Here is a 144,179-nt window from a genome sequence, read left to right as displayed (position 1 = left end):
GCCTTAGTGACTTGGTGAAGAAGAAGCAAGGGAGTTCTTGGAAGCTAAAGCTTGAGGTGTCACTTTGGATCTGAGATCTACAGAGAAAAGGGCTACACTTGGAGGTATAAAGTTCAAAACTTTCCTCTTCTTTTGGTTGTTGTAGTATGTGCCCTTTTAGGGCTAAAAACCCCAAAGGTGGAGACTTTATGAGTGTAAAGTGCTCCATGGTCCGAGATCTGTCCCATTTCAGTGTTATTGGTGATTTAGAGCCATAAAGTTTCCATCTTGGATGTTAGTTTGAAGTTATGCATGTGTATTTAGCCTTCTAGAGTTGAAGGTGGGATCATTGTGAGAGTTGGTGACTTGTTCAACAATGCAAAGGCTTAAAGTCATCAAATTTATGGATTAAGGGGCTTAGATGGGGTCAGATCTAAAATATGGGCGTAGGTCTTAACTGTTTAAGACCTCAAGAGCTAAAGGGCTGAAGTAGAGGAGTACGCCGGGCGTAATCCCTAGTACGCGCCGCGTACTGGGTGGCATTCCCCGATTCTGAGGTGCAGCCGGGTACGCTCAACGTACACATCTGGTACGCGCAGCGTAACCCGGAGAGTTGACTTTTGGTTGACTTTTAGGGCATGGTCTATTGTGGGGCCTTTGAGTTATGAGAGGGGTAAAATAGACTTTTACCCTTCTGAGAGTGTCATAAGAGAGCATAGTCTAGCCTTTGAGAGTTATATTAAATATAGTGTTTATTTCATATGATTAGGCGGAGGCTAGGCCAGCGTTTACCGAGTCAGAGATTTACCGAGATACCCGAGGTGAGTCTTCTCACTATACTTTACCTAGTGCGGTAAAAGAGTTATGAGACAGAGTACTATAGGGTTATATGCCAGTGTGATTGCATGTTATTATATGTTGTGATTTATTGCGATATGTGATATGCATGATTCAGAGTTACAGAGTTGGGACTTTCGGGTCCCTAGAGTTAGGGCCAGAGGGCCCACAGAGAGTTGGGGCTGGAGGGCCCCACTGAGACACATTGACCAGAGGGTCAACAGAGTTACAGCCTCGAGTGGCTATTATGTGTTATTGTGGTGTTTTGGGGAACTCACTAAGCTTATGCTTAAAGTGTTCAGTGTTATGTGTTTCAGGTACCAGTAATGACCGCGGGAAGGCGTCGGCTTGATTCGTACACACACATGGGATTTGATGTATTTTGATCTTGGGAGATATTTGTGAAACAAAAACATGATACTATGACATTTTATGAATGAATGGTTTTGTTAAAAATGTGGTTACAATTGCGAAAAATTGTTTTAATTTTTACGGTGTTACAAGTTGGTATCAGAGCCTTGGTTTGAGAGATTCGGATGCATCTTCTGGCGTATCTGAACTCAAAATGAGGACTTGAGGAAAAGTTTTTGATAACAAAGTAAAATTTTTAAAGAGTAAAAAGATTTTTAGGACAAACAGTGCAGATCCGTGTGTACGATCAGCCAGCGCCCGAACGGTGATTTCCCAAAATACCCTTACAATAAGTGTTATAAGATATGTTATGCTATGTGATGAACTATGTTATACATGCTAGAGTAGACTAGGTATTCTTATTAGGACTAGAGTGGCCTGATATGTGATGCCTTAGTCTAGGGATTTTGCTGCTAGAGATGCTTGAGAGTGTTTAGATAGCAGCGAAGAGCTTATGAGAGATCTGCTAGTGAGTAGCACATGATTAGAGAGAGTAGAGTACTTGGGAATTGGGACTCTGGGAGTAGGACTTGGGGTGAATGCTGATGCGGTGTGGACGGTAGTATTGGGCCCGTACTACTAAAGTCACCGGGTCAGTGCACGGTCCAAGTAAGAATCCTTAGAGTACCAATGAAAAGTAGGGGGAGTATTCGAGTGTGAGTATGCACGAGCGAGTCCCTAATATTTTTATGTGTATTTCAGAGAGAGAGGGAGATCATGGTTGGGACGCGCCACACACCAGGGACCAGCGATACGAGGGATGAGGAGATCCGTAGGATCATCCATGAGGAGGTGGCTGCAGCCATCAGGGCAGAGATACCAGATATGTTCGGGTCTATCAAGACCACACTGATAGAGACATTTGATGAGAGATACGCTGCTCTTTCCGAGGCCGATGTTGCTGCGGCCACTGCAGCTATAGCTGCGACTAGGCCGTAGGGTGGTGATGCGTTTTTGTTCCGAGAGTTCAGCAACACAAAACCACCGAAGTTTGACGGGACCCAGGACCCGATTGCGGCGATGAGATGGATTTCAGACATAGAGGGGTGTTTCTTTACTTTCTCATCTCCTGAGCATTTGAGAGTCCGGTTCGCGCTGAACCAGCTTTGCTTGGGAGCGAAGGACTGGTGGAAGTTTGTGACGGCGCACTATACGCCTGCTGAGCTTGCAGCATTGACCTGGGAGTGGTTCGTATGAGTCAATATTTGAGCATTCTGAGGAGGGACATATGTGAGTTCGTGGCGAACTCGACGTACCGGACATTTGTCGAGCTTCAGGCAAATGCCCGGAAGAGGGAGATAGAGCTGAAGACTCAGGATAGGGAGGAGGCTGAGTCTCAGGGGAGGGATCGGCGACCGGTGCAGTCTCAGCCGGTAGCCAAGCGGGCCAAGCCCGCCGATTCGAGATCAGGGAGCCAGAGGGGCCGCACTTATGGCAAGTGCGGCAAGAGCCACGACGGGGTGTGCAGAGCAGGGTCTTGCTACAAATATGGCAAAGAGGGGCATATGGCCAAGGACTGCCCCAAGGGGTTTGCAGTATGTTTTCACTGCAACCAGACCGGACACCGGAAGGCAGAGTGTCCGCAATTGCGGGGATCAGCACAGGGAGCACCTCAGGGATCTGCCCTTGCCGCCATCAGAAGTCAGATTATGGGCCAAGGGCAGTTTGGGCTCAGGAAGGGCCATATGTGAAGTAGGCCCAATTTAGTATAATTGGGCCAGTTGTGGGCCTTTAATGGGTCATTGATGGATTTAGAAGAATTAAAGGTTTGGGGCCTTGGTTATGACCCACACCATAGTAAGGCTAAAATAGTCATTTTACCCATCAAAAGATTCCCCTTTTTGACTTAGTGTTTGACTTGTAATGATAGCCAGAGAGCAGCCGGGACAGCAGTCGGGGATCTTTCACTCGAGTTTTTAGCAGTCAGCATTTCGAGGTAAGTTTCCTTCCAGTAGAACGGGTCTAAGGCCACAATGTCAGCCCGTTTAGCTAGCAGTAGTTTCCGGACTTCGGTCCGATGCAGTAGTTAGTATGTTTGATGCCTTCGTGGCTCAAACAGAATTTATGTGTTATGTGTTCCGGGCCACGGCCCGATGCAGTATGCAGTATATGTGTGTTCATGCTAATTGATATGTTATGCTTTGTTCAGTTAGTTCCGCACTTTGGTCCAATGCAGTTAGTCCGGACTTCGGTCCGATGCAGGGGACAAGGTCCCAGTCAGTTTCCGGACTTCGGTCTGATGCAGGGGGCAAGGCCCCAGTTAGTCCGGACTTCGATCCGATGCAGGGGACAAGGCCCCAGTCAGTTTCCGGACTTCGGTCTGATGCAGGGGGCAAGGCCCCAGTTAGTCCGGACCTCGGTCCGATGCAGTGGGCAAGGCCCAGTATGTGCTTTATATGTTATTGTATGGTATGTGGTAGATTGGGGGAGCTCACTAAGCTTCGTGCTTACGATTTCAGTTTTTGGTTTCAGGTACTCAGTTTTCAAAAGAGGAGCTCGGAGAGGTTGCAGTGCACACACCATAGTCAGTTAGCCTGGGAATGTTTTACTCTGATAATGAGATTATGTTTTGAATTAGTACTCGAAAATTATGTTATGACTTATGATACGGTTTTTATAAATATGGTTTTAGTAATGTTTTAAAAGAAATTTTTAGTCGTGATTTTTGGGGTCGTTACAAGTTGGTATCAGAGCCTTGGTTTGAGGGATTCGGATACACTTCGGGTGTGTCTGAACTCAAACTAAGGAAACGGTAAAATGTTTTCAAAAGAAAAACATTTTCGAAAAGATTTTTTTTCTAGAAAAAGCGAAAATAATTTTTTTTAGAAAGAAAAGAACTTTGAAAAGAGAAAAAGGGTGTGGTGCATGCAACCAGCCGAGCTCAAGTAAGTACTCCCAAATTACCCATACAAGTTTATGTTATCAGTTTCAGTTTCAGTTTCAGATCAGTTCAGTTTCAGTTTCAGTAGAACAGCATGCTAGTATAGGACTAAAGATCTAGGAGGATGCCTTATGTGCCTACTTATTGTGTCCAGCTTGAGAATAATTGCATGCTGGTATTGAGTAGACAGTAGTAGGATAGCATGTGTAGGTTATGCCTGATAGTATGAGCTTAGCATTGTATGCTAGTCCAATTTCTTGTTATGAGAATAGTTTTGCATGGATATGTTTCCTTTATCCGAATGCTGCTTGCTTTATGCTTTGTGGGACTCTGAGTCAGGGCCGGCTTTATTAGTAATTAAACAAGGATAGGGCTTAGGGCCCCCACTTTTAAGGGGCCCCATTTAACCCAAATACCCAATACATGTCCATATCTAAATTTGAATCGCCAGGCCTCAAAAACTCTATACATCTCTTCTACAAGCGATGATTCTTCTTCTTCTTCTCCATTGTCGAAATCTGATTAACAATTCTACAAAACTCTATACATCTCTTCTCCAAGCGATGATTCTTCTTCTCCATTGTCGAAATCATATTAATGATTCTAGGCTTCTTCTTCTCGATTCTTGAACACTCTGAACCGCTGAAATGCGTTACAATATGCTCTTCTTCTTCCTTATCCATTCTAGGCTTCTCCATAACTGATTACTCCATTGTTAAAAAAAATTCGGATGATTCAAGTCTATCACAGAAACGGTATGTGCACTTTTTTCACATTTTAGTTTTTATTTCCATTATTTGTCATCTGATTATCTAATTAGGGTTAATATATAAAGTCGATTTAGGGTTAATACTTTTTAGTTATTATTTTTTCAGTTATCTGATTTTTGAGTCCATTGTTCATTGATTACAACAAATTCCTATATAATTCTATTCTTAAATCTATTTTCTACAATTTCAGTTTTTATTTTTTTTTCACAGAAGCAGTATTTTTTTCAAGCGAAAAAGAGAAAATATAAACAACAACAGGATGATTCAATTGCAAAATCAGATCATTAAAAGATATGATTATCAAGTGAAAAAAAGAGAACGAATATGAACACTTTCTCTGTTTTCAGTTTTTATTTTTTCACTAAAACAATATTTTTTTCCCGTTTTCCAGATTTGAGTTTTCCAGTTTCCATTATCTTCTATAGTTATATTCTCAAATCTCAATTTAGTAGGCTACATGCATAATAACATTAAGTATTAAGTATAGTAAATACCAAAGGGCCCCAAATTTTTCGTTCGCTTAGAGCCCCCAAACGGGTTGAGCCGCCCCTGCTCTGAGTGATGGGAGTTAGCCATTAGGTGAATACGTCACATCACATGTGATCAGGGTTGAATAATCTCAGAGTGCTGGATTTGGCCCTACTACGCAGCTCTCGTATGAGTCTAACCGTTGTAGGGACGAGTCTTTTACTCGAAGGATTATTTGAGCCTCATTGCATGTGATGGTATTCAGGTGGTGGCTAATTGGCATTACAAGGAGGTGTTCAGCAGCTGAGGACTGGTTTGGGTGGAGTCAGAGGTTCCCTAGGGCAAGCCTAGGAAGGTAGTAGCAGAGATCAGTAGCAGGAGAGTGACTTGGTGGAGTTAAGGTAACTCTTGAGGAAAGTACGGATAGATGTGGAAGGTAGTATGGGCCCGTACTATTGAAAGCAGAGGGTCCGTACTCGAGTCAAGAGGTGCCGAGACAAGACCAGGGAACTTGTAGAGTGTGTGAGAGATCCCTCAGCAGTGGTGTGTATATTGATCGGGAAGTGCTATATTTTCAGCATGGTGACATTACGCGAGTTACCAGTTAGTAGTTCAGGTACTGGGGGGGGGGGGGGGTCTGGCTCGGACTCCGGAGCCAGGCAGCTTGATGATCAGATGAGGGATTTCATTTCTGCAGAGATCATGCGCAACATCATTAATCAGACTCCAATGATTTTCGGCTTTGTTAGAGAGGCCATTGTGGAGCTTATGGACAATCATCTTGAGGCCTTTAGGGCCGAGATAGTTTCAGGACAGATTGGGGTTCGTCTAGAGCCCGATGCTTATGGAGATCAGGGATCCATCAGGGAGGGAGATCCCATTTCTAGTTTTTGCCATCAGGGGACAGGAGTGAGTGGGGCACCATGTCTCCAAGAGAGGCCTCTGCATGATTGGATAGTTGAGGAGGTCTCGCGAGCCCTTCGTGAGGATCTGCCTGGCATGGTCGTGAGGATCACTGCTAGGTTGATCGCGAAGCTCCAGGAGCAGACAACTGTTGTTCAGATGACGGATAGGTTCGATAAGGTAACGCAGGAGCGAGAGACGGGCAGGGAGTCAGAAAGGAAGAGGAAAACGAATGAGACTCCGGTAGCCACAGGTTCAGGCAAGAGGCCCAAGGGGTCGGATTCGAGATCGAGGGACTATCAGAGTCGCAGTCGATACGGGAAGTGTGGTAGCACGCACAAGGGTGCGTGCAGGTGTAGAAGTGGTGGCGATGCTGGATGTTTCAAGTGCGGCCGGATTGGCCATTTTAGCAGAGATTATACTGTTACCATCGCCCAGGAACTTGACCCGATATGTTTCCATTGCAGTCGGAGGGGCCACAAGAAGGCCCACTATCCGATTTTGTATACAGCAGAGCAGGTGATAGCTCCTGCCCCTGTGACTTCGAGTACCATCAGCGGTTGTCGGGGCCGGGCAAGGGCACCCACGGCTCGGAGCAGAGTATTCCGGATGATTTCAACAAGGATTCGGGCAGCACTGGATGTTAGGGGTGTTGGGGTATTATATTACCTGCTTGTGACAGAGTTTTATGCCATCTGCATACCTTGGGATTAGAATGGTGAATTGGAGGTCGTCCCCTTTAGATCAGGTTACTTCAAATGCGGTGACTGTAGCATGTATGTGTAAGATTCAGTAGTGCCTTACTACTTGCGGAAGGTGTTAGTCGGGTAATGATCAGTTATATTCTCAATAGTGACAATCCAGAGCTTCTAGTGGAGTATCTAGCGGTCAGTAAGGAAGTGGGTTAGAGATGTTCACCCTAAATGCAAGTTCTCGGGATGCAGTCACTAAGTAGATACAGTGAAGGATTGAAGAGTGCTCGGTTAGTTAAGCAGGAATGGTTCGGATCTGGTAAGGTTAGTTGGAGCGCCAACAGAGGTAAACGTGGGCGGGCAGCGGATTGCCCCTTTTCATGGAAGGAAGGTTGGGGAATCCTTTCGACCAGTGAGCAGTGAGGAGTTAGCCGGATCCAAGTGTGGGAGAACCCTCCGAGTATACAAGGATAAGGGCACGTAGAACCAGAATGAGTACGCGGCCTCTGAGAAGAAAAGATAGTAGCACAACGATGGATGGATTGAGGAGTTCAGGATTGGGAGTTTGAGGAACTTCCCAACAGTTTGTTCATGTAATCGAGATGGTTAGTAGCTGGTTGGGAATCCAGGATTAGAGGACCGCCTGTAGGGCTCTAGTGAGTCGGAATGAGGATCTTGAGAAAGTTTAACAAGAGATGATTTCGTGTTAGTAGTCAGTGGCAGAGACGGCATCCAGGGTTGTGTGGATTCAGGAGTTGGGGGTTGGAAACTTCCCAACGATAGTTGCATGTATCCGGATTAGTAGATGGTTGGCTTGGGAACCAAGCCGAAGAATTCCTCGACGGAACGCTAAGTGTATCAAGGATATAAGATGTCGAGGTTGATGCAGCATTCGATGACTGAGGGCTAGTTTTGAGAAATCAGAATGAGGAATCGCTAGCAGGACTAGGGATAGTCAGGATGTCCTCGGAATAGTAGTTAGTAAAGCAGTCAGATAGTAGTAGAGTGTTGTAAGTCTACGGGGGTAGCCGTAGCATTCACTAGCAGTCAGGTAGTAGTAGAGTGTTGTAAGTCTACGGGGGTAGCCGTAGCATTCACTAGAAGTCAGATAGTAGTAGAGTGTTGTAAGTCTACGTGGGTAGCCGTAGCATTCACTAGCAGTCAGATTGTAGTAGAGTGTTGTAAGTCTACAGGGGTAGCCGTAGCATTCACTAGCAGTCAGATAGTAGTAGAGTGTTGTAAGTCTACGGGGGTAACCATAGCATTCACTAGCAGTCAGATAATAGTAGAGTGTTGTAAGTCTGCGGGGGTAGCCGTAGCATTCACTAGCAGTCAGATAGTAGTAGAGTGTTGTAAGTCTGCAGGGGTAGCCGTAGCATTCACTAGCAGCCAGATAGTATTAGAGAGTTGTAAGCCTGGGGATGTAGCCATAACATTCGTCAGGTTATTAGTCAGCATGAGCGCATTGTTTGGACGCAGGGGAAGCAGTAGTACCCACCAGTTCGGGTGCAGCAGTGAGGATATGGGAATCCACGAGTTAGATTTCGGATTTCCCAAATGCTTCAGTTATGGTTAAGTCGATGATTTGTCAGCAGATCGTCACCTCAGTTATGAGATCAGGGAAGCAGTGGACCGTTTAGGTTCATGTATGATAAGGGCTACCGTTAGTCTGGGAGCTGTCATTTTTAGTCTTGGATATGATGATGTCAAGATGTGACGTTTGGACCCGGTCGGTGGGATCGGGAGGTTGTTAGGGTCACAGTGACAGGATGACTAGTGGAAACTAGTTCCAGAGAAAGATTTCGTTTAGAAGTCGTGGGAACAACTAGGTAAGGAGTCCTTGGGCTCCACAGTTGAGTTGGAACTCGGTGTTGCAGATTACCGACGAATGATTGGAGACGAGGAAGGTCTCGAGATATTTTGGGAAGCATCCATATAGCAGTTCAGTATTTCAGGCAGTTCAGTGTTTCAGGCAGTTCAGTGTTTTAGGCAGTTCAGAGTTTCAGATAGTTTCAATGTTATGGACAGTATTAGTACTTGTGTCAGAATGCAAGTGATGACGGTATAGTTGGCTGAATTGGAAATGGCAAGTTCCTCTCAGCAAGATCAGTTGAGTCATCTGCCAAGTATAAGTGATATGTAAGGATAATTAGGCAGGTAGCCTTTCTTTCAGGATGGAAGACTCGAGTTATTGGAAGTCGAGTAGTCAGATGAGATAAGCAGGCTGGTTCCAGCAGCATCGATTCAGTATGGGTGGCAGAGTGGATAGAACAATTATAGATAGTCGAAGTATCTTCAAAAGTCATTGGAAGCGACTAGGAGATTGCAATGGGGTGTAGTGATCGGTGGGAGACCGGTAACCCAGATATCGGCAGATTAGTTGGACCTGGGTGGTCTCAGTACATCCGGTAGGCGGATGGAGGGCGACAGAGTTTTCAGTCAGGGGTAGTAACGATAAGGGAAGTATGGTAAGAGGCAGCAAGTTGACGGAGGGTGCTACACCTGTCGCAGCAAGGTTGGATAATCTCAGAGGGGAAGGTTTGACCTTGTTGCGCAACTCTTGTATGAGTCTTAACCGTTGCAGGGATGAATCTTTCACTCGAAGGATTGTCTGATCCATTCGCTGGGATGGGTGCTCAACACTAAGTTATGGAAATAAGAAGCATTTAGTATGTGCCAGCAGTAGTGACCAGAACTGAGAGTGGCTGGAGTGATGAACAAAAGGGTTAGAGTCACCAGGCAGGGTGTGGGAGGCGGATTGAAGGTCAGTTGGCCATAGCAGACTTCGAGGACGAAGTCTAGTTTAAGTGGGGGAGAGTTGTAACGCCTTGCTCTAAAATATTCATTTATGGAATTTCCGAGGCCAAGACTAGGGGCGTTTTAGTCCTTTATTAAATTTAGAGGTATTATTCGAGAAGTTTTCGGGCCGAAGTGTGTTGTTAGAAACGTAGGGTTTCTCGTCACCTTTCCGTGAATATAAAGTTCATCAGAAACGGATCTAGAATGAAGGAGTTATGACACTTTGAAGATTTGGCATGAATGGCCCTTATAGCGAAAAGTTTGCATGGAAGGCCATGCATGAGTGTTTAGTGCACGCGTGTTTATCTGAGTACGCCCAGCGTAAGGCTGGTGTACACCCAACTTAAAGGGGCAAAAGACCGCGGGTCCTATAGGCGTACCCGGCATACGGGAGTTACGCCCAGTGTACGCTAACAGCTTAAAAACCCTAATTCTTGGGCAAGCACTATATAAAGGACATTATAGCTCCAACCCTAGCCCCCATATCAGTCTCCCCAACCTCAGAAGGAACCCTAGAACGTGCCTTCCTTCATTTTATGAGATCTTGACCTTGGAGAACCTATTTTGGTGGATTAAAGCTTGGAAGCAAAGAGAAGAAGGTTGGCAAGGAGGAACCTTTGAAGCTAGAGCTTGTAGATCTGGGATAAGTGCTTCATTTCGGACCTCTGCAAGGTAAAAAGTATTGAGCTTGATGATCAACCTCTTAGATCTCCTTAGTACAAGTTTATGGACCTTTTTGGTCCTAAGATTGGGACTTTATGACTTAAGCTCGTTTCTAAGACCAGGGTTGCCTCCCTTAGAGTCATATGAGTCCCATAAGCAGTAAAGTTCTGATCTTTATGGTCCCAATGAGCTCATGCATGAGATCTATCCTTGGTTTTAGAGGTGTATGGTCACCTTTTTGAGTTTGAGTGTATTTGGTGGATTGCAAGGCACCAAGTTAGTAACTTTATGGACTAAGACATCAGTAAGGACCTAGATCTAAGTTAGTAGTGTATGGAGTGGAGCATTAAGCACTTAATGGTAAAGTGCCTTAACAGGATGATTACGCCGACCGTAAGTGAAGGTACATCCCGCGTACTTGCTAGCAGGCTAGTACGCTTAGCGTACAATGGAGTACGACCAGCGTACTCAGCATAGTTGGGTTTTGAGCATTTGGGCTTCGGTGTGGGCTGTGATTTGGTCTATAGGTCATTGGGCCTTAGTGGGCCAGCAGAAGTTAGATTATGGGCCAAGGGCAGTTTGGGCTCAAGAAGGGTCATATGTGAAGTAGGCCCAATTTAGTATAATTGTGCCAGTAGTGGGCCTTTAATGGGCCATTGATGGACTTAGAAGAATTAAAGGTTTGGGGCCTTGGTTATGACCCACACCATAGTAGGGGTAAAATAGTCATTTTACCCATCAAAAGATTCCCATTTTTGACTTAATGTTTGACTTGTCATGATAGCCGGAGAGCAGCCGGGACAGCAGTCGGGGATCTTTCACTCGAGTTTTCAGCAGTTAGCATTTCGAGGTGAGTTTCCTTCCAGTAGGAACGGGTCTAAGACCACAATGCCGGCCCGTTTAGCTAGCAGTAGTTTCCGGACTTCGGTCCGATGCAGTAGTTAGTATGTTTGATGCCTTCGTGGCTGAAACATGATTTATGTGTTATGTGTTCCGGGCTACGGCCCGATGCAGTATGCAGTATATGTGTGTTCATGCTAATTGATATGTTATGCTTTGTTCAGTTAGTTCTGGACTTCGGTCCGATGCAGTTAGTCCGGACTTCGGTCCGATGCAGGGGACAAGGTCCCAGTCAGTTTCCGGACTTCGGTCCGATGCAGGGGGTAATGCCCCAGTTAGTCCGGACCTCGGTCCGATGCAGTGGGCAAGGCCCAGTATGTGCTTTATATGTTATTATATGGTATGTGGTAGATTGGGGGAGCTCACTAAGCTTCGTGCTTACGGTTTCAGTTTTTGGTTTCAGGTACTCAGTTTTCAAAAGAGGAGCTCGGAGAGGTTGCAGTGCACACACCATAGTCAGTTAGCCTGGGAATGTTTTACTCTGATAATGAGATTATGTTTTGAATTAATACTCGAAAATTATGTTATGACTTATGATACGGTTTTTATAAATATGGTTTTAGTAATGTTTTAAAAAAAATTAGTCGTGATTTTTGGGTCATTACACATAAAAACTATAGAAACCGGTTGACCGGCGGTTGAACCGGGAACCGGTCACTATACCGGTTCAATTAAAAAACCGGTTTTTAAAACATTGATTAAACCTACTATTTTATGTGTTTTTGAATTGTTTTTGGAAGGTTTGATTCGAATAAATTGGATTGATACCCCTTACTCTAAATGAATCAATAGCAGGTAACCTACTAAAAAAACTCGTTGCGTAACTTATTTTGGCGTGTCTTAAGATTGAAATCTTTAAAGAAATTAGAGGATCGAGACTTTTAGAAGACATGACTTGTGGGGAGTTTGGAATATGTTTTGATACTTATTGTTACCTCGAATTTCTAAAATAACAAATATTTTGATAACTGTTAAGACCATTTGCTATTCTGCAAGATTTATTAAAAGCTTTAAACTCTGTCTTTTATTTTTAAAACTAAAATTGATTTTAAACGTATGATTTTTATAATACCCATATGAGGATGTTAGACTCTTGAACATGCATAGTGTATAATTTGTAAGCCATGTTGGTGTAGTCCTTTCTATATTGCTTGCAACCGTTAATAATATTAAATATATTTTTTATTTTAATATTGTATTTAATTAATTAACTTTATTTATATGTTAATTAATTATTATGTTTTATTTTGGAACAACAGGCATTCATTAAAATAAGAAACTAGCCAGGGGCTAGAAGATTGAGTACAAAAGAGGAAAAAAAAAACAACAATACAAGGTATCAAAAAAGATTATAGCCTACTATAACATTCGAGGATTGGGTCACTGCACCAATTTGCCCACCTTAAATTTTGCCCTCACCTTAAATTTTGGTACTTGTTCGGCTGACTGACGGGTAGCGAATACTCCAGAGTATTCTATGAGTACTCGGATTTCGTAATTCATGTAGAAATATTTTTAAAGAAATTATATATGCCAAAATCACAAGTTAAAATCATAATTTGATTGAAATATATAACAAAATTAGAAACATGTGAATACACAAAAACTGAAAAACATACAATGGTCTCACTTCGTAAATAATTACTGAAAAAATAATATATATATATATATATATATATATATATATATATATATATATATATATATATATAATCACATGTGTATGGTTAAATAATAAATCATTAAATATATTATACATATTAATCACTGAGTTGACCAAGTTTTACAACACGACTCGTTTCAGTAAGGGTTGATCGAGGAGTACTCGGATTCTATAACTCGCATCGGTAAGGGGCCGAGCAGAAAGTACTCGGTCGATTAATCGGCCAACTCCACGAGTTTTACAACACTGAAAACTAATAAAATAGTAAATATGATATATTCGACCTACTTTATAATATCTAAACTATTTAAAGTAAATGTTTAATATTTATTTTTATTCAAAATATAAGTAGTTACATAAATTAAGGAGAATTTCGTATATGCTTTTATTAAACAACAAAATATCATATTTATCTAACCAAAAATATAAATATCATATTTATCCTTCATATCTTCAAAATATCATATTTGTCCAAAAAAAAATTAACATTGTATAATAAATTTAAATATTTTGTTGAAGTAATAGACTATTATACTATTCATAAATTCCCCAACAATCATTGACTGATTGAATTTCAAAATCTCTTCTAAAAGAATCGATTGAGATATATTTGGAGCGAAACCAAAAATGCTCAATCTATCTATAAAACATCTCAAAAAAAAAATAGTATGAGTAATGAAAGTTATGTATGTAACTCACTTGGTTTGAATTTTAGCATCATTAAATCCTACTTACAAGTAATGAACAAATTGTCGAGTGAATCCAATCTTTATCAAATCAATTCTGAAAATCCATTACTTGTTAAAGTATTATTTGATTCAATAACAAATTCAATTCTAAACCCATATTACAATTGTCTCCCTGACATTCAAAACCCTAAAAAACCCGTTGATATTATATACAAAGATTTGAAAAAAAGAATAACCACCATTGTTGTTCCAAAAATCACTTCAATTAACTTTATTTCGAATGAACGTCTGAAGTTGATTTGAAAATTTATGAAGAGGGTATAATAGTAAATCAATATATATATATATATATATATATATATATATATATATATATATATATATATATAATAATTAAAAAAATATATTTAAAATAAAATTAGATAAATATGATATTTTGAAATTTATGAAAGATAAATATGATATTTTAAAGTTTATAAAGGGTAAATATGATATGATAAATATGATATTTTTATTTTTTGTTGGGTAATATGATATTTTGATTCTTTATAAATTATTAATCTGTTGTCTAAAAAAAAGTTATATAAATTATTAAAAAATTATTAATTATAAATAATATAATATTTCTTAGAAGAAATAATAATTATTGATTTCTCCTAAGGAGAGCCACATTAAAAAGAATATTATTATGTTAAAATATCTGCATTTTAGAGACAGTTTGCACATATTTTGGCATATAACAATTTGTACATTACATAAATAAGTTTTCTTTCCTATCAAATTAACTTTTTATTGTTTGTACGGTTTAATAACACCCACAAATGCATGGGACCCTGCCTGAAACGCATATATTGTGAATAAATTGCACGCATAAATTCTTGGACCCAGTCGGATTTTAAAGAAATATATTTTTGAATAATTGCAATAAATTTTCTCGTTGGCACAAAAATAGAGTACCGTCCTAGTGTACTCCTGGTATTTAATTCACGAGAACTCAAATATTTTCGAGAGAAGTCAAATATCTTTCTATCTTTTATTTTTATTAATCTTTTTATCCATTAGATTAAGATAAATATCAAAATTAAGAAATGAGATAAAAAAAAAAATTAATGAATTTCAAATGTTATTTTTTTATAGAAATAGGAAGATAAATAAGAACAGGATAAAATATTTTTAACTGATACCCACCACGAGTAAAAGAAGTTCAAGTGCTACTAACTCAGGTGTGAATGATTTACTTAACAGGGCTCAACTCAAATGTCTAGATCTCACTCGAGATCAAATTATGTATATAATGATTGGGATGCGTCACAAAGTTGCTGGTACCTTTCCACGCGACTACAAGTTCCCTTCGGATGTTGATTTTGATGCATTTCTTTCTGATGCTAACAACGAGTTTAACAAGTCTACTTTCAGATGACCTGATGATGTTCCCACTCACACTGATGATCCATCGGCCAAGGTTGTAGAAAAGATTTTGAGTGCAGATGTGCCTGATTCCAAGAAAAATCCGGATGAGCCTCATCGGAATGTTAATGCTGGTAAAGAACTGAGTGTAGGTGTGTCCGGTTCAAAGTTATATTCGGATGAGCCTCCTTAGATCAAGAATGAAGGTACATGATATGTTCCCGAATCCACTTCGGTTTTAGAGGATCCTCCTTCTAGTGATGCCGACTTATTTGTAAAGATGATGTTTGAAGGTGGTGATATCAATATCACCAATGTGCTTCCTTCATGTTCAAACTTTCAATTCCTCCAAGCTTCCACCTCCAAACACTAAATAAAATTTGACTTCCAATCGCCTTCGAACAATATGGACCTAGGTAACGGTGGCAAAGAGCATCAAGTGAAAGCACTTCCGGTTAGTGGTGCAAGTGGTGGCATTCCTGATGATGGTGGTGGTGATAGTAATGATGAGCGAAGCAAATCTAGCGAAGGATGCAGTTCGGATATTGGATCATTGGACGAGCACATTGTAGATCCCTTCGCTTTGTTGGAAATGTGAGAAAATATTGATCATGTTGATAACAAGGTCGATACTGTGAATGCTCGGGTTGGTGCCCTCAATTCGAAATTGGATTTAGTCCTTAAACCCATTTTCGAAGTCCAAGATGTCACCCCTTCGCTTCAAGAACGAGAACAATAGTTGGATCAACTTGTAACATCATAAAAATGCAAGGTAAAAATTTCATTTTTTAATTGACCAAAACCAACATCCATTCAAAGTCACTATCAGTTGAACTCCACGTCGTGGCCATCCTTTGGCCACGTTGTGGCCTACAGGTCTAAACCCGATCAGAATCCAACTCAAACAAGTTGAAAAAAGGCCTTAGACGATCTCCATGTTGTGGCCTCCCATTGGCCAAGTCGTGGCATAATAAGGACAAAATAGTCGATCCACCCCCAATCACCACACCATGTCGGTTGAATGCCAAGTTGTGGGAACTGGGTTTTAAACAACTTATTGAATTAAGTTGTTTCCTTCGACCCCAAGACCTTCAAAGCTCATAACTGGTCCATAATATCGTCTAGATGGATAAAGTTTCTAACTTTATCCATTAAGACCACTCAAGAGGTCAAGATCTCAAACCTTAGGTTCCAAAAAGGCAAAACATGACATGGACTCAACCATTAAGCACTTATTCTTTAAAGTCGTTAGTCCTTCTTCTCTAGAAGGGTTTTAAACACCAAAACTAACATAAAAGTTGGTGTTTTATATACGTGCATGTCTTGACTTCATATTAGGTCAAATAAAGGGTTTATGACCAAAACTTCATGCATGGCTTCAAAATTCACTCTTACTTCAGATCCAAAGCATCAAACACCCGAAAGTCCCAGAGATTCAAAAAGTCGCAATCTTTATGAGATCTCACCACCCCAACCTTTCTAGACATGATGATCATGGGACAAAACCAAAGATCTAGCAACCTAATAACATAACAATTAAGCCTTTAATAATTACAAAGGTCCAAAATATGTGCTAGAAAATAAAGATGATGCTTGCAAGGTGAACCAATACTCCAAAAGGGCTTCCTTCTCCTTAAAGAGGCCAAAAATACCACAAGTTTCTTCAAAAATGAGATCAGGGAGGTTAGAACTGATTAGGATTTCAAAAGAGAGTGTTGGATGCTAAGGGTGAGAAAACCCTAACTCACATATTCCTTAACTATGGCTTAAGACTCGTAAATTAGGAATTTTGTCTTCAGATGGCTATTACATCATGGCAAAAATACTGCCATGTCATGGTGACTTACTTCAATGAAGTCCGTGAACAGTCTTGGTATGCCACGTTGTCGTAGTGCCTTCACCATGTCGTGGCAACCCAAAAATTAATTTAAATTAAACTGAATTAAATACCTCAAGAGTCCGGATGTTACAACTCTCCCCCTTGGGTTCCATGTCTATTTGGAACCCTTCCTGCAAATAACTCAGGGTAATGATCTCTCATCTCCTCCTTAGGTTCCATGTCCATTCGGAACCCTTACTGTGCCTCCATTGCAATTTCACCAACTATACTACCTTGTTGTGCAAGGCCTTGGTCTTATTGTCAAGAGTCGCAACTGGTTTCTCCACATAATTCAAGCAATCGTCCACCTGAATATTATCCAAAAGAACTATTGTGGAATCATCAGACAAACACTTACGCAGCTGAGAGACATGGAACGTGATGTGGATCTGGATGAGCTCATCTAGAAGATCCAATCGATATGCAACCTTGCCAATGCGGGGGATAATCCTAAAGGGGCCGATGTATCGGGGACCCAATTTGCCTTACTTCCGGAATCGAATGACACCCTTCCAAGGTGACACCTTCAGAAGCACATAATATCCCACCTGAAACTCGAGGTTTGATCTCCGGTTCGCATAACTCTTCTGGAAACTTTATGCAGTCTGAAGCCTACCGTGCACTTGTTGTATCAACTTAGTAGTCCTGAGTATAACCCCGATACTCCCCATAACTCGTTTTCCGACCTCGCTCCAACAAATCGTCGTCCGATACTTTCTCCCATAAAGTATATCCATGGGAGACCGGTTGATACTGGCGTGATAATTGTTTTTGTAGGAGAACTCGGCCAAGGGTTGATATGTATCACGACTCCCAACAAAATCCAACATACATGCCCGAAGCATATCCTCAAGTTTCTGAATCGCTCGCTCGCTCTGTTCGTCAGTATGGGGATGATAAGTTGGACTAATGTATAACTAAGTACCCAACTCCTCATGATATTTCCTCCAAAACCCGGAGTTGAAACAAACATCCCGCTCTGAGATCACAGAAACCGGTGCCCCGTGTCGTTTTACTACCTCGCGAATGTATATATCGACTAACTTCTCCATAGAGATACTCTCCTGAATAGGAATAAAGTGTGAACTCTTGGTCAATTGATCTAGAATTACCCAAATTGAATCCTCCCCACGAGTCGTCTGTGGAAACTTTGTGATGAAGTCCATAATAATCTACTCCCATTTCCACATTGGAATATCCAACGACTACATCTTGTCGTGAGGTCTCTGGTGTTTGGTCTTGACTTTCCGACAAGTCTAGCACCTCTCTATATTCCAAGCCACATTCCCCTTTATGCTGGGCCACCAATAGTTAAGTCTAAGATCCCTCTACATCTTTTTTCACTAGGATGAACCGAAAACTTTGATTTATGAGCCTCTTCCACCAAAAATGTGTCGTGCACCTCCCAAATAAGGAACCCAAATCCTCTTATGCAAAGTCATCAAACCACGGTTGTCATAATCAAAAGACGACCTGACCCACGATTCACTCACTCTTCCAGTATTCCTCCTTTATAGCCTTGACCCAGGCCTCACGAATCTGTTCCAATAGTGGGGTAACAATTGTCATCCTCAGACATAGAGCTCGAATAGGTGCACTCATCTCCTTGCAAATCAATGCATCAACCACCACATTGGCCTTCCTGTGGTGATACAAAATCTCACTATCGTAATCATTCACTACATCAAGCTACGTACACCGCCTCATATTCATATTTAGCTGATCCATCAAATACCTCAAACTCTTGTGATCCGTGTAGATAGAATAACAAACCCCATAAGGGTAATGTCACCAAATATTGAGGGTGAAAACCATAGCCCCCAGCTCCAAATCATTATAGCATATGTCGCCTCATACGACTTTAACTGCCTCGAAGAATAAGCAATCATGCAACTCCTGTAGTTTCTCATGTGTAGCCGATTTTGTGGAGAATGGGACTCTTATATAGTGTTGACATATCTAGGGTTACACCATGTAAACCCTAATGTGTCATGACTCTTCATTTCCATGACCCATGGGTTTGTAACTCCCATGGAGCATCCTATGGGTGGAACCCAACTTGATAATCCATGGAGCCTCTTAGCCCACTATACAAGATATGAATGATTTACATATTCAACCCATATATTTAATTAGTTATCCTTTGATCACTTAATTAATTCCAAATTAATTCTTTGACCAAACTAATCAAATAATATTATTAATATATTAGAACTTATAATATATTAATAATCTCCAAGTGCTATTTCTCTCATTTAGTCTATCCAATTGCATGGTGCCATGCAACCCAAATGGACCATGTCGGGTCGGGTCAAGTACTGACCCGAAATAGTTATGGACTTAGACACCTTATCCAACAATAACTTCTTCCTCAAGGTCTCAAATGTCTCCGGTTGCTCAGGCCCCTAACAAAAAGTGACAGTCTTCTTCGTCAATCTAGTCAATAGGACCACGATCTTGGAGAAATTCTCAATGAACCTATGGTAATACCCTACTAAACCAAGGAAACCATCAGATTGACCAATATACCTTCTGGTTGACAAGGTGCCCTAAAAACTACACCTCACGCAACTAGAACTCGTACTTGTAGAATTTGGCATAAAGCATCTCCCTTCTCAGAGTCTCAAGAACCTCCCGCAAATGATCCTCATTCCGCTCCTTAGTCTTAGAATAGAGCAATATATTGTTGATAAATATATTCACAAACTAATCCAACGTCAACCAACAAACACGATTCATCATATCCATGAATGTTATCGAAGTATTGGTGAGCCCGAAAGGCAACACCACAAACTCGTAATGACCATAACGAGTCCTAAATGTTGTCTTTTGAACATCCTCATCCTAAGCCCTCAGCTGATAATAACCCGAACATAGATCGATCTTGGAGAACCAAGACACACCCTGTAGTTGATCGAACAAATCATCGATCCTTGTGAGTGGGCATCAATTCTTCACTGTCAACTTGTTCAACTCTCGGTAGTTAATGCACATCCTATATGTGTTGGATTAATGTCTAAGTCCATAACTATAATTGGTAAGACTTGACCCGACCCGGCATGGTCCATTTGGGTTGCATGGCATCATGCACTTGGATAGACTATAATGAGAGAAATAAGACACTTATGGTTATTAATATATTATAAGTTCTAGTATATTAATAATAAGAATAATAAGATTATTTAATTAGTATTGATCAAGAATTAATCTAGGATTAATTAAGTGATCAAAAGAAGACTAATTAAATATATGGGTTGATTGTGTAAATCATCCATACTTGTATAGTGGGCTAATGCTCCATGGATAATCAAGTTGGGCTAAAACCCATAGGATGGTCCATGGATGCTCCATGGTGTATTTGAACCCATGGATCCAAGGAAATGGAAAGTCATGACAATTAGGGTTTACCTTAATTGTAACACTATATAAAGATCTTATTCTTGATAAAATCGGCGACTAGTATGATTCTAGAGAAGGGCTAGCCGATTTCATGAAGTGTATATTTCTCTCAAGTTATTCCAAGTGTATTTGGTGTTGTGTGAACCATTTGAGGTATCACACTTGGGGCACTAGGCACTCAAGCTTCATGAAGACTTTCTACATGAAAGAGGTATGTATTCTATCTTGTTATATTCTGTGACAACCGTCAATTTTCGGTCAAGCCAAAGTCAACAAAAGTCAACAAGTCAAACCGGTCAACCCAATTTGCCGTGAGTACTAGAGTTTACGTTAAGTAACTTCTAAACAACTCTCTATTCTAATGAGAGATCATAAATTGAAAAGTGCGTTCACCTAAATCTCCTTAACCTGAAACGGTGGTACGTAGAAAGCCAAACCGATACGACAATGTTACATACTCATCGGGAGTATGCAAGATCCCTAATCAAGGCTTAACTGGGTTTACGGACCTTGCAGTGCGTAGCCGGACACTCAGAAAGGTCACCAGTGAAACCTCTCCCACATATCTCTAAGTATGTGAAACCTCTCCCACGTATCTCTAAGTATGTGAAACCTCTCCCACATATCTCTAAGTATGTGAAACCTCTCCCACGTATCTCTAAGTATGTGAAACCTCTCCCATATATCTCTAAGTATGTGAAACCTCTCCCATATATCTCTAAGTATGTGAAACCTCTCCCACATATCTCTAAGTATGTGAAACCTCTCCCATATATCTCTAAGTATGTGAAACCTCTCCCACATATCTCTAAGTATGTGAAACCTCTCCCACATATCTCTAGGTATGTGAAACCTCTCCCACATATCTCTAAGTATGTGAAACCTCTCCCACATATCTCTAAGTATGTGAAGTCTCTCTCACATATCTCTTTGTAGGTGAAATCTCTCCCACATATCTCTTTGTATGCGAAATCTCTCCAAGTATGTCAAATCTCTCCCAAATCTCTCCAAGTATGTCAAATCTCTCCCAAATCTCTCTAAGTATGTGAAATCTCTCTCACATATCTCTTTGTATGCGAAATCTCTCCAAGTATGTCAAATCTCTCCCAAATCTCTCCAAGTATGTCAAATCTCTCCCAAATCTCTCTAAGTATGTGAAATCTCTCTCACGTATCTCTTCGTATGCGAAATCTCTCCAAGTACGTCAAATCTCTCCCAAATCTCTCTGAGAACGAGGAATCTCTCCCAAATCTCCCTCGAAATCTCTCCCAACTTTCCATAATCACTCGGGGCATCCCGACCCTCAAATTTGGCGAAAACAGCCCAAAAACGGAAGTCTACGCGAAAAACGGACCTTAGGAACCGAAACCCCTCTTAGGAACCGAAACCCCTCTTAGGAACCGAACCCTCCTGATGAAGAAGGTTGCTGATCCGAACCGAAGGTACTGTTCACTAACCGAACCGAAGGTACTGTTCACTACTGTTCACTACAGTCCGTTCGGTTCTGCCATTCTTGCCTCCTAAGCTCCGAACCGAAGCTTCCTTGCTGAGCCTTCGGACCGAGCCTTCGGACCAGACCCTCGCCCCTCGCCTTCGCTCCTTCTTCTGGCTCGCGCCTTCGTTTCCGACTCAGCATCAGCATGGACCGAACCTCGGCCTAGGGACCGAACCTCGGCCTAGGACCGAGAGGTCTCGCTGGAAGCTCAATTTCTCCCGGTTTTCGCATAGTTTTACGTTTAAGGCCCGTTTTTAATTATTTTAACGCGGGGTTTTCACCCAAAATTATATTTTAACATAATAAACCCTAAATATTCACAATTTAATCATATTTTCATAAAAATCTTTATTTAAACATTAAAAGCAAGTGGGTAAAGTACAAAGAGATGGAGTGTTGACTTTGCTTTACCTTATGACGCAAGCAACCCCCATACCCACTCCATGACAACCCATACTCCTCCCCACCATACCTTGTACCTTTTACCCCTTTTTGCAAGCCATCCCCACGTTTTTGAGAGCTGGATATTCATCCTCTCTCCTCATTTTCCCTCATTTGCTCTCATTTCACAAGAAAATCAAACTCTTTTCTCTCTCACTTTCTCTCTCTAGAAATTCGAGATTCAAGGGCTGATCTTGAGTTTTTCCTCCACATTTGGTAAGCATAATCCATTTCCTTTATGTTTATCTCAATTATTTCCACTCAAATCATGGATATCTTACACAAACTCCATTATATTTGTGTTAGAGCTTCGAATCTTCAAGGGATTCTCCAAGTGTTCTTGGGTTGAACACTTCTCTTCTTCAACTCTTATCTACTGAAAACACACAAAGTGAGTTCATACCCCTACATTTTCACGTTTTCTCAAGTTTTTAGGGGGGGAATACAAGTTAAAATGCTTAGAACATAACTACATTCTTCTAACAGCTTTCGTCAGAAAAGTTTCACTCCATTCACGGACTGTTTTGGACATCTTAAATATTTTTGTTTTCAAAACTGTTTTAGGTGCATGTAGTTCCACTTCTTAGCTTTAAAATGACTACTTGCACATCTCCATACGATTTTTCTACAATTTATGGTGATTTTTACAAAACCGCCTATCATTTCAAACATCAATCCGGACCAGTCTGTGATTATGGACTTTTTCACCCAAGTTAGAGATCATTAAAAATTATAATAAAAATTATGAACAAATTAGACTCATTTTCCAAACTCCCAGAAGTTACAGAACCTGATTTGGACATTTTATGATTTTTCTACAATTTTTCCAATGTCAGTTACAGAAAAGGTTATTAACAGAAAAACACAATAAATTTCATTTCACCTTGTAACATGTCGAGCAAGGTATACATCGTTAGTTGATTATGTGTAGTTGCAATATATGACAAATTTTGTATTCCTACATAGACATACATCAGAAAACACATGGATTTACATCTTCACAAGTATGACAAATATATATATATATATATATATATATATATATATATATATATATATATATATATATATATACGATACTACGAGGCTATATCCATTAAAATATAAATATTGATAAATTATGACAAGTAAGGCCTATGCTCATTTCCCACGAAATCAATCGATAAACTATAATAGGTATAGTTTAGGGTCATTCATATAACAAACACAATATTAAAGGTCTTACACTTACATAAGAGTTATTGCCGCTATGGACGATTAAGATAATCTATAATAAGTATAGTTAAACCATTATACCCCCACAAACGAACTCGTTAGTTATAATTGGTATAGTTATGGTAAATACATATTACAAACAATGTAATAAACTATAATAGGTATAGTTTATGTTTCATCTACTCTAGGAACTTAATTACAAGAAAGGAATTCACCATCACGTTCGATAAGCTATTCATATGCATAGTTCAGGTTCACTAATCTCTATTATTCCCCGGTGAACTATGATATGTATAGGTTATATTCACATTAACACATCATATAGGTTATATTCACATCACTTTCGATAAGCTATTCATATGCATAGTTCAGGTTCACTAATCTCTATTATTCCCCGGTGAACTATGATATGTATAGGTTATATTCACATTAACACATCATATAGGTTATATTCACATCACTTTCGATAAGCTATCCATATGCATAGTTCAGGTTCACTAATCTCTATTATTCCCCGGTGAACTATGATATGTATAGGTTATATTCACCATCACATCACTTTCGATAAGCTATTCATATGCATAGTTCAGGTTCACTAATCTCTATTACTTCCCGGTGAACTATGATATGTATAGGTTATATTCACATTAAAGGTTCACATCGTTAGACTTCAAGTATAATCATTGAGCGTATATGCTTGAGTCATACAAGAATTTAGTCTGGATTGGCTTAGAATTGGTGGTGCCCGCCTCATCTCCTGTTCCTCGTTGGGTTGTGGACCTAGGGCAGACCCACTACATTCGACGTTTTATCTGACTTAAATCTTCTATAACCTATATACGCTGGATGATTATAGAGGAAATCTACGGGTCAATCTAGGGTTCATCAACACATCATATAGGAATATTTTGTTTACACCTAACTAAGAAAATATTGGATTTTCTGGAAATCAAACTTCATCGATTTTAAAAAGAAAAACGGTTTCTACTCCAAACAAAACTCTTATGAACTCACCAACTTAATTGTTGACACTTTTCAAAACTACTTGTATTCTCAGGAAATCAGTGAAACATGAAAACTTCAGCGCTTTGAGGATGAGACGTTAAACCGTCAACGACTTATTTTTGTCATCATAATGTAATTGATTTTTGAAACATGTAAACATATACTTTGGTGTAACTTTTTCAATTATATTTATGATGGTTGTATTTACTTTGAGCACTATTATACATATTGTTGTGATACTGTACATGAAGTCCTCCACCCCTAGACGTTTCCGCCATCCTTGGTTTGGGGGTGTGACAGATTGGTATCAGAGCATTGTTTATAGTGAACTCAGTATATCGAACCACATAAGATATACAAACTATAAATACATTGGGACCGAAAGTCTCTGATTTAAAAGTTTTCAAAACAACTATACTTTTAGAAACAAATAATTCTTCGGTAAAAGTAAGAGCATGTGCACACACACACTAGGGTCAGTATCACGGTGGGATGGGACAAAAGTAGCGATTGTTGAACAATACGAGTAGGCTTGGGGATGTATAGTCAGGTATGGGAATGACATAGCCTGATCAACTATGTCTCACCCAGAAGTGATTAGCATATGCCCAGGAATGGTCGTAGGTGTTGCAACAAGCCTAAAAACTTACCAACACTACCACAATAAAATACCATAGGGGTATTTGGTGTTATTATAATTACTTATTTGAGAACTAAATAGATTTTTACCAATAGGTCAATAATTGCCTAGTGGATACATTAAAATTATATGTATCCAGGACGTCATAGACTTAGAATCTGTGGGTCTTTGCTTTACTTCCTGTTCTCGTTGGATTGGGGATTTAGAGTTAGGATCGCTTATTCGAAGGTCTATCCTGTCCCAGATACATATGACTAGTATGCACTAAACAATATATTGAAGTACCTGGTAAAGATCATCTTATAATTATCTAATTAGTACGTCTACTTATTATTTCTTATATCCCCATTTCTCGCGAAGATATTATGGCTAAATTCCTTCCCCACGACGACCCGTACTACCCTAACCACGGCAATACTGAATGGCTCGGAGAGGAGCCATAGAGTGATTACCGAATCCCTTTGAATGGTCACCAAGCTAAAGTCTTTGCTGATGGTCCTGACCCCGACCCTGAAGTGGAGAACCTACACCGATGGCCCTTGTTCCAAATCCTAACCCTCGTCCGGTTATTCAAGGCCCAACGCCTCCTTGGGTAGAATGCTTGGAAACCTGGAACGAAGAACACGACCAACCTAGGTTGTTAAGTGGAGACATTCGAATCCTTCAGAATCCGGAGACTACACTATTCCAAGGAACCGTAGCATTGCCCAAAATCTTCCTTACGTTAATGAGATGTAGACCTATTATCCTCGAACCCTATACTACAAACAATTTACATATGGTAACTCCAAGAAATTCTTAAATTATATACCAAGTGATTTTAGAAGGAGAGACCACCCCGGAACTACCCGCAAATATTAGTACGTGTTTCTAACATCGACGACTAAATTCCAAATTTCTTTATTTAATTAAGTCTAGCATCAATTAAAGCATGCATAGTAGTAATGCCAAGGATTAAACTGAGAGCATAAACAATAAGGAATTCCAAGGCCGTCATGAGACCATTCTATGAATTTACCTTGACTCCGTATTGGGACTGCATCATAGGGATGTAGGTCAAACTTTCGAGAACATGCTTCTACTCTATAGGTGAACGGTTGAAATACATCTAGGTTCAATGATAGCCCTGACTAGGAACTCTAATTCATTAAGAAGGATTACTAAGAATGTTATTTGTTATGATTTCCTCACTTATACATTCCCCCAGTTATATATAACGAATACCTGGTAGATAATAGAATGTGAGAATTCTGACTTAGTTTCTTTTCCTCGTTGGGATGTGAAACTGAAGTGGAATCACACATTTTACTATCCGCCCAGTATTGGTTATATCATAATGTGTATAAGCTAAGTTTTCATGTATAATAACTCATCTCTTAGTCGGGATCAAAATAATACAGAGCCAACCTTAGTCACTCACAAACTCCTTGTCTTTCGTGTTGCAGAATCATGTCATCATCCGGAAATAGTCAACTGAACAACGAATTCCCTATCCTTCATATCGACGCCGCTACGTTTCAAGCCACGGTAACAGTTGCTGCGGCAGCTGCCCTTATAAACCTCAACACTGGCAACGCAATCGTGACTGACAAAGGAATCGAAAATTTCGATTGTTGTATCAATCCAGGAAGCCAACAAAGGGCAGCAGTCATGGACGTACAAAGTCGTAAGACCGAAAAGAGGAAACGAAATCGTCGAGCTCGAAAGGAGCGTCAACGATCCCAAAGACTTGCCATGCGACAACAAAAAATGGCAACTCCTGCCCCTTCAGCACCGGCACAACCAATTTCTCAAGTACCCGGCATCGGGACAATCTCTGCACCCAAAGGTGGTGGTAAAACCGGCCCCCATAAAAGGAAAGTTTCGAAGTGGATGAACGAGGAGGGCACCCGTGTCCACATAACTCTGACTAAACACCTCACTTCCACCACCAATGCTAGTGCAAGCCAGATGTGTCACCAATGCGGCGAGGTTGGACACCTCAGGAAGGACTGTCCAATTATAAAGAACTCCGGCGCAGATGGGAGGATACTAAGGATCACTGCCACCGGAGAAACTACTCCGGACCTCGTTAAGAATATCTAAAGCATTCGTTGTATCGGACTCATAAACTGCTTAAAACTAGTGCAACTAGAGTCTGACCTTTTGCGAGACCCCGTCAGTGAGGGGACCCTCGTGCTGCGCATACTTGTCTTTTATAGTATACCTAGTTCGCAACAATAGTCTTGTAGTAAATCCATAGTACTATAACTCTGTTTAAAAGTTGCACAGTGGAGTCTTGTCTGTAACGCCTTTAAGATCAAATCTAGTGTCTTTATTACCAAGCGACTTCATCATACGACTAGAATGCCAACCAAGGACCTGGATTTACTTGAGAGCGTGAGAATCAATCAATTAGGAAGAATCCCCACTTTTTGGCTCGATTATTCATGCCTACTCCTTGTCTAAATCCAAATTTCGGGACGAAATTCCCTCTAACGGGGGATGATGTGACAACCGTCAATTTTCGGTCAAGCCAAAGTCAACAAAAGTCAACAAGTCAAACCGGTCAACCCAATTTGCCGTGAGTACTAGAGTTTACGTTAAGTAACTTCTAAACAACTCTCTATTCTAATGAGAGATCATAAATTGAAAAGTGCGTTCACCTAAATCTCCTTAACCTGAAACGGTGGTACGTAGAAAGCCAAACCGATACGACAATGTTACATACTCATCGGGAGTATGCAAGATCCCTAATCAAGGCTTAACTGGGTTTACGGACCTTGCAGTGCGTAGCCGGACACTCAGAAAGGTCACCAGTGAAACCTCTCCCACATATCTCTAAGTATGTGAAACCTCTCCCACGTATCTCTAAGTATGTGAAACCTCTCCCACATATCTCTAAGTATGTGAAACCTCTCCCACGTATCTCTAAGTATGTGAAACCTCTCCCATATATCTCTAAGTATGTGAAACCTCTCCCATATATCTCTAAGTATGTGAAACCTCTCCCACATATCTCTAAGTATGTGAAACCTCTCCCATATATCTCTAAGTATGTGAAACCTCTCCCACATATCTCTAAGTATGTGAAACCTCTCCCACATATCTCTAGGTATGTGAAACCTCTCCCACATATCTCTAAGTATGTGAAACCTCTCCCACATATCTCTAAGTATGTGAAGTCTCTCTCACATATCTCTTTGTAGGTGAAATCTCTCCCACATATCTCTTTGTATGCGAAATCTCTCCAAGTATGTCAAATCTCTCCCAAATCTCTCCAAGTATGTCAAATCTCTCCCAAATCTCTCTAAGTATGTGAAATCTCTCTCACATATCTCTTTGTATGCGAAATCTCTCCAAGTATGTCAAATCTCTCCCAAATCTCTCCAAGTATGTCAAATCTCTCCCAAATCTCTCTAAGTATGTGAAATCTCTCTCACGTATCTCTTCGTATGCGAAATCTCTCCAAGTACGTCAAATCTCTCCCAAATCTCTCTGAGAACGAGGAATCTCTCCCAAATCTCCCTCGAAATCTCTCCCAACTTTCCATAATCACTCGGGGCATCCCGACCCTCAAATTTGGCGAAAACAGCCCAAAAACGGAAGTCTACGCGAAAAACGGACCTTAGGAACCGAAACCCCTCTTAGGAACCGAAACCCCTCTTAGGAACCGAACCCTCCTGATGAAGAAGGTTGCTGATCCGAACCGAAGGTACTGTTCACTAACCGAACCGAAGGTACTGTTCACTACTGTTCACTACAGTCCGTTCGGTTCTGCCATTCTTGCCTCCTAAGCTCCGAACCGAAGCTTCCTTGCTGAGCCTTCGGACCGAGCCTTCGGACCAGACCCTCGCCCCTCGCCTTCGCTCCTTCTTCTGGCTCGCGCCTTCGTTTCCGACTCAGCATCAGCATGGACCGAACCTCGGCCTAGGGACCGAACCTCGGCCTAGGACCGAGAGGTCTCGCTGGAAGCTCAATTTCTCCCGGTTTTCGCATAGTTTTACGTTTAAGGCCCGTTTTTAATTATTTTAACGCGGGGTTTTCACCCAAAATTATATTTTAACATAATAAACCCTAAATATTCACAATTTAATCATATTTTCATAAAAATCTTTATTTAAACATTAAAAGCAAGTGGGTAAAGTACAAAGAGATGGAGTGTTGACTTTGCTTTACCTTATGACGCAAGCAACCCCCATACCCACTCCATGACAACCCATACTCCTCCCCACCATACCTTGTACCTTTTACCCCTTTTTGCAAGCCATCCCCACGTTTTTGAGAGCTGGATATTCATCCTCTCTCCTCATTTTCCCTCATTTGCTCTCATTTCACAAGAAAATCAAACTCTTTTCTCTCTCACTTTCTCTCTCTAGAAATTCGAGATTCAAGGGCTGATCTTGAGTTTTTCCTCCACATTTGGTAAGCATAATCCATTTCCTTTATGTTTATCTCAATTATTTCCACTCAAATCATGGATATCTTACACAAACTCCATTATATTTGTGTTAGAGCTTCGAATCTTCAAGGGATTCTCCAAGTGTTCTTGGGTTGAACACTTCTCTTCTTCAACTCTTATCTACTGAAAACACACAAAGTGAGTTCATACCCCTACATTTTCACGTTTTCTCAAGTTTTTAGGGGGGGAATACAAGTTAAAATGCTTAGAACATAACTACATTCTTCTAACAGCTTTCATCAGAAAAGTTTCACTCCATTCACGGACTGTTTTGGACATCTTAAATATTTTTGTTTTCAAAACTGTTTTAGGTGCATGTAGTTCCACTTCTTAGCTTTAAAATGACTACTTGCACATCTCCATACGATTTTTCTACAATTTATGGTGATTTTTACAAAACCGCCTATCATTTCAAACATCAATCCGGACCAGTCTGTGATTATGGACTTTTTCACCCAAGTTAGAGATCATTAAAAATTATAATAAAAATTATGAACAAATTAGACTCATTTTCCAAACTCCCAGAAGTTACAGAACCTGATTTGGACATTTTATGATTTTTCTACAATTTTTCCAATGTCAGTTACAGAAAAGGTTATTAACAGAAAAACACAATAAATTTCATTTCACCTTGTAACATGTCGAGCAAGGTATACATCGTTAGTTGATTATGTGTAGTTGCAATATATGACAAATTTTGTATTCCTACATAGACATACATCAGAAAACACATGGATTTACATCTTCACAAGTATGACAAATATATATATATATATATATATATATATATATATATATATATATATATATATATATATATATATATATATATATATATATACGATACTACGAGGCTATATCCATTAAAATATAAATATTGATAAATTATGACAAGTAAGGCCTATGCTCATTTCCCACGAAATCAATCGATAAACTATAATAGGTATAGTTTAGGGTCATTCATATAACAAACACAATATTAAAGGTCTTACACTTACATAAGAGTTATTGCCGCTATGGACGATTAAGATAATCTATAATAAGTATAGTTAAGCCATTATACCCCCACAAACGAACTCGTTAGTTATAATTGGTATAGTTATGGTAAATACATATTACAAACAATGTAATAAACTATAATAGGTATAGTTTATGTTTCATCTACTCTAGGAACTTAATTACAAGAAAGGAATTCACCATCACGTTCGATAAGCTATTCATATGCATAGTTCAGGTTCACTAATCTCTATTATTCCCCGGTGAACTATGATATGTATAGGTTATATTCACATTAACACATCATATAGGTTATATTCACATCACTTTCGATAAGCTATTCATATGCATAGTTCAGGTTCACTAATCTCTATTATTCCCCGGTGAACTATGATATGTATAGGTTATATTCACATTAACACATCATATAGGTTATATTCACATCACTTTCGATAAGCTATCCATATGCATAGTTCAGGTTCACTAATCTCTATTATTCCCCGGTGAACTATGATATGTATAGGTTATATTCACCATCACATCACTTTCGATAAGCTATTCATATGCATAGTTCAGGTTCACTAATCTCTATTACTTCCCGGTGAACTATGATATGTATAGGTTATATTCACATTAAAGGTTCACATCGTTAGACTTCAACTATAATCATTGAGCGTATATGCTTGAGTCATACAAGAATTTAGTCTGGATTGGCTTAGAATTGGTGGTGCCCGCCTCATCTCCTGTTCCTCGTTGGGTTGTGGACCTAGGGCAGACCCACTACATTCGACGTTTTATCTGACTTAAATCTTCTATAACCTATATACGCTGGATGATTATAGAGGAAATCTACGGGTCAATCTAGGGTTCATCAACACATCATATAGGAATATTTTGTTTACACCTAACTAAGAAAATATTGGATTTTCTGGAAATCAAACTTCATCGATTTTAAAAAGAAAAACGGTTTCTACTCCAAACAAAACTCTTATGAACTCACCAACTTAATTGTTGACACTTTTCAAAACTACTTGTATTCTCAGGAAATCAGTGAAACAGGAAAACTTCAGCGCTTTGAGGATGAGACGTTAAACCGTCAACGACTTATTTTTGTCATCATAATGTAATTGATTTTTGAAACATGTAAACATATACTTTGGTGTAACTTTTTCAATTATATTTATGATGGTTGTATTTACTTTGAGCACTATTATACATATTGTTGTGATACTGTACATGAAGTCCTCCACCCCTAGACGTTTCCGCCATCCTTGGTTTGGGGGTGTGACATATTCATTATTTTATATGCTAGATTAGGATAATACCTTGGATGTTCATATTTGTATGTATAATAGAGAAAACATAGATCCAAGGTATTTAGGGTTGCATGTACACTTAGGAGTGTTATAATGCTCAAAACCCAACAGTGGTATCAGAGCCAAGGCTTGTTTTCTCTTATACTTGATGCAAATTGCTGAAAAATGCTGAAAAACTCGATTTTCTGGCTTTCTGGGCACTGGACTCGCCGAGTCCACTGATGAACTCGCCGATTCCATGAGTAAAATCATCCTACTCGCCGAGTAGGTTCATGCACTCGACGAGTAGGAGCCCCAGACAGCATATATTTGACTTTTTTGGCTAGAAATGGACTAGGAACATTACCCTAAGATGTTTTTGAACTTATAAACCTGTTTTTGATGTGGTAATGTTCATGCTAATCCAATTTCAAAGATAATTTTCAATAGATTCATGTTTTGTATTAGTTTAAGGTTTAGACTAATTACATGAAAAAGTTTGATTTGAATTATCTTGTTCTTATGAGTTGCTTAGATTAATAGAAAGTTGAGTGAAATAGTTGTTTTCAATGCAAATTAATCTAAGAGTTGATTCTAAAATGTGTTTTTGTAACTTGTCCTCAAGTTATATGAAAAGTCACATTTAAGTTTCATAAAACTCATAAAAGTTGGCAAAGGTTACAAAAATGAAGAGTCTAGTTCTAATTAAATGGTTTTATGACTCCATAACTTGTCCTCAAGTTATGGAGGACCAAGAGTCTCTTCATTAAATAATAAATAAAAAAAGTGTAACCTTAATTAATTCCATAAGTTATAAAATAAAGAAAATTTAATTCTTTTATTAGTTTAAAGTCTTCCATAACTTGTCCTCAAGTTATGGAACTTGAAGAGTTTTTGGATTAAAACTACTTTAAACACATAAGTTATGGAATTAATTAGTTTTGAATAGTTTCAAAACTTGCCCTCAAGTTTTGGAATTTGAAAAGTTTTCACTTATGAATACTTTAATTCCAAGTTAGCCCTTAGAATTTTAAAGAGTTAAAATTCAACCCTTATACTTTATAATATTATAAGTTAATAAAATTCACTTATATATATATATATATATATATATATATATATATATATATATATATATATATATATATATATATATATATATATATATATATATGTATAAGAGTAAAGTCAGTCTTACCGCTAGTACGCCTCATTCACGAAGCCGGTCTATAAGGTGGGTATAAGGTTGTTGCCTATAAAATGGCAACTTAATGGGTGTCCACTCTCACCCACCGCTTGCTTGACTGGTGGAGGGTCATTAGCCGAACGGGTTTGACAGGACTATAATTCTCCCTTCATTAAAAGTATTAATGATAAATACTAAGTAACTAAACTCTTAATAATACCCAATCTTAGTTACTTAGGAAAAATGTGAATAAGGTGCTAATCCATGAAATTACACTTTGCACTTTGTTTAAGTCGGTTAGTGGAGCGTGTGTGGTTAACCGGCACACTACCCCGTATTTAACAAGGTAGGCAAAGGGTAACTTAATGTTTATCATAGTATCGGTGGAGTGTGTGTGGTTAACCGGCACATCGATTGAGGGGTGAACACTTAAGGGTACCAAGTAATTTGCATGGTTACTTCACACCTTGTTTTGTGATCCTCGACATCCCAGTCACAAAACCTGAAGGGCACACTCGAGATTGAAACATGCCATTGAACAGTTCAATGAATCTCAAAAGATCTAGGAGTTTCAAAACCAATTAAAACCTAATAATACATTTCGTTTATCTTGGTGGAAATTGGTGAATCGTCATTCACCTACCTTCAAATATTTTATAGCTTGGATTACGGCATACCTCTTCTAAGTTATAAAATAGTTTTTTGGGTCCTAGCCTTAATATTTCATATTGGGTGTCATATTAAGGACTTAAGATCAACTATCTTGAATATCTCCCAAAAGATGTCTGGTTTAGACAGTTATGATCTTCCTAAATCTCTTGAAACAAGCTTTCCTAAATGAAGATGATGTCCCAAGGAAATCATACTTCTTTCACCTCCTCCAATTATTCTCCATAACCCACAAGTTTAAGGTCACTCAAGCCCTATTGGCAAGGCAAGGTCTAGGTGTGGTCACATCTTGGAGATATAGTCACATATTGACAAGCCGGGAGAGTTGGGTGTCAAAGTCTTGAGAAAGTTGGTGGCTCAATCACTTTCTAAGTCACATAGTGAGTTCTTTTGGAACACCTATGAAACAGACTATGACAAGACCCTTAATGATCTTATCTATTTGCTAAGATCAACTTCCTTAAAACTTGATGGACATTGACAATAGTGACACAGGAAATCCAGGAAAGAATTCTCTTCCCAATGGAAAGGGATCGGCCATAGTCAACTCGGTTGACCAAATGATAAAGAGAAAAGCTAAGTCAGTGATAGTCCCGTGTACCATTATCAAAGGGTCCATATGTTTATATTGCCAAAGAAAGGGGCATTGGTTGCGAATCTGCCAAATTTACCTAAGGATGTTGAAGTCAATAAGTTTGACTCTACTTCAGGTAAAGTCCATTATCTAACTCTACTAAGTTTCTATTCTGAGATTCGTGATACATGATGTGACTGGGTCACATGGTGATGTTTTAAGAATCAAAGAAAAGTAAAGGAACTTAAAGAAAGAATATGTTGAATCTGATCGCGTAGATGGATTTCTATCGCGTAGTTTGAAGATCGGATTCTAGAGCTACTTCTTAGGAGTTATGAGATATTGCTTAGGAATAGATAACAACAAGTTTTCATATGGATTGTAAGGATAAGTTTTTTTCCGCAAAGTTTTAAAATAAAAGAAATTTTTTTATTTTATTTATTTTAAAATATCCTTACAATGGCATTTGAGGAAAAATTGTTGCTTATATGATTCCATTAATAGCAAGAGTGGAAATATGAAATTGATTCTTTCATTTGTGGTAATGTCTAAATTTACCAAATAAGGAAAGATTCTCATCACCCAAGTTTCAATTGGACCGGAACTTGGAATCATGCAAGTTGTATAGCATGATGAATGAGAACTTTCAAGTATTGGAAAATTAAGACTAATTACTTGTTCACATGGATGTGTGAGTCAAGTGAAGGACTAAGGGATCGAGTACACATTCTTATGCACTGGTCAAGTCCACCACAAAAGATTGATAGAACTATTCGTCATAGTTTACAAAAGCTTAGTAAATATGATTATACTTACAAGCTTAAGTGTAACTCTGAGACATTGGAAAAGGTTCCAATGTATGGTAGAGCGAATAAGAAGAATCAAATTAGGCAGAAGGATAAAAGTTTCTCAAATCTGAAAAGATGGGAGAGTACTTTAGTATCAGTTTTTGTGATCATCTTAATGATTAAGAAACCATAACACAATTAGTTCTCTAAGGAAATCTTAGTGCATTCTTATGACTAAGAATAGGAACTTGAATTGTTGAAGTGGTTAAATCAAGAAGATGAGTCATACTTCGTTCCAATACAAGTCTTAGAGTCATACTCCAAGATTGTATCTTGAGTGACATGTCTTAAAGAAGGTTTAAAACACTTGTCAAATGTGAGAGTAAAAGATTTCTACTCTTGTACATTTGAAATTGGTAAGTTGTGATGTTTTGGATAAAACAAAGACCAACTTAGGCCAATTTTGTGAAGTGTTTGTCTTGATTAGAATCCACACTATCTCTTGGATGTTTGACAAGGGAGTCTTATATGTCAAGAGGACAGTGGGAGTCTTAAAGGTCTTAAAAGTCTCAAGAACTAATCAAAAATAAAACCTGAAGTTCTTCACTAGCACACGACTTGAGGTTTATAACCTATCGTGTTGACATATTATGTGCCCATTCCAGTTAAAGTTGGCTTTGCATATGAGTTCTTAGAGTTCTCAATTTGTTGCACAACAACTTGGAAGCAATGGCAGGCCCTTGAGCTGCCAGATGGCAAGAAGTTAAGATTGCACAAGTTCAATCCATATGAGTTTGGATTTGTCATTATCCTTGTCTTGTGACTATGGTTTTGACATTTCACATGGATAAGAACACTACACCATTAAATCTAAGTATCATAAGGTTTCTCTTCGATTCATGAAAATGATGGTAAGGAAACTCTTTCACTAAGTAGATTTTGAGTAGATAGCAATTGTGGGAATGACAAAAGGTCTAAACATTATGATTACGGCATCCCTCTTCATAATTGTTTAGACACACATGTGAGCTATCTAAGAGAGGTGTATGATATTGATAAAGTCTTATCAAGGCAATCTAGTATCAGAAATCTGAACTTTGGTAAGAAAGTCAATAAAGTATTGATTTCTAGAAGTTCAGTTGATTTCTGGGTACATGTCAAAGCTAGTGGGAGCATAAGTGTTATGCTAATAATCATCATGTTAGTGGGAGCATGATAATTATGATAAGTATTAAAAGTTATCAATGTTAATTATAGAAAACAAAAGTTTCAATTTGTGAGGTTGCGAGGGTTGAAAAAATAGTTTTGCTATAATTAAGGAAGAGGAAATTATATTTCATCTCAAATTTAAAATCTTAGATTGAGGTCTTAATCGTATTTAGTCAAGAATATATATGAATTTCATGTTGGGATGGGTCAACATAAGGAAATTCTATATATGGGTTCATTATTTGCGTTCTAAAATTCGATTATGATTACGGCATCCCTTTTCATAATCTGAATTATGAGAACTTGGCAAATAGAAATGGAAATATTATAGCAAAAGACTGGTTTAGTCTTTATGTGAGACATCATGAATCGTGTCCCATATGCTTCGGATATAGGATCGATTACATGTACTATATTCACTCTTTCTAAGTTTTTCCAAATGCTTGGGGCATGAAGAAGGGAAAAAGGTCTATAAATTGATATGACTAAAATGATTAAGCAATTGTTGAGGACAATCTAAGGTTTACCAAAGATTGGTTGCTCAAGGATAGTTGGAAGTATAGTATTAATTCTGGAAGGACCATATTGACATAATCTGTAAGGAGGCAACTCTTGTTCAGAAGTGATAGTCAAAATGGAATATGGAAATGCTTCAAAGTTAAAAAGTATTCAATCTGTATGATTAGGAAACTTAATGCAAGAAGGATGTTTCCAAGGAGTTGATCTCCTTTGGAATACTCTGTAATGATTGTTGCCAAGTCTTTGTGAATTTGTGCATAATCATTACAAGAGGATCAATGCATATAAGTTTAGAATCTAACAGATTTCAGTAAATGACATGAATTTGGAATTCTTGCATTTGCAGTAAGGATTTGGGACTGTGAAAAGAGAATCATTGAAGTTATGTTCAATGGATCTAGTTCACAAAGTAAAGATCATAAACAAACATAGTATGCATACTTGGTGTATGGCATGCCTAGTGTTTAGAAAACATAGTGTACATGCTTGGAGCATGGGACAACTATTGTTTTAAATTCAAGAATAAAGTTGATAGCTGAAACAGTATACAATGAATAATGTGTAATCATATGGTGATAAATAAAAGGTGTTTTATTTATGTTCATAGGTTTTGATACCATATTGGATTCAATTATTATTGTGTTTCACTTTGCATGTTTTGACTTCCCGAATAAACTGGGTTATTCTTCCGGAATGACTAAATTATTCAAACCATCCACAGTCGGTCATATGTTGGAAGTAGATATGAATTAAGACTGTCATGGGTTGGCTTGTAGAGGTCTAAGGTGTTGGACAAAGGGCTACAACACTCATGAGTGCTCATAAGTTCTGAGTATTGGATTCAACCCGCGCTCATTGGAATCAATTCATGGATTTTATCACGAGTGATCATGAGACGATAATATCTTATATTCTTCAAACCTAGAGATATGAGTTGTTACTATGAGTTGGTTGTACATTGATTGCACGAAAATGCATTTGGTAACTCGGTGCTATAAAACGTGTCTTTGTGTATGATTCAACAAGTAGTAGAACAAGCCATATGAGTCGAAGTTTATCCATTCCTTTTAACTTCGGGATAAAAGCAATATCTGTGGGCTCCTCGATGATTTGATGATGACAAATGGAAGTGCTCGGCCGGGCCAGGACTGATTTGATTTGTTCAATTAGTCGGTCGTCATCAATCGGAAATCGAGAAACAACAAATGGACAGAGAGAATGATTATAATCCATGTCTCAGTCCATATGATATCTAGAATGGAGGAATATATGATCCCTTATCTAATGGACAAGTCATTGACAAAGGTCAGAGTTCATCGACAAGGTCAGAGTTCGACAGAAGCTTTTAAGAGCTACAATTGCCAGTTGGTTCCTGAAGTCATACGCAATAATAGTTTTAGACTTATCCAAGTGGGAGACTGTTGGATTAATGTCTAAGTCCATAACTATAATTGGTAAGACTTGACCCGACCCGGCATGGTCCATTTGGGTTGCATGGCATCATGCACTTGGATAGACTATAATGAGAGAAATAAGACACTTATGGTTATTAATATATTATAAGTTCTAGTATATTAATAATAAGAATAATAAGATTATTTAATTAGTATTGATCAAGAATTAATCTAGGATTAATTAAGTGATCAAAAGAAGACTAATTAAATATATGGGTTGATTGTGTAAATCATCCATACTTGTATAGTGGGCTAATGCTCCATGGATAATCAAGTTGGGCTAAAACCCATAGGATGGTCCATGGATGCTCCATGGTGTATTTGAACCCATGGGTCCAAGGAAATGGAAAGTCATGACAATTAGGGTTTACCCTAATTGTAACACTATATAAAGATCTTATTCTTGACAAAATCGGCGACTAGTATGATTCTAGAGAAGAGCTAGCCGATTTCATGAAGTGTAGATTTCTCTCAAGTTATTCCAAGTGTATTTGGTGTTGTGTGAACCATTTGAGGTGTCACACTTGGGGCACTAGGCACTCAAGCTTCATGAAGACTTTCTACATGAAAGAGGTATGTATTCTATCTTGTTATATTCATTATTTTATATGCTAGATTAGGATAATACCTTGGATGTTCATATTTGTATGTATAATAGAGAAAACAGAGATCCAAGGTATTTAGGGTTGCATGTACACTTAGGAGTGTTAGAATGCTCAAAACCCAACAATATGAACCGTCCTTCTTCTTCACAAATAGGATCGGTGCTCCCCATGGCGAATTACTTGGCCTGATAAATCCCTTGTCTAATAGCTCTTGAAGCCGTGTAAACAACTCCTACATCTTTGGAGGTGCTAAACGATAGGTGCCTTGGCTATCAGATCCACACCGGGAACTAATACATAACTCAACCTGACTCTCAGGAGGCACTCTCGTCAAATCCTCAGGAAACACATCAGGATAATCCCTAACAATAGGCACATCATCAACGGTCATCTTCCCCTCAACCCGAGTATCCAACACATACGCCAAAAACCCAAAACATCCATGCTAAAGGTATCTCCTAGCTCTAGCAGCTAAATAGAGAGTCGGTCCACGCTGTGCACCCTCGCCACGAACAACTAGATCTCCCCTATTTGGGGTTCTCACTATCACTAACATATGTCGGTAGTCAATCGTAGCCCCATAAAGGCTCAACCAGTCCATACCCACAATCACCTTCGTCTCGCAAAACGGAATGGGAACCAAGTAGATTGGATATTTCTCACTAAAAACCTCCAAAATACAACCTCGATGAACCCCCTAAACTCTCATTGGACAATCATCAGCAATCTCAATCTCCAATGGGCAATCTAGTTCACCAAGACAATTGTCAAACCTCTTGTTGAGCGTAAGAAAGAGAAAAGATCGGGTAGCACCCAAATCAAAAAGAACCAAAGCAAGCAACCCATTCACCATGAACGTCCCTAAACACCACAACATGAAACATAAGCATATACAATAACAAAAGAGAATAATAAATGGAAAACATACATGTGACTACATCACGATTCGTACGCACCTCCTCTGTTGTCAGCTGAAAAGCCCTGCTCTTCCCCACAGGGGGCGTTGTCTTACCCTCATGGGCATCTGTGATCCTCAGTGTAGTTGGAACTGGTACCGCCACTGCTCCTCCCATCAACCTCGGAAAATCGACCTTCCTGTGGCCCGTCTAATTGCAATGAAAGCAAATCATATCTGATCCTTGGGAACAATTGAAGGTTTGTATCGATCAGATACACTCAAGTATAAATAAAAATGATTAAACAAGCTAAGAACAATATTAAACAGAAAAAAAAAGAGCAAAAGTAATCACAAAGATGCTTTCACTAAGAAATATTGTTATCACCAAGAGAACAAGGTCACAAAGACGGTCACCAAGACTTGCATTAGGGATTCACCCTAAAGTTGATTATATATGATTACAATAACTAAAATCCTACTAATGAATGGATGTATACCTATCTAAGTAAAGGTCTGATCCTACTCACTAACATTACGAATCAGACATCTATATATATATATATATATATATATATATATATATACATATAACTGTCTAATATACATAAGTTACTTAGATTATGAAGTTCACACAAATGTTAATAAGATCTAGTGTTGGCGTAGTGCTGACGTTGGCACTGGCATTGGCGGTCAGCATGTGATGTTTGACTCATCAGATCATAAGGTGTGACCTTAGAATCCCCCATATTTGGTGATGTCAAAAGTAATCTTTAACAACTTCTTCACCTCCCCCCCCCCTCCCTGAGAAAATGAATGTGTTTGAGAAACACTTTGAAAACTTCTTCTATATCTTCTCTTGAGAAGATGTATGAACCTCCTCCTCAGATAAACAATAGATGAGTTTTGCTCCCCTTAGATGTATAATCCTCTTGTTTCAAGAGTGTTTGCTATTAGAATGATCACATCAGAACGTGATATTTCTCCCCCTTTTAGCATCAACAGAACGTCCGAGTCATAATGATAGTAGTAGGACCAGCGAGACATAGAAGTAGCGGAAACAATCAACATATCATGAGTTGCAGCTGGTAATCAAGTGAGATTGTGATGTCTCCTAATAGTATGTGTTTGAATTTTCATTCATTAACATAGTGTTGCACGATCTCGTTAGAGTATGATTTTATACGCTAAATCATTAATTTCTTTTATTAGAAGAATAAGGGGTGAGATAGGAATGATGCGTGTAATACATTCCGGTATATAATATACCCATCGTAAAAGAGTGTCAAAATTTTATCAGTGTATGGAAAATAAAATGAATCACTAACTTCTTTAAAAGAAGATTTGTTGGGAAAGAATGGGTAGGTGCGTGTAATATATCATGGACAATAATATACCCATCGACACAGATTTTTCGAATTTTCATCAGCATCTGGCTTAATACGCTGAATCACAAAATTCTAAAGAAGAATATAAGTTGAGAATGGATTAGTGCGTGTAATAAGCTATGGTACATAGCCTAATCTTCAACACAAACGTTTCAAGTTCTCATCAGCATATGGTATGTTATATTGAATCATAAAGCTTTTAAGAAAAAAATTATGGGCAAGAAGAGGTTGATGTGTGTGATAGCCTATGATACATAGACTAACCATCGGCATAGAGTTTCAAACTTTTATTAATGTGTCGTGTATCACAGTGAATCGTTAAGTTTTCTTAAGAAGATATTGGGGAGAAAATGGAGTGTTTCAATCACGTTGAGGTGAAATCGATGTGAATTATAAACATTGTAAACTTATCAACGACAAGTGGTTTATCTTATTTATCATAAAGTTAAGTTTCAGTATAGAAATTATATTTCACTATCAATTAATTTAATATGATACAAGACAAAAATGGTAAAGATATAATAGTGAAGGGATGGTCAACAAATTAATAGTTAAAAATTAATATACAACTTTTTCATAGGACCTTTACGTAGCCTTTTTCAGGAGAATCATAACGTTGATGCTAGAAAATCTTTTGATTTAAAAGCTCATGAATTAGTTTCCTTTGTTTGAGATATCTCCCCCTTCAATACATTCTATAAAAGAGTGCACAAACAAGAACAAGGGCATCAATACCTAATACGATTCACAACAAACCTAGAGTGAAGATGACTTTAATCATTGAAGTATTGCAGATAGATTCCAAGCTTCATGTTCACCAAAAACAAGAGAAGAACATGAACCAACCAACAAGTTAATTTGTTCTAATATGTATAACCAACGAGTTGACAAGATCAACATGAGGGCACTCGAGTTTTTATCAGATTATGAGTCAGTAGATGAAAGTAAGACTCATTGTAATTATGATGGCTTCTTGCATCTATAACAGTGAGTGGAGGAGAAAGATGGCATTGTAAAAAAGAAGAAGACTCGCTGCCAATATTCTTCTCAATGAATAGAGCATTCAGAACATTCTGAATGACCCCAACTCTTTCTAACTCAGGAAGGAAGAGGTGCAGTATTGACAGATCTAAAAATAGAGAATAGAGAAACGAAAATACTTGTAAACATTAGATGAAAAACTTAAGCAAATTATGTAAATTTCTTTAACTAAAGCATAATAAAAGAAGCACTTATTTTTGTGTTTTTGAGTTTTAAGAAAAAAAATAAAAGCAAAGTTATTTTAATCGAGTTAGAAGATGATCAAGTCATTGAAAACATGCCAATATATGCAATAAATTTATTTAGGGTCTTCTCATCCAATGCCTTAGTGAAAATGTCAGCCAATTTTACTTTTTAAACTATGTACCTGATGAAGTGATGACGAATGTCAATGTGCTTGGTCTTGGAATGTTGCACCGAGTTTTGTATCATCTGAATGGCGCTGGTGTTGTCACAACAAATGGTAGTTTTTGAAAAGTTGAGACCATAGTCTAAGATTTGATTCTGAATCCAAAGAATCTGATCACAAAACCTTCCAGCGGCTACATATCCAACTTCAACAGTAGAGCAAGTCCTTGATGTTTGCTTATTGTTGGATCAACTTACAAGTCTATATCCCAGCATTTGAGCCCCCTGAATTACTTTTTCGATCAATACCACATCCACCATGATATGAATCAGTGTTTCCCACTAACTTGAACTGCAAATCATGAGGATACAATAACCTAAGATTAGGTGTATTCCTCAAGTAACGAAAGATCCTTTTTACATCGAGAAGATGGTATTCCTTTAGATAAGCTTAATATCAAGCACACAAGTGTTGCACCTTTAATGGAGTCACAAAAACCCAATGAAACGGATGAGAGGAGGAAAGAGGTGGAAAAGTTGGCTAGGGTTTCTCTTAGAATGCATTGGCCGAAAATTCCATATGGCGGGGTTCCTTTATAGCTATGGGCTACTAGGGTTTCTGGAGGAAACCCTAATTCCTGCTTAAGTCTTAAGCAGCCCATGGAATCCTCCTTATGAGGCCTTGGACAAAATCTATATGGCTTCCCTATAGGATTTCGTCCACTCCTAATTAAGTAGTCCAATAGCCCAGTTCTGCAACTATCAATGATTTGCAAAACAATCTCTCCATTATTAATCAGTTCCTTTAATCCCAAAATTAATATCAAATTAATTTTTGATTAAATACTAATTAATAATATGATTTCCAAATAATATATTAATCTTATAATATATTAATAAAATCATTTTATCTTTGTCGGGGCTTTGGCCTCTTCCCCCCCCCCCCCCCCCTGATAAAATCATTTTGAGTACCAATTTATTATTTTAAATAATAAATCCTACTCTCTCTCCACTAGTCATCCTGTCAAGTTGCATGAGTGAAGGCAACCCAAAAGGACCATGCTCCAATCAAATCAAGTACATACTAATTATAGTTATGTGCTTAGACACCTAATCCAACAGCGTATATGCCACAAGCGTCGGGATACAACCATAGGTACCGTTACGAATATGGTCAATGGTATGCAAGCCCCTATCACATGCAACACACAATGGACAGTGGAGCACCTGCATATCCACACATGAACGAGTCAGTATCAAGCATTAGCTTGGCATTTTGCTTCGGATGCTTTCAAAAATTTCATCAATTGGGGTTGAATGTTGATTTGTCATGAGAGAAAAAACCGTGTGAGAGTTTGAAGTTGACACTTGAGAGCCATGACTTTTAATAAGTGTGGGGTGTGCGTTGATATTTGGAGAGATTTTTATTTCGAAGAGTGGCGTTTCCAACTATACATTGATTCTATGGCATGGAAGAATTGTTCCCACACCATAGAGTTTTATTTCGATGCGAGATAGAAGTATCATCCCGGCTGCCACGACATGGTTGACACTTTCCTATGTCGTGGGGGAGTTTTTCATCGCAAGAAGGAAGTTGTCATTCTAGATACTACGACATGGCCAACACTTACCACGTCATGGCCGTGCTATTATTTGTGATATGAGTTTTTCCTCACTCGACGACACGACGTGGTCGACACTTTCCCACGTCATGGATATTACACATTGCATTTATTTGCAATCTTTTGCACCATATTTTAGAAGTTGGCGTTCTTGGTTTTATTTACCGGCATACTCAGAAGCAGCAGTTCCAGTTTTCAGCACATTTATGGAGCAACTTTTAGCAGCCCCATTCGATCTCGCCACAACTACCCCAGGGGAGTCTGTTCCTTTTTCTCCCTTTTTACTGTTTTTATTAGTTTTAGCATACAATGAGGGCATTGTATAAAATAAGTGTGGGTAGAGGATCGAAAAAGCAATTTAAATTGAAAAATTAAAAAATAGTTAAAAATTTATAAACTTTAAATAATAGTTTAATTTAGAAAATCTAGTGATAATTTAAAATTTTGCTAATATTGTATGGGATGATCCAATGAGAACCCAAATGTTTACTTGAGCTTACACATGTTATAGTGTATTTGTGGCTTCCCATTTCCTAGTGAAAAGCCATGAGATATGAAAGGTAATCTGGTAGTTTATATGGCATAATATTTTTTGCAGCCTAAACCTGAAATCTATCCAGGAAAGCTTATTTAGTCATTGCACTTAGACTAATACTCTAACCAATAAGGGTTGAAGTTAAGCGCCCCTGCTTAAGCATGTAGGTTTTGAGTGAAAAAAAAAGTGAGTTACAAGTGGAAAAAAAGAGAGAGAAATTACCAAAAAGTTGAAGAATTTTGGAGCAATTAAAGTGAGAATTTGAAGATCAAAATTCCAAAAGTTCAAAAGTTGAAGATACCAAAAATCCAAAAGGTGGTGAATTCAAAGAAATCAATATCAAATATTCAAAGGAATAGAAGAATTCCAAGAGCTTCATTGTGGTATCTTAAAGTTGTAATTTCTAGATTATGTATGCTTGGGTAGCTTTACAAAAATACCTTGAGGTTAAGAAAGATTTCTGAGGATTGATTTGGAGGGTTGCAGAAATGAGTACCGTATAAACTAAGGGGTGAAGGTTCATAAGGATTGTGAGTATTTAGGAGTGGGAAGTTCTTAGGATTTATAGACACAAATACATGCATTGCGGCTTTGGAATAATGGTTGGGTTTAAAATGGATTGTTCTATGTGATATTGGTGAAATAATAAAAGTCAGTTTGTTTGGGGGCAAGCAAAGGCTAAGTGTGGGGTATTTTGATATGTGTATTTTTATATATATTTATGTATAACATATCTTAATATTTTATCCTTTATTATTATTATTTAGAACTAAAATATACTTAATATGCTTTGAAATATTTAATTACAGTTAAAATGGGAGATGGAATGCAATAGAAAGAGAATGGAGCTGAAAAGATGCAAAAAGGATATTGTTGGCAGATTGACCCCTCTTCAGTGTTTTGGGTATATATGATGACTCATAAGTCCAATTGACAAGATTCAAAATGTTCTGAAAACTAGACGAAATTTCCTACGACTTATGTGAAAGGGCCTTTTTGCTAATTCGGAACTTATCTTATCCAAAATCGGCCTTGAAGATGAAGCATAAAAGCTGGACGGAAATTCCCTCCAAGTTACTTGTTCCCTAAGCACCACTTACCTTATTTTTATTTGCTTAATCCCTAAGCCACATTAGTTTCCTTATTCCAATCCAAATCTAATATTCCATATTAATTCCATATCCATTCAACTATAAATACCCCATATCATTCCACCATTTTGAATAATCTATGATATTCCACTTCGACTTGTGCGACTAGAAAACTTCATAGCTGCCGTTTTGAGGGTCTAGAAGGCGGCCGGAAGGCCGCTAAGCTGACGGGAGCGAAGATATGAAGGATTAGAGAGCGGATTTGTGTCGGTAATCATGTAGTTTGTTATCGTGACCATGTTTAGCATTCCACTGTGATACTACTATGTTTTTACTTTCTGATTTTGGTATCAAAACCATTTGCTTTGTGTTTATGATTAGATTAAACCTTGATTTATGGATTAATTGCTATTTGGATTGTTTTATTCGTGTTTAATTTATCTTGTTGAGCTTGTTAAAAGATCCTCATGTGTTAATGATAATTATTTTATGTTAATAATCAAGTTTATTGAGTTGTATGAACATCTTCTTAATTGCTTGAATCATATAGTTTCGTGAAAACAAGATTGTATGCCTAGTATTAGTGAACATGAACCTAGGGTTAACTCGGAAATAGGTAAGTTAATGTGTGAGCCTTGTTTGATGACCATCAACAAGAGGTTAAATTGAATTAGTAATTTGATTAACTATTATTACAAGTCTTGCTTGATACGAACTGAACACTAGGAAACATGTTAGTTTAATCAACTGATCACTGTTTGAATTAACTTGTTTGCTAAAGGATTAGTAATAGTGAATGCGAATCTAATCATTTTAGGAATCGGTGAACGTGAATAAATGAGTTTGTGTATGCAATTGTCTATGCTTTTAAGGTGTAATTTATCTAAACCAAAGTACCTGAAGAGATTTGTTTTCCTGTTAGTTTATCAAGATTTGTTAATTAATTGTTCGTCTGAGAATTAATAAACCATTTCTTTACTGCTTTCGTGTGTTTTGTAACCTATAATCAAATATTTTAAATTAATTCACTACCGTTCCCCTTGTGTTCGACACCGCTGCTTATCAAAGCTATACTATACTCGATCGGGTTCACTGCCTGTAAGATGTGGTTTAGATGCGATAAAATAGGAATTATAAATAAATAAAAAACTAGTGCATTAAATATTCACATCAAGAGTGCAACGATGGAACCACAAAAAACAGAGCAGACATTCAAGACATTCCTCCCGCAGATTCTGCCCGTTCATCAAAGACGATCCGAGGAGCCACAGGTCGGAAGTACACGCCGTAGAAAAAAACCCGCAGCGGACGGAGAAGGAAAAAAGAAAATATTACTAATACCACAAGAGAAAAATGTACGACACCAGAGAATGCATGATACTCAAATGAGAAGTAGTGGACAAGCAATTGAACGAAGACCTAACAGAAATAGCAAAGGTATTACGGTCAAAGTTTTAAGCTAACCAAAAAGATGAAAGAACCCGCAAGGAAGCAAGCAAACAACCAATAAAAAAAGAGGAGATTCTCACAATAACAGGACCCAAGGGTCAAGACGAGTACTAATAGCAGGCGAAAGGCTATGTGATCCCACCCAGAGGCACTCTAAACATCAGTTTCTCACCATCGGACCTGCGAGAGTATATCAAGGGGGAGGAGAAGTGATTACCATCTTTCTCGATGTAGAACTGGGGCATCATCCCTTGGGCCCTCCAGGCAACACTCATCCCAACCGCAGCAAGCATGTGGTCATCCCAATCCTTGCTGTTAACACAAATGGTCTTTAGTGCTTGCACCACAGTGACACTGGCCCCAAACAGTTCCGACCCTCGATCCAAAAAATGTTTAAGCGAGGATAATCAAAACCCACAAGATTGTGATTCACCCAGAGCCACCAATCCTACCTATTCTTCTTCGGAGCTTTTTGGTTGATGATGAAGGCACGAACACCCTGCCTTTGGGAAAAGGTCCGAACACCGGATTGTGTAGAAGAATTGAAGGAAGCTTTGAAGACCCAAAATTGTGGCAGAACTCCAAAAACCGACATACGATTTCAAAGCCAACGATCTTGTTAACGAAGTTTGGAGTCATATCTTTCACACGAAATCCATATTAGCGCATTATCTCGTCAAAGAAATCTGTTGTTGGCAGCCTCAAACCGACCTCAAAGATCAGATTAGGGACCCCGACCTTCCCGTCTGGTGAACGATAAATTATCGCCCCTTTCCGAGGATACTCCACACCGTGCTCAGGAAGAAAACCAAACCGCTCTTGAAGAGCGGCGAACTCGCTTAAAGAAGGAACGATCCCGATATTCAAGTCAGCTATGGTTTGTCGAAGAAATAGAAATAGAAGAGAAAAGGAAAAGAGGTAGCAGAAGTGAAAAGAACCAGGAAAAGTAAGTTCGAATCAAATGGGGGAAGTTTTAAATGCGGATGGGAAGCCCAACCGGTTACAATGAGGAAAACTGTATGCGAAAACGCCTCTGTCACGTCAGCAATCATCAGAAACAATCCCCGCCGAACGCGTGTCCAGATCCAAGCTAGAACAACTCAACTACCCTAAGCCAACGTTGGCGTCTACTAGCCTAAGGGACTTGTTGACGTATCCCACCAGGAATCCGTCAAAGATAACAGAACCACTAGTTTAACAGATGGATAGGCCAAGGAGCAACGCGTGACTAGCATCGAGCCTTTTCCTTCGCCTTCGAGACCCCGTATCTGTTCCTTGGTGCCCAAGCACCAAGGATAACGTTGAAGACAAAACAGTACCAAGAGTTCCCCGGAGCGACAGGTGTAGTGCTCTAGACGCCGCTTCTGGTAGAATCTGCACCAATAGCAAACAACCGCCTATGGAACACGACCCTCTAATCAGAAGCCATCAGCCCTTACCATGCCTGTAACGGTAGAAGATACTGTCGGGGATCTGTTCTCCCTAACCACAGGTATAAAAGGCACCCCTTTCCCTCCAAGAGAAAGGGACAATATCGAAAACCCTTTAACACTCTCTTTACACTTTTAACCCTCTCACTCTCAGACCCTCATTGACTTGATCGTTGGAGCCTTGTTCCCAGACGGTGACCGACGGTCTTATCTTCTTTGTTGTGATCTACAGGCTCTTCATTCCCACCCTCAAAAAGACATAGTTAAGCCGGTGAAATATCACAAACACTAACATAGCATAAACATGGGTCGGTATTGGTGTCTTCGTCCCGCTAAACCTAGTGAGGGAAACTCACCTCGAAAAGCTTAATGAAACGAATCATCCCTGATTGTTGGCCCTACAACTCCCCGATTTACAATTGCCAAATAAAAACTAAATAACATTTGGGATCTACATCTTAACCAAAAATCTCTACTTGGGGGCAAAAAGATCATTTTACCCCTAACCTAGCTTGGTCCAAGAATGAAGTCCATAACCACAATCAAATGGGCCCAAAATATGGCCCAATTTCCAATTGGGCCCAATTCCTTCACATGGGCCTTAGCCTAAAACCCAATAACATACTTGGCCCCAAAACAACCAAAATCAGATGGCCCAACTAAACCCTAACCTTCCAATCCCAAACAAAGGCCCAAACCAAAAGTCCATTATCGAAATCCTATAAGAGTGAGTACGTTGGGCGTACTTAGCTGGTACGCTAAGCGTACTGCATCGAGGGCTTGTACGTTGCGCGTACAGGCTTGTACACCCGACATGCTCAACCAATTCAGGTAACTTCGAGATTAAGCTCTTAAATCGTTAAGACTTTGCTCCAGGATGTAGATATGGCCCCTTTAAGTTGAAATACCACGTAAATTTGCTAACTTTACATCCAGGCATGACCATAAGAAGCTCTAAAGCTCAAAAAGGACTTAGTGAAGGACTTAATGGATGCATGAAGCCCCTAAACTCCATAAAGTTGGCACCTTTATGCCAAAAGAGTACATGAAGACCTTGGATCTGAAAGATTAAGCTTTGGGATGTACTAATCCTAATATCTATACAAACCATGGCTAAACACATTACTATATAACTAAGAAGGAGATCTAAGCATCTAGCAACCAAGATAAGAACTTGATACCTCAAACTTCTTACAAAATGGGTAGAGGTTCTGGATCCAAGACCTCCTCTTCAGGCTAAGCAACTTCTAGCTTCTTCAACTCCTTTAAAATGCACAAAAATGAACACTTAAAGCTCTCCAAAATCTCACACACTCAACAATGGAAGATAAGACTTGATTTTAGGGTTTCTGGACAAAGGAGGCTGATAGGGAGGCCAACACATGGGACTTAATGACATTACATCACTCAACAATGGAAGATAAGACTTGATTTTAGGGTTTCTGGATAGAGGAGGCTGATAGGGAGGGAAACACATGGGACTTAATGACATTACATAGGGCTTACACCCTAAAATTAGGGTTTTAGGGTCTGACCACGTACGTTATGCGTACGTGCATGGCTCCGCGATCCTTTTGATCCTTCTACGCCCTGCGTACACCAACGTATGGCCTCAGCGAAGCCCACTCATGAAGGCCCAATCCTCTAAGCCCAACAATAACTTACATGATTAAAATAATTAAATAAATGATTAAAATGAATAATACCTTGGAACCATCAGGCGTTACAAATCAAGAATCATTCAGCCATATCATATAATTCTCTTTGTTCTTAAATTCCTTCACTGTTCATATTCTATTTTATTATTTAGTTACTTGAATATTTTTTTGTTATATCTTCAAGGCTTGAAAGGTTATATATATATATATATATATATATATATATATATATATATATATATATATATATATATATATATATATATATATATATATATATATATATATATATATATATCCAAACTTGACTAGAAAGATTATTTACCTCCATTGTTGTGCTGATCTGAAGGTTTGAGTTCTCAAACCTTGTCCTTAAGATATATTTGTATATCTCTCTATCCTTACAGTCGGGAATAGAGAAAGGTTTAAATGACTCTGTATTTAAGTATATGTATATATGTGTAGGTTAAGTTACATGTGAAGTGGGAAAAAGAAGATCGAGGGTGGAGGTAGGGGAGGTAAGGTGAGGGTGGGGTTTTCTTTTCAAATGAGAGAGAGAGAGAGGGAGGTGGGCCCAATGGATTTTAATTTCTTTTTTCCTTTTCTTATTTAAAATAGATTTTAAAAAAATCAAAAATATATTAAAAAGGGTAAATTAGTATTTTTTGAGTGAGGGGCTATTTGTTAAAAGTTTGAAACCATATGGATTATTTTTTAAAAGTTTTGAAACCACAATAACTATTTATAAGATTTTTTGAATTTAGAAACTATATCCCAAATTTCTAGAAAATACAAGACCATTTATAAGGTTTTGTATAATAATAATAATAATAATAATAATAATAATAATAATAAATCAGTTATTGTTTTTATTAACAAAAGACAAAATTTAGAAAAAAAAAACAAAAAACAACAAAAGAAAAACTATCAAATCAGAAGGGGTGCCATTTTAATTCGTACCCAAATGTACCTAATTTAAATTAATTTGAAATATACCTACTTAAATCGATCAAACATAAGACTTATTTGTTTTTTTTTATAGTCTTATGCTTAGAGAATTCCATGGATTTATAAGCTGACCATCAGTGTGGAATGTTCGACATTATCTTTACATAATTATGAATCGAACATAACATGGCTACAAAAAGACTTGGCTATCAAACGTGGCCATATCTATAAGTAATCCGTCATCTAAATAGCTAGGTAACTACTAGGTTGGCGACATATATAATTTGGTCTACACACTGAGCGACAACCTTTCTGTTTTAGCAAAAGACATTATCCATTGCTAATGTCACAGACTTCACTAAACCATGCTGTACCACATAAACACCTACATGGATTCCAAGTGGAAAAACTATCCAACAAAAGCATGCACCTACATAAGGTCATCACTATAATGTCATAACGATATAATATTAACAAAAAAGTTAAATGATCATATATAAGTGTAAAAAATTAGAGCGACTAAATATATACTTGTTTGAAATAGTTGGATGGTGGATTGCAACATAAACCTTAAAAAATTATCTCAAATATTCAACAAATAGTAACTTATTTTATTAAAACTGAAATAGATCAAAATTAAATGAAAACAAAAACATACAATACCATTATGCACCACTATATATGTATATGACATAACTATACACTAAGACGTAAGTTCATCTCTATATTTTTGTGCGTCTCTTCCACATGGCTTTCCTTCCATCTTTGTTCATTCTCTTTTTGGTTATCATTCTCCTTTCTGTTCTTGTTTTTCGTTACAAACCTCAAAACTTAAAAACACTTGTCCATAGAAATTTGGTGCTTCTTGGTATGATACCAGCAGTCCTCACAAACTTGCACCAACTGCATGATTTGGCCACTATTTATCTGAAACGAAGTGGTGGCACTTTCATGTTTAAAGGTCCATGGTTCACCAACATGGATATGCTCGTTACAACGGATCCATTAGATATCCATCACATTTTAAGCAAGAACTTCCCTAATTATCCTAAAGGCCAAAATTTCCGTAAAATGTTTGATATCCTTGGAGATGGAATCTTTAATGCCGATGGACATATGTGGGAGATCCAGCGCAAAACCACCATGTCCCTCTTAAGGCAACCCAACTTTCAAAGTGTTTTTGAAGCGATTGTCTGGAATAAGGTGGAAAGCGGGCTTTTACCAGTGCTAGAATCAATTTGCGAAGTAGGCAAAGAGGCGGATTTGCAGGATATATTTCAAAGGTTCACTTTTGACACTATATGCAGGTTGCTCTTAGACTATGACCCGAAAAGCCTTTCTGTTGATTTCCCTTCCCTTCCGTGTGAGAAGTCCATGACAGATATTCAAGAAGGTATATTTTACAGACATTTTATGCCACCGTTTCTTTGGAAATTGCAACAACTACTAAGAATCGGGAATGAGAAGAAGTTGAGTGAAGCATGCAATGTTCTTGATCACTTTTTATACAAGTGCATTGCTAGATTACAAAATGAGTCGAGCAACATTGAGAATGAACATGGGGAAGAAAACGTTGGACTAGGAACATCGCTGATTAGAGAATTCAAAGACCAAACCGGTAGTTGTGGAGATCACAACAAGTTTTTAAGGGATACCCTAGGTACCCTAGTGGGTGCAGGGAAAGATACAACTAGTACCACTCTCTCATGGTTTTTCTATCTCGTTGCAAAAAATCCAATTGTAGAGGACAAGATTCGAGAGGAGATTCACAGGTTTATGGAGGTGAAAGTAGATGATCGAAAATGGAATTCGAAAGAGTTAAGCAAACTGGTTTATCTTCATGGGGCTCTATGCGAAGCCTTGAGGCTTTATCCACCTATTCCTTTTAACCACAAAATTCCATTACAACCGGATATCCTTCCAAGTGGCCATAAGGTTAGTAAAAAAACCAAGATTATTCTATATCATTATGGCATGGGCAGGATGAAAAAAATATGGGGTCAGGATTGCATGGAATTTAAGCCTGAAAGATGGATATTAGAGGGAGGAGGGATGAAATATGAGCCATATTACAAATTCCCGGCATTTAATGGAGGTCCGAGGACTTGTTTAGGTAAGGATATGAGTTTCACTCAGCTGAAGATAGTGGCATCTACGATCATTTATAGTTATCATATTGAGTTGGTGGAAGGTCACCCGGTGTTTCCAAGCGCTTCCATAGTACTTCAGATGAAGCATGGGTTGAAGGTAAAGTTAACAAAAATAAGTGAAGTGGATATTAGTTCCAAACATTCTTGAAAGACCAAAAACCTCTGATGTGAAATTATGATGTTTTGTTTGGTTTATGAATTTATCATGGCTTAAGTAAATCCTAGTGGATATGTAGTCATCTAGTTAGGAAGCGTCTTGATAGAAGTTAAAAGTTGCTTTGTACGTACCTTGGACTTGGATTTCAGTTTGTCAATCAATGTTAGGAAGTGTCTTGATTTTTTGCTTTTTTTTTTTTAATTGCAAGAGTTTCAATTGCTTTGTAGATTTTTTTTTTCTTTTTTCTGTGGCAAAAGTTCTATCATTGGTTTTGTTTAACTGTCGATTTTTCTATCGTACTTATGTTGATGTGTTCGGTTTTTAGCATATTACTATTCGGCTATGTTCTATCCATAGAAATTATCCAATTAATTTATAAGTTTTATATTTGGATCGAATCCAAATTCAAAACCGAAATAAAGATGAAAATATATATGTTGTTGTTTGTATGTAATGCAAATAAAAACGAAAATATATTGTTGTGACTTGCACTCAAATGAAAATATGTTGATATTAGTTGCACTAAATTGGCGACCGGAGTGGAATAAGGATGAAGGTACATTGCTATTACATGTGTGACCCAAATTCAGTCTCAAATAAATAAGTCAACAAAATATATTTTGCAATCATCGCGTAATTTTAATCTCGATTAAAGAATCCAACAAAAAAACTAAATAACAACAATCTTGAACCCCTAGACAAAATTACATAAATGATCCGTTTAGTTTACAAATATTGGCAACTTTAGTTCAAATTTGCATTTCGTTATGTGAATCATTTTTGTGGTTTCATTTTATTGTATGGTTGGTCATTTAGTCGTTTAAATCTAACTTTTGACATGTTATTTTTTTTAAATGCCCTTGAACCAAATTTGAAAAATACAATGAATCATTAGGACCATTTATGTTACTTATTCAATATATCTTTATTTTTCATTGTATTTTTCTAAGATCTTTCAAGCAAAATCAATGACAAAAGAACTAAAAAAACCCTAATTATCATCAATTTGGGTTTGGTTGGTTTTCTTCGAGTGGAGCCTGTATGATGTGAATTATCAATTGATATTGTATTCTTTTATAAATGGGATATATACAGTAAAGTCCCAATATTTTAATCGATTTGACAAGAAAGTCCTAAACTTTATTTTTTTTACAGTAAAGTCCAAATTACCGGCAGTTTTTGACACTTTTACCCTTTTTTCCCGGTTAGCCGGTAATTAGAACTTTTTTGTCAACAAAATAAAGTTTATGACTTTCTTGTCAAATCGTCAATTATGACTTTACTGTAAAAAAAAATAGGATTTTTTTTGTCAAATCGTTGAAAATATTGGGACTTTAGTGTGTGTATATATATATATATATATATATATATATATATATATATATATATTTCTTAGAAATTTAATGGTATGATACTCTTTAAGCATAAGAGTTATTGAAACCTTCTCTAATCAGCTAGATCCTATTGAAATCCTTTACGTTTGCTTCTTGTTAAATCGTTTTTTTAATCTCAACAAACCGACATTGAAAAAAATTGAGATAATCAAGAAATAAAGAAAGAACCAGTGTTGTGTTGGCTTTTTGCAGTCTCAAAAATTGAGAAATTAGAAACCTAAAAAACAAAATTGCCCTGACTTTATACAAACACAAACAACACATGTCTGGTCAAAAGGGTGTGAATGTGGAGAAGGAAAGAAGGACAATTTCATTTTTTTCAGTTTCTTATTTCTCCATTTTTGGGGCTGCAAAAAGCCAACACAACTCTCGTTCTTTTTTTCTTTCTTGATTATCTCAATTTTTTTCAATGTCGGTTTGTTGAGATTGAAAAAACGATTTAACAAGAAGTAAACGTTAAGGATTTCAATAGGATCTAGCAGATTAGTGAAGGTTTCAATAACTCTTATGCTTAAAGAGTATCATACCTGATGTGACCTTGATCCTATTTTGTTCGCCAAATCCTCTTGAATGTTCAGCTATCACTGCAAGATCACAAAGAACAAGGGCCGTCAGCCGCTTTCCGGGAGGAGTTCCCAGAAGAACGCTCCGACGGTCAAGTTAGAGGGTGTTTTAGGGTTTGTGTGTATTCTCTCCAAAGAGTCGAGAGAACTTACCTCGTAGGTCTGAGAGCGTACCCTTTTATACCTAGCTCCCTTGCCTGATCCGTACCGACAAGATCGCTTTTTTGGGGAGACAGGATCAGGGGCGCTGATTGGAGAGTCATGCGCCTTTATCCGTCAGGGCGCTCTTATTGGCTCTGACGGTAATGGGGCGATCCTCCTGCCTGTCTCCTGACCGTTTCTTTTTTCTTGGAGCTGGGAGCGTCTTTAGGCGGGGGCGAGCCTTTCGCCTGTGTGTTCCGCTCCAGAGGGCACCAGCGGACGCTAAGCCTACTGGGTCGGGTTGGCGTGCGCGAGCCTTTCGCTTGTGCCTTCCACTCCCGGGTGTGCCAGCGGACGCTAAGCCTGCTAGGCTGAGCCCGGTTGGCATGTTCGGCTCGTGTTCCTGCCGTGTTGCCCTAGGCACGTCATCAATACCATTAAATTTTAACCAAAAGAAATTATATATACACTAAAGTCCCAATATTTTCAACGATTTGACAAAAAAATCCTAAACTTCATTTTTTTGACAGTAAAGTCCTAATCGACGATTTGACAAGAAAGTCATAAACTTTATTTTTTTGACAAAAAAGTCCTAATTACCGGCTAACCTGGAAAAAAGGGTAAAACTGTCAAAAACTGTCGGTAATTTGGACTTTACTGTCAAAAAAATAAAGTTTAGGACTTTCTTGTCAAATCGATGAAAATATTGGGACTTTACTGTATATATTCCTTTATAAATCTAAGTTTAAAATACCATTTATATCTTCCGTAAACTTTCAAAATATTATATATACCCATATTATTATTTTAGTCGATTTGAATAAATATAAAATATCATCTATGCATAAAGGACATCTTGTTTATATGGATCTTGATGCTCTTAATTTTTAGGTTAATGTTTGTGCGATCGCCTAAAGTAGAATTCATCAAGTACGGAAGTAGTATGTTATTGTTGTTTAAGTGAGATTTGTTTTATATATATATATATATATATATATATATATATATATATATATATATATATATATATATATATATATATATATATATATATATATATATATATTAATGCATTCAAATGTTGTTGAGGTGAATTCGTAAATGGTATTAGGTCGGACGGAGTGGGGTGAAGGAAAGGTGAAGGAAGCTTCTCTCCCCTCTTGAACACCACTCTGTGGGTGAGGGAATGGAATGCGGGAAAAAAGGTGGGGGGAGAGGGTGCCGCACTCTCTCTCCTCTTCTCATTGGTCAATTATTTTTTTTATTTTTTTTCTTTTTATCTTTTTTAATATTTATAAAATTATATAATTATTATAAAAATATAAAAAAAATATATCAAAATTCATAGTTTTTAATTCCCTACAAAATGAGTATAATATATGTATGAAATATATTAAAAAAAAGTGAGGGAATGGCTTCCCACCAATTCCTTGGCTTTTTGGTGAGGGAGAGGAAAGTGAGGGAAAGAGGGGTATGACCCACCAAAAATGAGGGAAGAGTCCCTCCCACACCCTCCGGTCTTAGAGGGATTCATTTTCCCTCTTAAAGATTAACGAAAACCATTGCATAGTTATCGAGGTGATAGTGACAGTCAATATGTATTTTAGGCGTGTCAATGAAATATAGTGATTTTTTTTATTCTACTCTGCAATTTATATTTAATCAAGAATTTTAACATGATTTCGCAGATAAGAAATTTACAAAAGTCTATCAATAAAATATATTTTATACAAAATTACATAAATGGTTTTTGTGGTTTATCAAATGTCACAATTTCAGTATCTGTTAATTTTTTTTACGGACATAGTCCTCATGGTCTCTAAAACTTATATGGTTTGTCCATGAGCTCCGTGAAATGACTTATATTTAATCAAGAATTTTAACATGATTTCATAGTCAAGATATTTACAAAAGTATCAATAAAATATATCTTATACAAAATTACATAAATGGTCTCTATGGTTTACCAAATGACACAATTTCAAGTATCTGTTAATTTTGTTTTTTTACGGATATGGTCCTTATGGTCTCTAAAACTTATATGGTTGGTCCATGAGCCACGTGAAATGACTTATATGCCCCTCTAAATCGTTTTTATCTTTTTTCCCTTATTTCATTTACATTAAAAAGGAAAAATAAAATAAAATAGATATCACCCCACCCCCACCCCTTTTCACACATCCCCTCAGACACATGTAACTTACAAATACAACTAAAAACCACATAAAATTCATGGTATACTGAAACCTTCGACCACCGCCATTACTCACTTCAGCATCGTCATTGTGAAAATCAACACCACCTTTATGAAATTAACATCGCCACATGTGAAATCAAGATCTTGATCATTTATATTTTTCTCCTTTCATCAACCTTCTCTACTGCACCACTTTTCCTTCCCCTCACTACTTCACTACATTTATAAGGAGCAAGTGACACCGAAGATGTATCTCCATTTTTCTTCCCAATTCCATCTAGTGAAATGGAGATCCTCCAACAACTATAACCCTTCCAACCATTCCCCCATCATACCATTTTAAATAAGATTATCGTTTATTGTCAGATCATAAAGACCCAGAATTCCATTCATGATATGTTTGTTGGGTGAAACTGCTTCCATGGGAGATCCATAAGAAACCTTGGTTTGCTATGGGAAAAGTTGTTGCGAGTTTGATCTAACTCTATTGACATTCAAAGGTAATTTAATAGGTTGCAATGCAATCTAGTTACTATTCCAACATAAAGACTAATGCCCTTATTTTTGATCTTTATATAGACCTACAATTAATTCCATGCTAAAGAAAAGAACACACAAATGTTATTGAGCTATGTTCTTTATATACATATCTGCAATCGGTTCCTTACAACCTTTGATACAGAAGTGGATATGTAACACCCAGTTTCCAGAACGGATCGGTTTATGGCATCAAGGGGTCAAGGGCATGACTTTTGGGGAAAGTGGGTGTCACGACGTGACCATGAGGAGCTCACGATGTGACACGCGGAAATGAGAGTCACGGCATGACAATATAATGCTCACGTCGTGAGGCCAGTTGCAGCCCATGCCCACAAATTTTAGGGTTTTTTTTCCATATTCAAGGATCTTATCTCATAACCTAGGGTATCTTTTTCAGCCTCCCTTCGTTTCAAGCGAAACCCTAGCCCCATCCTTTAGTTCTTAAGCATTTGGTGGTGTTTTGGTGACTCGAAGAAGAAAGGATCGCCTTTAGTGCATAGATCCATCTTGCAAGCTTTATTGGCATCTTCTAGCAACCTCTCTGGACCCTTGTGAGTATTCAAGCTTCATCCTTTATGGTTCCTTGCTGCTAGATCTATAGTTTTATGCATTATGGTTCATGATTAGATGTGTTAGAGTGTTGGGACTCCATAAAGTAGGAAACTTTATGGGTACTGTGAGTCCCTTGGTGATTATATGTAGTAGATCTGAAGTTTGGCTGATGTTTGAGCTCATGTTGAGGTTTTGACCTCCTTTTCTTCATAAAATGATCTAACTTGAGCTCAAGTCTTGCATTGTACATGCAAGAGCTTAAAGCATTTATTTTTATGGCTTTTGGGGTGTAAGGAAGTCTTCTGGAGGTGGTGGATTAGTGGCTTAATGGATTAAGGGGTTCAATTCATCAAAATACCATGCAGTCAGTTCTTACGATGTGAGGCTATGCATGTCATGTCGTGAGGATCAAAGGACCGCGACTATTTTTTTTATTTAAGTGGCTCATGACGTGACCAATAGATTGTCACGTCGTGAGGGGAAGTTGACCTGTTGACCATTGACTTTTGTTGAATTTTGCCTAGTTTGACTTTGAGTCAAACTTGAAGGATTTGGGCTATTGATTAAGATTCTTCCATGACTTGGTGCTAAAGGGATTGTGGGGGCAAGTAGCACCAAAAGGGGAGTATGTCGTAGTGTCTTGGGTTCTTCGTTTCAGGTGAGTTTCCCGCAATGTACCCGTGGGTCGAAGGCACCAATGTCGCCCCACTAGTTTTGGTTATGTATCCGGGTGGATAGGATATTGTGGCGTTGCAGTGAGTTGTTAGATATATTTATATCCTTATGTGTTAGGATGTAGTTGTAGTGGTATGTTAGTTATAGTACCAGTAGGTTGATTATCGTCAAGTGGAATGCCCTAAGGATCATATGTAGCCATGTAGGATAGCCTGAGAACTCTTGATCTAGGCTTTCTTGCATGTTCCTTGTTTAGTTTTGACTCTAGAGTAGGATTATCTATTTGGGTGGCTATCTCGCCTCTGATTATGTATGGCTAAGCATCCCATGGAGATCTACTGGTAGCGGAGCAGTGTGTTGTGAGGGGTCTAATATGTGGTAGTGAGTCTTCTCATTACTTTAACTATGTGGTATTTAAGTATTTGACCAGATATATCTTTATTGTTGTTTGATTCTTTGTCTAAATTTTATTGCTGATAATCCCCAGGATTGTTAATAATACCCAGTGTTGCTGATAACTCCTGAACATGTTGTTAATTTACAGGGTGTGCTGTTAGCCCACTAGGATTGTTGATAATCCCCAGGGTTGTTGATAACCCATAAATGTTTATTATGTTGTGATGTATGTATATTTTAGGGGAACTCATTAATCTTTGTGCTTACCCAATGGTTATTGTTTTCAGGTATCATCTGTAATCATGGAAAGGCAAAGGCATACATTCATCAGCAGCAATGAATATTTCCTGTTTACTATAATACTTTGATTTTAAACAATGTACTTTGGAACAGTTGGTTTTCTTAACTTGTATTTTGAAAATGAGCAGTTTTTTCTTAATTAAAAATTAAAATTTTGGTTGTGAAAATGGTACGTCACAAGTTGGTATCAGAGCCTCGGTTTAAAGGATTTGGATGAACACTCGTGGCATTCCAAACTTAAACTATGGAGCTAAGAGTTTTTATAAACCTTTTAAAAAGAGATTCATTTGAAGAGCATAAAAGAGAATATGTAATGTGCACAGTCAGCCGAAGCTCGAAAAAAGTGATTTCCCAAAGTATCCATGCTTGCTTTATATATGTTGTGTTTGAGTTGTTGTTATATGTGTTCTAGTATGATGTGCATGCTATAAGTTAGACTAAGGATCTACTCAGGATTGCATGTTAGAGTACCTATTTAGGAGAGATACCTTTTTTCTAATGTATGAGTTGTTAAATATGTTGGATAGTGAGTTGACATTGGTAAATGTTTATGTGGCAGCTGATAGCAAGGTGGGAGTGAGTATTGCTAGTGATCTTATGATAGTGCTAGAGTATGCTAGTATGAGTACTTATGTATGAGGAAGTCTAAGTTGGGAATCTAGGCAGTTTGTGGTGGCTTTTCGAAGCATATGTGTATGCTAATACACCTTACAATGGTGGAGTTCCTAGAAAAGCATTCTAGTGTGTGCTCGTACGTGAGAAGAATCCTAGAATTAGAGAGTCTATGATAGGTGGTAGTGTATGCATGTGGTAGCATAGGTATCTAAGATTGATAGTGGTATCATATAATGGCTTAGAGACTTTGAGGCAATTCTCGGGACACGTACGGATAGGTGTGGAAGGTAGTAGGGGCCCATACTACTGAAAGCATAGGATTCGTATGGAGATCGTGAAGGGTTAAAAAGGTTTCTACAAAAATAAGAAAGGGCAAATAGTATGGTATAGCACTAGTGTAATTGCATTCGTTCTTGTCGTTGTCGGCCTGTCGGCTATGATTGTTTAGAATGAGATCGGTAAATTGTTTTGTCCATGGAAGTTTGGATCAAGTTGTTGCAGACCAATGTAAGTTAGTTGATTCAAAGGTCTCACTGGCCTTGCATGAAGTAGTGTCAGATTGAGTCGTAAGAGTCAAGGAGGAAGCTGCTATGACGATCGACTCGAGGATTGCAGCATAAGGTTGAGGGTCAGCCGATGACAAAGGATGTTACTTTCTGTAACGAGCTTGTGTCTTTCATGCCTCCTGTGCTCGAGAGAATATGGAGATCGAATGTGGGTCATTTAATGGTTGAGATATGAGATGGTGATCTCCTCATCGGTTCTATTGTAATAAGGTGAAGTTTAGTTCGTAGTAAATCGTCTCTATGTCACAGCGAAGGGTTGCTTTAGACTCGATGCAACATCTTGTTTTGAGGTACTTTCACTTTTGACCCTTATATTGATATGTATTACATTTTGGTCCTTAAAATGTAAGATTTATGGCTAGGAGGGGCTAATATTGCAATTTTTGGAACTGTGGGGTGGGGCCATGTATGCTAAGCGTATGTTTGCGTATACATGGCATACGGGGTGAAGTCCCAAACCCTAATATTTAGGGTTTGGACCCTATTTATTCTTCATTACTCTCAAACATGGTTCCTTTCATCAGCCTCCATCCTCACAAAACATTTTTGCAAATCCTAATCTACCTTGTGAGCATTTTTAAGCTTGTATGTGTGTTTTGTGACTTTGAAGAAGAAAGAGGGAAGTAGAGACCATCGTAGAGGAGTGAAGCACCTTAGATCCAGAATCACATCATCCTGTGACATCACTTGGAGGTATAAAATTATGAACTCGGTGAAGCTATACTCAGATCTTGTTTTGGGCTTGATTTTATGTTCTTTTGGTCTCGTAAGCTTGATATTATGAGTACGGGTTACTCTAATCCATTTGAGTTGTCCTTTCAGAGTTTTTGGAGCCTCTTGAGTCATAAAAATGTAATCTTGGATGTTCTTTTTCCTCCATGCAAGTGTTGAAGTGTCTTAATGGAATAAGAAGTTAGGTTTTTAGCTCTTGGGACTTGCCTAGCCATGGAAAGTCATAAAGGTGGAAACTTTATGACTGGATCCTTGTTTTGAGCCTAGATATGTATTTGAAAGGAAAAAGTCTTAATGAATTAAGCATGACTTAAAGGGAAAGTTGGTTGTGGAGTATGTTGGGCATACTTCAGAGTATGCTAAGCGTACTCTTTTAATCCCCCGATGATAGAACGTGAGTATGTTGGGTGTACGGCTCGGTACATTGGGTGTACTCAGCTGGGTCGAATCGGTTGACTTTTTGGAATTTTGGCTTTTACCTAATTTTAACCAAGTTTGACCTAGGGGTATTTTGGGTATCTTGGATTGTGTTTGAGAATTGGTCATTTAGATGGATAGGTGACAGTTAGAGTTGTGATTCGGAGTCGGGACCTCATCAGCTATTGTTCAGATTGAGAGGTGAGTTTGCCTCACTTTACTTATGGGTCGAAGACACCAAGATCGGCCCATTGGATTGAATATCCTATTATATTATAGTATGTTATTATGTTGTAGAGATCTGTTAGATCAGTATCCTGGTATATAGGATGTTAGCATGAGGCAGTGATCTGTATATCTGCTTGTTTATTGGTTGACTGGTTATATGTTTATTTGTTATGTATATGTCGACATGTTAGGTTTGGTTGGGTTGAGGCGGTCCTACTTTGTGCTGAATGTCAAGATACTCGGGTCGAACCGGATAGATTGTAGGCCCTGCGAGGTGGTCCAGTCATGCTGAAGCCCCAGAGAGCGGTCCATATAGGTTGTGGGCTATGCAAGGGGTCTAGTCATGTTGAAGGCTCGGAGAGCGGTCCATATAGGTTGTAGGCCCTGTGAGACAGTCCAGTCAGACCGAAGGCCCAGAGAGCAGTCCGGATAGGCTATAGGTCTTGTGAGACGGTCCAGTCATGCTGAAGACTCGGAGAGCGGTCTAGATAGGTTGTAGGCCTGCGAGGCGGTCCAGTCATGCCGAAGACTTGGAGAGCGATCTAGATAGGTTGCAGGCCCCATGAGCGGTTCAGTCAGGCTAAAGGCTCATTTATGCATGTTGTTGTTTGTTATGTGGTGGTACTTTGGGGGAACTCACTAAGCGTTGGCTTACAGTTTTTTGTTATGGTTTCAGGTACTTCCGAGGATCGTGGGAAGGCGAAGGCGTGACCATACAGATGCTGATTTTTATGTTGTTGATCTTGAGAAACTCTGAATTTAAATAATATTTTGGAAACCATGGTTTTGTAAACACGTTTACTAGTAAATGGGTTGTTTTGAAAAGTTTAAATTGGTTTTGATTTTTTAGACGTTACAAGTTGGTATTAGAGCCTTGGTTTGATCGAATTGAATGAACACTCATATGAATCCAGTCTCAAACTAAGGAAATGCAAAGGTTTTAAAAATGTTTTTCAAATTTTTTTTCAACAATAATCAAGAAAGGATGTGATGTGTACTATCAACCGGAACCAGTAAGTAGACCCCAAATTACTACATTGTTATATGTTATTATGTTTATGGTAGAACAGCATGCTAGTTGTAGGATAGGGATTTTCAGGAATTGCATGATATAATTGCCCGATGTATGATGCCCTATTTTCCTGTAGAGTTTTCTTGCTCATTGTTATATGACTCTTTCGGGTGTGAATTAACTATTAATTTAATACGCTAAGCCACATGCTGCATGGGTTAAATAATTTTAGAATGAAGGGTTTGGCCCTATTGCGGAACTCTTGTATGAGTCCAACCGTTGTAGGTTTGAATCTTTTAAGCTAGGATTATTTAAGTTACGTCGCATGTGATTGTATTCAAGCAGTAGTTAACTGGCACATAAGCTTTTGATGTCCAAAAAAGTCAATATTAAAACATCACACCATAAATGAGTAACCTACAATAGTAAAAACCCAAAAAGTAGTCAAACTCTGAGTTCTGATAATAGTTATGAAGCTTCAAAATGCATATATTCGTATAAATTTTGTGACAAATTAGAAAAGAGCTTATGTAGTTTGTTATAGACAATCTGATCAAAGTTTTATGATGTATATCAATTTTAAACTTGATAATCAACCAATTTACATCATAAAGCAATTCTATGACTAACTCTTTAACAGAATCAATATATCGATCAGTCCGTACAACACAATATATATTTACCTTAGTGATAAAAGTTTCATGTTCTTCAGCCTGTTGAGCGATCTTAACAACTTGTTTTGACAAGATGTCCTTCGTTCTCTTTTCTTTGAGCAACTTTCTAAACAAACAAACAAATTCCCAATTCAAAACTTAGAAATATTGTGTAAACGATCTACAAAAACAAACAAAATCGAACTCAAAATCATACCATGGATCGATCTTTTAACCTCTGCTTCACTCCTTGAAACCGATGCCCATTCAATTGATAATCATCCACCTCTTTAGTGCTCGACATGTTTTATTTCTCTTGAGATGTTGAAAGAGGTTACTCGATTGAAGTAATTAAGAAAATTTGCTCACACTTGTCGCTGCCTTCGATGTTAAACGGAGAAGAAGATCTCGAAGTGAAAGAGATAGATCTAAGGATCAAATCAAACTACAATTGAGAGCTTGAAATCCAGAAAAGCAGAGAGAGAGAGAGAGAGAGAGAGAGAGAGGAGTTTATCAAGATACCTGCAAACAATATCGAAGATCATGATAGAAAATGAAGAATACTTGCTTAATTTCAACATCTGTTATGAGCAATCAGAACTCGGAACATACCAATTCAGAGAGCTAGCAGGGGTAGTGTCAAGGCGGAGCTATAGGAGTACCTATAAGAACCAAGCGGAGCTGCAAAGGCCCCGACGTGTTTGCCTTCTTCTCCTCTTAGCTGCCTCACTGCCAATGAATGGATGAACAACGAATTCGAAGTATACAATCGTGAATTAGGGTTAGGTTATGTTCTTCATTCAATATGTTGTCGTTGCAGGCTTGCAAGGTGAAAGTTGTGACCGACTAACTTATAGGAATTTAGTGGGATTCACAATCAGTTTCATAGTTCTCACTTCACAAATAATGAATTGGGCTGGCCTGATAATTAATAGAGTTTGTGTCATGTGCGTTTTACACATCTATGATTTTTATATAAAAATTAATATATATTAAATTAAAAGTAAATATAATTGCATATAAAAAATTAATTTGTATATATATAAATCCTACGGTCCGTTTCGGTTGTTATACGGTTTGAAAATTTTGAAACTGTAAGCCAAACCATTCATTACGGTTTGAAAAGTTTGAAGCGGTAAGCAAAACTATAAAGAAAAATACAAACCGCCAACCCAAACCGATGATCGGTTTCACAGTTTCAAACCAGATCGTGAACACCCCTAGTATGTAGTGCTCATGTGGTGTTTTTGCAAGTGTTGGGGGAGTATCATTATGAGTGATTATAGATGTAGCATGTCAGTTTGGAAGGATTAGTCACTCTCGAGAGAGTGATGATAAGTTGTATGTATATCCTAGTTGTTGTATTGGTTTTGGGTGGTTGTGATGATCCTTTAGACAAATACAGATAGTTATGGAAGGTAGTATTTGAACACGTAACATTCCAAAAATGAAACAAATGTCTTTGCCATCTTAACCCGAACAAATTTTATTATTATATGGACATGTAGATATATACATCAATGAAAAATTGTCATCTTAACTACAACAAATTTTATTATTATATGGACACGGTAGATATAGGCATCAATAAAAATAAATTCATGAATATTGGGGTCCCAAATGGTTGTTGGGCCCAAATATGTTGTTCAACTTGTCCTATCTTCTGGGTCCGGCCTACCGGTGGGAAACATCGTCCTATGTCCTAGCTTGTTATTGTCGGCAAGGTGCCAACGAAATGTTTTTGCCGTTGAAATTTGAGACTTTTTTTTTTTTTTTGCATTTATATACACATCAACTTTTCATCATTTGTACTACTAGTCTTTAAATGCATTCTCCTCTAAACAATTTTTACATTCAAAATGTCTTCCTACAACTAAAGAAATAACCAAAATGTTCCCGACTCTTCCACCTTAAATGTTTCCAATTCAAATTTTAGTTACAATCAGTCATGTTATTTTTTATTTTTAGTTTTTATTTACGTAATTTTCTTTCTTTTGGTTAATAGAAACTTAAGTTTTATTTTAATTATTATTCATGTTTTTATTAATAAGTAAAATAAATGTTACATTTAAAGAAAAAGTTGGATGATAAGGATGACAAACCACATTCTACATTCTACTCATAGGCAAAAAAATACTAATAATGACAAATTTTATGTGAAAACTGACAACCTATTTTTATGATTTTTGGCTATTGTTGAAAAATCTTTGAAAAAATGGTCATTACAAGTCATTTTCTCTTAAAAAAAATCAAAAATTTCTAACTATCTTACTTTAGAGAATAATTTTTTATTTATCTTAAGAATATAATCATCTATCAAAATTTGTGCTAAAAAACAGATTTTTTATTTTTTGAAAATTTATTAATCCAATTTTCATACAAATAGCGTGTTAAGATTTTGGCCCATATTTGGTTGTGAATGGGATAGAAACCGTCGTGTCCTTCCGTATTGGAATCCATTTCTCACTCCATTTTATCACATTGCCAAACAATTCGTTTCTATTAATTTTGCCCCAAATCTCATGTATTTTTATCTATTTGTTACAAACAGGTTATTACAAAAATCTATGTATGCCAATTAAAATGAATGATTAAAATTGATAATTACCATATATGCTGATAATCAACCACCATTTAAACTGATAATGAGACACCATATTAACATCTTTATTTGTATGTTCATTCAAAATTTCAAATAGATTTTTAGCATTATAATTTAACATCTACAAAAACAACCCTTGATTCATATTTGAATAAATTGCATAAATTGATAATCAAAATTTGCTTATTTTGTCGTTTAAAATCATCATTTTTTTTTCTGCCAAAATAAAGTCTGGAATTTCAATTATTTAAGATAATGAATTTAAACCAGATTTTATTACAAATAATTTATTTTTATACTATTTAGTCATTCTTGGTTTTGATATTTTTTAATGAGAAATCTTCAAAAGATTTCTAAAATTTTATCTTAGTTTACGAAAAAGTCCCAAACTAAAATTAGTTTACGAAAAAACATGAATTGTAGGTAAAAGTGACGATTTGACCATTTTCCCGTTTACCGGTTTCATTAATTATCCGGTTTCATTAAAGCCTCATTATTTTATCATAATTTACAAATAAGTTTCAAACTAAAATTTAATGATGATTTGACCATTTTCTTCGTGTAACATATATTTTACATATTTCATTGGTGACCTGGACGCCTAGTCATTAAATGAACTGATAAAATGGATATGTTATGTTATATAATGCTATCTTGACCATAAAACTTGATATACTAATACATTGTATCTTTTTAGGAACATAAATGCATTCTGCAATAATTATCACTTGCTAACCAAATTACTTGTAACCCAAAATTTTAGAAAATAAAATAAAATAAAAAATGAGAATTTGTACTTGAAGTGTTTATTTATATAATTGGTTAACTTAAATAAATAAAAATTGCTTATTTTTATTACGATTTCAAAACAATTAAAAAACAATAAAACCAAACTTATGAAGAAACTCTCTCAACTCCTTCAGGACCTGGTCATACAAAACCTTACTCAGTCGTCATCATCACTATGCGCCTTCAACCCCACTCTCCCGCAAAACCAAAAACTCACACATCCTCTTTCTCTCTCTAGTAACTAGAATCTAATATATTCTCTACTCTACTCTCTCTCTCTCTCTCTCTCTCTAGAGACCTGATTGATTGCGAAATAGTTACTTTATTCCATGTCTTAGTCTTTAAGTTTATCGTCAACGAAGAGTCAAACCATGGGGCACATTAGCGAGAACATTAATGTCATGGGAGCATTCGAAGCGATGTCGATCGGCAGCACAATTTTTAATGGGGGAAACGAAGAAGACGAGGGATCGACTATGTCGGAAACCCAATTGCAGCAAACCGGAAAGGATCCGAGAAGAATTGCGAGAGGGTATGCCAGTTTGTGTTTTAGTTTTTGCTTTGTTATTTGATTTTTCTTTACTAATTCTTCGTAGTATCTTCATTTGTTTACTTTTGATTAGTGATAGAATGTAGTTTATATCTTTCACAACTACCACATTATAGTTTTTTTTTTTTTTTTTGTTATTTATTTCTTTATTTATGTTTTTTTTTTCTTGAAATTATGTTCTTGTTAAATATATACTTTTGAATGTAAAATTCATTACTTCATCAGTTTATTCCGTGATTTTTTTTTCTTTTTTTTTAAAAAAAAAAATTACATGTTCTTTGGGTAAAAAGTCATAAGAAATTCTTGAATTTAGATATCTTTTTACTTAAAGTTCTTATTTGTATGTATAGAGTCAAATTCCCTGGGTAAGAAAAGGCTTATGGCGTTTTATTTGTAAATATTTATGTTTAGTGTGTTTCTTGCTATGAAAGAGAAGAACAATCATGTTCTTAATTTTATATTAATTATTACTTCATTCATAAGAATCGTATAATTGGGTTCTTATCTATTCTCTTAAATATAAATGGATGCTATCTTCTTTAATTTATTGCATAAAGTTCTTTAATTAGTTACATAATTATAATTCTTGGCTTATAATATCATGTTACTTATTATATATTGTGTGTTAAAAGTTGATTATCGGATCATTTAATTAGTTCACATATCTTTCAGACATCATTTATCCAGTGGATATGTTGAGAACAGAGGAAAATTGTGTTACAGAATGATATGAATTTTTGAATCAAAAGATTTCATGGTCACTCTTTTATATTGTCCCCCTTTGTTTTTTTATTGCAGTTACCAGATTGAATTATGTCAAAAGGCTTTAATGGAGAACATTATAGTGTATTTAGAAACAGGTTGTGGCAAAACCCACATTGCTGTTTTACTTATTTATGAGATCAAACGCCAGATGAATAAGTCCCAAAAGGAGATATGCATTTTTCTTGCTCCCACTGTGGCTCTTGTTGAACAAGTTAGTAACTTTCCTTAGTTTCCTTCTTTACCCTTTGTTCCTTTCTTTTTTCTTTAAAAAGTGTTGTTTGATATATTTGAGAAGCTTTTCACTTTTACTACTAGTGTGGCCTTGATGATGAAAACAGAAGACTGGAACCAATAATTATTCACTTTGACCAGTCAAACTTAGATTTTATTGTGAAATATTCTTCTTGTTCCTTATCATACTTTGTTTATGCAGCAAGCCAAGGTTATAAAAGATTCTTTAGATGTAGAAGTTGGAATCTATTGTGGGAGTTCTAATCGTTTGAAGGGTCATCATGATTGGGAGAAGGAATTGGAACAACACGAGGTTTGTTGCTTTAATTTGACAAAGGGTATATTTGTAATTTCAACATCGAAATTCTTGACTCTTGATCTTGATAATGTACAGGTCTTTGTTATGACCCCACAAATCTTGTTGCATAATTTATCACACTGCTTCATTAGGATTGAGCACATTGCCCTTCTTATATTTGATGAGTGCCATTATGCACAAGTTGAAAGCAATCATCCTTATGCTGAAATCATGAAGGTAATAATTAATTACAGGTTTCTTGATGTTCCTCTTTCGTGCTTTGAATATATTTTGGTCAATGCATTTGACTCTTTTTTTTTTTTTTTGAAATGATGCAGGTATTTTACAAACCAGGTGTTGCTAAACTTCCGCGTATATTTGGCATGACTGCATCACCAATATTTGGAAAAGGTAATATGATCATGTTTGGCATATTTTTGCATTGTATATTAGATAGGTAAAAATATTTACTTCATCTAAATGTTTTGTATGTCATTATTGTCTTATTAGGTGCTTCAATTGGTAGTCTTGAGACCTTACTTCATGCCAAGGTGTGTCATCTATGTCACAAGATTCATTTTCTCCCGATAATTATTCATTTTTCAATAATTTAAGATTTAAATTCAACATTTTCATTATCGAACATTTTTATAGGTTTATACTGTTGAAGCTAGGGAAGAGCTAGATCGATTTGTGTCATCCCCTAAAGTTAATGTCTACTATTATGGCACTACCATAAGCAATTCATTAAGCCCTCATGTTACTTATTCTGCAAGACTTGAAACAATAAAGGCCGAGGTAAAATCTATTTTATGTCTTTTTTCGGTTAAATTTTTGCTCAATTATACAATCAACCCATTGCTAATTATGTGTTTGATGTGCATATTATACTTGGTTCAAATAGTGTATGTTAGCTTTGATCACGAAGATCGAGGATCCTTCTATTCTTAAGAACACCAAAAAGGCACTTCAACGTCTTCATGGAAATCTGTTGTTTTGTCTTGAAAATCTTGGCCTTTGGGGAGCATTACAAGTAAGTTCTCATTGCACTATTGATCATACTTGTGATTTTGTTTATAAACCCTAAACCCTAAATATGATTTTGTTTCAAATTGTGAAGGCATGTCGGATTTTATTGAAAGGAGATCTGGTTGAGAGAAATGAAGTTATCGAGGTAAATGAGGAATGTAGTGATGATATTCTATGTGGAAGTTTTCTATCACAAGTTGCTTCATACTTCACTTCCGAATGCAAAAAAGGTACATTTTCTTTTTTCCAAAAAGCATTTCTCCTTTAAGTTGTTCTTTCTGCATTAAGTCAAAAAGAAGCACTCATATATAAGCTTCTTCTAGATTACCCTATTGAAGCAAACTGCATGGAAGCTGATTTATCATCCGTGGAGGCTTTGAAAGTTCCGGATTTCTCTTGGAAGCTCTTACGACTTATCCAAATTCTTTCCAATTTTAGGTTTGTAACACATGGGAAGAAAAAGCAATCAACTTTTGAAACTTTTTTTTCACCACTAAACAATCTTTTTTACATATATATGTTGTTATTCCCAGGGCAATACCAGACATGAAATGTATAATATTTGTGAATAGAATCATAACCGCTAGATCGTTAGCATATGTCCTTCAACAACTTAGGTTTTTGTCCGCATGGAGGTGTAGTTACCTTGTTGGGGTCCACTCAGGGCTCAGAAATATTTCACGAAAAAGCACAAACGCCATTTTAGAGAAGTTTCGTTCTGGTGAGGTATGCATTATGCTACTTTACACCTATTTTGTTTCTTTACATAAAGAGGTCATGTCACAGTGTGTCAGTGTCAGGGTTAGTGTCTGTTATGTTATGTCATGTCATGCATAACAAGTGGAGCCTCATTTTACAAATATGTTTTTGCATAAAGAGGTAATTTAGGGTTTTGTTATGGCAGTTGAATTTGTTAGTAGCAACAAAAGTGGGAGAGGAAGGGCTTGATATCCAAACATGTTGTCTTGTTATAAGATTTGATCTTCCGGAAACCGTTGCTAGTTTTATACAATCAAGAGGTCGTGCACGCATGCCACAATCTGAATACGCCTTTTTGGTAGATAGGTAACACCCTTTTCTTTTTTTGGTTTTAATATAAACCCTACCCCTATATTCTATATCTTAAACTATAACATATTTGCAGGGGGAACCAAAAAGAGATGAATTTGATACAGAACTTCACCAAGGATGAAGCCAATATGAACAATCAAATATCTTCACGATCATCAACTGTGAAATATGTTGATTTTGAGGAGAAAACATATACAGTTGATTCAACTGGTGCCACCATTAGTTCAGGATCTAGTGTCTCGTTACTTCACCGATATTGCTCCAAACTCCCACATGATGAGTAAGATTTTCTTTTCTACATCTTTGGAACCATAAGTTTCTTGCATTTATTTGCATGTTAATATATTCTAGAGTAAATTACATTTTTGTCCCCCAGGTATAGCTGATATTTGCAAATTTTGTCCCCAAAAAGTTTTCTTTTGCGACTTTTGTCCTTATTTGAGGTTCTTGTAACGCTTTTGGTCCTTGTAGTTGTTACAAGTAAATTAGCTAGTTTATGCTTGTGTTACTAATCAACATTGTAAACTTAGTAATTTTATTTTTATGTATAGATTCTTCAACCCTAAGCCACGGCTATATTTCTTTGATGACGCGGAGGGAACGGTTTGTTACATAATTCTTCCTGCAAATGCCCCTATCCACCAAATCATAAGTTTGCCTCAACCATCTCGTGAAGCTGCAAAAAAAGACGCCTGTTTAAAAGCATGCCAACAGTTGCATCAATTGGGTGCCTTAACCAACTACCTCTTACCCGATGATGAAGTTGATGAAGACACCCAAGATTCTTCTGATTCTGATTCCGATTCCGATGAGGGTTAGTTTCATAAATGAAACAAGTTATAATCTTTATTTAATAGTAAATCTTTATTTAATTTAATGAAATCTGTGAACAGAGGATAACTCACGAAGAGAGCTCCATGAGATGCTTGTTCCCTCTGCTCTTCGAGAACCCTGGATTAAATCCAAACGTACAATGATTCGTCTCAACTCCTACTTTATAAAATTTAGCCCTTCTCCTGCTGATAGACTTTATAAAGATTTTGGTCTTTTTTTAAAAGCACCAATCCCTCAAGAGGCTGAAAGAATGAAACTTGATCTTCATTTGGCTAAGGGTCGATCTGTCTTGACGGAAATCGTGCCATGTGGCGCTTCCACATTCAACAACAACGAGGTAATCATATTACAGTGTCAGTATCAGTGTCAGTGTCAGTGTCAGTGTTAATAATTTATCTATGATAATTTATTTATACAGATTGTGTTAGCGGAGAGGTTCCAAGAGATGTGGCTAAAGGCGATAGTGGACAAGTCGGATTTTGCTTCCAATTTTGTCCCTTTAGGAAAAGATGATGTCAGCAATTCCGTCTCGACATTCTACTTAATGCTACCTGTGACTGTTGACCGAGGAGGATCGATGAGTGTTGACTGGAAGCTGATTACAAGATGTTTATCATCACCGATTTTTAAATCTCCACGAGATATTGCGTTTGATCAACATCAACCTTTTTGTTTGGATGATTGTTTGTATCTTGCAAATGGGCCCACACGGATTGATGACATAGTGAATAGTTTGGCTTATGTTCCATGCAAAGATACGTTTTTCTTTGTCTCGGATGTTCTTCATGACAAGGACGCGTTCAATCTTTTTAAAGAAGACACAAATTATGTTGACCACTATGCGGAAGTGTACGTCTTTGCCTTTTCCAATTGTAAATTTACGTAATTGCCCCTTGTGAGAATCGAGTTATTTACTACTTTCCTAATTTATGAACAGATTCGGTATCAAAATGTCGCACCCCAACCAACCTCTTTTAAAAGCCAAACAACTCTTTCGATTGGACAACTTGTTGAGGAAGAGAGGGAATGCTGGTAAAGCTGTAAACCAGTTTTTAATTATGTCTTCTTCTAAACCCTAAACCCTAAACCCTGATCCTGATATTTGAAACAGAGCCACGAGAAAAGGAGGAGCATTTCGTAGAGATACCTCCTGAAATATGTGTTGTGAAAATTCTTGGTTTTTCAAAGGACATTGGAAGTTCATTGTCATTATTGCCTTCAATTGTACACCGATTGGAAAGCTTTCTTGTTGCAATTGAACTGAGGCATAGGCTGTCTTCTTCATTCCCAGAAGGCTCACAAGTTTCTGCAGATCGTGTATGGATACTTGATAATACTTTTGTTTGTTCTTATTACACCATTGTTTCCTCTTTTTTATGAGATTATTGTGATTTTTATTTATCAGATTTTTGAAGCAATTACTACAGAGAGATGCAATGAACGGTTTTCTCTTGAAAGACTTGAAGTGTTAGGTGATGCGTTTCTCAAATTTGCAGTTGGTAGACACCTCTTTTTGTTGAATCATGCCCTTGATGAAGGACAACTTACAAGAAAACGTTCCAATATGGTTAACAATTCTCATTTATTCAAGCTTGCATTATCCAACAATCTGCATGTAAGACTCTGTTTCTTTTCTTTTCCTAATAAATGTTATTTTTTGAAAACATTTGATGAAATTTTTGTCCAGGTTTACGTACGTGATCAACCATTCGAGCCTTTCCATTTCTACCCTTTGGGTCGAAGATGTTCGAAAATATGCACAGAAGCCACAAGAGTCAGCATCCATTCTTCACATGAGAGCAATTTAACCACAGGTGTAACCACTGAAGTTAGATGCAATAAAGGTCATCATTGGTTACAAAAGAAAACCGTTGCAGATGTTGTGGAAGCTCTTGTTGGAGCTTTTATAGTTGATAGTGGTTTTAAAGCTGCAATTGCTTTTCTTAAGTGGATTGGTATCCCAGTGGACTTCAAAGACTCTCATGTTGCTGATATTTGTGCTTCCAGTGCTATCTTTACTGCACTCAGTGACCAAATTGACATTCCTACCCTTGAAAGTCTTTTAGGGTATCGCTTTCATCATAAAGGTCTTCTCTTACAGGCCTTCTTACATCCATCTTACCATAACAATTACGGTGGTTGCTATCAGGTAAACACCACAAGGCACAATCTCAACCTATTTCTTGCATGTAACTCTATATGTTACCTTAAACTTGATCAAATGGGGTACTTATGATAACATTTTAACAGAGATTGGAGTTTCTTGGAGATGCTGTATTGGATTACTTGATCACCTCTTATCTTTATTCGGTATACCCAAACTTGAAACCCGGTCAACTCACCGATTTAAGATCCCTTTCAGTCAACAATAATTCATTTGCGGGTATTGCTGTAAATCGATCTTTCTACACATATATGCTATGTGATTCCAATAGTCTTGTCATGTCTGTGGATAAATATGCCAAATTTTTCAAGACTTCTGCATCAAAAAACGGTGTAGTAGAAACCGTTTCATGTCCTAAGGTAACCTACTATACTTAAATATTTTATTATATCTTGTATGATGATTAATAATTTTTTATTTTTCAGGCTCTTGGTGATTTGGTGGAGTCTTGTGTTGGAGCCATTCTACTTGATTCAGGGTTTGATTTGGATGTGGTTTGGAACATAATGATCTCGTTTCTTGATCCTGTGATGAAATTTTCCGCCTTGCAGCTTAATCCCGTTAGAGAACTTCAAGAACTTTGTCAATATTATAATTGGGAATTGACGTTTCCGTCCCTAAAGAAAGACGGGGCGTTTACGGTTGAAGCAATCGTTGATGGAATTGGAGTTAGTGACACTGCTTCTGCTACAAATTTTAATAAAAAAACCGCCAAGAGAATCGCGTGTCAGAAACTGTATTTGTCGTTGAAGGTAAAAAGACCAGTATACCCTTGGGTTCTTTTACACGGTTTTCTTACGTGGGTTTATGGTGTTACAGGACAAAGGTTATAAGACGAAAGTGAAGTCGTTAGAGGAAATCTTGAAATCGAGTAAAAAAATGGAGGCGAAACTGATTGGATACGATGAAATCCCGACAGATATTGATGTTTCACGTGCCAATCAAGCTGTGGACTTGAACTCGGATAAAGTTAGGAATATTCCCATAGAAGGGCATTCTCGTCATTTAAATTCTTCAGTTAAAAGCAGTAGCAGTATTAGACGGTTGTCACAGCCCACGCCTCAAAGAAGCCCTTCATCCTCAGACGTCAGTGATAGCAATTCACAAGCTCCTTCAGGTTAAAAAAAAATAATAATTTTGTCTCACTGACAGACATCTGTCTGAGTCCCAGTCCAATCTGTTCTGTCATGTCATGTCATGTAATATCCGGTTTCTTTTCAGGTGACGGGGTGAAGAAATCATCGGCAAAATCACATTTATACGAAATTTGTGCTATCAACTGTTGGAAACCACCTTTGTTTGAATGTTTCCAAGAAATGGGACCCGCCCACCTCAAACAGTAAGTTGAAGCGCATCATGGGTCAATCTGCAACAAGTGTTGTATACTTATATACATGTTTTTTTTTTGTTTTGTTTTTTCATTTAGGTTTGCATTCAAAGTGACAGTGATAATTGAAGAAGCCTCTAATACAGTCTTGGAGTGTGTAGGAGATCATCGCACTAAAAAGAAAGATGCGGCTGAGTTTGCAGCTCAAGGGGTAATTTGGTACTTAAAGCAAGTCGGGTATTTACAAAATTAGGATCCGGTATTTTTCTATTTTGATCAATGTATGCATATATATAAAACTGGATGTAGTGTAGTGGTAGTTATGACTTGTGTGAGGCAAAGGGTATACATATAGTATAGAGCCCTGTATACACACGCACAAAGTCGAGTGTTCCATTTATGAAGCTGTATGCCTAATCTTCATACAATTATGAATGATGTGATGTGTTGTCTTCCTTCTTGTGTATTGAAAGAAGTAGTTAAAAAGAGTTTTTGGTGAAATTTGTAGTTTATTCAACAGTTTCAGTTTTAAAGAAATGTCTGCTTGAGGTTGTAGTGTAGATGTTATCTGTTTATTTGTAAGGTGATTTTGGTTAGCAGTGAAAAATCATTATTGGTATGTATCTGTATGTGTTTGATTGCCCAAAAAATATTGAGTTGGTTTATACTTTATACATAAGATTTCAGGATTATTTTTAAGACCAGGGCCTTGGCTTCAACCATTTAAATGGTTTTTAATTGCAACTTCAACCATTTTAATGGGATCAATTAAAGAGTGAAAGAGTTCCACCATAGTGGTGAAATGGTAGGCATTTGATACTCTTTATAAACCAACATTTTAGTTACGGCACAATTTGATCTAAAGTAGTTTTGATCTAAAGTAGTTCACTAGATGATTTATGTTATTGAAATAGTCTTCATAAATCAATGAATATATGTGCTAATAATTTGTTCCACTCCAATCATCCTCACTATAACCAATAGAAATAACTATTGTCTAGAATCTATAATTTCCATCTCAAAGCACTTATTTGTGCTCGTATGGATGAAATTCTTGTGAAAATTCATTTATAAGTGAATTTGAAGGGTGTTGTAATTGGCACCCGAATCACACATGTCAAAGCCATCCGTCATGTTGTTAAATTTATCAAAGCAATTAATCCGTCATCATGTTTTGTTAATTTTGGTATATTTTTAATTATGTAAAGTGTTAGTAGAAGGATTGTTATTTTTATTTATGTAATTAAATAGAAGTGTCGGTAGAATAATTATTAAGTATCAGTTGTGATGTAACATAAAGTGTGTAACCCTCAATAGTCTAGGGGGCTATAATGTAAATATGTATGTCGTATTGCAATCAAACGATTGCAGCAATAATTGTAACCGCCTCTCTTGAGCCTATAAATAGGGCCTTTGCTCAAATGAAATAAACAAGCTAAGTTTGAGTGTTTAAGACTTGAGTTGATCTTAATTGTCTTCTCTGTTGAAATAGTTTTCCTATTTCTGAATAGCAGAGTTCTATCCAAATTATTCACATAATCATCCAATCATTTATAATAATTATTCTACCGACACTTCTATTTAATTACATAACAATCCTTCTACCGACACTTTATATAATGAAAAATATAATAATCTCTTCCACATTGAAAGGACAAATGTCTTCAATAATGATTTTTTTCGTCATTGCTTACGTCATTCCTCCCGCCTCCAAAAAGACATTATTGAAGCCATTATTGAAGACATCTGTCCTTTCAATGTGGAAGAGATTATTATATTTTTCATTATATAAAGTGTCGGTAGAAGGATTGTTATGTAATTAAATAGAAGTGTTGGTAGAATAATTATTAAGTGTCGGTTGATGTAACATAAAGTGTGTAACCCTCAATAGTCTAGGGGGCTATAATATAAATATGTATGTCGTATTGCAATCAAACGATTGCAACAATAATCGTAACCGGCTCTCTTGAGCCTATAAATAGGGTCTTTGCCCAAATGAAATAAACAAGCTACTGGTTATCTCCCTTTTTTCTTCACACGCTTTTTTTTTTTGGAAATTGTAATGTTCTTATTTTCTTCGATTAATTAATAATTATTAATATACATATATTAAATTATCAAGAAAAAAAAAGCAATAACTAAATAAAAAAGAGACACAAGTAATATAAAGAAAAAAAGTATAACGATAGCTATAAATCTATATTTAATACCTATTAGTTATTTTTAAATAACTATTATACTTAATAAAACATAAATTATTTATTTCTAAACAACTATTATACTTAATTACATAAATTATAACAAAGCATAATGTCTGAAGATTGACGATGGAACGACGCTAAGGTTTTCATATTATTTTTAGAAACTATGTTTTTATAGTGTTTTGGAAACTATATTTTTATAGCCTTTAACACATGAGTTTTTATATTACTTTTGGAACAAAGTTTGATATTATATTCTAATCCCAAAATGAAAATTTTAGTTTGAAATTTGTGACGTTACATAGATATTGTTGCACCGGTTGGTAATTAAATTTACAAGGTCAATATCATTGACTATTTCCAATATATAATTACCAATGAGCATGAAAACCTAAAAAAATGAGCCTTAAGTTACTTATACAATTTTTCTATCAAAACACTTAAAAGTGTTTATTAGACATGATTATTAGGTGTGGCTGAAACGACAACCTACCGTCTAAGGACTAATTGGAGATTAATATTAGAGTAAACAAACATGGCAAAAAGTATGCTAATCTAAGATAGTCAATTTAACTCGGTTAGGAACCAACAACTCAATTGATTTGATTGACTTTAGGAGGTGCAACTAGCAATAATGGTATTTATAGTAGTATCCAAACAAAACACATTATAAATTAAGTAAACTATAAAAGTGATAATTAGATTTACGAAAATTTACATCATGTCGTATGAAATTGCTATTGGAGTCGGAAATAACAAAGCTACATCAATTGCATCTAGCAAATCATTTAATTTGTTGTCGGATTTGCATATACATATTCCAAATTGTAGCAATACGGGTTATTTTGCTAACTTCCTCAAATGGTAGTGACAAATCAGAACCAGGGTCGGCCCAAATACACGGGCGACATGGGCTTGGGCTCAGGGCAACAAATTTAAAAGGGCATCAAAATAGTCCAGTTGTCTAGTATATATATAATAATGGCCCAAACATTTAGCCCATGTTGTTTATCTGTGGAATATATCAGTTTACTGAAGAGAAAAAAAGGGACACACTGATTGCCAAATAATCATCTAGCATGCACATAGAGAAACCAAACGTCGCCTGGTGCCTAGAAACGCAGTGTCGTTGGCCTCGTTCGATTGGAGAAATCAATGCCCTACCTTGAATACGTCTCCCATAATGTAAGAACATTTTTCTCTATTTTCACCTCTAGTCGATAAATCGATTATAGATACCTTTCAAATCTTAATTTCTTATTATTAATTAATATTTAGGCCCGATTTTACAACAATTTCTCTAATATGGTCCGATTTAAGGTTTGATTTTGTCTAATCTGATACAAGAAACTCAGTTCTGAAGTTTTGGTTTAGTGAGTGTTTCACTGTTTTGGGTGTGAATTGTGATTTGATTCTTGTTGGTTGTTTTAGAGAATCAAAAATCAAATTAAGGTTAGATGAGTTCATTTTTCATTCGAAATCTATGTTACTTTCTTATTTATATGATTACTTTCTATTTTATCTTAATTCATCTCTATTTGATTACATGGAAAAAGTCCAAACTTGGTGAGTTTATTCGAATTTTGTGTTTATTTAGGTTTGTTTCAAAAATCTGATTAATTTCTTATGTATCTAATTTCTTATATATCGAAATTTTGGTTTGTATTTTCGTATTTGATTTCTTTATTGCTTCTGAAATCAGATTGGGTAATTTCTCTACTGGCTTCTACAAGTTTGAGCTCCAAATTAGATTTGTATATGTTGTTTTGAGAAATCAGATTTTAAGATTTTGGTGAGTTTAAATTCATTTTTGTTTGTGTTCAATGTTTTCTATATAAACAACTTTTCTTAACTTTTGTGTTATTGTTTATGTGATATGAAGTAGGGGCTATATTTCAGATATGAAGTAGGAGCTATATTTCCGATTTTGTTGTCTAATGTGGTGGTTGCGTATACTTCATTGTTGACAGTTTCAATTGTGTGCTTCCGTTGAACAAAAAATTCGAAATTGAAGCTTTTCAAAACGTATCTCTGAAGTACCATAACTTAAGAAAGATTTAAAAGATTAACAATTTTAAGTATCGAAAGTGATTTATTTACAAAATACTGATTATTGTAAAATAGACGTTTTCACTTCAAAAAAAATGCATGAACCTCGTTTTAGGTGATTTCTATAAGGTTCTGTTTGTATTATTTGTTTAATTATAAAAATAACTGCACGTTTTATTTTATAAATCCTTTATATATTCTTTTTTGGTATCGTACCTTATATATAAAAGGGCATAAGTTTTTTTCTCGTCCCGGGTAATAAAAAACAATGGACCGGTCCTGATCAGAACTACAAACTTTTGAAGCGACACAAGAACTAGATTCACATCCCCGTATTTTTCTATTATTTGGAATCATAAGATCATAGATTTAAAAGTATGATGGAATTCTAGAGTGATTTTAACTTTTAAGAGACAATAGTGATCGGGTCCGCCTAATAGCCATCGGGAGACTGATATGGACCTGGTCCGCCTAATAGCCATCGGGAGACCAATGTTTTAAAACCCGGGCTGACCCGGTCGGTTCAACCGGTTGAACCGTGACCCAGGGTAGAAGGCGGGTCAAATAAGAACGGTTTTTTTGTAAAAATACGGACCGGATCAAACCGGCCGGGTTTCTCCTAAACCGCGGTTCGACCGCTTATGTTGAACCGCTTAAAACCGGGTTGATCCGTTTTAATAAAGTTTGGATAGTTTGATACAAGTAGCGAACACCAAATTATTGGTTTTATATGTTTTTCAATATTTAAACTGTGTAGATATCCAATTATTGGTTTTATATGTTTTTGCATTATACAAGAAAGTAAAAATATATAAAAATAGAAAAAGATCATAAACCGAGTTGACCCAGCGGTTCAACCGGTTGAACCGTGAACCGGTCATTACACCGGGTCAACTAAAAACCCGGGTTTTAAAACATTGCGGGTGACCGATATGGACCGATACCGGTTCGACTTGAGACCGATAGAGACCGGCGGTTCATTGTGTTTGGAGATCGGACCCGGACTGGAAGTCCGGCCGCTTAGAGTAGTAACTGGTAGTTAGGGTCATCCTATCTTCAAACCAGACCCCTCGTCGGAGGGATTACGCCGGCGGAGGCGACGACCACTATCAAAAGTCGTAGAAGATGCTGTCTTTGCATTCAAATTTTTCGGTAATAGGCAAAACCTCACAACTTATGCGTATTGGAAAACACCAATCTCCGGTGGTGGCTTTTTCTTCTTCCTCTCGTCTTCATCAACAGTCTCTCAGGTAAATATGGTCTGATTGTAATATCTTTAAGTGTCTGTTGCAGATTACTTGTTAACGTTAAGACCTACTAAAATCGCCGTGGTTGAAGCCAAAAAACTGATAATCATTGAAGTAAAAGCTTCTTTAAGCTACAAAACCTAAATTGCGCGTCCTAATTTTGAGCTTCATAGTCGCAATTGGACTAGTTATAACAAACTGAACTCTTATTAAGAAACGATTTTTTGTAAATTAGAATTTAAGTTTGGAGCGTAATGAAGCAGTGTTTATGTTCATGTGTAGATATGCTGTACTTGGTGCGGGGTTTGCTGGATTATCAGTAGCATGGCACTTGCTGGAAGTACACACTTTTTCTCTCCTCTGTATATGTGTCTGATAATTGAAAGTTTTGAATTAAGAAGCTTGAGTTGTTTATAGAAATTGAAGAATATAACATGCATTTTCATGAAAATTGAAGAATAAAGTTCCAATTTCTCAATGTTTTTTCAGCATAGTCCTATCGAGTTGCACATTTCCATAGATGTTCTTGATGAGGTTGGAATTGGGGGTGGTGCTTCTGGAGTGTCTGGAGGACTCCTTCATCCTTATTCTCCTAAAGGTCTCCATCATTTCACCACTACATATTCCATTCATTTTTTAGCTATATGTCTCTTTTCTATTTTGATATTTGGATAAGTCTGTTTCTGTAGTTAAGCCTTTATGGAGGGCAGCTGAGTGCTGGGAAGAGAGTTTAAAGCTTTTAAGAATTGCTGAAACAGCAATACAGACCAAGGAATCAAGCTTCAACAATGGAGAAATTGCTCATAGTTCTTATGAATTTATTGCACGAAGAAGGTTTTGCCCTCAATTCTCTCAGAATTTCTGTATAACAGTTGTTAGAATCATCATTCACACAGATAATAATAGTTGTAGGAACTAGGAAATGAAAGATAAAGATCATACAAACACTATTTATATCATTTGATACAAAAACATGGATAAGATAGAAAAACTTACATCTCTAACTACCATTGTGATTTTTCATAAGAATTTTGGTCCAAAAGTTGTGCTTTGGTGTACATATCTAACAAGTATAAGCTACAATTGAATTTATTCACTCCAGGGGTATCCTTAGACCAGCAGTCAGCTTGAAGAACATGAGCATAATGAATGAAGTAAGTTCTCCAAATTGTAAATACAACACACAATGCAATACTCTTAAGGGCTAAATGAAACAATTAGCAACGTACAGTACTTCTATTGATTTGTTAATTAGCATCCTACTTTCATTTCATCCTATTACAACCTTATACTTTGAAAAATCTACCAAATTATAGCAATGTCATCCAAATACAAAGCAATTTCAACTATTATAATTCGCTAGAATTTCCAAAGAATGAAAAAAAAAAGATTGGAAGTACAATGCTATAGTTGAGTAGATGTTTCAAAACACAATGCCTTAATAAGAATGTAATAGAAAGAAACTAAAGTAAGCTTTTTAAAATACATATATACATTTGAAAGTATGTTGCTTTTTCTCTTAATAGGCACATAATAATTCATTTTTTCCTACTAGTAGAATGCTCAGAACTCCCTTGCCAGTTGCAGAATACAGTCTATCAATGAAGATGCAGCCCAGATATTAATGCCTAACATATGTGTACCTTCCAATTTGGCCTTTCATATGCAAGGTGCTATAAATATACATCCCCAACCCTATCTTGAGGTATGGAAACTTTAATATAATATAATAATATATACACATATTTATTTTTAACCACTTACCATTGTTTCTTGTATCCTTTTTATTGATTGCATACAAATTTCACTTTGATTAGGCCCTATACGTAGCTTGTGAAGCTCTAGCTAGAGACATGTCCAGTGTGGGCCCCGGTGAAAAAGATATAAACTTTCACAAGAAATCTATTGACAATCTCCTTCAACTAGAAGGTAAGTAACATATGTGATAAAAAAAAATTTTAGTTCCTTTCTATAAATGTCATGTAATACTGTGTTGCTGATTTTCTTGTTAAATAGATGCACATAAGTAGGAAAAATTGTGTTGTACTTTATTTATTAAATATTTCCATAACTGGTAAATAAATGTAAGTACATTGTCTATATTGATAAAAAGAGTAAAGTATGTTACTATTTTCTTCTCATAAGTAATATGTTTACATGATCCATTTTAGGGGAATATGATGCAGTTATCGTATGTCTGGGCGCCAGATCCACTTTCCTTCCAGAACTTTCCGGAAGGCTGCCATTGAGGACTTGCAGAGGTGTCACTGCCCACTTCCATCTGCCTGAAAACATCGGGTATTAATATATTAATCTGCACTAAAAAAAGATTGATTTTATATTAAAAATTGAACATGTTGTTAATAAAAATATGTTTCAGAGAAGAAATCCCTGAACATAGCCCCTCGATTTTATCAGACGCATGGCTTGCGATCCAGAATCCACGAAATTTACATGTGGGGTCCACATGGGACTGGAAATCTTGCAACTATTCACAGAAAGTGTCGATGGAAGAAGCTTCTAGAGCTTTGGAAGAACTTTTACCTAAAGCATCTGCGGTATATCCGAGCTTAAGAAAATGGGTTTTTCATGGAGCATCCGCGGGCCTAAGAGCAATGCCACCTCTCACAGGTAACGGATCTCTTCCACTTTTAGGGCGTATAGATGATTTCATCACTCAAAATCATTCGAGTAAATTCTGGTTATTTTCAGGCCTCGGATCTCGAGGTCTTTTGTATCATGCTTGGCTCGGGAAATTAATGGCACAAGCTGTAATTTCTTGTGATGAGGGTGTAATACCCCAAGAATTCACCTCATGGAGACCAAAGTTATGATACTATTAGTACTTTCTGTTCAAGTTTGGTGGGAATTGGAAATTTAGTTATAAATATAATGATTGATTGTGATTGAAGATAAGTATTTACAAACACAAAAAAGTATTAGATACAGAATTTACATTACAATACTCTTTGGTTCTGTTATGCATTACCCACTTTCACTTGTAGTTTCCTCTTCATCTACACCAGTCAAAATCCCAGTTGTCTACCCTTAAGACTTTCCTACTACCAGATACAACAACAAATAGGACATCAAAAGTTAACAAAAAAATATATTCACATTTCTTGCTGAATTCCTTTCTTTTCCTATTATAACTTCCTCAGACTTTTCCTAGCGTAGTACTAGTACTAGTGTGGTGGTTTGTGGCGGTGTTTTGTGGGTACGGGTGGCCAATCCCTTCACAACCACCATTGACTTTACGCCGTGTGGCGGTGTTGGATATTGACTATTTGACTATTTTCCATTCAATGATTTATGGATGATGAACTTGAGGATGTCTAGAGGGATGTAGGTGATGATGCTGAAGAGCCAGATTACTCCCGCCCACCGCCATCCAACTCCTTTCATTTCCGCAAAATCCCAGTCTGAATATACGGCAAGCATCGTAGCCACCTGTAAAAACATAAATTTTTTTACTAATATGGGTGGTGAGAGGGTAGTTTGGTCTTTTAATTAAAAAAAACAATGTTATTTTGGTCCTTACTATTTGGGCTAGAGCAAATGCGAGTAAGAGCAAGAAGCCAGGGCGCTCGACAAATGACCAACTCTGAGACCTGGTCACAAAGATGAGGGCTTGGCTAATGATGCTCACTTGTAGGTAAACTGCCGCCGTGATTTCGTCCTCATTTCCGATGAGCGAGTGAACACCAAAAAGCCTCTAAAAAATTATAAATAAATTACATACGTTAAAAATGTCAAATCTGTAAATAATAATAATAAAAAAAAAGTTATAATAACCGGTCACACAGCCAACATGGGGAAGGTAAATCAGTGTACAGAAAAAGTATACGACTTACCGGGAAGAAGTTGGTTCTTGATGTGAGCCAAAAAAAGAGGACGGTTACGAGTGCGAGATAGGATCCGAGGACGATACCGGTGGCGAAGATTTCGTTAAGCTTCCAAGAATCTGGGACTGGTGACGGCTTGACCCGATCGGTGGATATTGTCATGATGGTGCTATCGTTAAGGAGTGCGATAATAAGGATCATGAACGGCGAGAAGTCGAACCTCCATATGAGTGTGAGGAGCATGAACCCCATCACGATACGGATGGTGATTGTGACTGCATAGATCGTGTAGTTTTTCATCCTTTGGAAGATGGCTCGGCTTGTTAATACTGCGTCCACGATCACGCCAAGCCCAGGCTCGGTCAGGATTATATCGGAGGCGCTCCTTGCAGCGTCTGTGGCGTCGGCCACTGCGATTCCGATGTCGGCTCGCTTGAGTGCGGGTGCATCGTTCACACCGTCTCCGGTCATACCGCATATGTGATTCCTTTGTTGTAACCTCTTGACAATCTCGTACTTGTGCTCTATAAGATCGGAGAAATTTACGTTAATTTGCAACTTGCAACTGTAAATGACATGACAAAACAAGAACAAGAATAGAACATGTTGTACTGCATTTGACATGTATTGGACTGGTCTTTGTGCATCTCTACTTAGAGTTATGGATTATTAGTTACCGGGGAAAACTCCGGCGAAGCCATCGGCTTTCTCGATGAGGTCATCAATGGAAGCATCGTTGCCACCTTGTCCAAGAAGTGAAGAAGACGGATACATGTCGGACCCCATGCCAAGTCTTCTACCGGTTTCTTTACCAATAGCGAGTTGATCTCCGGTTATCATTTTAACTTTAACACCAAGTTCCAAAGCCTTTCGAATAGTCTCAGCACTGTCGTGTCTTGGTGGATCAAAAAGAGGCAATAATCCAACAAACTCCCAGGGTGAACCTGCACTCTCTTTCGACTTCTCTGGCACGGTTTGACGAGCAACTCCCAATGATCGAAGACCTCGGTTTGCGTACCCCTCGATGACATCATTAGCCCGCTTCAGTGTTTCGCCCTTGAGCTCACAAAGTTGGATGATCTAGATAATATGTAACCATCATCCGTTAGCATTTTGAAAACTGAATATTAAAGGGAAAAATTCAGAAATAAAAAACTTTGTAGTTTTACAATTTTATCGATTTAATCACATAACTATTTTACATAGTGATTGATCAGTCATGTTTTGACTTAAAAAAGCTTTTTTAGAGTCGCAAAGATTATATATTTGTTTTTATTGTCTTTTCGATTTTCCATTAAACAATTGTTATAATCATCTTAAAGAAAACGATAATAGTTCAATGACTAAACCATTTTCTGTATTCATTCAATCATTATAATTTTTAACTATTTAAAAGTCAGTTGCCCCGGCAAACTACCAATAAACACAACATAATTTTATTATCTTATTGGTTGTCTCTCAATTATTAATTATTATTTTTATCGATTTAACTATTGATTTATTGTTATATTGTTATGATTGTCCTAAAAGTTGTAGTTCACCCGTTAAAATGGTAAAATAGTAAAAGTAGTAGTTTACTCATTAGAAAAAAAAAAGTTATAATGGTTTAATCACTTCGATATAATAATTAACCAGTTGAATCGATAAAATAGTAAAATTACAAATGTCTTTTTTTGTTGCATTTTGCTTGATATTAAATGCGATAGAGAATGCAGAATAAACAAGCGATTTATTAATCACAAAACTATTCAATTAATTTTTGTCGAGTTAGTCATTCATAAAAAAAAAAAAAATTAAGTTTAATAGCAAAATCCATATTGTGAAAATATGTTGCATTTTGCTGAAACCATATTACTGAAAAAATGGTTATTTTGAAAAAGAAGAAAATTTTATAATATTTTAATTAGTAAATAAAATAATGTAGTAACAAATCGATAAAGAAAAAATATGTGTAAAAAACAATTGTTTTCTTGTATTTTGTCCAAATTAAATGCAATAGAAAAGACAAACAAAGAAAGTGATTCGTTACTTCTTCGGGTGCACCCTTGCTAGATCGATGCCAATCCCCATGATCGTCAATGTAAGTGATGGCAGTACGCTTATCCACGGGATTAAACGGAAGAAAATGAACCTCTTTGATTCCCGCTCGAGCTTCTTTTGGGTCAGCCAACATGTTGACCATGGACGCATCAATCGCGTCCTGGTTTTCAGTCCTCGAAGCCCGAGCACCATACAGTACCACCGTATCCTTGTCACAATCCTTGGAAAATACCTATTATTTGATTCACAAATAATCATATAATCCATGTTTGTCCAAGCTGATTATTATGATTCAAAAAAAATAAACACCAAAAGCGAACCTCAATTAAGTTCTTGTCGACACTCAATTTGTTAAGAGTGAGGGTGCCTGTTTTATCGCTACAAAGAATATCCATGCCTGCCATTTCCTCAATAGCAGTCATTCGCTTGGTGATGGCACCTTGTTGTGAAAGGTGGTGGGCCCCGATTGCCATTGTTACAGATAACACTGTAGGCATGGCAATCGGGATACCTCCAATCAGAAGAACCAATAGATTATCAATACCATCTCTATATGCTCTTCGTTGAATCAGATATATCACTATAATCTCGATCACCATTCCAACCGCAATTGAACATATACAGAAGTTACCAATGTCGGTTAATACCTAATCAACACGTGAAATTTCTAATAAGAAAAAAAAAATGATACATGCATTAAACACTTTTAACTTTACTTGGAAAAATGTCACGTGCAACAATTGATAAAAATATATAACATCTATATTATGTTAATACTTTTTTTTTGTATTTTGGCATTAAAAAAAGAAATGCAAGATGGAAAAATGTCACGTGCAACGTTGTACCTGTTGGAAATGACCAGATGGATTGGTGCTATCGACAAGGTGTGCAGCCTTGCCAAAAAACGTACGGACGCCGGTGGCGATGACAACAGCCTCAATCTCTCCCTGCTTACACGTCGACCCGGAATACACAGCGTCACCGGTGTTCTTAGTCACCGGCAGCGATTCTCCGGTAAGTGCAGCTTGGTCGATCTTTAACATGTCACCTTCAAGGAGACGAGCGTCGGCCGGAATAATATCTCCCAGCTTCACGCATATCATATCTCCGGGAACCAAGATAGAAGCCTCCTCTTCCCTCCATTTCCCGTTTCTCAAAATTTTACACTTCGGCGCCAGGCTCGCCATCAGGGCGGAGGCGGCGTTTCCGGCATTGTTTTCCTCGACAAAACTGATGGTTGCGTTGATCAGAAGAAGCACAACGATGCCTACAAAATCCGGCCAATCCGGCGGCCGACCACCACCATTGGCCAAAACGATCGCCATGATGGCTGCAATTTCCATCACCCATGAAAGGGGATTCCACATGAACCCTAGAAATTTGAGGAGTTTGCTTTCCTTTTTCTCCTGGAGCTTATTGGGGCCAAATATTTCGAGCCTTCTCGCACCTTCATCGTCGCTCAACCCATCTCTGCTACACTTTAAGCTCTTGAACAATTCTTCGATAGGGATTTTCTCAAGATCAACTTCGTTATTTTTTATTTGATCCATGGAATTATCAGCCATGGTTATAGAAAATACTAAATTCAATTAAATGAAAAATATATAAAGCAATAAAGATGTTAAGATAAAATCGGGCCTCTCTAAAATCCCTCTTCAGAGAGGCTCCACCATGCTTGCGGACATAGTAGAGGCTTTTTTTAGGAGACGATGAGAGGGAATTGCAGAAGCCCCTTTTTATCTAAAAAAAGAAATACTTGCTTCGTATCTTCTGGTTTTCAAGATGAGTCGCTTTTAGTTTCTTTCTTTCATCCCTGCAATTAGGAACTAGGGGTAATCCATTATTTGCTTCCAGGAAGCTCGGTCCTTCATTTACGTGTGAGGTTTTATTTGATATGTTTAATATTTTGTTAGGTTAGTATACCATGTAACAACATAACATGTGCTCATTCATTCGTTAATTCATTCTATATTTTATATATATTTTCTGAGGTTTTTATTTGATATTTGATACGTTTGATTATTCTCCCTAGATTAATTTGTTCGTATGCAAGTCCTATTATTATGCATGGGATATCTATTTTGCATGTTATCTTTATTGTATTTGCGTGACATAATTATTACTATTAAATTTTCTAGCATGCAAATTAATAAGGTGGTGAAGTATGCATGCTTTACATATATATATAAGGTTTATTTATAACAACATTTCTGTTTTTCTGTTTTTATCTGGCATGAATATTATGGGTACTATGTTTAACAAAAAAAATCTCATTCTATTTATTATCATGCAAAAATGAATTATCATCATAAATAGATTTTACAAATATGATTAATTTCAGTGTGGTGGTGGAAGTTGAAGCAAGTTATGGATGGCATAACCTAAACCATATTTGTTATCAAACCAAACATCTTATAAACTTTATTTTTGTTTTTACCAAACATTTTATTAAGTTCTTCATTTCACATAGAAATTATAAATTTTGTTAATCTTAGGGTATGTTTGGTTGTGGAAACTTTTTCTGTTTTTTTTTTTTTTTCTAATTTTCAAATGTAAATAAAAATTCTGAAAACGCATTTGGTTGATGCGGTTTTTAAAAAAATAAAATAAAAAAAAAAAGATTTTTTTTTGTTTCAAATTGTATGTAAATTAGAAAAATAATTTTTATAGTTTTCAAATGATTTTAAATTTCTAATATGGAAAAAGAAAACTCCACTGATTTCAACCAAACGTATTTTGTAAAATTTTGGTTGAAAATTGAATATGAAAATTTAACTTTATTTTCTGAAAATGTTTTCTAAAAAAATAAAAGTAAATGTAGCATTTTTAATTCAAGATTAACAAATTTGTATGGTAGCAACTTCATTCTTTTAGATTATCTAAACATGCAACTTTTTCATTCCAACCGATCTCTTCACTTTCAAGGTCAAGTTGATTTTAACTTTCATGAAGACTTTTTTTTTTCTTTTTTTATCTTTGAGATTTCTTTTAACGTCTTATTAAAACCATTTTGGTGAAAGTTTTTATTTTCAAAATAATCATTATCACAATCATTAAAACTTACAATATAGTTGTAACATCCCAAAAACCATAGATAAAAAAATTCATTTTAAAATTCAAACAAAACCATTAAATATCCATATCAAATCATTCAAATGTATGTCATAGTAAAATAGTCATCAGAATATAGTTCCCAAAATCATGAAAGTGCGGAAAACATGGGTGAATGCGATGCGATCATGTCGGGTAATTCCCTTTCTAGCTGAAAGTACTTTAAACCATAAACATAAAACTGTAAGCACAAAGTTTAGTGAGTTTCCCAAAATACCTCATACCATACATACATAACAGTCAAAACATAAATCGGTCTATTTCACCTCCTTCGGTCTCTTTCAACCAGTTATGGGTCTATTTTACCCCCTTCGATATATTTCAACCGGTATCAGGTCTATTTCACCCCTACATCTAAACATACAATCATATTAGCAAGAGTCACAAAGATAACAAGCACATACAAGCATAACAGTAAGTGTCACAAAGACAATTATCATCCTACACACATAATCTAGTGGGCTGACATTGGTGTCTTCGACCCACGAGTACAGTGAAGGAACAGACAAACCATACTCCCAGGCTACTGCTACTATGGTTCCTCACACTAAACATTCCAAATTAACCCTAATAAATAATTGGGGTAATAACCCATAAAAGGTCTAGATCACCATTTAACATGCCAAGGTGTAAAAGACCATTTTACCCCTTCCTTTAATGCGCCCCTCAACCCATTACCCAAGCCTAAAAGACCTAAGGTCCAACCAAGCCCAAGAGACCTAAAAACATGGACCAACAGGTATAAGGCCCAATAATAACCCAAACAACCTAAAGCTCAAAAAGGGTTCTTGGTGAGTACGCTAAGGGTACCACCAGTACGCCCGATGTACCAACTTTCATTGAAAAAGGAAAGCGGGGCTCAAGCGCGTACGTTTATGTACGCCTCGCGTACATCCCAGCTAGCCAAAATCTCATTAAGCAATTAATGTTTTAGGTCCAAACATCTAAATTGCAGATCCAACTCTCTGGGAATGCCTTAAACGATAAAGTCATCAGCTTGATGCCTTTGCATGGCTCCAAGAGACCCAACATGCATTTATAACATTCTAACTTCATACTAAGACTATCAACTTATACATGGTGGAGCTTAACCCATCAAGATGGCATTTTTATGATTCTATAAGTCAATAAATACCAAGAAATGACCCAAACATGTTCTAGAGTAACTACTACTCACATGAACTAAAACAAGGGACCAAAACATGCCAAATATAATCCCAAATCTATATCTAAGCTAAGGAGTCATAATGCTTGAAGTTTTATACCTTCAGAAGCTTGCAAATGTGAAGAGAGTGTTGGATCTTCCAGCTTTAAGCAAACTAATCCTCCTTCAATGAGCTCTTCTTCTTCAAGATGCTCCAAACACACACAATAATCAAATCTCTGTAAAATTGTATTAAGGTTTCGAGATAATGCTTTTGGGGGACAATGGAGGTTAGTAATGAGAGAACCTTGGGGCATAAGGTGCTTAAATAGGGTCCAAACCCTAAAATTTAGGGTTTGTCCCTGGCTTAAGTACGCCCAACATACCATATGTACGCTCAGCGTATTAGAGGGAAGTCTCGTGTCCAAGCTTTGCCATGGTACGCCTAGCGTACCATGATTACGCTCAGCGTACCTGACCCATGCATAAAATCAATATCCACTTAGAATTTAAGGAAATTTACCTGAAGACCGAGCGTTACAATAGATATCATCAAGATTCATTTATATTGAGGAAAAATCAAATATCCTTCTACATTTTGTTCTTACTATCTTCTTACATGTCACTATTTTATATTAATAGGAAGATGGATAGGAACAAAATGTAGGATGGTATTTAATTTATCATATACGAGGGATAAGAATATGTTTCCTTATGATTAGTCATTAAACAAAGAGATTTGATTCGTATATAACAAACTAATTTATAACACGTGAGAACCATGATTATAAAATTAATTAAATTTTCATATTAAAAAGTCAAAATTATTAATCAGTCATTTTAAATAAATTATTGTTTAAGAGATGTTTTTTTAGTTATATAAAATTATAATCGTTGATTTAAATAAATACGTGAAGTTATATCACCTTATCATCTGTATTAATTTTATTTTATTTTTTAATCTAATGTTATTAATTTAACATAATTAAAGTGAAAAATTTTAATTTTGAAATTTAAAATAGAGAATCAATTATTAATTTAAGGAAATTAGAGTGAGAAATTTAAAATTTGAAAATTGAAATTGATAATTAATAGGTTGACAAGTGGCATGATAGGTGACATATAATATTAATAAGGAGTTCTACTATTATGACATTTGTCAATAGGAGAATAGATCTATTCATTTATTAGAATATGAATATGAATATTTTTTTCCATACATAATAATTTGTGCATTAAAGTATTGTATTGCATAACTTTATAAAATATAAATTTTTGTGTATAGAGAAAAATGGTTGTATACGAATCATTTCCATAAATTGTCTTCTTCATCTTCATTGTCACTTAACCAAGTATCTCCTCCAACAAACATTTTTTCATCTCTCATTTTTTTATGGGAACATTTTCTTCCTTCTCTCCTCTACAATGCTAGCTTGAAGAGCTAGTAACTACTCCCTTTTTATGTTTGTCTCCTCATGATTTAGAACTAACTTGTGAACTTTCAAGATACCAACCAACTCATCCATTTTAATAGTTTTGAGCTTTCTTGTCTTCTAGAACCATAACCTTGGGAATCCATTCAAAAAGGAGAATCTAAGTATCTTTCTAATGTAGTCTTCATTTTGATAGCTTTTCTCAAACTCGGTCTAAACGGTGATGGGTGACAGGAGTGACCGCCTAAGGCTTATTGCTCCAAGGGGCGTAAAAGTTTCATGGGTTGTTTAATATTAGTATATAATTAAATTACTAGTCTACTTTTACTGGAAAAAAACAAGATAAATTAATTATAGGATGCATGAATGAGCATATTATAATTATCGTTGTTCATAAAGAAGATGGGTAGGTGCAACCAAAAGTAAAGGATATCGAATCAACAAATATAAACCGACGAACTATGAGAGAGAGAGAGAGAGAGAGAGAGAGAGAGACCTGAAGCACAATGTAAAAATTTCAATGTATAAGAACGTGAGGTGCCTAAATAAACTTTCTTTTAATCAAAAACTTATTTTACAATAAATTATAATTTAAGATACGTCAAACTTTTAAAAAATCTTTTGATTTGTAGATTAAACTTTTTCATCTATAGGTTTTAAATTAGAAAAGATAGGGTTTAAAAGTCATTCTATAAAATCTCTTATTTTTAATACCTTAAAGAATAGATTTTGTTAGGAAAATGTTGTCAAAAAATCTCCACTTAAGTATTCCAAGAATATTTAGTCAAATATTTAAATTCTAGATTTTTTATGCATTTGGCATTCGCAATTCTTAGCTTTCTATATTCAAATAGTGTCGAAAAGTGGAAACAAAAAACTTCAACTCGCACATGAATCAAACAAAACATAGGCAAATACTTTTTATGCTGAAAAAAATGTATGTAAGACTATGATAGGTATCTCCTATGTTTCCTTTGTGGTAGGTATATGCACTTCCTGTCTTCTTTTAGCTCAAAGTATTTATTTTTGTTTCTCCACTTTTAAAAGTGTTCCCTATCGACTCTATTGTAAACCCCTATACTTGCCACTCTTCAGTAGAGAAATGGTATGCAAACATTGCCTTTCCATGAAATTTGTTTGTACTCTTGGGACAATATTAGAAGAACCTTGTTGTAGTTATCCTATTTATACTTTTCCTTGGTTCTTGTTTGATTTTTATGGAAATGCTAAAATCCACAATACGAGCTTCAAAGTCTCATTCGGATCTCGCATTGGTACTACATTGGATAAAGAATTTAATACACCTAAGAGCTTATGGTATATTGTTGATAATTCTAATTTATCCAATTGACTTAATTACTCTAATGTTTATAACGAAAATTGTGAAAATTTCCTTTAAGTTTATCCATGACATAACATTTCAAGCGATGAGTGATCAGACACATTGTGTGTCATTGTGCCTGAAGAATATTAGCTTACAAATTTAATGAACTAACTGAAAAGTTAGTTTTTAGCTTATAAACTACCAATAAACTATCTCAAATAGCTTATTAAAAATCCAAATTATAAGTTATGTACTAAATTGCATTAAGCTAACTTAATAACTTATGCACACCAAATCTCATATATAAGACACATGTTTTGTTGATGTTGCAAGTCACCACTCATCATCAAATGTGGCCAAACCAGAAAAAAAATTGATATATGAATTTATAAAAAGTGGTTAATTTTGTGTTTATGGTTTCACAGACGTCAAACATTATAATATTATTCTTTCTATTAAAGATTACTATTGATTTGTCAAAAAATCAGAGACACAAACTCTCTGCAAAGATTTTCCTTTGATTATCAAAAACAGCAAGTTTAGATCAAAACAACAAATGGCCTAACATCATTTAAGATACATGATAAACAAGGTCAAATCAAAAACATCTTCAAATTCCAAGAAATTAAAAACATTAAACTCAAATCCACTTTAAGCTAAATATTGAAAAACAAGAACAAAAATCTTGATTGAATTAAACAAAATAGCACCTCAAAATCCAAGCTTGGTTCTACGCCAATGCCTGCGCTTTGCATTGTACCTGAATCAAACAAACAGATGTCAACAAAAAAATACAAAAGCAAAATCATAAATTGGGATTTCAGAATGATGATGAAAGTTGGAGAAATTAATTTGACCTGATCGTGTTGTCAGTCCTCATGCGAATCCAGTGAGGAATGGGCCTGTTCTGCCTCATCTTCTTTGCGAGCTTCTTCTTGATCATGAATGATTTGTGTGAAGGCTGTTTCAAAATTAAACATTTTTATGATTGTTCATATGAATTCTATGAGCTCAAAGATAAACACTCATGGAATGCTCGAACCAGAGCGGACAGAGCATCTCATTTTCTATATGCTTTTAGCTCATTGCAACAATCGATATAAAGCAAATTTAGCTCAAACTCACAGAATCTGCGATGGAGATTACATTCTCGAATTTATATCACACTACAGCGATGAAACCTTAAGTTATTTAGCAAATATCTCTCTTATAACCCTAAACGAACAACCGCAAACCGTAAAATTCTAAAAACTAGTCTAGAATCATCATCTAAGGTAGTGGTTTCTTATATCCAAAACAGAAGTAGATTTACATAATTTCAACTTCTGAAATTGATCTAAAAGGAAGAAACTGTCTACGATTTGTAGTTACGATCAGCAATTTTTAACATGAGGTTGAAGAAAAGATAGAATAGATTACCATGGCGTTCGTCTTCGGAGAGCACAAGAGCTCTACTTCTTCGGATCTTCTCTGGTTCGCTTAAGATGGTGGCCGCTATGACAGAGGTTATATGTAGCTAGGGTTTTGTTCTGGTTTTGGGTGGGCTATGTCGAAGAAGCCCAATTAGGGTTTAAACTTTAAAATGGTCGATTTTGAAAAATGAATAAATAAATAAATAAGTTAGTAATTTTTATTTGAAAGAAATAATTTTTTAATCAGTAGATTCTTTAAAACAAATTTTGGCTGAATAACGAGTAATTATTTTTACTTCTAAAGACTACATTTCACTTGTTCAAAAGGCCATATGTATCTCTATGGATAAAATGTAAATAACTGCGATCAATTTTTTCTTAATTTTTAATTTCGTAATCCAAATTTAAAAATCAATAACACCATAAAAGTCTTTACTTTTATAACAAACAATTCCAATATATGGTGATGAGATAGATTTCATGATTGATGACTAAAACTATTGAGATTTTAGTTTAACAATACGTAAATGCATTTGACCACAAGTCTTCACTAAAAATAAAATTAACAAAGTTTTTTTTTGCGACCTAAACAAAGTCTTTTCTTGCAACCTATGTACATAATTTGAGTGTAGTGTTTAGTCTCTTAAAGAATCCTAACTAGACTATTTTTTTCAAATTTAAATTGAAAATTAATTATATTTTTTTTAATTATATAATTTATTTACTCTGTAGTTAATTATATTCAATATATACTTTAGATTAAATAACTTGGTAACCTATTTTAGATTTAACAAAAGATAAGTGTATGTTATGTAACATGTTAAATACGCACTTTTCATTATGTAAATTGTTTTGTCATATTTGCTATGTTTATATATATTAAAACCGAAACCTGATGATGTCACACTCAACAATCAGGACCATTTATTGGGTTTCCTTGATTGATTTCAACCTTTGCATCGTTCTCCATATTTCTGATGATGTCATCATAACAAAACAATTCCCTATTGATTGAACGTATTACAAATTCTATTGATTACAAACGTTCGTGTGTAATGAATACTTTCCATGTTGAAAGAGATAAATCAGCCACCTAATTAGCGTTTTTTTATAAGTCGATCATGATGATTGCAACATATTTGATTGAAATCCTTTCTGAGTCGCTTCCTCAAGGTCGGCTATTACGTTGTTACATTGTCTGTTGATTAGGATTCTATATTGTTAATTATCTTTTCATTCTGATTGATTTTCACCATGATTAATCTTAACCAATAGAGTTATCGGTTGATTCTAATCATGTTCTCTCTCAAACACGGGAACTTAATAAGCATTTGTTATATGTAGGCGCTTGAAGACGATTACGAAGATAGAGTTCTGATTACTCATTCATCGATTCAGTTGGTACTATAAGAATGTTATTACAGGTAATATATTCACAAAATTCAAAATCCTTCCCAAGTTTGAATTCACTGATTTTTATCTTTGCTTCTATTGGATTCGATGAAGATGGTGTGTGCTTTTTTTTTCTCTCTCTCTCTACTACATACACACTCATCTTTAAAACATGTTCTTACTTAAAGGATATGTTGTTTTGGGGTTTGGGGGCTGAAAATGAGGCTGAGGGAACGAGAATATGATGCTTAAATAGGGCACCAAGTCCTAAAATTAGGGTTTCCCAACCCAGACCAGACTCGCCAAGTCGGCCACTTAATCCGCGACACGGAACTTGCTCCGACTCGTCGAGTTCTTCCTTGGACTCAACGAGTTGACTCATTGACTTAGGGCTTTTCCTTCCCCAATTTGGCCTCCTGGATTCCGGGTGTTACAATTTTCATGATATATTAACATATCATTTATTTCAATTCATTAATCAAAAAATAAATCAAAACTCTCTCTCCAAATATCATGTTGTCTAGTTGCTAGTTTTGAGGGCAACCCAAAAGGATTGTGCTACTATCAACTTAAATGCATACCAATTATAGTTATGGGCTTGGACACCTAATCCAATAGTAGTGGGGGCGTTTTTCTAGTGAGTTAAGCATGACGTAACTAATTATCTTACATAGAGCATAACTGTGCAAAGTAAAAACCCTAATTTTGGGGTTTTGAGTCGTATTTAAGGACTTTAACCCCTTGGGGTCCTTCTTATCATCAACCTCAACCCTCTTGAGCCTACAACTCGAAACCCTAACCATCTTGTGAGGATTTTGAAGCATTTTAGTGTTCCTTGTGTTTTAAGAAAAAGGATATCATTGAAGGTGTGCTTGAGGAGTCCAAAGCTTGTTGGTCCATTTGTTTAATCCCTTTAGATTCTTGATCTTCATGTCCTTTGGTTCCATAATATTGGGTCTTGTGAGTATAAGCTACTCCAGACATTGTGGTTGTCATTTCTTGTGGTTTATGAGTTTAAGGAGTCATAAAAATGGGATCTTATATGTCTTTATTCAGCCATGCAAGAGTTTTTAGACATTAGAAGGTGTTAGGAAGCTAGAGTTTGGACTTGAGCTCTATCTAGCCATGCAAATGCATAAAGTTAGGAACTTTATCACTCTAGACGTTTATCAGGACCATGTATGAGAAATGGATGATTGGTCTTTATGGAGTAAGAGCTAAAAAAAGGAAATGGCTTAACAACATAAGTAGGTAGAGCGTACTCTCATTATGCAGGGCATAAGTCAACTGGTGACCGTTGACTTTTTGACCAGTTTGACCCTTGGTCAACTGTGAGGGGTTGAGGATTTGGAAGGGCAAAATGGTCTTGTGCCTAAATGGGGATTAACATTGACTTTTGGACTTGTTAAGTAGGATATTACCTTAATTGCTAATTAGGGTTTGGTTTTGGATATGTTTAGTGGGAGAGACTTTAGCACCAGCGACTCGTGTGTGAGATCTATCTGTTACCGATCGAGGTGAGTTTTTTCTTACTATACTCATGTGTCGAAGGCACCAATATTGGCCCACTAGGTTGTATAATGTATCCTGATATATATGATGTTGCTATGGTGTAGTAATTTGTTAGATTGGTAGATCTGCCAAATTATATGTTTGCTAGTTATATGTTTATTTATTGCATATATCGATATAATATGGTTGGGTTGAGGTGGTATTGCTTTGTGCTGTACGCCAACAAACATGGGAGCAATCCATACATAAGCTGAGGGACATGAGGGAAATCCAGACTTATGATGTGGGCTTAGGAGCAATCCAAACATGAGCTGAGGGTCGGGAGAGCAATCTAGACTTATGTTGTGGACTCAGGGGTAATCTAATATGATGACTGTGGACCCAAGGATAATCTAGTCCGATGACTGTGGACCTAGTGTGCAGGGCAATCCAGTCTGATGACTGTGGGGCGAGGGGTATCCAATATGATAACTGTGGACCCAACATACACGTTTGTATATGTTTATTGTGTGGAATATTTTGGGAAATTCACTAAGCTTTATGCTTACGATTTTATGTTTATGGTTTCCGATATTTTTGTTTTCAAAAAGGTTCGACTTGATCGCACTACATCCCCTGAAGATTTATGTAACATCCGGATTCCCAGGTATATTATTTTATTTAATTATTTTGGAGTTTGTGGAGGAACTCGGCGAGTTGGTGCCAAGACTCGCCGAGTATGGTCGCGGATGTTCATCCGGGTTCACTTCCGGACTTGGCGAGTCCATTCGAGGACTCGACGAGTCAACGCTGTTTAATGAAACCCTAATTCCCCGAGTTTGGGGCCTATTTAAGGGCATTTATAGCCTCTCATTGTGGCTACCAGTCCCTTGAGAGAACCCTAAGTGAGCCAAATCGTTGTGAGGAAGAAGAATTCACATTTGACCTTGTACCTTTGGTTTAGCAAGAAGAAGGTGACCAAGAGCAAGAGGATGTGCGATTCTAGCAGTTTCAGAGTTCAAAGACTTCATTTTGAGGTAATAGTTCGAACCTTCTCCAGTTTTGGTGTTGATCATTAGAGATAGGGTTTTCTAACCCCTTTTTAGAGTGGTTATGTGGAGCAAATGGTCCCTCTTCGAGTTTGTGCCTTGGATCTGGACTCAAGGAGGTCCAGAGACCTTAACCCTTGGAGCTTTATGAATCAGTTTGGGGTTATTGGACTTAGGTTGCCATTTTTGGGACTAAATCACCATTTCATGCCTTGTTATTCATATATAAGCATCAATATTCAGACTTTACGTGGCATTCATGCTTGGGAAGGCCAGATCTATGGCATAGGGGCACAGATCTGACCTCAGGAGGTCAATAGAGTTGTGCATGGCATGAACTCGCTGAGTTGTTCTTGAGACTCGGTGAGTAGAGTTAGGGTTTCACGTAAATTACTCAATGAGTAGACTTGTCGAGTTGGAGGATGACTCAGTGAGTCAAAAGGGGATTAGAGGACTGGAGTTCAAGGCGGTACTCGCCGAGTTGTTCTTGAGACTCGGCGAGTTGAGTCGGGGTGGCCCCGCGATTCATGCATGGTGTGACTCGTCGAGCATAGGGAGGGACTCGACGTACCAAGCGGGACAAAGAGTTAGTGGACATGTGTGTACTCGCCGAGTCACCGGAGTGCACTCGGCGAGTTGGGTCAAAGTTTGACCGTTGACTTTTGTTGACTTTTAGGGTTTGGTCAACAATGGAGTCCTTGTGTCAAGAGGGGGTAAAATAGTCTTTTACCCTTCTGAGGGTGCCAATAGAGGGTTGAGTCTAGTCTCGAGAGTTATATTTATGAGAGTATTTACTTTATTTGAATAGGCGGAGGCTAGGCAATATTTCTACCGAGTCAAAGATTTACCGAGACGCCTGAGGTGAGTCTTCTCATTATACTTTACTTAGTGTGGTAACAAAGTTATGTGATAGAGTATTCTAGAGTTATGTGTCAGTGTAATTACATGTTATTTATGTGTTGTGATTTATTGTGATATGTGATATGCATGATTCAGAGTTACAGAGTTAGGACCTTCGGGTCCATAGAGTTAGGGCCAGAGGGCCCACAGAGAGTTGGGGCTGGAGGGCCCCACCGAGACACATTGACCTAAGGGTCGACAGAGTTACAGCCTCGAGTGGCTATTATGTGTTAGAGTGGTATTTTGGGGAACTCACTAAGCATTTATGGTTATAGTGTTATGTGTTATGTGTTTCAGGTACCAGCAATGATCGCAAAAAGGCGCCGACATGATTCGTACACACGCATATTGGAGTTTATATATTTGATCTTGAGTTTTGTACTGATATAATGTTGACACAATGTTTTTATTTATGTTTACAAATGATATTTTATGGATTTTTCAAAACTGAAAAATTGTTCAAATTTTTACGGTGTTACAATTTATTCCACACTGAATGTTTACAAATTACTCTGATGTTTTGAAAATACCTTGACTCTAATCGTTTTTAGAGCAATGAATGAATAATTTAACTTATTTAAAATGCAAACAAATTTACTATGATTTTTAGGACGTTACAACTGTCCATGATATTTTGGTAGATTCAGTGAGTACAACAACATATTTAATTAATAGAGGACCCTCAGTCCCTATATGGTTCAGAATTCCATAAGGGTAATGGAAGAGTCGTGAGATTTCGCTCAATTACTTGAAAGTATTTGGTTGTGTCTTAAATGTGAAGATCAAAGATTCCGAAAATATACAAGCTCGAGGCAAAGGCAAGGAAATGCACCTTTACATGCTACAGTTTAGATGACATGGATTATTGCTTTTGGGATAACCAAAACAAAAAGGGTTATTAAAAGCGAGGATGCAGTCGTTAACAAGAATGCCCCTATATAAGGATGAGATTGCAGCAAGCTCCAATAGAGAAAAGCAACCATGAAATAAAGATCAATTTAAGTTCGATGAAATCTTAGAATACGACATTGTAAAACCTATCAATACTTATGAGATATGTGAAAGTTGAGGAAGCATTTCAAACTTAGATGAACCTGTAGATAATGAGAGTACTGAGAGTCCATAGGATGAGGTTACATAGATGAGTATGAATCTCTTGTTATTCGAAGATCCACTAGAGAAAGAATAACTCTAGTAAGGTATTATCCTTTACCAAGCTACATGTTACTGACATACAATGGTGGACTTGAATCTTATATAAGGGATTTGAGAATGAAAGACTTCATACGGTGGAAGAAGGCCATAAAAGTATAATGGTCATTATGTGCATACTTCCATTTATAAACCATCTAACTTTAACCTAACTTGATTATTTGTGAAATCGTTAAACACTAAGTTGACTCGACCATTTATAAAATGAAACAACTCCTACCTACAACCTATGTGACACGACTCTTTATGAATCCAAGCAAAAATAAAATCACATCAAACCTCGAAATTTAAACTAATAAACCGAAAAAAAATAAATATAAATACCACAAAATCCAATTGATCTAGATTAAGGGCGTGTTTGGCAAAAGTAGTTGTTAGCTGGAAGCGGGTAGTGGTTAGCTGGTAGCGTGTAGCTGGTAGCGTGTAACTGGTAGCGGGAAGCTGTAGCTTTTATTTGTTATATTAATGTTTGGCAAAAGTAGCTGGAAGCTTTTGAAATATATAAAATTACATAAAAGGACAACTGATTAAAAATAAAAAAATATATAAATATATTTTTAAGGGTAATTATGGAAATTGATTTCAAAAGCTCCGGAGCGTTTTGTTAAAAGCTACATGAAGTAGCTTTTAGAATCGGAGCGTTTTGTTAAAACTAAAAGCTAAACGCTCGTACTGCAAAACGAAGCTTTTTGTTTAAACTAGAGCGTTTTGTTAAAAACTAAAAGTTAGAAGCTCCCAAACGCTTCTAAAAGCTCTGTATCAAACACGCCTTAAGACGGCAAGACCTGACTAAAATATAAGAAAAAAAAAAAGGGAAAAAAAAACCCCTATGAGGACCCGAAGGAATTCTCAAACCTTTCCCCTCTCTTATAAAACCCACTGTGTAGTCTCTAGTCTCTACATAGGCATTGCAGTTCGTCTTCGTAGCTCGAACATAGCAAATCCAAAACCCTCAAAACTCTCCAAAACACTCTCTCCTATCAAATGCTCTAACCGCTATATTTCCGATTTAATTTTGTAAAATTCATTTCGTAATCAACAATGCCTCGCGCTTCGAAGAGGAAATCGGACGCCGTAAAATCATCTCTTGCCGAACCTGGTCAGTAATCTGGATATTTTGTAAAACGATACACTTCTTCCATATTTTTCTTGCGTTAATTGTGACGCTACCGAAATTGCATGAAACCCGTGCTTCATATTCTTATATGCGTAGGTTTGTTATAATCGGGTCGATACTGATCGAATTTTGAAATTATGTTGGCGGTTTGATTGCAGAAATTGAGTTCTTAACTTGATTAATTAGAGGTTTAAGTGATGGGAGTCCGCCTTTGTGAAATTGAACGCTACGAAAGTATTAAAAAGCGTTTGAATAGAATTATTTATTAGGGATATACGGAGAATGTGGAGTGTAGAATTACAACCAATCACTGAAACGAGGAAGAAATTGATCTCCTAAAAATCTTTGTTAAATTGATCTGGTGCTTGATAGCATTAGATTGATAGATTGAGTAAAGAAAACCAGGAACAAATTTATGCAGTTGTGTTGTAGTACATTATATTGCAGGGTTTATCATGGGATTGGTTGAGAATATTGTTGATCTTACTGTACAATTTTTTCACACCACCTATTACTATACTGATTTGTTTAGGTTTAGCCTTTCCATTTCAAAGGATTTAAGTTCATCTTCATGGAGTTTAAACGTACACCTAGTGAAATTTGTACATTTGCAGGCATTGTTCAATATATTCTTATTTTTTTTTTCTCAACTGTTCTCCAGCCCCAAAGAAAGCCACAAAGGAAGTGGAACGAATAGACAACTTCTTTGCATCATATGCTAATACTTCAATAGGCATGATTGAGTAAGTATAAATTTGTTTCTTTTAACTATTTCTCTTTACCATCATCATTATTAAAAACTCTTTTGGTCAAATTTTTATTGGATCATTTGTACTTTTTATTGTGGATTTCTTAATAGTTTGTTTTGTCTGTAATAGTCCAGAAGGGGTTGAGAAGCTCTGCTCAGATCTATCAGTTGAGCACACTGATGTCAGAATCTTGATGCTTGCTTGGTATGTTTCTTTTTTTTTTTTTTTTTTTTTTTTTTTTTTTTTTTTCTAATGAAATTGAATCTTTTAAGGTAATTCATTTATTGATAGTTAAAGATATTCCAGGAAAATGAATGCTAAGAAGCAGGGATACTTTACACAGGTATGCCACAGGTGTGTTTTATAAGTTTACTTAGTTTCTTACATCAAAGAGTATAAATCTTTCCTAATCTAATTCAATGCATTTTTGCCCCTTTTTATATAACATGTTTTAATATTTAAGAAAATGGTGTTTTTCGAAAAATGCTTCTCAATTTATCTTATCAGGAAGAATGGAGAACAGGCCTCAAATCTCTTCGTGCTGACACTCTTAAAAAGCTAAAGAAAGAACTCTCCGAGTTGGAGAGAGAGGTATTTTTACATGTTTACCCCTCGTAATTATATGTATAGATATTTATATTTCAACTCCAAATAGTATCTAGTATCTAACTTTTTGTTCTTTATTAAGGTTGCTAAGCCAAACAATTTTGAAGATTTCTATCGCTTCTCCTTTCGTTACTGCTTAACAGGTAATCTTTATGTTTTTTATTTTTTGGAACTCCAAATAGCATCTCAAATACCATTTTATTTTTTGTAACACATTTGTATGATTTTATGTATTTCAGAAGATAAACAAAAGAGCTTAGACATCGAGAGTGTTTGTGTATTACTTGATCTTGTTTTAGGGCCCTATTTCCGACTTCAGATTGATTCATTCTGTGACTACTTAAAGGTTTGTGGTTAATTCTGATTTGACTTTTTTTGTGTTATGGATGTGATTTTGTTTAAAATCATTGATCTCTTTGTGTTATGTTTTGAATTTTGATAGATACAAAAGGAGTATAAGGTGGTTAACATGGATCAATGGACTAACTTTTTTCGTTTTTGTCAAGAGGTATTCAACTTATCTTTTATTTTGTGGATTTTATGATGGAATTGGAATTGGAGATTCCATTTTGGTTGTCAAATGGATGGAATTCAATTCCATCGGAATCCTTCAAATACCATGTTGGATGGATTTTACCATTTGTAGGGGAGGGTGGAAGGAATTTAAATTTTCTTCTTTCTTATTTATTAAAAGACCAAAATACCCTCGTTATATGTATTTTGACTATTTGGATTTGGGGTGTGATTTGTATGTGTGCAGATAAAGTTTCCAGAGCTTGAAAATTATGATGCTTGTCAAGCATGGCCATTGATTCTTGACAATTTTGTAGAATGGTTGAGAGAAAAGTCAAACCACCCTTAATATGTATAATGCTGGTTATACAAGGTAATTTCTACAAGGGTATTTATGTATTTTCATTCATTTATTTATTACATATTTATAGCACCTCACACTCATTTCGTCCTACTGAATTATAGCAATGTCATCCAAATACAAAACAAATTTAAATGATATACAATAGCTAGGTAGAATGTTTCAAATGATAAGATATTTTTTAAAAAAGTACAATGCTTAAATAGGTAAAGAATCAAAAGTGTCAATTTTGGTATTTCTGACATTTAGTTCTATATAGGAACATAATAACTGTGTGTTTTATTGGCAGGAATTTTATAGAGATGATGTCAATTTTGGAGAGAAATGAGAATACTTTTTTGCAAGTGTGCTTTGTTACTTTGTTGTGCCAAAAATGGCTCCTACTCTTTGAATGTTTGTTCGTAGCATAAGAATTTGATTTTTTTTTTACTCAGTACTAAATGAAATGTTAATTTCGTATACATTTTTTTTTTCTTTCTGAAATTGGGCAAAAAATATATGTTTTGTTTCAAATATTCTAACCATTCGCGCAACTACTACTTTAAAACAAACTGTTTTCTTCTTCTCATTCCATTCTTGCTCTGATTCATGTTTATAGCAGTTTTTTATTTGATAAAAGTGACAATTGGTCGAATGCCTCCTGACAAAAATGGAAAAAAGTTAAAGACTGTTGATCCATGTTTATCACCTTGTACTCTTATGATAAAAACATATATCTTCTTTACTCAGGCAATGAATTCCTAGTGAGAATATCTGATATTGATTCATTCTTTGTAAATGATATTTGACAATCATTTCACTCAAGTCAAATCCTCCAAAAATTAATAGAAAACCAACAAAGTTTTCAAAAACTCAATAATATCAAGGCAAGGGTACAACGAACCCAAATTCAAGTCAAAATGGTTTATTAACTCATATTTCAAAGTCAAATGGTTTACTAACATATAATCCAATATCGTGTTCCAATGCAAAGAATATACTAACAATGGTTAGCCAAATTGATCAAAAGGGTCTCCAACAATTCATAATCAAACTGAGATAATTTAATCAACAATTATAATAATGCAATATGCATATATCCCTTAGACAGTTAATTATATACGTTCTAATGTCGCTAGGTCACTTATGAACCATCACACATAAGTGTCACACTAGGAGTGGCAACCATATCATAAATGTTTGAAAGTTAACAGAAAGTGCTTGGAAATGATTGGAAGCTTTGTAGCAACATGGATCTGTGGAGACTTTGCATTAATGCTGACATGAAACATTAACATTTTATTTTTATGGTGTTTTGAGTTTATATATTATTTATGTTCCTATACTTAGTCTATTTTTATGTTAAAAAGTTTATTTATTGGTTGAGAAATAATAGCATATGATAAAATTTTCGGATATCCATATTCATATCCGAAAATTCGGATATCCGAAATTTCAGATACAAATAGTACCATCGAGTGGCATTTGAACACCCCTCCTATTGTATGACATAAAAAACTATTGAAGGACTATATGTAAAAGTTTCAAAGATTGAGGGGGTTAACCGTAACATTTTTCTTAAATCAGATATAAGTCGTGGCAGTTTATATACGGCGGTACGACCACGAGATTACGATCCTCTATGTTCTCCGGCGCGTTGCTGCACACGCCAATTCCGACGGTTCTCTTCGGTTCCTCCAGCCAATCGCCGTCGCCACCGACCTTTTCGGCGTCTTACTCTTCTAAGCTAAACTGCAATATTCGTTTATCCATGGCCTCCTCCGTCAGGATAGTCATCGTCGGAGACGTTGTGAGCTTCGTTGTGTGTTAATTATTACGTGCTAATCGATGGATTTTTAGCTATTAATTATCTGTATTTGTTGGATTTTGAAGCATGATGACTGGAATCTCGAAGAAGATTCAAAGGCTCTTGAGCTATTGCGGGTAATTATGTCCTTCAACTGCTTTAATTTCCACATTCCAACTTTTACTAAGTTTGGCTTAATTTTGTTTTATTACAGCTCAATATGAACTAATCAACTCCTTTTTTGCCCTAAAATAATATCTAATTTTTATGAATTCCAAATTCGAAAGACTGCTTGAGGTGGTTCTTATGCATATAATTCATAGTAGGAATGTATCCACAGCTACTTCTTCTGTGGATCATTCCAAACATTAATTGATTCTTTCATAAGTATGTATATGCATGTGTGTGGGTGTGTATTCTACCTTTGAACAAAATAACGAATTTATCTCATTTTCACTCATGAAGTTATTGTTATGCTTATGCATTTTTCTATTGTTAGTTAATAGTTGCTGTTTGAAATTGCAGCCAGATTTGGTGCTATTTACAGGCAGGTTTTTGGTGCAAAGCTTTTTTTTCTTCTAGATTTATCTGGCAAGATTTCTTTCATTTTTGCTTTCAAAGTAATTTCTTTATGAATTCAATGTCTAGTTATAATATAATCTTCATATTGGTGCTCTTTTCTTTAATCATCTTCTTCTGGTTTTCTTTACCTAGGTGATTTTGGTAATGAAAATGTTAAACTTGTTAGAAGCATTGCAGCACTCAAAATGCCCAAAGCAGCTATTCTAGGGAACCATGATGCCTGGAATACACAAAGTTTTTCTGAAAAGTAAGTATTAGGTTAATCATTAAAGTGCAACAACTGCCACTGGACTATAATAGGAATACCATTTTTACCACTACCGATTTCATTCCCAAATTCAGTTACTGGCCAACATTCTGGAGCTGAAAGAACCAACTTAACAATTCTGTTCGTAAAAATCATCAATATTTAAAAGGGCATTATGGTAATTTTATACCTTCTTTGAAAAGAAGAAAGTGCTTGCGATACAATTGTGAAAGAAAAAAAGAGGGGAGGGGGATTTAAAATACTGATACTAGAAGTAAAGAAACACATATACTACTCCACAATGTCATTGGAGAAAAAAACATACACCATGGCATCCATCCCTGAATTTTGTAATATACTGGAAATTTGGAAATGTTTCTTATACATTCATAGTGAGTTTAAAGCCTCATTTATATGAAAATATAACCTAACTAGGAAATTGAATAAAAGAAAGCATCAAAAGCAATAAAACCCTATATTCTACACATACATATATTTCATAAACCACTCTTGTACTTTAACATTTAGAAAACAAAACAATTAGTTACCAAAATACAAGTTCCTGTAACTCACAACATAAGCCTAAGCTTAGTGAATAATTTAACTGTGACAATACCACTTCACAACATAATATTAGTATACAAACAACATCAATTCAATAAGAACTCAATAACACATAACATATTAGCTATATGTTTATAAGTAACCTATAACTCATTAGGAGGCTCACCAATTTATTAAGTTATGTCACAACACTCATTTTGCGACCTTATTCATTTCATATATTAAATACTTCAACCACTCCTCATATGATCGACTTATACTCTTTATAAGTCTTACATGGATATTCTCATCTCATCATGTAACGCTTTTATTAACAGTTACTTTGCATATCACAAATTCACAATACATCATATGAGTTAAAGTCAAATTTCATCCCTAATTCAAGAAAATAGCTATCAGTTTACAACCACATCAGTTCTAATTCATAGAATTAATAAGTATATTTTGTCAACAATTATGCACCTCCAAACTCAAACAAATTATCTTTTAGAATTTAGATATGATAGCTCACAAAATCTTATGTTGATCAAAATACGCTTCACTAACAGTCTAACACACTCAGTACCAAATTTTAATTCTAATCAACGTGTAACAATTATATTTACTCTTAACTATAATAAAGAATATCAATCAACAACTCGAGAGATTCACAAAATACATAAGTTAGTTTTATCACACATAAGTTCATATTAGCAAGAGTCAAGAGTTTGAGTATCCTCAAACTAACTCAGTTAGTTTTATATGTCAAAAACCCATCCCCAAAATCAAATACAAATTTCACACCTCAAGGGCTCAAGGACACCTTAAGGTTCAAATTTAGGTACCCATCTAATTATCTAACACTTCTTTTGTAAAGAATAATACTAATTTAGACAATTTTTAATAAAATGCATTATCAACTTCTGATATATTTATCTTCATAATTTATAATTGGTATGTAATTAAATACTAGAAAAGTAAGAAATCTTCTAACTGTGTCCATTCATTTATTTTGAAGGGGGAAAGATGCTGTTCAACTCCAGCTGGAAAGGTGAGAGCTTTACTTATTCCCAGTTTTGAAGTTTTTTTATCTTATTTCTAAGCTCAAAAACGTACATGACTCAGTATTCTCATATAACAATCATGTTTAATTATATTTTTGACAATTGACAATTGAGATCCAGTTTTGGGGAAGAGCATGTTGGTTACCAAAGATTGGACTTCCATTCATTGAAGCTTAGTGTTGTTGGAGGACGCCCCTTTTCTTGTGGAGGTGAAAGGCTCTTTAGGAAACAACTTTTGACTAAAAGGTCTGTTTGCTTTTAAGTTTTTGCTATAACACACAAATAAATGGAAGTATGTTGCTATTTCTTTCATTTAAACTTGTGTTGCTAATATTTGAAAGAACCTATTAGATATGGAGTTCACAACATGAACGAAAGCGCAAAGAAAATCTGTGAAGCTGCTGTAGGGACACCAAAGGATCATTCCATCATTCTTCTTGCTCACAACGGGCCCACAGGTACGCCATTTTCTCAAACATATAAATGTCGGTCTCTTGGTCAAACGGTGAAAATCAATTTTGCAAAATTTTATTGTTTTGTATGTTGAGGGCTTGGGTCCAACATGAATGACATTTGTGGAAGAGATTGGGTGCGTGGAGGTGGAGACCATGGTGATCCAGGTATAGCAAACATACTTTCATTTATTAAGGGGCAAAACGGTCATTTACTCCTCTCATTAATCATGGTGTACAGATTTAGCTGTTGCTATATCTCAACTTAAAAGCACCAAATATTCCATTCCAGTGGTGGTGTTTGGACACATGCATAAGGAGCTGGCATTTGGAAATGGTCAACGTAAAATGATTGTGGTTGGGGGTGGGGATGACAACACCATATACCTAAACGGGGCCATTGTTCCTAGGGTCAAAAGATTCTCTCACAACACACTTCGAGCCTTTACTTTAATAGACTCAAAACAAGGACAACTAGAAAAAATCACCCAAACTTGGGTTTCAGTTTCATTAACACAAGATACCACCACTATTGAGGAGGAACAAATTTTATTTACTAATAACAACATACCCACTACATCTTCTATATAATTTATGAATAAGTGAACTTTTAGGGTGTTATGATGGGCAGGTGGAGAGGAGATGACATGAAAGTAGTGACCCACCTAGACAAATGTTGAAAGGTGAAATGAAAAGTATTAAAGGTGATGGGGGGGTCAATTGTGTAACTAATTTTTAAGTGTTGACTCATTCCTTTTGAATACTACACCAACTTTACTTTACTTTTACTTTATTTCTTATTGTTTAAGTTTGATAGTACACTCTTTTTAATCATGCAAAATGTTCTTTAAAATAAGCTCATCCTCCAAGGATTTGGTAAATGGTATCTTTTGTTATTGGTAATGATATTAAGAGATAATTCACTACATTGACCGACCACAAAGGAAAACATATATTACATTGTAACAACCTATTACGGACATATAACCATGATTTTCATAAATGCATTATGAATTTCCAATACAATATTTCCGAAGTAAACATTTTCAAATACCTAATTTTGAAGAATATGTTCGAAAATCAGATTACATATCTTCCAAAACATGTGAAGCATTTTTTTTATTCAACATCGTTTTGCATAAACAGAAGTACAATTTATCTTTGTTATATTTTCAAAATACTTTTGTTAAAAGCGTGAAGTTAGTATCTTTAAAAAACAAGAACTAGTTCGCAAATCTAAAAAGTTATTTTCGAAACTATTTCTAAATGATATGCATTATGTTTTTCTAATAGAACAATTTGAGATCGCATGTGCATTGAAAGATTGTCGAAACAAAAGAAATATAATCCGCGAATAAAGTATTCATGTCTTTGACCTAATGTCGTTAGGTTCTTGGACTACCACCTACAACGAGAGTTAGAGGTCTTTAGGTTCTGACGCATTTTCACCCGAATTGATATCGAACGAGAAATAGATATAAATTCCTAAATTTTTGTTACTATTGTTATCTACTCTACCATCTACATACATCCAACCATGGGAAACCATCCATGTACACCCAACCATGGTTTCAGAGTTGTTTTTTTAGCCTTTATTACATATTCTAAATAGTGGTCAAATCGTAGGTAAGAACCAAATTGGAAAGTTGGATTCCACATTGTTTTAGTACTTTGCGACTCCAATATTGCATATCATAATTAATTCATGCATTACAAACCATATGTAGTGCATCATTTGTTGTAACTGCTTCATAGATTTCTTCTTGGCCGAATGATTTCTCTTGTTTTGATAATCTCTTTAAAAAGGAATTTGAATAACACTTATGTGTATGTCCCAACACACCTAACTCAAAAGATTTTAATGGCCACCTACATACATTGCAATTGGTACCATTTGGAACAACGCTCCACCATGGTCGGTTCCAGAAAAATTTAAGTCGAGGCGGTTCTTGGAGTCGATACTCCTCTCTCTTTTCTCTCCTCTCAACTTGTACCTTGTACTTGTATATTTGTATCATATTATGTAGGATGGGAGGATTCTATTTCTTGGGTTGGGAGGGTTGAAAGTGAGAGAGAAGAGAAAAAAAATGATATGACGCCTATGTGACATCACGTTTGGAAGGATTTTATTCCTACTATGCTAATAGACTGAAAATGTATCCTTAAGTAGATAAAAAAAATATAAATATTTCAAAATTATAAGATTTGAGTTCTTTATGTTAGAAAATTGATTCCTTAAATCTTAATGAGTTCAAAAATTATAACACGAGTTCGCAAATTCTGATAATGTTCTTTTCGAAATTACTTTAGTCTTGTAATCAGATTTCAAAAGCCATAGGCCATTTCAACAAATCTTATTTCCGAACCATATTCCAAATTAACTTCGAAATATTTCATGCATAACCTTTTTGTCATAAATCAATTTAGGAATAAGGCCATATTTGAAAACCGTGGTCATATGTTGATATTTCCGTAATAAGTGGTCATATGTTGATTTTTCCAGGTCAACATCTCTAATATCAATTTCTTAGAAGATGGATTTTTATTTTTATTTTTATTCTTATTTATTATTATTTTTTAAATTTCATTATATTAATCTTATTTACACTTCAATACCTAATAATGGCTTAATGAACTCGTTATTGTATTAAATATCGGGATGTTAGTTTGCAAAGGAATAAAAAGAAGAAACTCTTGTCATCTTTGGCTTCGTTCAAGGCATCGGCTTTTGTTAGGACACCAACTTCCATATATATATTTTTTGCTTTTTGACCTAGTCAATTTTGACCTTTTAAGTTTTAAATAAATTTAATAAGTTCTTTTTTTTTTTTTTTTTAATTTATTTATTTATTTTTTATTTTTTATAACAAATACATGTATTTTTTTTTTACAAAAAGGAATTGAAGGAAGATTACAATCTACCATTTACAAACTTGAGTTACTTTCCTCTAGAATTGTGGAGTACATTTACACTTTTTAAGCTATATGTGATTTGATTTTTCTTTTGAATTATGGTGTTTTCAGGTTATATTTAACCATTTTTGTTTCTTTATCTCCAAATATAGAAAAAAATAATGCATCTTTAAATACACTCTTCAACCATCTACTTTCAACAATTAGTCTAAAAATTGGTTCAACTTTATACATACTTTATTTAGTTAGATGATTTTATTTACTAAACTGATAAATGAAAATTTCTATCTAATTTATTTATAGCTGAATACAAAATGATTAAAATTCAACATTTACAACTTGAAAATCAGTAATTATGTTTCTTCATCTTTATTTTGCTTATGCCTGAGCAAGGAATTCCTAAAATTTAGTTGTTATTGCTTTCAATGGTTGTTTCGGTTTGATATCCGTCTTCAACGATCATATTTTATATTATATCGCACATTAACATTATATATTATAGTGTAGATTTTTTCCAGGGGGATGTGGTCCTATATATTTTTCGGTGTGAAATGCATGTTCGACAATTTTTTCTATATGCTTCACGCATCTTCATGAATAACCATAATTAGGCCTTGATATTATGAGTGATTTATACTAGGGTAGACTATTCCAAATATATACTATGAGATAACTAATTTATTTTCGTAAACTATTGTTGTAAGGAAAAAAATTGAAAAACTAGAGCAATTATTGTACAATCTCATTTGATCGTTTTTTTTTTCCACATGGGTCCCTAAAGTAGTCTTTGGTCCACATTTAGTCCCTATTACATGCTATTGTCCATTACATGTAATGGTTTGCCCAATATAGCATATGACACGTAGATGATAATGTGGCAAGAATGTCCGTAAGGGTCCTTGAAATTGTATTTTTCCCATTTCTTTCTTTGGCCGATTTGATCTCTGCAATACCATTTCATCCTAATCGACTCGAATGAGCTACAGTAATAAAAATTGAATATTAAAGAAACTCTCCATGGAGATGTAAATGGAAAGGAATCAAAGATTAAAATTAGTTGGAGTAAGAATAACATAGGTCGAAGGTTTAGGGATTGCCCTAATTGGATGGTCATGTCATCTTTCTTATTTTTTTTAATAGAATTATGTTAATTTATTATCCAATATGTAGGATCCAAGTAAGAAATACAAGTACTTCAATTGGATTGACTTCAAACTTCCACATGTGCATTATGTGGATATATGAAGAAATTGAAGGCAAAACCAATGAAGAAATGTATTTGAAGCTTAAAGGTGTGGGAAATGAGTTGACTTCATACAAAAACTAAGATTGAAAGCATGGATAAAGAAATGGTTCTACATAAGTCCAAGATTGATCTTGATCTTAAAAAATGAGAATGAAATTAGAAGACAAGAAGTCCAACATAATTAGAAGTTTATGGATTCTATTGTAGGAGTGTAATTGTAGTGATTTCCTTTTACTTATTTATGTAACCGGTTCATGTAATGTAAGATGTAGTTTGATGTTAATGGAACATTTTATTTTGGTATACTTGGTTTGCCATTAAGTTCATACAAAGCACAATGCTATATGTTAAGTTATGGAGCCTGATAATCCGTTTGACTTCATAGGATAGTTTATGTATTAGTTTCGACATCGAAATTTGAAGCTGTAGAGTAGGACCAATGTTGTAGAGTGGTTACGCAATGATAAAGTAAGGATGTGGTGTCCAACATACCATAACTACGGTATCTCCACTCAACAATTACGGTATCTCGATGGGTAGCTATGGTGCCCGATCAATGTGCCAAAGTCAACGATGTTTTTTAGGCCTAGCCCACAAGAAGATTTAGGTCAACTCGTTCATATAAATATATCTCTTTGTATAAATCTAACCCTAAGATCGAAAGCATGTGTGACGACTATTATTAATTAAATTTCTTTCTATTTTTCTGTGGACATAGGTCGGTTTCTCTAATCAAGTGAACCACGTAAATCCTTATGTTTTTTATATTATCCAAATCTTTAATTGTTGTATGATTGTGTTTATGTTTATCGAAGTGCTTAATCATATTAACGGGGATAAAGATTAATCTAGAAGTCTCATTGTGATAAACCAAAATATGCACATATATTAAATCTTGAAGAAATTCAAGATGCAAGACTCCAAAACAATTCATACATATGCAACATATTTAAGATTGATCTAAACTCAGTGTCTTAGTTCCAATGTGAAGCTAGATAATTTGAGTCCAATATGCTTCAACTATATGATCGATTATCTATGTTATGTATGAGGCCTAATGTGTCATATGCCTTAAGCATGACAAGTCGATATCATGCCCATCGGATGGCAGTCAAGAGCATTCTCAAGTATATGAGAAGAAAAGAAGACATGTTCTTGATATATTGCAGTAAAGAAGAGATCAGAGTAAAGAGTTACACTTGTGCAAGTTTTTCAAACTGAAAAAGACAATTCATGTTTACAATCAGGATTTGTGTTATTATTGAATGGAGAAATGATGATTCAATGAATTTCCAAGTTATATATTGTAACTAATTGATTTTTTAACTTATGGTAATTAATTGGTATGTATAATACCTAACCGGATATTATGATATGATTGATCTTGATATTTATGGTGATTTATTATTTTTATGACTAACTGTTTCAATTTTTTTTTTATCATTTTTATTATCATGTGATTCACTACAAATAACTTTTAAACTCTATCAATTTGATTTTTGTGGATTATATTTAATCATTACAAATAACTTTTAAACTCTATCAATTTGATTTTTTTGGATTATATTTAATCATTTTAATTATTATAACTCGTCAACTTCCAATAATTTGGTACATTTAAAATTGATTCCTATATGTTTACCATGAGAACGAAGAGAGACATGTTTGAAATAACAATGTAAAATAGACAAAATTAACCACTAAAAATACGTTGTTATTTGTAAAGAATTCCAAGAGAATTGGAGAGGCATCACAAAGAGGGTGTGATAGTTTCAATGGCAATCACTCAAAAAAGGATGTCATACTTAAGAACTTAGCTAGACGTAGAAGGGTAGAATCAAAAGATTGATCACGTAGAAATTCATTTCCATAGAATTTGACATTTCTATTTTGATAACACCATGATTTGAGATTATGTAAGAAAAATATCATTTTTGATTGGAAGCATAACCCTTAAGAGTACACATGAGAGATCTATGTTCAAAATTGCTCATTGGAATTTTGGCAGAAATCATAAACGTCCAATAATTTTGATATAAGTGTATGATATTATAGTTTTGTAAAGATACTCATGACTCATACTAAAGTTTAAGCATGATGACAAAAGTCTATTACCGATGTATATAACTATAAGAACCCTATAATCTCAAAATTGTATAGAAAAGTGAACATCATGTATGTCGGTAGATACCCTCATGATTAGATGAAAAATGAAGTTGGTTAGCAATTTTTTTTTTCATGATGTGAACAAATACTTTGTATTTTGAAAAAAAAAAGACATTAGAGGAAGAATTTTTTTAAAAATATAAATGATTATTCTGAAAACTTTAAAAAATATAAATGGTTTTTTCTATAAATAAATAAATAAAATAAAATAGTACTTTTAGATAAATGGTTACAAATATAAATACTTTTCCAAAAATTTCTATAATTCATATAGTAACATACACATTGCTTTAAATCGTTGAAATTTAATATGATGTACAAACTTCCCTGTCGCTATTTGGCTTTACATTGGAGCTTTAATGCAACAAAGCCTGCGAAACCTAGACGAACTTTAATGCAACAAAGTCTAAAGCAAGATGACTTAAAATAGAGATCATCGCCATTGTCTATTCGTCATTATCCACATCATTCCCTGTTCATCTTTTCTTTCATAAATTTCTTCAGATCGTTTAATTTTGTCTTACGCCACTCAAACACAAAATCCACATCCAACATTTCCTATTAAAGATTTTCTTATTCAAAAATCGTTTCAATTTTCGTAAGATTTTGAGGTAAACCATTCAAACCCAGATAGAATCAGGGGTTTTTCAGTTTATTGGGCGAATTAATGATCTTCATGAGGTGGGTTTTTGTTCTTCAATGGGAAATGTAACATCAAACGTAGCTGCAAAATTTGCATTTTTCCCACCTTACCCACCAACGTATGATGTTTTCAAAGACGAAGATGATTCAACAAATGGGGAAACAAAGCTTGTTTTTACAGGAATTACAGCAGATAGAAACGTTGATGTTCATTTGCTTGATACAAAGGGCGGGAACAAAATTGTTGCTACCTTCTGGAAACATCCTTTTGGGAGGTTCACCCTTTTGTACTCTCATGGCAACGCTGCTGATTTGGGTCAAATGAAAGAGCTCTTTCTTGAGCTTAGAGCTCACCTCAGAGTCAATATTATGAGGTATTTCAAAAATATGTTTCAGTTTTTGTAACTTTTCTTCATGTGTCTTTGTTTTTCGATTTTAGGGACGATAATCAAATGACAATTTCTCAAACTTTGATTTCTTTAATGTTTATTGTTATAGAAATAAGTTTCAATCATGTTACTACGGTTTGTTTCTTGGTTTTATTAGGGATGATAATCATGCGTATTTCTGAAACTGTGTTTATATGTGTTTGTTTCTTGGTTTTAGGGATGATAATCAAATGGGTATTTTGAAACTTCCATTTCTTAAATGTTTATAGCTGCAAAAATATGTTTCCATTGTGTTCATATGTGTTTGGTTCTTCGTTTTTGGGATGATGATCAAAATATTGGGGTTTTTAGTTAGTTTAATGTTTATTATTAGGGTTTTTCTTGGACACTTTTATGTTTTATATATGTGTAATTGCTAGTAATAAATTAAGTATTGTTTAATTATATAACAACATTTTGTGCTAATTTACTCCATCTATATATATGCTTATATTGCAGTTATGATTATTCAGGATATGGAGCCTCCACTGGCAAGGTAAGCCAAGATTCAAGATGCTTTTGGTTTTGGTTTTCTCTTCCGTTATGTTACTGTTGAAGGGTATTTTAGACATTTAACCAATAATCATTTTATTTTTGTGTGTGTGTTTAGCCATCTGAATTCAATACATACTATGACATAGAGGCTGTTTACAATTGTTTAAAAAACAATTATGGAATCAAGCAAGAAGACATGATCTTATATGGACAATCGGTTGGTAGTGGGCCCACGTTACACCTGGCTTCTCGCCTACAAAAATTGAGAGGTGTTGTTCTACATAGTGCTATTCTTTCAGGAATACGCGTTCTCTATCCTGTCAAAATGACATTCTGGTTCGATATTTTTAAGGTAATTCCCAAATTGCCCTTCAACTATTTGTCCACCAATTCACTCGGCTTCACTTAGTTCATCCTTTTTTGTTTTGTTTTTGATACAGAATATCGACAAAGTACAGAAAGTCAACTGCCCGGTTTTGGTCATACATGTAAGTCAACTAGCCACATAAATCATATAAGAGTCAAGAATCTTTTTTTGGTTACCTTTTATGTCATTTGTTTCGTTGTTGATGTTTTGAATGATATATAGGGTACAAAGGATGATATTGTTGATTTTTCACATGGGAAAAGATTATGGGAACTTGCAAAAGACAAATATGATCCATTGTGGGTCCAAGGTGGAGGCCATTCTAACCTTGAAAGTTTCCCTGAATACATAAAACACATGCGCAAGTTTATAAACACAATGGAGAAACTCTCCTCAAAGCAGAATAAACAACGCGTTTCTTCAGTCCCAAATATCAAACAAGTCAAACACAACAGATGCTTGAGATTTGGAAGAAGATGATGAAATAATGATCATGGATAATCAAATCTTTTCGTATATCTCTTTGATTCTTGTTTTTAAAAAGATCCATGTGTTTTCGTGTTTATGTTTGTGTATTTGATCACGAGTGTAATTAGATTCTTTATGGAGATGTTAGATTTGTTGTTATGGCAATGAAAATTTTAAAATTTGAAAGCAAGATTGGAAATGAATCAAGAATGTGATGTTTTGATAAAATTTAAAACGGGTTTTTAGAGAAAACCAATCATCATTCTTATGAGTTACGAATATATTAACGAGAACAATACAATTTCTGCATGAATCAGTAACTTTGAATCGACTTCCAACAACATAAGGTAATTTTTAACGATTGCACCTATTTGAGTCGATTTTAGTTATAATTTATCGTGAACTGGTCAAGAGATAAAAACCATTTTATATTAAAAAATTTCAAGCTTAACGGAATTCTTGGCATATTTCTTTGATCTGTCCAATTTATTACCTCTACACGCATAAATTGTGGAATTGCATATTCTTTAAAAGAGAAGAGTAATGAATTTGATAACAAAACCAATTCTGTGAGCATCATGTGCTAAAAGAATTTGAGGTCCTTAAGTGGCATTGGTAGACGGTAATTGATAAGTCAAGATTCTTGATTTAGGCGACAAGAAATTTTGACTTTATTTATAAATTAAACAAGATTCTCAATGCATGACCTGGATTTGTTCTTCCAACTTGTGCGTCTTAAGTAACTCCCACTAACTGTGTGGCCAATCCCTGCCCACATACCCTTTTATATATATATATATATATATATATATATATATATATATATATATATATATATATATATATATATATATATATATATATATATATATATATATATATATATATATATATATATATATATATATATATATATATATATATATATATATATATATATATATATGGATTAAAACTACATAGTTTGGAGGGTTCTATATATAAGCTTAGGTACATAACAACCACATATTCCCTAAGCCATATACATATATATATATATATATATATATATATATATATATATATATATATATATATATATATATATATATATATATATATATATATATATATATATATATATATATTTGAGATCATGTTAATTTTGTGAGACATGGAGATGTCATTCTAGCCATTCATCTTTGAGATCAAAAAATAAAAATAAAAAATCTAAAATGAAAAATAAAAGAAAAAATTTAAAAAATTCTTTTTTTTAAATATTATTCTTGTCATTTAATTTACCGAAAAAATTAAAAAAATAATTAAAATAAAAATTACCATTTTTTTTGAAATATATAATAGAATATTACACTGTAAATATTCAAATATAATTATTAGAATGTTACAATATTCTACTAGAATTATTAGATATGTTAAAATATTCTAATATTCTACTAAAATTGTTAGAATTGTTAGAATATTCTAATATTCTATTAGAATTGTTTCAATATTTATAGTATAATATTCTAGTAGAATATTTAAATATTCTAACAATTTTGTTTTAATATTTACACTGTAATACTCTATTAGAATATTTCACGTATATTTAGAAAAAAAACGGCAATTCCTTTATTTATTTATTGAATAATCTAAATGACGAAAATTTATTTATTTCGCATTTTAAAAATATTTTTTTTAATCTCCAAAATGAATGCTAGGATTGCGTCCCCATGTATCAACATGGAACTCCATTTTAGTGAGCGAACAAACGAACTAAAATTTGGTCAATCCTGAGATTCATTTGATTTGTCGATTACATATATCGGAAAATCACGACAACCTCCGATTTTTACATAAACTAACAAGATACAAAACGATTACAGTCCATATTCAAATATTTGTGAAGAAATTTGGTCAATTTGCACTGAATGCGAAACAAGTACAAAAAAAAGTGCATAAATCAAATGCATAAGATGTTTTTTAAGTTTACTTGAAATTAATAAGTTTCAATCTATGTTATAGAACAATGTTACCATACGAATCCTTTCTGATATCCATATCACACTTCATGATAGAATTATAAGTGGTCTCATGAATCCCATTAGCTTCCATTTCGATTGTGGATGGTTGCAACTAAACCTTAGGACACCTGAAAAAACAGATAGTAATCACCTACATCACTTTAACAAAGTAGAAACGAGTTGGCGGGAATTCAATCACAATGTTGAATATTGTGTATCGTTTCTTAAACAAAGTAAAAACATATAGTAATCACCTACCCCTTAGCCCTATCGACCGGATATGGGGATTATTCCCCTTACTATCACAATACATCATATCAGGATAGCACATAATCATAACAGATAACAATATACCAGATAATTATCACGAAGACAATTATCTATATTATAACTCTTACTAGTGGGCCGACCTTGGTGCCTTAGACCCACTTCTACTAGAAGGTAACTCACCTCTATGTCGTGAAGTGTATGAACTGTCCTCGCTGTCGGGATCAACTCCTCTCAATTCCTACACATAATAATCTTCCTTAATTACCATTTCATGGTCAACGCAGGTCAAAGACAAAGTCAAAGTCCACACCTTGGTCAAAGTCAACTTTTGGTCAAAGTCAACAGCTGGTTGACTTGACTCACCGAGTTGGTCCACCAACTCGTCGAGTTCCACAACTCAGAGATTCTTAACTTCACGATCTGAATCGTCGAGTTGCCCTCCAACTTGCCGAGTTTTTCCTTACAGTAAATTACACGAATAGTCCCTATGGTTTGGGGTAATTTGCATACTTGGTCCCTAACTTATTTTTTTAACTCGGAAGGTCCCTACTATTTGTTTTTGTTACGTGTTTGGTCCCTACTATTTGTTTTTGTTACACGTTTGGTCCCTGTTTTACCTAAAAAGACTATTATTTAAATAGGAAAAAAATGGTGAGGTAGGTAAGGTAAGGTGAGGGGGTGGATTTAGGGGTGTGTTTATTTAATATAAATTAAAAAATCAAGGCCAAAATAGTCCTTTTAGGTAAGATAGGGACCAAGCGCGTAACAAAAACAAACAATAGGGACCTTCCGAGTTAAAAAAAAAGAAGTTAGGGACCAAATGCGCAAATTACACTAAACCATAGGGACCATTCGTGTAATTTACTCTTTTCCTTATGGCAGAATCGGGACTTTCCTATTGAACTAGTTGAGTCCTTCCTTGGACTCGTCGAGTTCATCTTCATGTTGGTTGGGACATTGCCTTGAACTCGCTGAGTTCATCCTTGACCTCGTCGAGTCCTTTGATCTTCAAGTCCATAATCATGTTAATCTTATTGAGTCCGCTCCTAGACTCAACCAGATTCCTCAGGAACAGAAGAGGTTGGGGAACCAATACCCGACTCGCCGAGTCCTATGAGCAACTCGGCGAGTCCTCGAAGGTCCATGTCCTTATAGTCGGTTTCAGTTGAGCTCATTGTTGATGGGTTTTAGTCATAAGACATCCTATGTGCTCATACAAACCCTAATGCTTGGATCTAGGTTTCTCTATTGAACATGCTTTGAATCCAAGACTATAAACCCTAATTCTATCATATGGAAATTGATATTAACATATAAATGGGTTTATGATATTACCTTGATTGTTATGTAGCAATAACAATCCCAATTCCTCCTTGAATTGACTTTGGAAGGCTTAGAGTCACAAGTGTCACTCCTCTAATGGCTTACAAACACCATAAGCAAATAAAGAAGGTATAAAGAGAGAGGAGAGAGGTAGGAACTCGTCCTTAGGACTTCTTGGGAAGGCATAGACGAATTCATGAGCCTTAGGGGGTTTATATAGGTGTAAAGATTAGGGTTTTAGTCCTTATCCTTATCTAGTTGCTTGCCCACCAAGCAACCATAAGATAAGTCTTAGAAACCCTTATCCTAGTCGAATTCTAAGGCATTATCACCTTAAATTCGTTCACCATATATTTAAGATAATCCTTACCTTATTTTGTAACTATCACATAATTACAATTCAGCCCCTCTAGTTTAATTAATTACACTTGATCACAAAATTAATTCTTAATTAATTATTGGCCAATATTAATTAAACAAATATGATTTCTCTTTAATATATTATTCTTATAACATATTAATAAATCATAATAACCTCTCTCTCTATTTATTTCTCCAATCAAGTTGCTTTAGTGAAGGCAACCCAAAATGACCTTGCACCATCGGGTCAAGTACATACCAAAATAGTTATGGACTTAGACACTAATCCAACAATTACATCCAAAGTGTAGATCTGACCTCCTAGGGTCGATTTAACATGTAAAGTCACAAAATTTACATCCATGCATGGGTCTTCAAGCCCAAAAGGTCAAAAAATGGAGTCTACAAGATGCATGGGGCTCTTATGGCAATAAAGTTGGCACCTTTATGCCATGAGAACTCTCCTAGGTTTAAGATTTGAAGTCATCACTCTATATTATACTCTAAACCCGAAGGTGACTTAGAAATGCCCCAAAAATGACATGATTCAAGCCCTAAACAGGATCTAACAAATGGGTAGTCAAGGTTGAAGCTTTTTACCTTGAATAAGCTGGAAATGAAGCAAAACCTCTGGATCTACTTGCTTCTTCTGGAACCCCCAAGCTTCCACTTCTTTCTTCAAGCGGAAACCAAATGTTACAACTCTACCCTACTTATTTCAGACTTCGTCCTCGAAGTTCGCTGCCGCATCCGAAAAAAGCTCAGGGTAGTTCTCTCTCATCTCATCCTCTGGCTCCCAAGTTCATTCTGAGCCCCTGTGGTGCTGCCATTGCACCTTCACCAGCTCCACCCTCTTGTTTCTTAGGTCCTTCGACTTCCTGTCGAGGATAGCTACTAGTCGCTCAATGTAGTTCAGGCTGTCATCCACCTAAATGTCCTATAAAGGCACCACTGCGGAGTTATCGACCAGACACTTCTGTAGCTGGAGAGATTTCTCATACTTAGAGAGATTTGGGAGAGATTTGACATACGTGGAGAGATTTGGGAGAGATTTCACATACTTGGAGAGATTTATCATACTTAGAGAGATTTGGGAGATATTTGACAAACGTGGTGAGATTTGGGAGAGATTTCACATACTTGGAGAGATTTCACATACTTGGAGAGATTTGAGAGAGATTTCACATACTTAGAGAGATTTGGGAGAGATTCTAAATAGAGAGAGATAGAGTGAAAACTATTGAGAGAGGTTTCATGTGTGAGATTTGTGAGTGCCCGGCTTCGCAACACAAGGTTCGTAAACCCCGTTAAGCCATGCTTAAGGGTCCTACAAACTCCTGATGGGTATGCAACATTGTTTTATCGGTTTGGTTCATTACTTAACGCAGTTTTAGGTTAATGAAATCTAGATACACGAAATTTTCAATTGATGATTTCTCATACTTAGAATAACGAGTTGTACAGTAATTACATAATGTAAATCCTAGTACACAAGGGTTAGTTGAGTTGAACGGTTTGACTTGTTGACTTTATTTGACTTTGACTTGACCAAAATTTGATGGTTGTCACATCATCCCCCCGTTAGAGGGAATTTCGTCCCGAAATTAGCACTTTGACCGGGACTTCAAGAAATTGGAGAAAAGATGGGGGAAACTTTTCGTAGTACAAGAATTTGCTATGGCGGGGACCAATCCGCCTGATGTTAGGTGGCGACCTTGAAATTTCTTATCGTAAAAGGAGTTTATTGTTTTGGAATGATAGAGTATTCTATGTGAGCCTTTATGATCTCCGCTTTATACTTGGTATTACAACTTCGAATATTTCAGGTTGTAGTTAGTGAGTACTGGCATTACGAATGTTTCAACCAACTGTGACGAAATTTGCATTATAAGTCCTACCAGCTCTTTTATAATCGCGTGGTGTAAACTAGTCGTATATCATTAAGATCGCAAGGGCATTCGGATGGGTGACCCCGCCTTAAGCCCACAACCAAACAAGGAACAGGAAATGACGCAGAATCACACATTCTAAGCCCATAGAATCTTAATAATATATGACCATAATGTTTACACTAGCCATCATAGATTCTCTAGTAAAACTTCTGCGTTTTTATATAGACGATAAGACCTATTCGGGTTTTGCCGTATTCTCGAGATGCTTTCAGCCTTTCTCGAATTTGTACTAAGTCATAAGTGATTTCCCCTTAGAGCGCTGCATACGGTCTGCTTTTGTGTTTCTCGTTTGATTAGATCGGTGGGGAACTTATGGGTTCGGTTTACACGAATAGTCTTATTCGGATGATAGGATGTTCACTTGCACTTCTGGATAACCTTGACCCGAAGTTCATGGCAAGACTCGTACCTGGTCCATCTATCATTAACTTGTGCATATAGGTCGTATGTACTTAAGGTTGGAAAGATAGTTGGATGGGTGACTCTGCCCCAAGCCCACAACCAGAAAAGGAACAGGAAATAGGGTGGAACCACACATCCAACGTCCGTAGAATCTTAATTATACATTATCCTCGCGTATATACTTAGTAGTGATAGACTAACTGTATTCATCCCAAGCTTCTGTGCTTGAACTTTATCTGCTGCTTGAAGGGTCACCTGGAAATACTTGTGGTAAGGTTTCGGAAGGTACAATATTCCTCTGGTGAGTTTTTTGGGGTTTCCCAGCGAGAGATGACCTGGAGGTCCGTGCTGGATGTGTTTATGGGTGACGAAGGTTTCGATATTCGGCGGGTTAGGTGAAGGGTCCTTTCGTAGCCGTTAAATTGGGAAGGTGAGGCCTATACCAATCGAAATTGAATGGTGAAAAGAGTATCTTTTTAGATAAAACATGTGTTAAGCTGTATTCGGAGAAGTGGTCATTAGAGTGATAGAGTATCTTGTGTTTCTTTTCAGTGTGTTTCGTTTTGTTCGATACTATTATTACTGTAGATGATTCATACCCAGTGTCTAGAACTGGTTGTGAGTGTGTTCTGATAGCTAGCAATAATACTTGATATCATGATCCCTGGCAAGTTACTCTATGGTCGAGCGATATATGTAAGTCGCATGTAAATTGATATTGGTGAAATCGTCAAGTGGGTGGCTCCACCCTAATCCTACTACTAGACATGGAACAGGAGCCAGGAAGGAATTATTTGTTTCAAGTCTTTAGTATTTTGATTATAATTAACCCCGATGTATGTACAAAGTCATCACAGCTTACAGGTAATGATCCTAAGGTCATATATGCGTGTCTTTGGTTTGATTTGAACGAGAGAGTATTTTAACTACTTTTAGAAAGACGGTGATTTTAGCAAGCATACCAAATTTATTACAAACATATGGTACTTAAATGTTTTTGTCGTTGAAAACATTACAAAAGTCCTAATATGGTTCCCTTGCTGCTCCTGCTGGTGTGTTCATCACACTCTTCCTGCTCCCCCGTCATTCTTCTCAGCTGGACATTCTCTCTTGAAGTGTCTCGTTTCACCGCATAGGTAGCATACTGGGCCTACCTTGGTGCTGGGGATTGAAGGGAGGTGTTGGGTTTGGTTTTCGTAGAAGCGGGCAATATGTCCGTTCTTGCCGCAGTTTTTATAGTGCATCACCCGGCAAACCCCATTGTGATGGAAGCCACACTTGCTACATCTTGGGAGAGATCCCTTATATTGTCTGGCCGACGCTTGGGTGACAGACCTTGTGGCTAGTGTTGAGGCATGTGTCGTGACTGCTGTTGTAATGGCAGGTGTGGCTGTGGGTTGTTGTCTTTTAGCGAATCTTTGAGATTGGTTGCGCTCCTTTTTGTCCCAAAACTTTCGCTTCTTGATCGTAGGCTTGTGATCTGAGGCATTTTCGTTGGTAGACGCCCGCTGGTGTTCTTGATTGTTATTGTGGTTAGTATTTCTGACACCATCCCCGCGCCTGCTGGCATGGTTAGCATTGAGCTGCACCATGACGGCTGCCACGGCTGCCTGACTGCAGCTTGGAAAGTAGCAGAGTCTATCTGCAGGGTTGGCGCCTTGCTAGTTGGTTGGTTACGTCTTGGTGAAGACATAGCTCTATTTCACGATGAAAAACAACTTCGTGAGTGGAGATAATTATCTCAAGTTCATTCTTACGATTTATATTCACATATATAAATTTTTGCACATTACTGTATTATTCTTAGTGTTTCTGCTAACGTTCTTGAGACGGAATTATGGTAGTGGGTATAAGTAGGTTTCATACAGGTGTTAAGCTTTAATCATCTTGGGATCATGTTTGTCCCAAACACACCTGGCTGAGGAGTTTTTGATGGGACCCGATTCATTAATGCTGGTATGATCGCAGCCTATAGGTCTACGAAGAAGGCACCCCTCAATCATAATGTTTAAGGGAGAGACGGTAATGAATCTTTTAGAATGGCTATACGTTGCGAGTTTTCTAACTAAGTTTATCTTAGTTCAATTTGTAACATATTTCAGTTGTTTTATGGTGTTCTGAAAACAATTCATGATGAAAGTCTATATATGATAAACTCATGTGTTTTAGTAGTTCTGTATCCAAGTGAAACCTTGTAATTTGACCCAAGCTAGGTCCTTATTATGACCAATTGATGTATGCTTAGTTATATAATTAAGACTAAATAGACCTTCGATTCTGTTAGGTATGTTCTAAGCCCATGTTGTTAATATGATTCTAGTAATTATGGTTTCAACGAAATTTTTTGACCTCGATGCAGGTCTGTCTCACATCCACGCAATGAAAAGTTTTGATAGCAACTAGATCTCTTGATTAGTATGACTACTTAAATTGTAGTGTCGTGCTTTCACCTAGAATAGAGTAGCACCAATGCATACTCATGAACATAATTTACAAGGTCTTGTGAGCGGTATGAACTTACTCACGACGATCCGTCCCTTGTGATGCCTGAGGCAAAGTCGATACACCTTGCAGCTTTGGCAATCGACGCTTGGCTGCAATCATCCTCTCTTTGAATGTCGTGTGTCTACCTTGTTACTCTCTTGTCTCTATCCGAGCGGCGATAAGGTCCTGAAAAGAGAGTTAGTCTCTGAAATATTAGTCTCTTCCCGAGTCTCGGGTACGTGAGACGGTGGGGTCCATAGTAGCGTGCAGTTTTCGAACTCGGTTTGCAGTCTCCCTGTTTTAATCCCCGATGTTCGTGATCTGCTGGGTCTTCGCCGGGAGGGCTCTATTAGTCGGTCCCCCGTGGTTGAGGTCATAGCACCCTCATTGGTCTCCATATGGTGATTGTTGTCATTGCTGCCGACTTCAACCCTCGATCACGGTTGCCCAACGGGGCACAGGTTCGATGTAGTTGAAACGGTTCGCAAAAACCCTGGCTATGCATGGAGGGTTGATTACCTCCGGTTCCACTTCTGATTCTTCTCATAGCTATTCACCATTTCTCAGGTTGGGAAAGTAGGGGTCGCCTGGTGAGTAGGATTTTGCTATGTTATACGTGCGAGAATAGGAGTGGAAGAGATAATTAGTAGGCGTCTAACTCTATAATTAATTACTTATAGGGGTAATCCTTATCAGTCATGTCTATAATTACATAGTGCATACCAGTTATACATAATCTGAGATAGAATAGACCTTCGAATAAATGACTCTACTCTAAATCCAAAACCAAACAAGGAACAGGTTGTAGAGAAATAGTCATAGATTCTGAGTCTATAATATATTTAATTATGTATAACCTTAGCGTACGCACTCAGTTGTTAAGGACCTACTAATAGGGGTCTTTAGTTTTCACATAAGTTGGTTATAGTATTACAAAATATTGCTATAGTATTTTAATGTTTGACTTATGCTTTTCAATGTTTGTCTGTAGATAGAATTGGTAAGTTTTAAGACTTGTTGCAACGCCACAACCATTCCCGGGCATATGCTAATCACTTCTGGGTCAGACATAGTTGATCAGACTATGTCATTCCCAGACCTGACTATACATCCCCAAGCCTACTTGTGCCATTCGACAATCATTACTTTTGTTTTGTTCTAGAATTATGTTGACCTTAATATGTATGCATGCATGTATACTTTTAACCAGAAACTATTTATTTCTAAAAGTATAGTTATTTGAAAATGTTAAATCAGAGAACTTAGTCCCAATGTATTTATTGTTTGTATATCTTTTGTGGTTCAATATACTTAGTTCACTATAAACAATGTTCTGATACCAATCCGCCACACCCCCAAACCAAGGATGGCGGAAACGTTCGGCGGTGGAGGACTTCATGTATAGTATCACACCAACAAGTATAATAGTGCTCATAGTAAATACAACCAACATATATAATTGAAAAAGTTACACCGAAATATAGGTTTACATGTTTCAAATCAATTACATTATGATGACAAAATGAACTGTTTGACGATTTAACGTCCCATCCTCAAAATGCTGTTGGTTTTCCTGTTTCACTGATTTCCTGAGAATACAAGTAGTTTTGAAAAAGTGTCAACAATTAAGTTGGTGAGTTCATAAGAGTTTTGTTTGAGAATGAAACTGTTTTCTTTTTTAAAAACAATAAAGTATGTTTCTAGAAAATCCAATATTTTCTTTATCAATTGCGAAATGAATGTTTCTATGTTATGCGATAGTTGAACCCTAGAAAGACCTGTAGATTCCTCCTATAATCACTCAGTGTATATAAGTTATATAAGCTTTAAATTAAATAAACCATCAAATATAATGGGTCTGCCCTAGATTCACAACCAAACAAGGAACAGGAAGAAAGGCGGGCCCACCAATTCTAAGTCGATTATGAATGGTTTCTTATATAACTCTAACATATACACTTAGCAATTATAGCCGAAGCCTAACAATTCTAGATGAATGTAGTTTTAACAGAATTATGTTTCCAAAGAAAATCCAATATTTTCCTTATAAGAGATAGGTAGTCCTAAATCCCAGGACCGAAAGTAAACAAGTATTTTCCATACTTAAAGATACAAAATTGATTTTAAATTGGCATAAAACCCGTTTTGATATGAAAGTGTACAAGTGTTTTTCCATACTTAAAGTAATTCATGTGAGTTAAATCGACATAACTCGCTAATTTAAAAGTAGAACCCATAAATCTTAAGTTTGTTAATACCACATGTGAGATATTATAACCATGCTAGACTCGGATGGCCTCGTAATACAACGTTCTTCAGGCGTCGCCGTTAAATGACACTTGTCACCTTAGACCTGCCGGTCTAGCTGTTGCAAGCAACTCATGTGTGGGTTTGTTAGACCCAATATAGATCTATATACAACTATCATGCTCTCCCTACAAGAGACTCTGGTTATAATTTACAAGACTTTTGATTTTGTTACCATGAAGGTAACACGAAGGGAATGACTCACAAATTTATTCATTAACAGATTTACGTGAACTAAACTGAAAACCTTTGGTAAATAAGTTTGAAAAGTAAATGATACATAAACTATACATATTATAGTTTATCCAAAACATTTGTAAGGTAAAAGAACTCCTTTTATGAAAATACATTAATGCTATGAGTCCATAAACTATTACTATTAGGTAGTATGTGAAAACCCCATTCGTTTTGAGATTAAAACCTTTCTCATGTAGTAAAATCCATAAACTATGCTTATTGAAGTTTATTATATGTGTTCGAAATGAATGAGTAAACCTTATCATGAATGACTAAATTTCAGTTTATGATGTTAAACTAACAAGATATTACATTCAATATTTAGAACTTATTGTTATACACTTTGCTCAACATAATACAAAGTGTTATGAAAGTTATAAGCTGTTAACTAGTTTTTAGCCTTTTAACACTGTTTTAGAAAAATCATAGAAAAATCATACGAAGTCGAAAACTGAATCCGTAAATTCTAAGAGTTCATAAAATGTGTCTCGTTTATCCATAATTTTTTTATTATGATTTCTGGAAGTCTTTAACTTGGGTTAAAATGTCCATATTCACAGACTGGTCCGGATTTGTTCTTGAAATGATAGGCTGTTTTGTAAAAATCACCATAAATCGTAAAAAAATCGTATGGAGATGTGCAAGTAGTCATTTTAAAGGTATAAACCTGAAATATTTGCATCTAATACAGTTTTGAAAATTAAAATGTTTAAGTTGACCAAAACAGTCCGTGAATGGAGTTAAACTTTCTTGATGAAAGCTGTTGGAAAAGTTTAGTTGTGTTCTTGGTGTTTTAACTTGTATTCCCCGCCTTAAAACTTAAAAAAACATGAAAATATAGGGGTATGAACTCACCTTATATGATTTCAGTAGATGGATGATGGAGAAAGGTAGTGTTCCACTCAAGAACACTAAGAAGATGTCTTGAAGGTTCGAAGATCTAACATGAATGTGATGATGTTTGTGTAAAATATCTATGATTTGAGTAGAAGGAAGTGAAATAATTATATGGAGGATGAGTATAATTACAAAAAGTAGAAGAAAAGCCTTGGAAAATGCCTTGGAAATCTCGAAATTGAGAGAGAAGAGTTGAGAGAAAAGTGTTTGATCTTTTGGTGGATGTGAGAGAAAATGAGTGAAGTGAGGAAAGAGGGTGAGTTTTCCCAGCTCTTAGAACGTGAGAATGGATGCAAATGATGATAAAGTACAAGGATGTGACTAGGTATGATGGGAGGAGTGTGGCTGGTCATGGAGTGAGTGTGGGGATGGTTGCTTATGCCATTAACTAAAGGAAAGTCAACACTCCACCTCTTGTACTTCACCCACTCTTCTTGGATAAGGTTTTATCCCCAAAAACGTGATTAATTAGTAAATATGGGGCCTTATATGTTAAAATAAAGTTTTGGGTGAAAATCTCACGTTAAAATGATGAAAAACGGGTTTAAAATGAAATCGTGGTCGAAAACCGGGAAGAAATGCTCTTTCTGCGAGGCTTCTCGCATGGGGGGCCAAAGGTGGCTAGGTTCGGTCCTTAGAAGGCTGGGACCGAACGTGCGGATGAGTCAGGAGGTGAAATGGAGCGAAGCTGGTCAGTTCGGTTCGTCCGAGGTTCGGGCCCGAGAGGGAGGGTTCGGTTCGGTCTGCTGAAGTTCGGTCCGAGGTGGTGTAGTTCGCTTCTGACATCTTCGCTTCTGACACCTTCGCTTCTGACATGTTCGGTTCCTAAGTGGGTTCGACTCCTTAAGAGGGTTTGGCCCTCTAGAGTGGGTTTCGGGTCCTTAAGCCTATTTTACTCCTTTTTACCCCGTTTCAAGCCGTTTTTCACCCGGTTAAGGGTTGGGATGACCCGAAAGACTATAAAAAGTTTAAGGAACTTTTGAGAGAGATTTAGGAGAGATTTCACATAATTGGAGAGATTTCTCATACTTAGAGAGATTTGGGAGAGATTTGAAAAACGTGGAGAGATTTGGGAGAGATTTCACATACTTGGAGAGATTTGGAAGAGATTTCACATATTTGGAGAGATTTGGGAGAGATTTCACATCTTAGAGAGATTTGGGAGAGATTCTAAATAGAGAGAGATATAGTGAAAAACGATTGAGAGAGGTTTTGTGTGTGACATTTGTGAGTTCCCGGCTTCGCAACGCAAGGTTCGTAAACCCCGTTAAGCGATGCTTAAGGGTCCTACACACTCCTGATGGGTATGCAACATTGTTTTATCGGTTTGGTTCATTACTTAACACAGTTTTAGGTTAATGAAATCTAGATACACGAACTTTTCAATTGATGATTTCTCATACGTAGAATAACGAGTTGTACAGTAATTACATAACGTAAAACCTAGTACACAAGGGTTAGTCGAGTTGACCGGTTTGACTTGTTGAATTTATTTGACTTTGACTTGACCAAAATTTGACGGTTGTCACACGCATAAACACTGTCGGAGGGTCTCAAACGCCCTCTGCTGCTCAGGGCCCCACCGGAAATCCACCCCCTTCCTTGTCAGACGAGTAAGGGGTACGACAATCTTGGAGAAATCGCGAATGAATCTCCGATAATACCCTGCTAAACCCAAGAAACTCCTGATATTAGAGGGAGATTTCGGGGTCTCCCACTGCATAACCACCTCCACCTTGGCCGGATCGACCAGAATCCCCTCCTGGTTAACGAGGTGTCCGAGGAACTAGACCTCCCGTAACCAAAACTCGCATTTCGAGAACTTGGCATACAACCGTTCTCGCCTAAAACTTCCTGCAGCTCAATGAGATGCTCCTCATGCTGCTCTCGAGTGTTGGAGTACACCAAGATATCATCTATAAACACAATGACCGAGCGATTAAGCATCGGTCTACATACTCGGTTCATCAGATCCATGAACATTGCTGGCGTGTTGGTGAGTCCAAACGGCATCACCACGAACTCGTAATGACCATAACGAGTCCGAAATGTGGTCTTCTCCACGTCTTCCTCCCTCGCCCTGACCTGGTGATATCCCGATCTCAAATCAATCTTGGAAAACCAAGATGCACCCTGCAGCTGATCGAAAAGATCGTCTATCCTCGGAAGCGGATAACGGTTCTTCATCGTTAACTTGTTCAACTCCTTATAGTCAATGCACATCCTGTACGAGCCGTCCTTCTTCCTAACGAAAAGGATCGGTGCTCCCTAGGGTGAATTACTCGGACGAATAAACTGCTTACCGAGCAGTTCCTGCAACTGAGATGACAACTCCTGCATCTCTGGTGGAGCCAGTTGGTACGGCGCCTTAGCGATAAGGGTCGCACCTGGAACTAGGTCAATCCTGAAATCAACCTGCCTCTCCGGAGGCACTCCGGGTAACTCCTCTGGAAACACATCAGTAAACTCCCTCACCACCGGAACCTCAGAAACTGAGAGCTGCTCTCTAACCCGCGTATCTACGTCATACGCCAAATAACCGGCACACCCGTGCTGAATATACTGCCGAGCCCTGGCTACCGAACAAAACCTTGATCCCAACCTGGTGCCCTCACCATATACTACAAGTTCTCCCCCACTTGGGGTTCGAACCACCACCCGCTTCCCCTCACAGTCGATCATGGCGCCAAAAAGGCTAAGCCAATCCATCCCTATAATCATGCCTACATCCCTCATGGGAATAGGAATCAAATCTATCAGGAAGGGCACCCGAAAAATCTCCAACTCGCATCACCGGAAGACCAAAGAAGCAGAGACCTTGTGCTCGTTGGCGATCGATACTCGCAACGAACACTCAAGATCATCTATCGGCACACTGAACCCTCTAGAGAAGGCCTGAGATACAAACGATCGACTCGCCCCCTAGTCAAATAATACCAAAGCGGGCAAAGAATTCACTAAAAACGTACCTAATCACAGGTACAATCAATAAGCATAACACGAATACAATGACTGAGACAAAGAATAGAAAACGTACCAGCAACCACATATGGTGCTGACTTGGCCTCCTCAGTCGTGAGCTGGAAGGCGCGACCCTGAGCCTTCGGAGGCTCCACCTTGACTGGCCTCCCATCTCCAATCCTCCCAGCAGCTGGCATGGAACCCTGCGCCGGCTTGGTGGCGAGCTGCGGACAGTTGGTCTTCACATGACCAACCTGATGATAATGGTAACAAATCCTCATATCTGCTGGAGGGGCGGACTGACGACAGTTGCTGGCATAGTGCCCTTCCTTGCCACATTTGTGGCACCCACCTCCTGCTCGAAAAAACCCCGAATGAGCCTTGCCACACTTTCCACAAGTGCGACTCTGATGACCCGCAGACCGTGTATCAGCGGTTTTAGACCGCTTAGGCGCCGGCTAAGACTATCCCGGTACCTGACGCTGCTCCTTCAGCTGTAGCTCTATCTCCAACTCACACTGTTGCGCGGCTTCCTGAAGGTCCAGGAGGGTATCACATCGCTGAGTAGACACAAACTGTCGAATATCAGTCTTGATCATACTCAGACAACGAGTCATTTGAGACTGCTTTGAAGCAAACACCGGGCAAAACATAGCCCTCTCCGTGAACATACGGGTGATCTCCATCACAGACTCCCCATCCTGTCTCCAAGTAAAAAACTCCTGCGCAAGCCGCTCCCGCTCAACGCGTGGAACGTAGCGGGTGCGGAACATATCTCTGAACGGTTCCCAAGTAACAGCAGCCCACTGATCATCAGTATACGACCCAGTCGTCAGCCTCTACCAGTACTTTGCCCCAAGCCTCAGTAGGTTCAGGGCACACATGACCTTTTGGTCAGCAGGACATGAGCACGTGAAGAAACAGCCCTCCACGTCGGATAACCACCTCATAGCCCTAATCGCATCCTGTGTACCATCAAATGTCGGGGGCTTCGTATTAATGAAGTCCCGGTACTAGAAAGCCCTGCTGGCTCCTCCTCCAACCCCTGCTGCGGTTACAGCCGAAGTGGCTGCAGCGGCAGCTGTCTCTGCTAGAGCTGCATATCCCTCATCAAAATACTCAACCATCACGGTCTTAATCTCGTCGTGTATGATCTCCCTGATCCTGGCATCCAACTCCTCGGTCCCTATCTGAACCACTGTCTTAGGTGCTACCGACACCTCCAACCCTCCGTCTCCTGACCCCAATCCTGATCCTGATCCTGATCAGGATCCCGAAGCAACACATCTCGTCACCACCATACTGGAATATATACATATAAATCATCAGATAAATAACATAATGTCGGGAGACCAAAACCCCAAAAACCCCAGGGGTTGTGATTTCCTTGCTACGCGTATGGGTCCTGTGCTTTCAGTAGTACGGGCCCATACTACCTTCCACACCTACCCATATTTGTCTCAAGTATCATCACAACGCCCTAACAATATCATCAACATAGGAATGCGCCCAACCCTCACTTCTAGGGGAATATCAAATATCTCACATCTAGCCTCACCACTTATCACAACTCTCACATCCATGAAACTTCCATCATCCCCTGCAGCGACGGTGCACGCTAGCTGTACATAACGCTGGACCCCATAGACTTTCAAATATCTAATCCTACACTAAGGTCGAATCAGACATTCTCAGGCTATAAGATCTTGATTATACACAACCGTGATGCATACACCAAACATCTACTGTTATGATGTCAATTCCATATACAAGAAACCCTAGGCTAATAGGCATCATATAATCAGACAAGGCTATCATGCGATTCCTAAAGATCCCTAGCCTAGCACTAGCATGCTGTTCTAACATATCAGAATATCAAATAACCGTATGGTATTTTGGGGTTCACTTACAGGCTCTGGCTGATCGTACCCTCTTCATCCTCCATCCTTATTTTGAAAACCGTTTTAAAACTTATGTTCCGAAAATCTCCTTGATTTGAGACTGGATTCACACGAGTGTTCCTCGAATTCACTCAAACCAAGGCTCCGATACCAACTTGTAACATCCATAAATTTCATGCCAAATTTAAACATTTTCAATCATAAATAAAAACCATAAAGCATCGTTTACATAAATGTTTTCAAATCATTTTCGATCAAAGTGTCCCAAAAATCATAACATAAGAATGAGGAGCAGTACGGTCACGCCTTCGCCTTTCCATGGACTCCTGAAGTAGCTGAAACAATAAACTGAAAACTGTAAGCCCGAGGGCTTAGTGAGCTACCCCCAAAATACCAATACCACACTGACAATACCATATCAATAGTAATCAATCAATAATCATGCATACTGGGCCATTGGCCTGATTGGACCGCCTTACCGGGCCTACAGTCTGTCTGAATCTATCCCGAGCCTTCGGCATGACTAGTCCGCCACTTGGGCCTACAGTTCCCCAGACCGCTCATAGGGTATGTTGGCCTTCAGGACAAAGAAGGACCGCCTCAACCCAACCAACAAGCAAATAACAATGTGTGCATAGCTATCATATACTGGCATATACAAACATCAAGCATATCTATCTCACTGATCGTAATCATAGAATTTTCCTGTAACTAGAATACCGACCTATCAGGTCACTAACACACCAATCCCTACGGATCATAAAAGCATAACATACTGTCTACCTCGATTTCGAACTAACAAATCATAACCACATGCAACATACCATAACAATAACAACTAAAGGGCCGACCATGGTGCCGTAGACCCTATCGATATAGTGAGGATACCTCACCTCGCAGATGTCGACACGAAAGGTAAACTCCAACTCTCGGATCACTTGACATAGGTTCCACCACCTATCATCATAGTACATCATACTCATAAGTCCTTAACCTTACAAGGTACTCCATAAACCACTAGCCAACTCCTGGTCAAAGTCAAAGTCCTCAATCAAGGTCAACAGTCCATGTTAACCTTAACTCGCCGAGTACCCTTGGCTACTCGCCGAGTTCCCTGAAGTACATTCCAAATCGTCGAGTCATCGGAGTGACTCGTCGAGTTCTTATGATCCTCGATCAAACTTAAGGTCACACGTCGAGTTCCCTCCTTGCAACTCGACAGATACACACGCATACAAAATCTAGGGAAAACTCATCCCACTCGCCGAGTTGTTCTTCAAATCGTCGAGTCTTATAGTGATCTTCATCGGGCTCTTCGAGTTGTTCATCCAACTCGTCGAGTCCACGGTCATCTTCATATGACTCACCGAGTCCATTCAGTTCTTTTTTCCATACAGACTTGATTTGACCCATGAAGCGGTCCCAAATCACAGATCCAAGCTTCTAGGGCATACTTATCACGTAAAGTTGCAAACTTTACATGAATTCATGGCTATAAAAGCTCTAAATGTCTATTTTAAGTTCTTAATGAAGCTTCAAGTCTAAGAGGGACCTCAATCACAACCAATACAACAACTTTATGATTCTAGCATCCAAGGAGGGTCCAGATCTGAAGTTACAACCTCAGATCTAGCCCATAGCTCATCCTTTCAACTTAATACTTCACCAAAACCCTAAAACTCAACAATGGAAGAGATTCACCAGAAGAAAGGCGATTTGGTTACCTCCAGAAGATGATGACTGAGATAAGAGCTGATTTCCACACTCCACTTGCTCCAATACCCTTCTCCTCTAAGCCTTTTCTCTCCAAAATCCTCTTTTCAAGCTTCGATAACACAATAGCACACACACACGTATTAGGGTTTTAAGGGCTCTTAAAGACTACAAGGAGGCCAAAGGAGGATGAGGATCCTTTAAATAGGGGTCCAAACCTCGGGATTTAGGGTTCCATCTGCCAGCTCCTACTCACCGAGTCCCAAAGTGGACTCGTCGAGTAGGTCACTTAACACGCGGTCCCACCCCGTTGCTACTCGACGAGTAGGTCGACCGACTCGTCGAGTAGGGCTTCATCCAATAATTCTTACATAATGAATACCTGAGAGTTGGGGCGTTACATTGTAGCTTGTAGTTCTTGGCCTTTTAAGAGCTTAGTACCTCAAATGTGATACCTTTAAAAAGTCACAAACACCAAAAGCAAATGGAGGATTATGAGAGTGAGGCTAGGAGGCACCAAAACGGTTAGGGTTTCATCTTGGAACACAAGTGCCGATTTTGGGAGTGCAAGGGTTAGTATTTATAATGTGGAATCCCCGGGGTTTCATCTTGGAAACCCTAATTCATATAATTGGGCCTTAATCAATCCAATAACCCATATGATAGGCCCTTTGGACTAAATATTCATTGACTCTCACATAGATTTAGTCCATCCCTATTCCACATGGATCATTAGCCCAAACTATAACTATTACTGATTTACCTAATCAGTCCCGGTTAATTTAATCAGTCTCTTTTGATCACTAAATTAATTCCAAATTAATTCCTGATCAATACCAATTAAATAATATGATTTCTCAATTAATATAGTATTCATATAATACATTAATAAATCACAAATAACCTCTTTTCTCAAATATCCATCCTATCAAATTGCTCTAGTGAAGGCAACCTAAAAGGACCATGCTACAATCGGGTCAAGTACATACCAATTGTAGTTATGGGCTTAGACAGCTAATCCAACAATGTCCCACTTGGATAAGTCTAATAACTATAACTGCCAATGTAACCTCAAAACCCAATTAGCAATCGTAGCTCTCAAAAGTTGTTGTCGAACTCTGATGTGACAACCGTCAATTTCCGATCAAGTCAAAGTCAACCGGTCAACTCATTTAACCCTTGTATATTAGGGCTTACACTATGTACTATCGTGCAACTCACTATTTTAATAAGAAGTTATCAGTTGGAAAGTTCATTCGTTCAGAAATTTCAAACCCTAATCAGGGTAAGTGATGAAACTATTCGATAAAACGTCATTTTATATCCCTCGGAGGCATAAAACCATCATAACTAAGCTTAACGGGGTGTACGAACCTTGTGTTGCAAAGCTAAACACCCAAAAAGGTCATAGACAAAGTCTCTCTCAACCTCTCCCAAATCTCTCTAAGTATGTAAAATCTCTCCCAAATCTCTCTAAGTATGTAAAACCTCTCCCAAATCTCTCTAAGTATGTGAAACCTCTCCTAAATCTCTCTAAGTATGTGAAATCTCTCCTAAATCTCTCCAAGTATGTGAAATCTCTCCTAAATCTCTCCAAGTATGTGAAATCTCTCTAAGTATGAGAAATAAGTATGTGAAATTTCTCCCATATCTCTCCAAGTATGTGAAATCTCTCCCACATCTCTCTAAGTATGTGAAATCTCTCCCAAATCTCTCTAAGTATGTGGAACCTCTCCCAAATCTCTCTAAGTATGTGAAATCTCTCCCAAATCTCTCCAAGTATGTGAAATCTCTCCCAAATCTCTCCAAGTATATGAAATCTCTCCTAAATCTCTCTAAGTATGAGAAATCTCTCCAAGTATGTGAAATCTCTCTAAGTATGAGAAATCTCTCCAAGTATGTGAAATCTCTCCCAAATCTCTCCAAGTATGTGAAATCTCTCCCAAATCTCTCCAAGTATGTGAAATCTCTCCCGAATCTTTTTAAGTATGAGAAATCTCTCCCAAATCTCTCCATGTATGTGAAATATCTCCCAAATCACTCTAAGTATGAGAAATCTCTCCAAGTATGTGAAATCTTTCCTAAATCTCTCCAAGTATGTGAAATCTCTCCCAAATCTCTCTATGTACCTTCCTCAGTCGAAAACAGCCCAAAACCGATGGAGAAAACCCAAAATGACCCTCTTGGTCCGAATACCTTCTAAGAAACCAAGAAGCTTCGCACTCCAGATCTCCCTTAATCCGGACTACCCTCCTGCTTCGGAACATCCTTCTGACTCCGGAACATCTGGGGCGGATCGGACCTCCAACTGAACCGGACACATTTCACTCCTCGAATCCAAGAAGGAAGCATTGGACCTCGCCCAGCGCCTCCGGAATCCACTGTTCACCCGCTTCGGAATCTCGCAGCCTAAGCCTCTCCTCCAGAATTTTGGCATTAGCTCCGGAATACTTAAAGGAGCTCCGGAAATTCTGTGGTGACTCCGGATTTCACCCATTCACTCCAGATTTTTTTACCAATTTTGAACTTTTTAGTGTTTTCAAGTGATTTTTGCTCCGGAAATTTCCTCAGACATTTATCTTTATAATTTTAAACACTCCAAACTTATATTTTTTATATATAAGACCCTATATTATCATATTTTAAACCATATTTTGGGAAATGATCGTAAGCCAAGGACAATATCTATTGGGTGAGATATTGTGTATTTGTGTTAAAGTGTTGATTTCCCTTAGAGTGTGACACAAGCTATCCCCCACACCCACTTTAGACAACCCCCAGCCACTATTTACCCCTACCTAGTCAATATTTGTCCTTTCACATCTCTCCTCCAGCTGGTAACTTGATCAAAAGTTGGAAACTCCTATCTCTCCTTCCACTTTACTCACACTCTCACCAAGAAACAAACACTTCTCTCTCATTTCCCTCTCTAAGAACTCGAGACTCCAAGGCTGCCTTTGAACTTCTCACCCTCATTCAGTAAGTATTCTCAATCTACATTGAACATTCTTTACTCCTTTACTCAACTTATGAATCTCTCATAACCAATGTCACCATAAATGTTCTTAGATCTTCAACTCTCCATGCTTCTATCAAGTGTTCTTGACTTAGAAACCCTTTCTCTTCAGCATACATCTATGGAAATCACTCAAGGTGAGTTCATACCCCTATCATTTCACGTTTTTCTTAAGTTTTAAAGGGGGGGGGGGGTGTGAATACAAGCTAAAACACCAAGAACACAACTAAACTCATCCAACAGCTTTCATCAGAAAAGTTTAACTCCATTCACGGAACAGAAAAGATAAAACTAGCGAATTGTTATTAACTCATTTACACCTTGTAACTTGCTAAGCAAGGTGTGTATTATCATATATAAATACTTGTTGGTTATATTATGTGTCTTTTACCTCATTACAGATGTTTACATCATATGTAAAAAGGATTTCTAGCATTACAAAACGTTTTTAATAAGCTATAATAGGTATAGTTTATGTTTCGTATACATTACAAACGTTTATGATAAACTATGGTAAGTATAGTTTATGTTTCATATACATTATAAACACGTTTCCATTGACACAACAAACACATTTCAGAAGGTTATATTACCACCGAAAAAGGTTTTACACTCACGCACACTACACGTAAACTTGTTAACGTAAATTGTGAGACATTCTTCTCAGTACTCCTAGAGTACAGGTTAAAATTCCTGGTAGTTATAACCAGAGTCTCTTGTAGGGAGAACATGATAGTTGTGTATAGATCTATATTTGGTCTAACAAACCCACACCTGAGCAGCATGCAACAGCTAGACCGGCAGGTCTAAGGTGACAAGTGTCATTATCTTTTTCGACGCCTGAGAAACGTCGTGGCAGGTTCATTAGTCATAGTATGGTTATAACGACTCACATAGGGAGTTGACAACACATAAATTTTACGGGGATTTTCTATAATAAAAAGGGTTTTATGTCGATTTAAAAATCACCTTTTATATCAATAAGTATGGATATTACTTGTACATTTTGGTCTTGGTATTTAAGACTACACAACACTCTTGTAAGGAAAATATTGGATTTTTCTTGGTAACACACAACTCATTATAAAGATCGGTTTCCAAACTCTTTATCTAAAAAGCTTATGAACTCACCAACTTAATTGTTGACACTTTTTCAAAACTACTTGTATTCTCAGGAAATCAGCGAAACCAGGTAACCACAAGCTTTTGAGGATGGAACGCTATGACGTTGAACAACTATTTTTATATCATGTTGTAATCAATCATTGAAATATGTAACACTTGAAACCATGTAATTCTTTTCTGATTATATTTATTATTGGTTGTATTTACTTTGAGCACCATTATACTCGTTGTTGTGATACTATACATGAAGTCCTCCACCCCTGAACGTTTCCTCCATCCTCGATTTGGGGGTGTGACATCTTATCTTATCAGTAACGCGTCCTTTAGATAAGGGATCAAATATTCCTCCATTCTACAAGATATCGTATGGACTGAGACATGGGTTATAATCATTCTCTCCGTCCATTTGTTGTTTCCCGATTTCCGACTTACGACGACTGACAATCAGACTACAATTGAACACATCAACTTAGTCCAGGCTTGGCCAAGAGATTAGGGTGTCATTACTAAGTCATCGAGGGGCCCACATATATCTCTTTTATCCCACACTGGGTAAAAGGAACGGATAAACGTCAACTCATATGTTTGCTTAAAATACTCATCAAATCACACACAACAATGTGTTTTATAACACCAACTTACCAGTGCGTTTACGCATCATCAATGTGCAACCGACTTGCAAACTGCAACTCATATTTCTTTGTTTCAAGAATATAAGATATTATCATCTCACAATCACTCGTGATAGAATCCATGAAGTGATTCAGATGAGCATGGGTTTAATCCAATACTTAAATCTTATTACAGGAGTACTCATGAACACTGCAACAAACTTGTGCTATGTATAAACACTTAGACAATCTACAGTTGGATTCATGACAGTCTTACCTCATTACTTACTTCCAAAGTATGAATGACCGTGGATGTTTGAATAATCTTATTATTTGGGAAGTCAAAACATGCAGAGTGAAACACAAGAATAATTTAATCCAATATGGTCTCAAAGTGAAACACAAGAATAATTTAATCCAATATGGTCTCAAAACTTTTGAATATAAATAAAACACTTATTATTTTATCATCATATTGATTACACATTATTCATTGTATAATGTTTCGACTAATCAACTTAATACTTGAATTAAAACAACAGTTATCCTATGCTCCAAGCATGCACACTATGTTTGCCTATGGTCATTACCTTGTGAAATAGATCAATTGAACAAATTTATAAGGATACTCATTCACAATTCCCTAATCCTTATTATAAGTGTGAGAATACAAAATTCTTGCCACTAATATAATCTTGTTAGATCTAAACTCACATGCAATGATCCTTTTGTAATGTCAAGGCACCGAAGTCATAAAGACTTTGTCAATGATATTACAAAACATTCCATTGGAGACTTGTTACAGAACAATTCCATAGAGATGAAGTCTCACATTCAGGGTACATTCCTCTAAACATCCTTCTTGCATAAAAGTTTCTAACCTACACATAGATTCCTAATATCCAACTCCCACTATGGAAACATTTCCATGTTTACCATGTGACAACTCATTCTTAATAGAATCCTATCTATTCATAATAATGTCAATATGGTCCATTCATTACTATACTTCCAACCGCCCACAAGCCACCAATCCTTAGCGAACCTTGGATCGTCCTTGGCAGTTGTTTAACTACTTTAGTCATATCCGGTTCTGGTCCCTTTCCCTCTTAATGCCCTAGACATTTGGAATAGACAGACCGGTCGAATATTACAACATATGCAATCGATCCTATACCCGAAGCATATGGGATATGATTTATAATGTCTTACATAAAAACATGATACTTGACCAGTCCTTTGCTATAATATTGCCATATTTAGAATATCCAATGTTGATATATTTCAACCTGTTATTCATATATGCTCATGACTAAGTTTGATCTAAACTTTTAGATTCGAAATAAAGTATAAGTATCCTCTCCCTTACTATAGCAAAACAACTTTTCAAACTCTGCAACTTTGCAAATCAACCTTTGTTTTCTACAAATAGCATTGCTAACTCGGAAAACCTATCATAATGATTATGCTCCCACTAGCATAACAATTATGTCCTTAATAGCATAACACTTATGCTCCCACTAGCTTTGACATGTACCCAAAAATCAGCTGGACTTCTAGACATCAATACTTATTGACTTTCTTACCAAAGTTCAGATTACTGATACAAGATGCTTCGATAAGACTTTATCTAGGCTTCCTAAACTCATACACCTTTCCTTAGATAGTTCATATGTGTGTCTAAGCTTTCTCAGAAATTACAACAGTAAGTCCCGAATGTTCAGACTATTTGCCAATTCTCACAATTCGAACTATGAAGAGGGATGTCGTAATCGTAATCGAATTTAAGAATGCAATTAA

At 36.5% G+C, this 144,179-nt stretch overlaps 8 protein-coding genes across 14 annotated transcripts; 6 read left to right on the top strand and 2 right to left on the bottom strand.

Moving 5' to 3' along the window:
* The first annotated feature begins 52,000 nt into the window (after positions 1 to 52,000).
* Positions 52,001 to 53,772, top strand: LOC111886591 (alkane hydroxylase MAH1). The gene has a single exon (XM_023882842.3). The coding sequence runs from the start codon at positions 52,025 to 52,027 to the stop codon at positions 53,573 to 53,575; it is 1,551 nt and encodes a 516-aa protein (XP_023738610.1). The 5' UTR covers positions 52,001 to 52,024; the 3' UTR covers positions 53,576 to 53,772.
* A 14,337-nt stretch (positions 53,773 to 68,109) lies between these two features.
* On the top strand, positions 68,110 to 76,726 carry LOC111886616 (dicer-like protein 4). The gene is made up of 25 exons (XM_023882877.3): positions 68,110 to 68,488; positions 69,305 to 69,482; positions 69,705 to 69,815; positions 69,897 to 70,037; positions 70,139 to 70,211; positions 70,311 to 70,351; positions 70,455 to 70,598; positions 70,705 to 70,833; positions 70,921 to 71,059; positions 71,153 to 71,267; positions 71,363 to 71,555; positions 71,734 to 71,894; positions 71,974 to 72,180; positions 72,452 to 72,714; positions 72,794 to 73,071; positions 73,153 to 73,583; positions 73,672 to 73,766; positions 73,846 to 74,051; positions 74,140 to 74,349; positions 74,422 to 74,883; positions 74,985 to 75,257; positions 75,324 to 75,650; positions 75,718 to 76,015; positions 76,120 to 76,237; positions 76,325 to 76,726. Exons 1-25 carry the CDS (start codon positions 68,328 to 68,330, stop codon positions 76,476 to 76,478), a joined length of 4,908 nt encoding a protein of 1,635 aa, XP_023738645.1. The 5' UTR covers positions 68,110 to 68,327; the 3' UTR covers positions 76,479 to 76,726.
* A 4,692-nt stretch (positions 76,727 to 81,418) lies between these two features.
* On the top strand, positions 81,419 to 101,210 carry LOC111886598 (uncharacterized). 3 transcript variants are annotated; one of them, XM_052771490.1, is made up of 10 exons: positions 81,419 to 81,725; positions 82,005 to 82,062; positions 82,212 to 82,320; positions 82,412 to 82,556; positions 82,825 to 82,876; positions 83,281 to 83,427; positions 83,540 to 83,651; positions 83,894 to 84,020; positions 84,103 to 84,353; positions 101,161 to 101,210. In XM_052771490.1, the coding sequence occupies exons 1-10, from the start codon at positions 81,601 to 81,603 to the stop codon at positions 101,193 to 101,195; spliced, it is 1,161 nt and encodes a 386-aa protein (XP_052627450.1). In that variant the 5' UTR covers positions 81,419 to 81,600; the 3' UTR covers positions 101,196 to 101,210. The 3 variants fall into 3 exon arrangements, with proteins under 3 accessions (XP_052627450.1, XP_023738621.1, XP_023738620.1); XM_023882853.2 differs by lacking the exon at positions 101,161 to 101,210 and adding an exon at positions 97,376 to 97,398; XM_023882852.3 differs by lacking the exon at positions 101,161 to 101,210 and having other exon boundaries at positions 81,421 to 81,725; positions 84,103 to 84,638.
* Positions 84,932 to 89,348, bottom strand: LOC111886597 (ATPase 8, plasma membrane-type). 2 transcript variants are annotated; one of them, XM_023882851.3, is made up of 7 exons: positions 88,453 to 89,347; positions 87,928 to 88,254; positions 87,597 to 87,839; positions 86,245 to 86,647; positions 85,577 to 86,091; positions 85,264 to 85,437; positions 84,932 to 85,172 (listed from the first exon to the last, which is right to left on the bottom strand). In XM_023882851.3, the coding sequence occupies exons 1-7, from the start codon at positions 89,170 to 89,172 to the stop codon at positions 85,014 to 85,016; spliced, it is 2,541 nt and encodes an 846-aa protein (XP_023738619.1). In that variant the 5' UTR covers positions 89,173 to 89,347; the 3' UTR covers positions 84,932 to 85,013. The 2 variants fall into 2 exon arrangements, with proteins under 2 accessions (XP_023738619.1, XP_023738618.1); XM_023882850.3 differs by having other exon boundaries at positions 84,932 to 85,437; positions 88,453 to 89,348.
* On the bottom strand, positions 95,118 to 96,189 carry LOC111886600 (60S ribosomal protein L39-1). Its single transcript, XM_023882856.3, has 3 exons — positions 96,039 to 96,189; positions 95,477 to 95,580; positions 95,118 to 95,379 (listed from the first exon to the last, which is right to left on the bottom strand). Exons 1-3 carry the CDS (start codon positions 96,039 to 96,041, stop codon positions 95,331 to 95,333), a joined length of 156 nt encoding a protein of 51 aa, XP_023738624.1. The 5' UTR covers positions 96,042 to 96,189; the 3' UTR covers positions 95,118 to 95,330.
* A 1,721-nt stretch (positions 101,211 to 102,931) lies between the features above and the next one.
* Positions 102,932 to 105,882, top strand: LOC111886599 (uncharacterized). 2 transcript variants are annotated; one of them, XM_023882855.3, is made up of 10 exons: positions 102,932 to 103,174; positions 103,854 to 103,935; positions 104,071 to 104,145; positions 104,248 to 104,284; positions 104,449 to 104,532; positions 104,630 to 104,690; positions 104,787 to 104,893; positions 104,990 to 105,055; positions 105,308 to 105,433; positions 105,722 to 105,882. In XM_023882855.3, the coding sequence occupies exons 1-9, from the start codon at positions 103,117 to 103,119 to the stop codon at positions 105,407 to 105,409; spliced, it is 672 nt and encodes a 223-aa protein (XP_023738623.1). In that variant the 5' UTR covers positions 102,932 to 103,116; the 3' UTR covers positions 105,410 to 105,433; positions 105,722 to 105,882. The 2 variants fall into 2 exon arrangements, with proteins under 2 accessions (XP_023738623.1, XP_023738622.1); XM_023882854.3 differs by having other exon boundaries at positions 102,934 to 103,174; positions 105,711 to 105,882.
* A 1,128-nt stretch (positions 105,883 to 107,010) lies between these two features.
* LOC111886607 (uncharacterized) lies at positions 107,011 to 110,877 on the top strand. Of its 3 annotated transcripts, none has more exons than XM_023882866.2 (9): positions 107,011 to 107,210; positions 107,294 to 107,344; positions 107,733 to 107,754; positions 107,922 to 108,036; positions 109,598 to 109,630; positions 109,764 to 109,889; positions 109,995 to 110,101; positions 110,192 to 110,263; positions 110,337 to 110,877. In XM_023882866.2, the coding sequence occupies exons 1-9, from the start codon at positions 107,043 to 107,045 to the stop codon at positions 110,684 to 110,686; spliced, it is 1,044 nt and encodes a 347-aa protein (XP_023738634.1). In that variant the 5' UTR covers positions 107,011 to 107,042; the 3' UTR covers positions 110,687 to 110,877. The 3 variants fall into 3 exon arrangements, with proteins under 3 accessions (XP_023738634.1, XP_052627449.1, XP_042758677.1); XM_052771489.1 differs by having other exon boundaries at positions 107,070 to 107,210; positions 107,733 to 107,827; XM_042902743.2 differs by lacking the exon at positions 107,011 to 107,210 and having other exon boundaries at positions 107,733 to 107,798.
* A 5,876-nt stretch (positions 110,878 to 116,753) lies between these two features.
* Positions 116,754 to 119,010, top strand: LOC111886619 (uncharacterized). Its single transcript, XM_023882881.3, has 5 exons — positions 116,754 to 117,436; positions 117,950 to 117,986; positions 118,101 to 118,337; positions 118,426 to 118,473; positions 118,575 to 119,010. Exons 1-5 carry the CDS (start codon positions 117,120 to 117,122, stop codon positions 118,830 to 118,832), a joined length of 897 nt encoding a protein of 298 aa, XP_023738649.1. The 5' UTR covers positions 116,754 to 117,119; the 3' UTR covers positions 118,833 to 119,010.
* The last annotated feature ends 25,169 nt before the right edge of the window (positions 119,011 to 144,179 follow it).

This window comes from Lactuca sativa, chromosome 5 (genome assembly GCF_002870075.4).
Source record: "Lactuca sativa cultivar Salinas chromosome 5, Lsat_Salinas_v11, whole genome shotgun sequence".
Taxonomy (NCBI): Eukaryota; Viridiplantae; Streptophyta; class Magnoliopsida; order Asterales; family Asteraceae; genus Lactuca; species Lactuca sativa.
The sequence above is the reverse complement of the archived record's forward strand: the minus strand, read 5'-3'. Positions and strand labels throughout refer to the sequence as shown.

Bases quoted from the DNA above. Each gene is read 5' to 3' on its own strand.
- LOC111886591 (XM_023882842.3), top strand. From the start codon at position 52,025: ATGGCTTTCCTTCCATCTTTGTTCATTCTCTTTTTGGTTATCATTCTC.
- LOC111886616 (XM_023882877.3), top strand. From the start codon at position 68,328: ATGGGGCACATTAGCGAGAACATTAATGTCATGGGAGCATTCGAAGCG. The intron at 71,268-71,362 runs GTTTGTAACACA...TGTTATTCCCAG, and splicing joins CAAATTCTTTCCAATTTTAG to GGCAATACCAGACATGAAAT. The intron at 71,895-71,973 runs GTAACACCCTTT...ACATATTTGCAG, and splicing joins TACGCCTTTTTGGTAGATAG to GGGGAACCAAAAAGAGATGA.
- LOC111886598 (XM_023882852.3), top strand. From the start codon at position 81,601: ATGCTGTCTTTGCATTCAAATTTTTCGGTAATAGGCAAAACCTCACAA. The intron at 82,063-82,211 runs GTACACACTTTT...ATGTTTTTTCAG, and splicing joins TAGCATGGCACTTGCTGGAA to CATAGTCCTATCGAGTTGCA. The intron at 82,557-82,824 runs GTTTTGCCCTCA...TATTCACTCCAG, and splicing joins GAATTTATTGCACGAAGAAG to GGGTATCCTTAGACCAGCAG.
- LOC111886597 (XM_023882850.3), bottom strand. From the start codon at position 89,172: ATGGCTGATAATTCCATGGATCAAATAAAAAATAACGAAGTTGATCTT. The intron at 88,255-88,452 runs GTACAACGTTGC...CGTGTTGATTAG, and splicing joins CATCTGGTCATTTCCAACAG to GTATTAACCGACATTGGTAA. The intron at 87,840-87,927 runs GTTCGCTTTTGG...ATCAAATAATAG, and splicing joins TCGACAAGAACTTAATTGAG to GTATTTTCCAAGGATTGTGA.
- LOC111886600 (XM_023882856.3), bottom strand. The intron at 95,380-95,476 runs GTCAAATTAATT...TGTTTGATTCAG, and splicing joins AGGACTGACAACACGATCAG to GTACAATGCAAAGCGCAGGC.
- LOC111886599 (XM_023882855.3), top strand. From the start codon at position 103,117: ATGCCTCGCGCTTCGAAGAGGAAATCGGACGCCGTAAAATCATCTCTT. The intron at 104,533-104,629 runs GTATTTTTACAT...TTCTTTATTAAG, and splicing joins TCTCCGAGTTGGAGAGAGAG to GTTGCTAAGCCAAACAATTT. The intron at 104,894-104,989 runs GTTTGTGGTTAA...GAATTTTGATAG, and splicing joins CATTCTGTGACTACTTAAAG to ATACAAAAGGAGTATAAGGT.
- LOC111886607 (XM_023882866.2), top strand. From the start codon at position 107,043: ATGTTCTCCGGCGCGTTGCTGCACACGCCAATTCCGACGGTTCTCTTC. The intron at 109,631-109,763 runs GTGAGAGCTTTA...ATTGAGATCCAG, and splicing joins GTTCAACTCCAGCTGGAAAG to TTTTGGGGAAGAGCATGTTG. The intron at 109,890-109,994 runs GTCTGTTTGCTT...AGAACCTATTAG, and splicing joins AAACAACTTTTGACTAAAAG to ATATGGAGTTCACAACATGA.
- LOC111886619 (XM_023882881.3), top strand. From the start codon at position 117,120: ATGGGAAATGTAACATCAAACGTAGCTGCAAAATTTGCATTTTTCCCA. The intron at 117,987-118,100 runs GTAAGCCAAGAT...GTGTGTGTTTAG, and splicing joins ATGGAGCCTCCACTGGCAAG to CCATCTGAATTCAATACATA. The intron at 118,474-118,574 runs GTAAGTCAACTA...AATGATATATAG, and splicing joins GCCCGGTTTTGGTCATACAT to GGTACAAAGGATGATATTGT.